The sequence below is a fragment of the Anabrus simplex genome, chromosome 2 (assembly GCF_040414725.1).
Source record: "Anabrus simplex isolate iqAnaSimp1 chromosome 2, ASM4041472v1, whole genome shotgun sequence".
Classification (NCBI taxonomy): domain Eukaryota; kingdom Metazoa; phylum Arthropoda; class Insecta; order Orthoptera; family Tettigoniidae; genus Anabrus; species Anabrus simplex.
This window is the reverse complement of record NC_090266.1, coordinates 593,655,322-593,799,500: the sequence shown is the minus strand read 5'-3', so window position 1 is coordinate 593,799,500 and position 144,179 is coordinate 593,655,322.

Genomic DNA, 144,179 nt, shown 5'->3' with positions numbered 1-144,179 from the left:
TGAAGAAACTAACAGGTATAAACTAGTCCATTATGCAAGTTTCATTTATTAAAAAAACGACCAGGATGTGTTTACTGAGTTAATTTAAATTTCTCATTGTCATTTCATGCATCCATATGCAAACACCTTCAAACATTTCACAACACAACACCGTCCGTTTATTATACTGTAACTCAATTTTTCTTTGCTCAAGAAATACATTTTTCTTTACTCCAATGCTTTCCTATCGAAATAAGTAATTTGCGGACTGCAATTTTCATCCAAATAATTAGTAATAGTTTACTATTTTACATCCACAAGGAATAATTGGTTATGTGACATATCCAATCAAGTAGAAAGGTCACATCTACGTCAGTGAGAATATATACTTTCCTAAACAGAGAATATAACTCAAGAATCACGTCCAACACTTTATGCAACAAATATTTCTTTTAGCACCCAACGTTAATTGAGAAAGAATAAATGTAAATAATATCTGATACATATGTTACCGATTCAAATCCCATCACGACCAAGGATAGGGACATTTTTGTAGTCTTATATACGCTTATTTCACATATTTTATACCAGCAGTCAATATTTTATCAGCCAATCAACAAGGTAATATCAGTAAAAGATGAGCTTTTTCAACACTAATTAAGAATGCGAATTACGGGGTGACAATATGGTCGAACACGATCGAATTTTTCAAATAAAAGTTACATTAAATTTTCTCTCCTTCCCGCGACTAAAAATGTATAAATATACCGAAAAGCCATATGATATGCTATGAATATTAACCCGCTGAATCATTTTGTGTATTGCCCGAAATAATGATGCCTTACTTCTCAACTGTTATGTAGTTTAACTCAATCGTATCATTGTTCTGGAAAAGTTGTTTCGTCCTATTGATGTTTATGATGATGATGATGATGATGATGATGATGATGATGGTGGTGGTGGTGGTGGGGAAGTATGTTTATTACACTCATCCATTTTTTCGCATTGTTTGTTTATTTGTATCCTTATGACTTTATAGAATTATTTTTTTGCTAGGGGCTTTACGTCGCACCGACACAGATAGGTCTTATGGCGACGATGGGATAGGCCTATGAGTTGGAAGGAAGCGACCCTGGCCTTAACTAAAGTACATCCCCAGCATTTGCCTGGTGTGAAAATGGGAAACCGCGGAAAACCATCTTCAGGGCTGCCGATAGTGGGATTCGAACCTACTATCTCCCGGATGCACCTTAATAGAAGACAGTAACATTTCAACAACTCCATCTCACGGCAGCATGTCAACATTTTCATTTCATGAACTGAAAATTTAAAATTATTGAAGATTTAACCGGTTACATGTGTCTACATTGCTGCGATTAGGTAGGGCAAGAGTTTCTTCAATGTTGAAATGTAGATGTTACGGTTAGACCGAGTGGACACGTGTCGCATTTTTCTTTAGTCCTTTAACTTCGCGCTAACATTAAGGTCAGCTCTAGCATTTGCCTCTTGTGAAAATGGGAAGCCACGGATTGACATTTTCAGGGCTGAGGACGGCGGTATTCGAACCTACTGCAGAGGCGGCTATTGATGGGTAGTAATTCAAATGGCACTTCACTACTTCGTGACACTTCACTAATTACATTTACGGGAAATATTTTTAAAATTTATTTTTACTTATCGCTGGTTTAAATAGGAACGTATTCCTGTATTTTTCAGCGCCAGACTTCTACCGTTCTGGCAGCGAGGTCAGTGGTCACGGTGGTTGGAGAAGTGAAGTAGTCTTCCCCTCATGCTGCTCAACCTCCGGGGGTGGCGCTTAGTTCGATGGTTGCTGTGATTACCGTGACGTCACCACAATAATTTGTGCTGCAGTCTGGCTCCATGGCTAAAAGGTTAGCGTGCTGGCCTTTAGTCACAGGGGTCCCGGATTCGATTCAAGGCAGGGTCTGGAGTTTTAACCATAATTGGTTGCTGGCACGGGGGCTGGGTGTGTATGTCGTCTTCATCATCATTTCATCCTCATCACGACGCGCAGGTCGTCTACAGGCGTTAAATCAAAAGACCTGCATCTGGCGTGGCGAAATTGTCCTCGGACACTCCCGGCAATAAAAGCCGTACACCATTCATTTGTGCTGCACAGGCGCGCAGTGAAGTAAATGAAAGAGATATACACTGGCATGCCAGAAGTCATGGGATAGAGGTACAGTACCCTGTAGGCCCTCCTCTGGCACGGCTAAGTGCATTAACTCCCCGTGGCATTGATTCCACCAGTAGAAGAAACATCTGTGGAGAGTTTCTGACCCACTTGGTAGCTACTCATAGCTTCCTGCTATTTGCAGTTACAGGATCTTAGGTGTGAATGGATCTCACCACCACTTCCCATAAATACTCGACGCCCGTATCAGGCAAACGAGGTGGCTACAGCAGTCGTTGAAACTCTCCAGAACGCTCCTCGAACCAATTCAGGACAACATGGTCCGATGACACGGTGTATTATCTTGTCGGAATATATCATCGTTCGAGGATTACGCGAAGTCCATCAAGGGCTGCAAGTGGTCACCAAGTAGCACTCTACTAGGAGCGAGGGGAGAGATAACGTCATCGTAACTGAAACTAACACTGACTTAGCAAATGTCATGCAATAGTCACCTAACAGCGTTTCGGGCCTCCTTTGGCCCTGCGAACTGCAGTGAGACGCCGTGGAAGTGAGTCGACAAATCCCTGGTAGTCCTCTGGACGCAGCTGAAACCAAATCGTTTGCAGAGCGGCCGCCAAAACTGGTCTGTTCGTGGGTGCAATATCCATGGCACGGAGCCTGCGTTCCAGGACATCCCAGATATGCTCGATAGGGTTCATATCGGGGCTCCTGGGTGGCCACGGTAGTCGTTGGACCTCCGCTGCATGTTCCTGGAACCATTCCAGGGCGACATGGGAGCGATGTGGCGGCGCGTTATCATCTTGAAACACCGCAGAACCGTCTGGGTGCTGGAAGGCCAAAAATGGGTGGAGATAGTCTCCGAGCATCTCAACATACCGCGTACCATTCAAAGTCTCTTCCAGAACAACTAGGGGGCCCATTCCATACCAGGAAAATGCACCCCAGGCCATAACAGAGACACCAGCGCGCTGGACCACACTTTCGAGGCAGGCGGGATCCACCGCTTCATGTGGTCTGCGCCATACACGGTGCCTCCCATCGGCATGGTGCAGTTAAAATCGTGATTCGTCCGACCATATCACGTTACGCCATTGTTCCAAAGTCAATCCCTGGTGACTGGCGACAAATGTGCGTCGTTGTGTCTGATGACGTTGGGTTAACAGTGGCACCCGTGTGCGGCGCCGGCTCCCATACCCCATAGAACCCATGTTCCTACGGATTGTCCTCTGGGAGGCGTGTCTAGCATGGCCTGTGTTGAATTGAGCCGTGATTTGTTGCACGGTTGCACGTCTGTCACTATTGACAATCCGTCTCAGATGTCGCCGTTCACGGTCATCGAGGATGGCTGGACGGCCGGTCGTTCGTTTGTTGCGGACGGTGACACCCGCGTTCAACCATTTACGATACACCCTGGACACGGTTGATCTTGTGAAGCCGAATTCCCGCACCACTTCCGAAATCGCACTTCCCATCCGTCGTGCACCGACCACCATACCCCGTTCGAACGGTGTCAGCTGACGATGACGTTCCATGTTACATCTGTCACATGCACAGCCACTGCTCACAAGGTCTCCTATACAACTTACGCTGGCACAGGGGGCGTGTGATGCGCAGACAACACACCTGAACATCAGTGCTCCGCTATCCCATGACATTTGCTCAGTCAGTATACATCGTCGTTTTAGGGCCCACAAGCCTCGCGGTATAGTACCCATGGTGGATGCAATGGTGTTGTAACCAATTCCTTGCTTTTTTTGTACCATCCTACTAATATATTTTCGTTTGAATCCAACGATTCTTTCTTGATATGCAATAAGTATACATTACATTTTTAACTTAGTATCAGTGTTCTAGACGTCTGGTCCTTATAATATATATATTATAATAAAATTAAACGTTAATCACAATCGCAGAAGAATCAAGAAGTAAGGCGAAGAAGTATCTGAGAACTTGTTTCGTGACTGTGACTGATTTCCTCTGAGCTGTTTAAGTACTGCGATTCCGAGAATACCTTTTCATGCTGACTTACTAAACGGTAAACTAGGGTGTGTTCTGCCCGAAGGCAGGTCCGAAATTCCACAGAGGTGTACCTGAGCCGGAGTTTACGTACGGTAGGGTGGCCAGTTCCTTTCCGCTCCTCCATTCCCTTACCCCCCAACAACAGGGCGTGGCAACCCATCCACTTCTCGACCACGCCCAATGTTGCTTAACTTCGGAGATCTCACGGTAAACTGGAATAGGTAAAAATGATCATCACACTGTTAGGTTCCTTAAAACAACAATCATCATAAAGGGAGAATAAAGAAGTAGGGGAATATCTGGGATAGGAATACACCCCCACACACAAACACACATATGCATACACTGCATATGGAGGAGAGTTAGTTCCGTTATCTTCTCCTTAGGGGCCAATGAAGAACGCAAAGTGTAAGGCCCTCCACCGTACGTTAAGTCAACTATGATTGGGAGATCGATCCTCTGTCTTTCTAAATGAGGAACCATGACGGTTCAGTGTTTGCACTTGGACTTCATTGACTATTATACTAGAATCACGTGTTACTTTCCACAGATTTATATGGTTAGACGCCTGATGGTAAAGGTCACGAATTGAATTTTGGAATTCCTTTTCTCTCACTTTGGAGAGAAACGAAGAGGGATTGTGAAGGAGAGTGCTTGGTGAGATAATTAAAAAGTCAACAGTGTATAATTAAAAAGAGTGAATGGTCAACTCCTGAGTCGAAGTATTATTATTATTATTATTATTATTATTATTATTATTATTATTATTATTATTATTATTATTATTATTATTATTATCGTCATTCCGTTCATACTAAGGAATAGGATTCTACGTATTTGTCTGTATTATTTTATCGAGGATGGTTTCATTGCAGACGGTGACATAGGATACCGATTGGTTTGTATCACGAGGGAGAAATATTGGTATTTGATTTGGTGTAGCACGTGAAGGAAGGGAAAACAAATGTTGCCAGCAAAGTTCGGCGAAGTTCGGATTAAACGAATGATGTTGCGTGATATATCATGAAGTGAGCTATTAAAAGTTTTGGGGAAATGCTGTAGTTACACCGTGCCGATTAACCTCCATGAGTAATGAACGAACCACATCAAACAATACATTTATTTGATTGGAGTTTGCGAGAAGTCGGAGAAGTCCCGGCGGACAGTACGATGCTGATGACGAAACCTGCCTGCTTATTGCAAGCCAGGATCGATACCGGAGGACCAAATGCGACAGCCAGCCGCCTGCCCACCTTGGTCCAGTCACCGTAGGCCAGACAACTGTCTATGTCGCCGCTGAACCGTCGCCCGCCTCTAGGTTAATCCCATTCTTCTTGAGAGTATTGTGTTAGTGCAGAAAGAAGACATTTACCATTGTTTCATTGTATCCATTTTCCGAGCCAGGGCAACTTAATATTTTACCATAATTTCCGACGTCCCTATAGTATTTCGCCTTTGTGGTTCCTTTTGCGGGAAGCATATTTTGTCTATATATGTCTTCCGCCTGCGGTACAGCCTAAACCAGGACATAGTTCACAGTTCCCATTTCAAGCTGAAAATCATAAGGGAAATCTGCTGTACCAGGAATCGCGCTTGCGTGGGCCGGTAATTTCAAAACGTTGTCCGAAACTTAATGAGATACCCTTCCCGATGGGTTTCAACACATGAGGGTATAACTACCTCATTAGCACCGAAAGAACCAGAGCAGAAATGAAACATTTTAAAGTACATCATTTTTTGTAATTTCGATGCGGACTGAGTTCTGTATTTGTTATTACGGTGTTATTATTTTACTATTAATAATGCTAAAAGGATCGCTACACTGCACTCGACCCGAAGAATGAGGGTGAAAGATACTGAAGAGAGTGTGGAAGAAAGTGGTTTGGCCTTCTCTCCACACAAAACAAGGATGTCGCAGAACTCGTTAACACAGCAGAGTGCAAGGTGTGATTGAGAGATGACTTCCAGCTCGCTTCCAGGGACTGGGGACGTCATGTTTTGTCCCAAAGTATAACCAATGAACGTAGAACTGTATCTAACATTTCCATCACTTACTTGAACGTCCTATGTGCGATTTGTATCGCTAGATCTTACGTGGTGAAGTCTTGTTAATTTCAGTGTTAATTCACTCAAAATACTTATCAGGCTGACATGAGTGTTGATAGTAGAGTAGTTCCTGCATATATCAAGGAGAACATAAAGAACGCGGTGTGAATAGGCCCTATAGGCCTTAACTTTAAACAAAATTGAACTGAAATCTCACCTAACTTATATTACTTTGTTCAATAGATAAAAAAGTCTGGGAAATTGTCGTGTCTTCTTCTAACTCGGTTTTCACTGCCTATCCCAGTCCAAAACATGTGCAGAATTCTCATGAATCATGCGTGTAGTTCTTGAAAATTTAGAGACTACCGTACTATACCTTTCCAACCATCTACTCTCCTGTCATCGGCACCTATCTACTCATATAACTCTAGTTGGCGATAAAAATATCATACCTCGGCTGCAAATGACCCAAAACTAAGATAACGATCATGTACGCAGGGGTCTCTCGCATGAATAAGTACGATGGTCGGAGGTATACATTCGGTTCTCATGGTAAAACATCTCATTCAACTCTCAAATTATAAAAAATCAGTCGTAGGTTCCGTTCAAGAATAGTCATGATTCTAATCAATCATTCAATTCCCCCGCAAGTAGGTAAAAACCCGATATGATGTTCATTATTCAGCATATCTAACCTTAAATAGCTCTAATACTATCCTATTACTACGCATTATACGTTACTTTGAGAAAAGAAACACATAAATAAGCCTAGATCTAATTTATTAGCACGCTAATGTTTTATAATTCAAATAGGAATTAAATTATCAGCAATAGTGAAAAGAAATTGGATTCATAATATAATATCAGTCTTGAACTCGTAATCTTCATGGTAAACATAATTGAATTTATCATATTATATTCATTAAACTGAATATCATCCGTTCATATAACCATATTCATTATTTTAATATGTTTCGTGGGGTAAGAAAGGGATAATTCTTTATTCATCATGGAGGGAGTGGTATATCTTCCTGTTAGTATTATTTGGGCTAGCTTTGGGACATCCACTGGATTCTCATTTGAAATTTTGGTTTGGATTTTCATTATAACTCTTCACGACATGAGATAAGTAATATGTTTCTTAATTATGGTTTCAAAAAAAAAAATGCAACTATAAATGTACCTATCGAAACTGATATCAAGCTTATTATAATTATATACTTTCATATATGCAAGATTAATTCAAGTATTCTTACTATTGATTGCCACCATTAAGATAATCAATCAGTTGTAGTCACGAAAGTCGTGCCAAATGTTTTCATAAATACGTGCCATTGCATATAAAACCAACTCTCAAGTTATTCACCGCTGTGCCAAAATTAGGTTAAAAACCTACTCTACCGATCTACATTCACATATTAAGACGTACATTTAGTTATGCGATGTTCCTTCAATCTGTACGTATATTCAGATTATATTGCATGTAATACTCAAATAACCTCGCGATATGTCTGGCATCAATGCTATTTGTCGACCATACAACGCTTGGACTGTAACATACATTCACATAAACATGACCTAATTCCATCTCTTGCATTGTTAACCTCGATATTACAAAACCGTAACCGACACAGGAAACCGCAATAACCTCACCTAGGCTTTGCTTACGCAGAGAACAATACACATTTCCTCAGACTAATAACATTATACAATTCTCATATTTCAATTCTTCCCGATACCTTCATATATAAAAAAATACACATTCAACTTCATTTCAATAACCTCTGTGTTACGGTCAAAACAGTCCAATAGCCTGAGTTTCCATTCATAAACTGCAACTCCCTAATATTTAATCATTTCCTTTCAATATATAATTGTACTGGCCATGTCTGCCGATCAAGTGCTCATAAAAACTAGGTTACGTTACGTACATCATACATACATTCCTCTTAACCACAAATAGTTCGATATAAATTGGTCTTCTCAAGTAGATTGGCATTTAAAACATGCATATGCTCATTTTGATCTTGTTTATAACAACCTACAAATATCTCACGAGTACTGCATTTGTATTACTTAAAATAGCACATGTCAGCGGTTAATTATTTAAATCCAGACCATAGTATTCACTTACTGGCACTTTATATATATCTGTAGGCACTTCTGCACTCAAATGAATATATCCTAGCAATTAGTTAAAATTTTATAATGCAAAGTTCGAAACCATATTACGGTACTTATCTCGTGTCGACTTTCCCGTTGCTGGCTCCTTCCTCGACTAGGACATCTCGGAGTAGTCAATCATGTCCCAGGATCACGTCACGGCTGGATTCGGCTGGGCATCTTGGCTTGAGCTGAGTTCATCTTGCGCAATCTTTCTCCATCCGTTTAGGCGAGCTTCATTACGTCACCAGGGATCATGCAACGAAAAGACAGCAAATATTTTGTAGAATACATATTTCTCTGATGAATTGCAGGTTTTCCAATACGTGTACTTGAGTTTATATATTTTATAACTGATAGAAATATTTCTCTTAAATTATATATATTTCTTCAATTTTAGTCTGCTTTTCGTTAACTATGTCGCCTAAACAGGTACTGCTTATAACTTGAGATAGTTATTTCTGCGTTTCTTAGTATAGATTGGCCACTTATTTTGCTATTTCGGCCCCCTTTTAACGTCGATATCTAACTCGGCAGCAGTCACACTTTACTTCAATATCTTGGCGTTTTTCTTTGATTCCTTAAGTATCCTGCAGATATTGGAGGTTTATTCCTTAGATTTATTATACATAAATTACCTTAGTATTTATAATTCGTTGATTTTCTTTCGCTATCTCGTAGTAAGACGTACAGTTCATCCTTCATGCAGTTTTTCTTCTCAAGGTATTTAAGAATCGAATCAATTCAATTCTTTCATGGTCCATAGTTGTTCAATCTTGGAAACTCTTTTCTCTTTTGCCGGTCAATATCGACCTCCGCCCACTGATCAAGATCGACTTGCTGTAAGATTATATTCCGTTCGCATTTACGCTGCCTGAAGCGGCTCCGCGCCATATTTGTCCGCTATATTTCCACAATAGTTATTGCCTCAAATGTAACGTAATGGTACAGTACATATTTAGAGTGACTGTTTGCGTAATGTGAGCCTGTGTTTCTATGTTACATGGATATCACATATTCAGGGCACGATAGCACAACGATTCAGCTTCCGGTTCCAATCAGGGTTCCAATTACGGCAGTAGCGGTCGGCCCGTAAGGACTCCCAGATGGTGTCCTCCCTAGAGAAGCAAAAGTTTTTTTAATTTTTTTAAAATTCTTTCGATATTTGAAGTCAAAAACTGGATTCGAATAACACTGAAATGAAAATGAAATGGCGTATGGCTTTTAGTGCCGGGAGTGTTCGAGGACATGTTCGACTCGCCGGGTACCAGTCTTTTGATTTGACGCCCGTAGGCGACCTACGCGTCGTGATGAGGATGAAATGATGACGAAGACGACATATACACCCAGCCCCCGTGCCAGTGAATTTAACCAATGATGGTTAAAACACCTGACCCAGCCAAGAATCGAACCCGGAACCCCTATGACCAAAGGCCAGCACGCTAACCATTTACCCATGGTGCCGGACCGAATAACACGAAGAAAATTATATTTTAATGGTGAAAATGTAAATTCTCGTCAATAAGGAAGGCTGTTATGCAATATCAAACTTAGGTGAGTGACTTTCAGCGCGCAGTTCGCTGGTAAATGTTTTCAGATTGATGCTAAGGCACGGACTCTCGAGCTTCTGTCTCAGGTTATAGCGGAATACAGTGTAGGTGAGACGAGAGAGATGTAAGGGGGAAGCATGCTGGTGGACGGTTTCGGAGAGAGATGTAAGGGGGAAGCATGCAGGTGGACGGTTTCGGAGGGACGTAGGGTGCGGGAAGAGGCTTTAAGCTCGGCAGAGTCCGTAGGAGTCAAGGCATATTCACAAACCTCTCTACAAACATGAGCCAACTGTGGTTGCGTATAATAACATATGACCTTGTTTACCCTAGTTTTAATTATATCTGAAGACGAAAAATAATAATGAATGAAAATGAAATGTAATATTTGAGACCAGGAATGTCGTCGATTCAAATTGCAAAGGTGAAGTAACACTGGCCTCTGGCTTGCATTCCGCGTTTCGTGAGGGTTGGCAGCAGTGAGCGAGTTCATTTTCGCGCGCAAGACTTGAATGAGGGTTATTATTATTATTATTATTATTATTATTATTATTATTATTATTATTATTATTATTATTATTATTATTATTATTATTATTATTATTATACTGTGCTCTAGAATTGAAACCGATGAGTTGTGCCCACAGTGCTTAAATCTTAAATGTCTTTCTTTTTTAATTTTCATACTTATTCAAGTAATGCTTACATCTTAGGGTGATTAATTATTCCTGCTTTCGAAAATGAATTCTGTGGACGATATTTTCAAAAGCGGACGCCTTTCTTTTGACAGTAGATTAGAAATAAATGGCTAGAACCTCTGCAACCCGATTTAACATTACACAGGTTCAGAATCCTTGCAAAAGTAAATCGCAAAAGTAAAAAGCATGCAGACTGATTGTGCGGATGTGAGATAAGAAATGCGTTCCTTTGCTTCACGTGGTTGACTATGAATTCTCGTGATCTCGCGTGGACATTAGCTGGTGTTACTGACCTAAAACTCTTGAATGAGTTAAAAAAAATCTAGTGAAAAGCATATAAACAATTGTATTCACTTTGCGGTGCTTAGTACGGTAGACATTAGGTGTCAGTTAGGTAGTGCGTGTAGGTGGAAAAACAAACAGTTCAATGAGGACGTACTGAAAATCCGTTACATACTCAGTAAGCTGATTGACTGCATTAAGTTCTGTGGAAAATTTGAGTTCGCATTGCGAGGACACAATGAAACCAATTCATCCGATAATCTTAGAACTTTTCGTGGGGTTGGGTAATTTAATGGTCGAGCTAGACTCTACTTCAAAGGGGCACATTGAAAGAAGTTAACAGTCGTGTTTTTCTGGGACTGTCTAAAACTGTACAGAACGAGCTTTTAGACTCAACCTGTTCCGCGCGCTTTCCGATGATATGTGACTAGATTTCTCTGTGATAACTAGAATAACCATTACAATCATCCAAAATCTTTACTCAGTTCATTTTTAGAGACAGAAACAGTTTTTACACATCCTGCCCTAAAATTCCACCTAGTTGCGGAAAATATTTCAGGACTCGTGTCTAAACCATCTCATCTAGTACGGCGTCCGACTCGTTAGCTGAGTGGTCAGCGTACTGGCCTGAGGTTCAGAGCGTCCCGGGTTCGATTCCCGGCCGGGTCGGAGATTTCAACCTTCATTGGTTAATTCCAATGGCTCGGGGGCTGGGTGTTTGTGCTGTCCCCAACATCCCTGCAAGTCACACACCACACATAACACTATCCTCCACCACAATAACACGCAGTTACCTCCACATGGCAGTTGCCGCCCACTCTCATCGGAGGGTCTGCCTTACAAGGGCTGCCCCCGGCTAGAAATAGCCACACGAAATTATTATTATTATTATTATTATTATTATTATTATTATTATTATTATTATTATTATTATTATTATTATTATTATTATTATCATCTAGTACGGCTGTCCGTTCGGAAGATTTGGAGACAATCGTGCAAAATCCTTCTAAATTGCTATTTTAAAAACCTTTCACTTGCTTTTTGGGTTGCACAGCGCTCAATAATCAAGTTCAATCGATGGGCGTAACAATGAACACAGTGCGCATTTTTGTACACGGCCTTCTTTCTTGCCTGTACACTTCAGTCCATAGACCGCTTGCGTTATATATATATATTTGTTATTTGCTTTACGTCTCACTGACACAGATAGGTCTTATTGGGACGATTGCGTCATATAAAGATACCGCTGTGTCCAGTAAGTGAGATCAGCTAAAGGTGCGTTTTCCAAGGTGCGATTGTAGCCGCAACGGCGATTGTAGCCGCACGGCAAGAGCAGTCTCGACCTCCGCGCATGCGCAGTTTGAGTTTGGTCTGCAACTCGCCGCGATTGAGGCTTGAGCCTTCACAATGGTGCAGTGAGCAGTGCTGGCGGCCGCAGTCGCTGCGACAGTTGATATAAGTAATGTATCTGTTGTGTAGCAGTTAATTGTTGACTTACCGGGCGAGTTGGCCGTGCGCGTAGAGGCGCGCGGCTGTGAGCTTGCATCCGGGAGATAGTAGGTTCGAATCCCACTATCGGCAGCTCTGAAAATGGTTTTCCGTGGTTTCCCATTTTCACACCAGGCAAATGCTGGGGCTGTACCTTAATTAAGGCCACGGCCGCTTCCTTCCAACTCCCAGGCCTTTCCTATCCCATCGTCGCCATAAGACCTATCTGTGTCGGCGCGCCGTAAAGCCCCTAGCAATTGTTGACTTTGGGTACGATGTCAAAGCAACTAAAAGTCAGGGAGAGTTCAGTCACATGCATGATATAGCTCTTTGCCACTTAGTTTCCGAGCATAAATGTGTGTACGATTTAAAGCACAAGCAGTACAAGGGTATGTCTGTACGAGACAATGTTTGGGATGATATTGGTATAAAAATGACAGTAAATGATCGTCTTCTTATTATTCTTTCATTAAAATGTCAAGAAAAGCCCTGCCACTAACGAAATCGCCCGTGCTTTCGTCCATTTCTGACGGACTGGACTGCGCGACTGGTGGCTGGAGTTGTGTCTATGAAAACACCCCCACGTGCCCGTCGTCCACGGCTGCTGTCGCCAACGTATGTGGTGACCCCAGTCGTGCGGCTCTGGCCGCCGTGGCGGCTACAGTCGCACCTTGGAAAACGCACCTTGAGACATCTACGACCGCGTACCAGTCTAAAAGGCATCGAGGGCCAGCTAGAACATCCGCGAGCTGTTTCGTCTTAGGAGAGGATGAAGTAACAGCTGAACAACTACCTTCCGTAAGGATTCAGTGCATGTACGAGGGGGTGCCACATCCAGCTGAAAAGGGACTACAGCTGAACAACTACCTTCCGTAAGGATTCAGTGCATGTACGAGGGGGTGCCACATCCAGCTGAAAAGGGACTATCAGTACGTCTGTTATCTGTTTCATCTGATAATGTAATCACTGCGATAACGTCAAATGCAGTTTAATTTCATTTCTAACATTCCTTCTAAGTGCTGAATTATTATTCCCGTGAAAGTATATAAAACAAGAAAGTTTTCGTACAAACATTCTTGTTTTTAAGCAGATAAACATGATTGAAAGAAGAAGGAAATGAAAACTGTCTCAACGAATCCAGAATTTACTGAACAGTTTTAAAGAATTACATCTTAATTTGTTCTTGAAGACAAGTTCATTCCAATATTTTGGTATTTATCGTGTACATTTACAGCACAAGAATAAACTGGTCTCTGGCGTTCCAGTTTAAATAATAATTAAAGTTAGTTTTGTTGTACGTTTTATAATACAGAATAAACCAATTGCCAAATATTGTACATTTTTTCTGATATTGGCAATACAATTAAATGTAAGAGTCTCTTGCTCCGCATATTTCCAGTGTTTATCTGGATTGTATGGATTGTAGTGTGAGTTATTGTTGTCATGTAATAGTTCATGAATCATGGGCACCGACTGAGTGTCTTAGTAAGTGGTCCTGAGAGTCGGGATACCATTCAGTATGTAATGGGAGAGGGCATCTCGAACATACTCTGAGTCATGGCCTTCATTGTGCCCAGACGGCTAGGATTAAACAATCCATCGGTGACCCCTAACCAGTTAGAGGAAAATTTTTTACTGGGTCTATGTGTAAGTGGGGTAGCAACCTGCTTCACAAAATATTTCCTGAGCACGCTCATAACGTTTTAAGAAATCTTCAGACCTATGGGAGTAACGAATTTCCACTTCAATTTTACAGGCGAGGGACTCCTTGGAAACAACTTGGCGAATGAAATAGAAATCGATGGGGAGCTATTAATATCAATAAGACTTATGGAAGGAAGGAAGTAGAACTGGCTGTGTCAGCAATGAGGATGCGTCTCGATGTGTTAAGAGTTAATGTTATCGAGAAATACTATTCCTCAAACCGTAGTTTCTGTTGGGCACTTAAATGAGCGAATGATGTGGGTAGATTTGGCTGTTGGAGTAATTAGTACGAGAATTGTCAGAATGTTTTCACAATGTGTGGGTACAAATGAGGACGAAGTTGACTACTTCTATGAAGCACTGAGTGACATCGTAGTTAGGGTCAACAGAAAAGACAGGATGATGCTAATGAGCGATTTCAATGAGAGAGTTGGAAATAGAACTGAAGCTTACGAAAGGGTGATGGTTAAATCCGGGAAATATATGAATGATAATAGGAATGAGAATCGTTCACTGGACTTCTGCGCTTGTAAGGGAATAGAAGTTAAGAACACATTCTTCAAGCATAAGACTATTCACCGCTTCACATGGGAGGGTAGGGTAACCAGATCAATAATAGACTGTATTACAACCGACTTTGAATTCAGGAAATCTCTTAGGAATATGCGGGTACCCCGGGGAATTTTTTAGTATACAGAACATTATCTGTAGGAAATTAGGTATATATAGGCCTAGGAGAGAGCAAGTGAAATCTGTCTGTAGACGAGTAAAGTAGAATAATTCCAGGACGAGGAAATCATACAGAGCTACATGGATATGATTAGTAAATATTTCCAAACAATAGACGGTAATAATTTTCATGTTACTGAAAGAAAATTGATGGCATACAGGTATCATGTAGTAGAAACAGAACGGAACGCCTGGGTACAAATGTGGGTAAAGATGGAATGATGGAATGAGGGCACCTTGTAAACGTGAAAAGAAGACGTATCAAAACTTGTTCCTAACAAGCAAAATAAATAATTGTTGAATCTAAGAAGAAGTCTGTGGATGATTTCGGTAATGACCTAGAATGGCTAGATCAAGCGTCAGGGGAACCTTTCAGGTTAGTAATAAAGAATCTTATAAAGTGAGGAGAAAAGAAAATAATTGTGTTTTGGGTAAATCAGGTGAACTCATAATAGATCTCCAGGGAATCACGGTACAGGTGAAAGGATTATTTTGAAAATGTTCTCAACTTAAAAGGAATTATTTCTGGTAACGTCGTGAACACACAAGCTCAAAGGGAGGAGGATGATGACATTGGTGAAATTACGTTTGAGGAAGTGGAAACTCCATAAACTCAATTCTCATCAAGCAGCAGGAGTAGATGAAATGCTTAAATGCTGAAGTACACAGGAATAAAATGGTTTCAAAGATTAATAATTGTAGCATGGAGAGTAAGGTACCTTCTGATTGGACAAAAACAGTAATTGCACCTATCTGTAAGCAAGGGAACACACGGTATTGCAATTAACATAGAGGTATTTCATTGATCAGTATACCAGTTAAGGTGTTCACTGGCATTTTGAAAGGGTTGGTGCAATTACTTGCTTATATGGAATGAAAACCATATATGGTTTTATACCGCAGGCAGGCTGCCAGGATCAGATTTTCAGTATGAGTCAGGCAATTGAAAAATTCTTCGAGAGTAATAGAGAGTTATGTTTATGCTTCTTACATGTAGAGAAGGCATATGGCAGAGTACCGAGGGAGAAATATGTTAGCAGAATTAAGGTTGTCCACCTGTCGTATATGGGAACCCCCGAAGAATGGACCTTTAATCGGACCAACTTGACTATCAGTTGCTTTGGATAGGTTGCAAAATATTACTGGAAAGCATGGTGTTCGCTACAAGTTAACAACAGTCATAATTAAAATAAAATTCCACCATGTATTGTCATCTCGTGACACCCTTAAGTTATGGAATAATCCCGATGCTGAAACATGCATCACCCAAACAGTTGTTCAGAAGGAACCAACAACAACTCGATCTGAGAGGATCTTACGTTACGTCGTTCTGAAGGAACAAAACTGCGAAATGCAGGAAAACTTATTCATCATGCATTTAGAAGAAATGCTAAACAATGAAGTTAAAGAAAAAGTGGTAAATCACTTGAAAATATTCTTATAAGACCAACTTTCAGGTTATAAACGGTTATGTTCAGTTTAATAAACTTACAAGTCCACACAATAAGATAAAATACAAAAATATCAAAGGAAATCACAAAGGAAATATTTCCATTCCCAAAATTATGACTACCATTACATATCCTTCTAACTATGTTTGTCCCAATAAACTAACTACAAGTTATTGATAGATCAAAGACTCACCTGTTACAAAATTAAAGAACGAAAATTGAAATTAAAATATATTAACAGCTGACGAATAGAAGCCGCATTCGCAGCACAAGTCCTACATAAATCAGCTAAGTGTCAACACGCGTACACTATCAAAGCATATCGAACATCTGAAGGACAAAATAATTAAGTCAAGAAATAACATTAAAAGTAGACTACAAAAGTTCAATGAACCCGAACGTGCGTGGCAAACAGCGGTAATAATCAATCTCAGTTAGCTCAGTATCCGTGCTGGACAACCATCACGTTTATGCCACTAGCGGTTCCATGCTATTATGTAAACACATTCTAGCTGGTAAGGATTGTGCCGAAACATGGCCTCAATATTACTTTGCTAACACTCTTCGCATTAATCTACTACTGCAGACACTACCATCGTTCAATTCACTTCGCAAAACACCTAACCTAAGACTTGACTGTATACAGACGACACCCTAATACTGTCGTCGAGGCCACATAGTGTCTACACACCCTAACAATAACATCTATATATACACACGCAGCATCCTAAATCTATCGTTGAGCGTAAACGAGGATGTCTACTCATCCGTATACTCCTTTGATACGCGCAACGTCCTAAATCTACCGTCGAGTGGAAACTGGGATGTCTACATATCTTCACAACGTCAGGCGAAATCGTGACTTCAAACATAATCGCTGATATTTAACTTAAAATCTGGTCGAAACTCGAACACAATGAAACGAAGCTTGCCACAGTATGAACGCAAGACTGGAAATGTATCTAAGTCCATTCTCGTTAATAAAACGTGAAATCGAAATCACACAGAACGCGGCTACTTTAATCTATTACTCAAACACAATCTCAACACACGCAGTAAAGTTTGGAAAAATAATAATAAATTCAGCGCTCGTCTAACTTTACGTGAATATCGCCAAAACAGTAATAATCACCATCGCAAAATCCGCAATGTAATTCTAGTGTGAGGCCCAAAATCGCCTACCATCTCACTTTTCCAAACATCTCTATCCACGAACTATCCAGTGAAGCGAAATTTCATTGTTCTACACAGCAAAACTATCACTTTAATAACGTCCAATATCCCATCCCACAATGTTTCCGATTTAATGATCATTTCGTCTCGTAATATAAAACTATACTGAATGAAAATTTGTTACAACAATTCAATAAAACCAACCGTGTTTCAGAATGCCCTTCTGATCGTGAGGTCTCTTACTATAACATGCACTACGCTGATTTTACATAAATCGTCATTTGAACTTAACTGCCATGAGCAACAATCTTCCACAGAAGTTGTTTACCACGGGGAGTTCTTGACTTGAAATCATAATAGGCGTTACAACGCACTCATTTAGAATCTGACCACTATCAAATCAGTCAGCTGTTCCGAATTGCTAACGGAACATCATATACAGCCTGCCTCAGAAATATCACATTTAATATACAGCCTGTCTCAAAGAATTCTTCGCCATTGACAAATATAGCCTGTCTCAAAAATTCTTCTCCATCGCCTACCATCACGGTGGGATTACACATGAAATACAGGCTTCCTATGCCTTCAACGTCTACACAACTATTGTCTTAACATTTCAATCCGACAAATCCGTTTCTTCCTGTCCCAAAACTTTCAATCCTCAGTACTCCCATGACGAACAGATTTATAAGAATCTTTTCAATCATTTCATTACATCATTCGGATCTCAAGGGCAAAATAACATACCGGGATTTCCTATATCACAAAATACACGGTGTCACAAAAATTAACTTCCCACGAATTAAATATAACTTTATCAGACTTCACTGGGTTTGGGAAAATTGCACATTCTTCTCGACATTACTGTTACATACATGTTTAATATAGAAAAAATGTATCCTGACGTAAATATTAATTTTATTATTATTATTATTTCTATTAATGTTTTTCTGAACTCATAGGATATTCGAATTTATCATGTTCACCGCGACTATATGATCGTTATAACATTCCTAACTTTAATCAGTTTGAATAATATCTCAAAGAATTTCTAACACATTATTTAAACTTCGCATTTTACAGTTTCTTAGCGTGATTTTTACCGCCCTGAAGAGTTTCACACGCCCACCAGAAATATAAACACTTCTCCTGATCATTTTTAAATACTAATTCGACACACGCACTGGAAAATTTTACTGGGACAAACAAATTATATCTAGAACATTAACACAAAATATAGACAGAACTGCAAAGTAGTCATCTTGGAGATTCCGGCTACATTTTAACCAGCTGACCTCAGATTCAGCCCCTCGTGTTTGCAGAATACATCTTCTTATAGATTACTTACAAATACACAGATTTTACACTCGTTATTAATTAACAACAACACAAATGCCGCACTCTCCTCGCTCGTTATCACGCGTACGTACTTCTCTCTCTGCTGACGACTGCGAACTGTCTCTGGGAGCTCTGTTCTCATCCACCCAGTTAGGTCAGATGTTCCAAAAGATAAATAAATCAGACCTGTCTATGACCAGCCTCCACACCTCCTTTGACAATTTCAAACACACAATGTAATAAATGAAATCAGCTACGTATTTTAAGTAGATATCTATGCCTTCACGGTTTTTCGTCGGCGGAAGCAAGGGAAATTTTCTATCACTTTCAATTAAATACTGTAACTCGAACCATCTACCTGAATATATAACACAAGTTATTTTTAAGAAACAAATCCCGCACTTTCTCGTAGACGAGCGACGTGGGTTCATCCGCCCAGACCTTCAGATAGATTGTGTTAATGTGGGTGGAGGGGATTCCTTTTATAAGGCTAGAGGTGACGCTACCCTGATCATGAAGTCTGGTGGTGCAATCCTCTAATTTCACAACCGCTGGACCAATCTTCCTGACATTTATTCCAAAAATTCCACTAAAATCACAATTCACAATAGTGATGTTCTTATATTTTTCCCATACTTGCAACGGGCGTAATAAATTTATTTCTGACATGTAACTTGGCTCGCTTTCTTAGGATATGGCCTTCGTATGTGCCGCAAATCCGCCAGTACGGACGCCAACTTCTCCCAAGGCTTAATTGCATTTAAATTCACCCTGTGGATTCTGTCTTCATTTCATGTTTATTTATAATTTCGATCCTTTATTCCTGGATTAACCATGTAGCCAAAATCCCTCGTTGTGAAGGTTTTCAATAAATTGTTAAATTAGTCAGTACTCGAAATCAGCCGAAGAGTTCCAGCGTTTCACGAGAGGGAGACTGGCTCGCTGCGGTGAGTTCTGTTCCCACGGAGGGTGAGAGAATCTCGAAATAAAACATGGCTACGCCAAAAAGTTATTAGTAGCTGAAATAAATATCTGCTATTATTTATCATCGTAGAATTATGGGTTCAGTATAGTAAGTGAGAATATATGATGCAGCCACGCTAAAGCAGTGACCTCGCAGTTACGACCAACAGTATTCTGTAAGAAGGAAGTCAGCTTCCGTACGAAACTATCGTTACGCCGATCTGTTTACAGACCAACTTTGTTTGTCGGGAGTGATAGCTGGGTGGACTCAGGATATCTTATTCATAAGTTAGAAGTAACAGACGTGAAAGTAGCTGAATGATCTCTGGTACAAGCAGGTGAAAACAATGGCAAGGAGCTACTCGGAATGAGGAAATAGAGGCTAAGTTAGAAATGAACTCGATGGATGATGTACGCATAAACCGACTTCGGTGGTGGGGTCATGTGAGGCGAGTGGAGGAAGTTAGGTTATCTAGGAGAATAAATTGTCTCTGTCATAAGGAGTAAGTGAAGTAGAGGGAGATCGTGACAACGATTATTAGACTCAGTTTCTAATGATTAAAATATAAGAGTTACAGAACTCAACAAGGCCACAGAGATAGAGACAGAGGATTGTGGCGGAGTTTAGTAAAATCACAGAGGCTTGCAGACTGATCACCGAAGACAAAACTGCCTATAATGAAGATGTATGTATGTATGTATGTATGTATGTATGTATGTATGTATGTATGTATGTATGTATGTATGTATGTATGTATGTATGTATGTATGTGGTATCAGTCAGAGGCAGGTTTACATTACTTTAAAAAATAGCTTACTCGCATTGAGTTTTATTGCTCCATCTTAGAATACAAACTTCAAACGGCAAAGTTTCCTAAGGAATAATAAGGACATTGCCAATTCTCCAGGCTCCATTCTTCATCCTCCAACATGAATCCACCTTCATCCTCTCGTATGGGCACCCTACAACTGCAGGAAATTCGTCTGCAATATCAGAGGACACCGAACCAAGAAAGATTAGTTTCAACTACTTTTTATCCCAATGAAATGGCACGTGTATCACAATGTCGCACCGGGCTGAGTGGCTCAGACGGTTGAGGAGCTGGCCTTCTGACCCCAACTTGGCAGGTTCTATTCCGGCTCAGTCCGGTGGTATTTGAAAGTGCTCAAATACGTCAGCCTCGTGTCGGTAGATTTACTGCCACGTAAAAGAACCCCTGTGGGACTAAATTCCAGCACCTCGGAGTCTCCGAAAACTGTAAAAGTAGTTAGTGGGAGGAAAAGCAAATAAGTCCCACTTACAGATAGACTGCCGTTGGCTCTTAAAGTAACAGAGATACAAGAATTGTTTTCAAATAAAAAATGTTCTTTGATATATCTTTCCACCAGATATCACACATAAATAATTGTAAACGTATCCGTGGTTCCCGCACAACCCAATTATGTAATTAATGTAACTGGGCCTTATTACCTGCTCTAACATGTAATAAGGCACGCAGTGGGAGAGTACCTTAACCTCAATAGTCTGAGCCACTCAAGCCGGTTTTAATTAAATCTATGACATGTGCTATTCTTGAAATTACATCATAAGATTCTATCAAGTTTCTCTGATTTGAGGACTGGAATTCTTAGGTCCATTTCAATACACACACAGCACCAACACTACCAACCACCACAGATTATAACCCTTCAGATAGGTTTGGCGTAACGAAGGGTAACCGACCGTAATACTGAGCCAAATTTGAACGAAGTGTCGCTTATAAGAAAGTGGGATGAAAACAGGATGAGTAATAATAATGAAGAGTTCAGACTTTAAAGTTATTTCAATTATATAGATTTTTACGAACACCGTGTTGTAGAAACTTCGTCCCGCCGGAGTTCATTGACGTGCAGAATCCAACGGCAAGATTTTGTTGTACTCAAGGACCCTCAAATCCCGTATACCTCATCCTGGATCGAGCGTGGATCTTTGAAATAGGACCAACAGACTGAGCCACTGGAGTGCACTGCAAATTTAGACAGTCTATGTGTTGCTTTCCAGTGACAGGAAGAGGAACAACCACCGTGTATGTTGTCATGGTCTTCTCATTTTCTAAATACATTTTTCACAAATCACAATGAAAAGGAGCAAATCTACGTGATTTTAGGAGAATGATTATCTCGCAATGGAACTGGACTTTTTTTGTCTCAACTGAGCCCTCCCATTCTCCCTGCAAGCACAACTGTTACTAAATGTAGTAATAGTTCCCTGAAGTACTTCAATATTCTTGTTGTTTTGCTGTGGACATTAACACACAGACACCGAACTTGCTTCCATCCCTGAAAATATTTAAGGTTCTAAAGCAAAATTAATAATCCAAGTAAATCGTCCACATAATACTATTTAGTAACTCAGACCACGTGCAATCAGAACGGACACCAGTCTCTATAATGGAAACGAATCACTTCATCTTTAATCATGGAACGGCAGTAGGTATGGAACGAAATGCCTGTACGAAATACCTTATATTAGGAGAAACAATTTCAGCTCAACAAGCAACTACGTTAATTAGTCCTGATTATCTAAATCCTTACTGAATGCTTGGAAACGCACCTAAACTAGGTCTGTTTCACAAGATATAGGAATGAAGTGCAAAAATAATGACATTACAATAGAAACAGAAGAAATTACGATTAAAACAGGTTCGTAAATGCGCTGTTATGGGAATGATGAGCTTTTTTATTTTCGAATTTTACGGCAGGTATCTACATGACAGGTTATATTCATATTGTATATCGACGACCTATTTCTAATACCATGTATTGGACAATGCGCTTCCTGTCCATTATTCTCCTTAAGACTGGTCACGCCTCCCAGCCACATATGGATATGCAGTCTATCACATCAATTTTCATTGTTCTACTTTTCCTTTGTGTGTTTGTAAAGGAAAATGCACTTTAAAAACTTTATATTGTAGTAGTGCGTAAATACGCCACATAAACATACATTCCTACAGTACGCAGCAGTAAGGTTCATTTTCCTTTACATGTACGCATAGGAAAATGAACACAACGAAAACTGTTCTGATGGACTGTATATCCATGTTTGGCTGGGAGGCGTGACTAGCCTTACGGATAATAATGGATAAGAACAGCATTGTCAGATATGTGGTATTAGAACCAGTCCGTCGATATATTTGCGAGTACACTGTGAAAAAATGCATAATTTTCAGAAAAGAAATGGATGAACATTATTGTTACCTTACAGGCCCTAACACTGAGCCGACCTTAATGATGTAGTCTTCTAGTCTTGAGCCATTTATTTGCAATATACTGGGCCCGATCCCGCCAAGGTCGATGTTATTTTAGGGTGTTGAAATAGGATAGGGCACCTGTTGCTATTTATTGATTCATGCAATGTTTTTATAACAGTATCTTGCCACAGGCCAGAGCAAAATGTAGATTCCATTGGCGTTTCTGTCTCATTTATGGATATGAGAGCATGAAAGCTGCAGGTGTGCGTGCTGTGCTGAATAATAAAATTCGGACAAGACTAGTGTCTCCAGGTGTTATAAAAGGTGCAGTCGTTCTGCAATAGTAATTTCTGGCCTAGTGAAGAAAGCAATGACCCCACTTTGGCACCACCGTCGGCTTTAGTGGTTCAGCATGACCTTTGGTGGCGATATTTGAGTAACCCACCATTCTCTGTGCTGACGACCCGTGAGATAAATGGCACAGCTCAGTGTCCCTGACTCCTGACGTTTTAAAGAACACGCGAGGGGCAAAATTTGCACTCCCTGGCGTTTCTCAAAATGTATAGCAATTTAAGGTACGAGAAATAATAATAATAATAATAATAATAATAATAATAATAATAATAATAATAATAATAATAATAATAATAATTTTCTTCTTCTTCTTACTATTATTATTATAATATTCATCGTTTATCATAATTATATCAAGGCACTCTTAAATATTCCATTTTTAAGTTTCATCAATGTCTAGAAATCTTGCGTGGGACAGAAGGTTCGCGGTAAGTCACTCTGAGTGTAGACGGTGCTGTGCTGTGTTGAGTTGCTAGCAGACCGTATGCATATCATGCACTGAGAAGAGTGGCATGGATGGGTGGAACGCGAACAGAATACGCAATGGCAAGCCACGAGTAAACACGGGTAAGCGAGCACTGGAGCACTTAAAAGAGAGAGAGCGAAAGAGAGAGACAGAGAGAAATGAGCGTATTACTGAATATCTGTTATGTGTCCTGGTTTCCTGTATGAACGTGTTGGATCCTAATTATCAGGCACATTTCTAGATTTCGATTACGTTATCTCTATTCAGTTTTTAATGCTCGTACTAACACATACTTACATGGTTAATTATCTGTTGGGTCATCTTTTCAGAGGCTGGTAAGACCCTTTCTTCAATGTTACATGACCAGGAGAGTTGGCTGTGCGGTTAGGGCGCGGAGCTGTGAGCTTGCATGCGGGAAATAGTGAGTTTGAACCCCACTGTCGGCAGCCCTGAAGATGGCTATCCGTGGTTTCCCATTTTCACACCAGGCAAATGCTGTGGCTGTACCTTGATTAAGGCCACGGCCGCTTCCTTCCCATTCCTTGGCCTTTCCTTTCCCATCGTCGTCATTAGATCTATCTGGGTTGGTGCGACGTAAAGCAAATAGCAAAGTTACTTGCGTGAAATAATTAAAGAACTATGATGATAATACAGCAATAATAATAATAATAATAATAATAATAATAATAATAATAATAATAATAATAATAATCTCTGTATATAAAATAGGAGTTTTGTCTACACATTGCTCAGAATTTAAAAAGAATGGTATTTCTTTATCGGTCGTGTCCACAGTAACAAGGAGTTGCACTTTTTACTTTTCCGAAATTTTTGTCTGTCTGTCTGTCTGTCTGTCTGTCTGTCTGTCTGTCTGTCTGTCTGTCTGTCTGTCTGTCTGTCTGTCTGTACACGCATAAAGAGAAAATGGCTGAAGAGAATTCAATGAAAATCCGTATGTAAAGTCGGGGAATAAGCCACTATATTCTAGGCTATAAATCATTTCATGTACCCTGAGTCAAATGCTAGTTAAGGGGAAGGCCTAAAATTAAATTCTCAAATATTTATGTTAATAGTGGTCCCAACGATAAATACTCCATACGGTAGCTAAAGTTATATAAAATTAAATTTCCGATCATGTATGTCTTATACATTTTTACCGTACCGGCTATGATAACAGATATTCGTGCATTCATATTTTTGTTGCCAAGTCCACATAAACGCCGAGCCACGAGAACATGGGTAAACAGAATTTAATGAAAATCGGCATATAGAGTCTGAGAATAAGACACTATAGTCTAAGCTATTAACAATTATATTCACCCGGGATGAAATCGTACTTTAGCGGGAGACACCAAAAAATTAATGAAACAGCTATGTCATTGGTCCTATCGAAAATCACTATATAATATAATTTATAGAAAATACAATTTCAGATCATTTATGTTTTGTACAGTTGTACCATACGACTATGATATGAGTGGTGTTTGAGAGTCGGAAGAAAACTAAAAGTGAAAGCCTACAATATCGAAATCTCATGTCCGACTCGTTGGCTGAACGGTCATCGTACTGGCCTTCGGTTCATAGGGTCCCGGGTTCGATTCCTGGCCGGGGATTTTAACCTTAATTGGTTAATTCCAATTGCACGTAGGCTGGGTGTATGTGTTGTCTTCATCATCATTTCATCCTCATCACGACGCGCAGGTCGCCTGCGGGAGTCAAATAGAAAGACCTTCACCTGGCGAGCCGAACCCGTCCTGGGATATCCCGGCACTAAAAGCCATGCGACATTTCATTTTTAAATCGAAATCTCACAAAATTAATCAACAAAAACATTACTTTGACCATTGTTTGTTGTGATGTTCTTTGTCTATTATGCTGCCACTCGTGTCCGATAGATAGGATTCCTCCTGCGTACCGAATATAACAGCCTGCATGAATATTGGCGGGAAATAGCAGGGGAGTTAGATAACTTTCTTCTTTAGCATACCATTCCTCTGGTTCATACATTTTCTGATACTGCTGGTACGTAACATGCTGGTTCATCATAGTGTTCCAGCTTTTCGATCCCTATTCTGACGCGCTGATTGGATTGATCAGTGTGCACAAAATGAAATAATGGCAAAGGCTCACTTATGACTTGGTCTAGAATAACACTTTCGGCCCATTACAAATTATAGCACCACAGTTCATGAAATAACTCAAAATGCAACCCTGAAATGAGCCATTTCATAAGAAAAGCTTCTTCCTCTTCACTTTTCTTAAATTCTCCTTTCATTTTTTTCCAAATTAGCAGCTAAGGGGGGGGGGGGTTCCTCTTGCTAGGAGGAAATGTTTGCCTCCAAGTCAGATAGATTATTCCCCGCAGTGTAGTGAATTGGGATTTACCAGCTCATCGGGTACTTCTAGGAAACAGAGAGTAAAAGGGCATAGTTTTTGCCCTGGAGCCCCCTCCCCCTCCGAAAATAAAAAAGTGTTCACGGCTCACGGCTCTCTGCGGCCTGGTCATTCCAACTCTGGAACTTTGAACTGTTAGATCGGCAGCGTAGTACTGTTCGTTAAAAGTGAGAAATGTGTGATATTTCATCTGATCGAGTATTTCATATGGTAGCATTGCTTTTAGTCGCGACATTCCTACTGGCGTCCTTGTAATGACCTATGTTGAATTCAGATGGGAAAACCACTAAGGCAGTCTTTCTGAGGATGTAAAACGGTAGGTGGAGAGTGAGAGTCTGCCAACATAATGAAAATTCCTCAACTTGATTCCAACTGGTGGTAGGCAATAAGGCCTACCATTAAAATTAAAATTCCCTAACACAGTCTTCACATAAGAAAAAGACGTTTGGTGACTTCCCCGTCGCGTTCCTAGGCTGACCATAAGAGCTAAGCAATTTATTACATTCTTACTCACAGCGTTTACACTACCTAACTTAGAATTCTGTATACAATCTAGATTTCCGTAGCGAAGCACGCGTACATCAGCTAACAATAATAATAATAACACACTGGCGGGAAAATATCCAAACGATATGAAACAAGCAGTATAGAATACGGAAATTTTGGCAACATATTTAATTGATTAAAGGTACAAGACTACTTCACGATAACCGGTGTAATCGCCTGACTGTTGCAAACGTGCATGCATTGTGCCGTGCAGGAGCCGGATAATATCAGCTTGTGGGATCGAGTTCGACGCCTGTTGCACTTGGTCGGTCAATACAGGGACAGTTAACGCAGGTTGTGGATGACGCTGGAGCTGTTGTCAAATGATGCCCCATACGTGCTCGATTGGGGACAGATCGGGGGATCGAGCAGGCCAAGACAACATGTCGACACTCTGTAGAGCACGTTGGGTTACAACAGCGGCACGGGGGCATGCATTATCCTGTTGGAAAACACCCCCAGGAATGCTGTTCATGAATGGCAGCATAACAGGTCGAATCACTAGACGGACGTACACATCTGCAGTCAGGGTTCGTGGGATAACCACGAGAGAGCTGCTGCTGCCATTGGAAGTAGCTCCCAAGACCAGAACTCACGGTGCAAGTCCATTGTGTCAACGCCGCAAGCAGGTGGAATGCAGGCACTCACCTGGCCTCCTAACCAACACACGACCATCATTGGCACCAAGGCAGAAGCGGCTTTCATCGGAAAACACAACGGATCTCCATCCTCCAACGATCTCTCGCTTGACACCACTGAAGTCGCAGACGGCAGTGGTTTGGGGTAAGTGGAATGCACGGCGCAGGGCTTTTGGCTCGGAGATGTCCTTCAAGCAACCGATTTCGAACAGTTCTTTGCGTCACTGTAGGATAAACTGCCGCTCGAATTGCTACTGTAGTCGCAGTCTGCCGAATACGGCGGTCCTCCCTCTTGGTGGTGCCAAGGGGACATTCGCAGCCCGGTCTTCTTGCGAGCGTGCCTTCTCGTGACCAATGCTGCCAGCCAGCATGTATTTCGAAATAATTTTCCGCCGCTGTAATAATATCGTCTCAGCTACCGCGAGCGAGCATTTTGATTTGACGCCTTTTAGGCTGCCTCCCCGTCAGTTTCGACGTTCCTTCACATATCTTTGTTGGGCGATGTATGAATTATTTTTAATTAATATTATCGAATAAAAACCAAATATGTCCCCAGAGATCTTTTACATGCTGATATCCTACGACATGGAGTGACCAATGGACTTTCTTGCACTCTATATAATTCCTTCAACATACATCGGGTTTCAACCAGCGACCTCGAGATCCGGAAACCGATGTTCCATTAGTAATCCACAGAGAAGCTATAATAATAATAATAATAATAATAATAATAATAATAATAATAATAATAATAATACGGAGCGACCAGGACACGAAGCAATGGTCGTGAAATTCCGAGGGTTCGAATCCCACTCGGCAGCCCATAGAATGGTATTCAGTGGTTTCCCATTCTTAAACAAGGCGATTGTCGGGACTGTACCTCATTTTTGGCCATTGACACTACATATATAGTACCGGGCGAGTTGGCCGTGCGGTTGGAGGTGCGCAGCTGTGAGCTTGAAAACGGGAGATAGTGTGTTCGAACGCCACTTTCGGCAGCCCTGAAAATGGTTTTTCGTGGTTTCCCACGACCGCTTCCTTCCCATTCCTAGTCCTTTCCTATCCCATCGTTGCCATAAGACCTATCTGTGTCGGTGCGACGTAAAGCAACTTGCAAGAAAGAAAAGAAAAAAATACGTATCTAGTCCGAGACTTTTTCCTTCCTAGCGTCGCCGGGATTTTACGTTCGCGCGTGTGTTAGTGTTGGGTTAAAACGGGTATAATAAGAATAAGAGTAATATTGGTAACGCCAAGTTCTAATTTCGAATACGAATGGTTGATGTATGTGACAGTAATTCCTTCAACAGGAAGTCAAATCGTTAACCGTCCTAAGAAATGTTCAAACCTCTATCTGAAATTGAACACATAATCATGGATAAGCCCTGTGTCAAATAATGACTGGTAGTTCAAGACTGGCCCAAGTTAAATTTCAGGTTGTGTCGTCTCGATTAGGTGTCCATTCGGTGATTATCTGGCACCCTAAGCTCGTGTTTATACGGTGGACAACCACATATTGAAAGAAAATTACGAGAAACAAAACTTTCACGAGCAAACACTTTAGGGCCGGTTCTACCACCTACTGGTAAAGTAGCGCGGAACTTTCCCTCCGCGTAAAAGGATGTTTTCGTTCGACCACTCCCAGGTAGCGCTATCGGCATCATAAAACGTAGTTACCCGGCGCGTAATTTATCGGCCACTTCGAGGGCCCGATAAGACTTTACATGCCGGGCAAGTTTTGATAGCTGAACATTCTTAGCTGTATTTCTGGTAACATACAACTTCAATTAGCTTAGTATACTGAAAAAAAAGCATGATACTATAACAGTGATCGATATTGTATTGCAGGATTTTGATCATTAATGCTTCCCTTGAGTTGCAACGGTCACACCAGCCTCTCGCATTGGTAGCGTAGGGAACACATTTTATACGTCATGCTTTCGCAAAGAAACTCTAAAAGGATATAAAACCAAAACCTATTTGGAAATCATTTCAAATGGGCTTTAATTTTCTACTTTTTCAGTTTTCAGACACCTGGTATAACGTAGAACTTAGTGTATGTATCCTGGATACCCCAAGCCTTCTCTTGGCGTAAGGGCTAACGCGCTCAGTGCATAGTTCGAGGTATGCAAGTTCGAGTCTTTATTATGACTAATCCTTTCTATTTTCATTATTTTTTTGCTATTTTGCTTAACGTCGCACCGACACAGATACGTCTTATGGCGACGATGGGATAGGAAAGGTCTAGGAAGTGGAAGGAAGTGGCCGTGGCCTTAATTAAGGTACAGCCCCGGTGTGAAAATGCGAAAGCACGGAAAACCATCTTCAGGGCTGCCGACAGTGGGGCTCGAATCCACTATCTCCGGATTACTGGATACTGGCCGTACTTAAGCGACTGCAGCTATCGAGATCGGTATTTTTATTATTAGCGTTGTATTAATCTGTATGCATCTCTTCATACGTTCTTTTGTTAATAATATATTTCATTGAAATGTTCAATCACAATATTATGTCTACTAGGAAAATGCTTTATATGTGTGCTACTTATAGAAAGTGATGTTATGATTAATATAGAACTGTCGCTCAGGTAGCAGATTCCCTATAGCTGTTTACATAGTCTTCTTGTAAATGATTTCGAAGAAATTGGAAACTATTCCATTCCCGAATTCCTCTTTCTATGAATGGATATTTACCTCGATTAATTCTTTATATTTACAGTACCGTACTTTCCAACTTTATCTTCATAAAGTTAAACATGTCCACCTCTGTGGTGTAGTGGTTAGTGTGATTAGCTGATACTCCCGGAGGCCCGGATTTGATTCTCGGCTCTGCCACGAAATTTGAGAAAGTGGTAGGAGGACTGGAACGGGGTCCACTCAGCCTCGGGAGGTCAACTGAGTAGGGGTGGGTTCGATTATCACCTCATCCATCCTGGAAGTAGTTTACCGTGGTTGCCCACTTCTTCTCCAGGCAAACGCCGCGATGGCACCTAACTTAAGCCCACGGCCGTTTCCTTCCCTCTTCCTTGTCTATTCCTTCAAATCTTCCCATCCCCCACCTAGGCCCCTGTTCAGCATAGCACGTGAGGCAGCCTGGGCGAGGTACTGGTCATTTTCCCCAGTTGTATCCCCGACCTAGTGTCACACGCTCAAGGACACTGCCCTTAAGGCGGTAGAGGTGGGATCCCTCGCTGAGTCCGAGGAAAAAACCAACCCCGGAGGGTAAGCAGATTAAGAAAGAAAGAATGAAAGAAAGAAAGTTAAACATTAAATGAAATGCATTATCAGTATATGGAAACATGTGGAACTAAACGAGGTCACAGAGCTAGTTGCAAACAGAGCATCGTGGAGATACTTAATCAATTCACAGAAGCCTGCAGATAGAATGCTCAAAGGCAGTAAGTCCGTAAGGAAGATGTGTATGTATATACGCACATGGAAGGGCGTAAAAAAGAGTTAAGAAGAACGGCAGGGAACGAAAATAAATTTTGAATTGTAAATTAGAAAGACGATGAAAACCTGCGTACCTTTTATTACGGAGCGAGCGACTTGACCAATCTAGTAGAGAATACTTTCCAAGAACTCTGCCTTACATGACAGGTTATAACTGGCGTAAGAAAATGTAATATCGAGATTTTAATCCAAATTAGGTTTTAATTTTGAAGCCCATAGATTAAAATCACGAAAGCTTGACATAAATTATTGTCCATAACTCTTAAGACTCCTCTTATTAGGCTTTTTGGTGGTAATCAGGCAGATGCAAGCAGAGCAGAGGAAAATAAGGCAATCGAAATGAGCATCATACAGCTGACGATAGATAGCACCACACTCGAAAGCGAGAAGTAGCTGCAAATCAGTCTAGCCAACTCCGTATATCGGTGTCGAGCCCCGAGTAGCTACCCAGCGCTTGCGCGGAGGTGCTTGCACGCAAGGCAAAGTACTAGCTGATTTACACCCCCAGGTAGTTTACCTCCCGGGCAGCTGCCAGCCACTTCACCAGCAAATGGTAGAACCCGCCCTTAATCTGCTTACCCTCCAGGGTTGGCTTTTCCCTCGGACTCAGCGAGGGATCCCACCTCTACCGCCTCGAGGGCAGTGTCCTGGAGCTTCAGACTTTAGGTCGGGGATACAATTGGGGAGGAGGGCCATTCCATCGCCCAGGCGGCCTCACCTGCTATGCTGAACAGGGGCCTTGTGGGGGATGGGAAAGATTTGAATGGATAGACAAGGCAGAGGGATGGAATTGGCCGTGGCATTAAGTTAGGTACCACCCCGGCATTTGCCTGGAGGAGAAGTGGGAAACCACAGAAAACCACTTCGAGGATGGCTGAGGAGGGAATCGAACGCCCCTCTACTCAGTTGACCTCCCTAGGCTGAGTGGACCCCGTTCCAGCCCTCGTACCACTTTTCAAATTTCGTGGCAGAGCCTGGAATCGAACCCGGGCCTCTGGGGGTGGCAGCTAATCACACTAACCACTACACCACAGAAAAAATATACCTACAAAGTGGAACTTTATGACTCAGACCTTGGGATGTGGTATTCCATCACCATTTTTACCAGCTCGCCGGCTGCCTCAGGGAAATTAATCCCTCATATCGACAACCATGCTGGCAGCTTTAAGAAACCCTCTTGCTAACCATATTTAGACATATCTTCGTTATTACACTAAGACTTTAAACAACACTTTACATATAAAACTTATCACTCCACTCCACTCGGCTGTCGTAAGACAACCTTACAGTTGTACACCAAGAAACGGCTATTGGAATAACCTTGTGTTTGATATAACGCCCCTCAGTAAACGGCACGCTATCGCGTAGCTGACGCGTCCGGTGGTTTTCAGGGGATAACAACGAATCAAGAGGAAAACCGTGCATTAAACGCAGATCAGCAATCGGAATTCTCTTTGTGGTATTCAAGACTGCGTTGTGAGTATAAATTTGCTTCATTTTGTTTTGTCTCTTTCTGAGAAAAGTTCTTGGGTATTTGTCAGTCGACGTGAAGAATATGAGGATTGTACGGAAGTGTGGAGCTTTATATAGCTAACGCAGAATGCAGCGTAAAACCTACTTGAGTTGAAAACCTGTCACTGAGTGAGATGGTTGTATGCGAACTGAATTACAAGAAGAATTTGCTACTGCAAACAGGTGTGCTTTCAGTGGTTCTTCTTTCTTCAAGTAAACCATCTCTAAAAAACTGCACACAGGAAAGGACAAACATTGCTAGTGGCTTTACGTCGCACCGACACAGATAGGTCTTACAGCGGCGATGCGATAGGAAAGGCCTAGGAGTAGGAAAGAAGCGGCCGTGGCCTTTATTGAGGTACAGTCCCAGCATTTGTCTGGTGTGAAAATGGGAAACCACAGAAAACCATATTCAGGGCTGCCGACAGTGGGATTCGAACCCACTATCTCCCGGATGCAAGCTCACAGCCGCGCGCCTCTAACCGCATGGCCAACTCGCCCGGTGCGGACAAACATGGGGAGAACACAAAGAAATAATTATACTACTGGTTGAACTGAAAGTAGAAATTCACATAGAGGCAGCTCTTTCAACTACAAGGCAACCCACGGAGTAACGGTGGACACAGTGTACAATCCCGGTATTCCATGATAAGTACTTCTTTGACGCCCTTAGCGCTCGTAAGCGCCCGTCTGTTCACTTTACCTTCCAGTCCTTAGCGCCCAAAAGAACCTGGCTGCATTATCTGAACACGTTTGCGATCCTTGCGATAGTTTTGTATTTTCTTCGGCAATGAAGTGTTTATAAGGCTTTTACGAACACGAAGTACGATCTACAAGGCTTAGGAAATAAGAGAAGAGTGATGGTTGCCTAGGCAACGGTCTTGAACCTTCGCGAGTGTTGGTCAGCTGTTTCGTTCGTAAATATGGCTGGATTGAGTACTGCGGATATTGAAACGCAGCTGAATATAGGTGAATATAGTGACAGAGATTCGTTCAGTAGGGGTGGAGGTAATTTTTAGGGAGTGAAGAACATATTCCGCCTCTGTGGGGGTAGTGGTTAGTGTGATTAGCTGCTACCCCCGGAGATCGGGGTTCGATTCCCGGCTCTGCCACGAAATTTGAAAGGTGGTACGAGGGCTGGAACGGGGTCCTCTCAGCCTCGGGAGGACAACAGAGTAGAGGTGTGTTCGATTCCCACCTCAGCCATCCTGGAAGTGGTTTTCCGTGGTTTGCCACTCCTCCTTCAGGCGAATGCCGGGATGGTACCTAACTTAAGGCCACGGCTGCTTTCTTTCTCTTCCTTGCCTATCCTCCCCAATCTTCCCATTTCCCACCAAGGCCCCTGTTCAGCATAGCAGGTGAGGTTGCCTGGGCGAGGTACTTGTCATTCTCCCGAATTGTATCCCCCGATTCAAAATCTCACTCTCCAGGACACTGCCCTTGAGGCAGTAAAGGTGGGATCCCTCGCTGAGTCCGAGGGAGAACCAACCCTGGACTGTAAGCAGACTAAGAAAGAAAGAAAGAATAACATATCAACGAAGATAATTTTAGCGATAACAGTAAAAAAAAGAAAAGTCATCTCCATACAGGCCATGAAGTCCTTTGAAGGGGTTGAAGGTAAAGGCTTCCACTCTCCTGAACCTCGGCACTTGGTGGGGTAGAGTAGTTAGCTCTACGCCCGGCCGCCTTTGACCCCGGGAATTAAACCTGGTACTCAATTTTGGTGTTGGCTGAGTGAACCTCAAGACAATATCCACCTCCTGAAGTGGAAATCTTGTTCCTTAAATTTCGACTTCCTGACGGGGAATCGAACCCACGTCCTTCCGCGTGAACCGAGCGCACCTTTACCGCCTCGGCCAGGCATATCCTTTGCGATAATAGTGATACATTTTAAGTAAAAACGGAAATCAAGAAATCGGACCTGATGGCAATGCCGCGGTAATTCAGGTAACACAAACATTTCGTGTCGTTACTTCAAATGATTAAAAGGATGATGGACCTGTCCATAATTTAGAAATTGTATTACGAAAAATAAATCATTTTTACATATGTTAGGAGGAGACAAACTATTCATTGACATAGCCAGTGGTATAAATATCAATGCAGCATTCAAACAGGAACATTTCGGTAAAATAGATATAGAAAGGGAAGACACTTGCTCAGAGGAAATAAAACCTTACATTGGAGTTCTTATATAACTTACATGGGCATCATTCAACTTACAGAATAACGTGATCATTGGTTTAGAGGGATTCAGACGACACGGGAATATGACAAATGCAGCCTACCTCTGTGTCGAGTAGAATGCTACCTCCAGGATCACCAAGAGAGGGGTTGGATGTTTGAACCAACAACCTTATGATTCTACGAATAGAGATATCTATGTGATGATATGTTTTCTAATGCTGAAAATTTGAAGACATTGTGGTCAATAGTTTTTATTATGTTTAACTTTTTCTGAAACCATGTACTCAGCATCAGTCTTTTGTAAATAATAGGGATAAGCGGATTGAAAATGTGGGCTGGAAAGGGGTACTAGTCTTCATTATGCAAAATTGTGTGTTCGATTCTACCTGCCCGTGGCATTTAATTGCGAAGAAAATGAATAGGAATGAGAGAAGGTATTTAGGGATTATATTTTCACGAACAATAATCCTTAAATACAATGAACAGTTAATAACCATCATGTTAAATATGATTATTATTATTATTATTATTATTATTATTATTATTATTATTATTATTATTATTATTATTATTATTATTATTTTACATCCCACTAACAAATTTTACGGTTTCCGGAGACTCCAAGGAGCCCGAATTTTGTTCCACAGGAGTTCATTTACGTGCCAGTAAATGTATTGACACGAGGCTGGTGTTATTAGCTGTACTGTTCGAAGCAACTCAACCCGGTAATATTTTTACTAATGATAATGATATTGTCAGTAAATCAAACTGTGACACAAAGTGCCCATTGCGAACCTTGGCCTGCTCACACAAATGATCTGCAGGTCACGTGGTCAACCGCTGTTTGGTTTTCTTAATTCAATGCCTCTTATATGGCAGCTTTTCAGTTTAACTCACGTGGATGAGTGAACAAGTTTCAGTCCTTATGCAATGTTTCACGTCGTGGGTCAGGCTAGGAATTGAACCTGCCGCCTTCGCATATAAAAGCAGGCACGTTACTACCAATCGATTGGCTCTCATCATCACCATCATCATGTCCGGATCATTTTCTGAATGATCAGTGTAGAACGTTTCCTTCAGAGGGCCCCTGGTTCTATTTCCGGCCGGATCAGGGCTATTCATCTTAAAAGGCCAGTTCTCCTCTGTTGGGAACTGGGTGTTTGTGGTTTCCCCAACTCACTCACCGTACATACCACTATCCTCCACCACACTCACATGCAGTTTTCTATACACTGGCGATGCCGCTCACCCTAGTCACGAGGACTGCCTTATAAGGGTTGCACTAGGCTATTATAATTATTGTATCATCATCATCATCATCATCATCATCATCATCATCATCATGAAACTTCTACCGATCTTTTACCACACCTGTGAGGTTGTGGGTGCAAACTTTGGCACACAGGTGGATCTGGCCCTGTTTTACGACCGGATGACCATCCTGACGCCTACGATTTGTATTCAATTTTGTGTGCTTCTGTGGTGCTTGGTAGTGTAGAGAGTGTAGGGACAAATAAAAACGCCTAATCTCCAAGCCATAATTATTAATCAGACATGATTCAAATCCAAGACCATGGAGTGAATCGAACCCGGTCAGTAAATACTTTCGTAGTATGATTGGTGCCTAGGGGACTGATTACCTCGGATCGAGTAGGGTTATTTCAGTCGCCTTGACAAAGAATACTGCAATGTATTCGAAACGTCGACAAACTGTACGTAACGTACAGAAAACAACAACACGGCTCAACCCGGAAGAAGAACTAAATAATAATAAAGTTGATATATTCAGCAATGTGATCGTCACTGTGCCGTGTTATTTATTGTTCGGCTAGTTGGCCGGATAGTCAGCCAGTAAGTCGGTTCAGATCCCCTCCCCTCAACGTTCCGTTCTCGGTCGGGTCGGAGGTTTGAACCTTAAGTGGTTAATTTCATTGGCCAGTATTTGCACTGTCCCCAAAATCCCAGCAACTCACACACCCAATACAACACTATCCTACACTACAATAACGCTCAATATCCGCTAAACGGCAAATGTCTGCCTTACGAGGGCTGCACCAGACTAGAAATAGCGACACGAAACGATTATCAAATCCATGTATCAACATCAACTATAGTAGAGATGATTTAATAACTTTGTCCATAAAGAGGAATACTTCCCAATGAAAGTTCTCGGAGGTGTACAGCTCAGTTTTCAGGTAGTTGACCGTTTTTAGATTGAAGAATTGAGGAGAACTGGTCATATCTTAACCTATAAAGAAAGATAATTCCACAGAATATATCTAAAATTTATTTCCTAGTACAAATTTACGAACCTTGTGAGTCTTAAATCTGGTAGTCGAAGTTGAATACTATGATTACATTGAACGGTAATCCTAAGCAGAGCTATTAGTGTCGTTTACTCCCAGATAGAAATCTAGATCATCACTTCAACAATTTGTAGTGTGGTGCCTGTACTTATCCCTGGGAAAATATCTCAAATTCATAGTCCGAAATGAAAAGGTTACTGACTAATATACAGACACATCGAGAATACATACTATTCGAAAAGTTCATCGTACTCAGGATAAACCTAGAGCTCAATCTTTCTCGCCCCTAAACGATTCAATATAAAAAATCTTCACTATTTATGACATAAAATCTAGGTAACCAATAAACAAATGGCATATCCATACATCCATGTTTAACAAGGTCATTGCTGTGCATACCCTTAAATGTTATTCTATTTAATGTTATTAATTCGTATATGGGGTGCCAGGTAGGAATTGCCTGATAACATCGGTTATTGTCGTGTCTGTTGTAGAGCATGCAATTGCAATACATTTTTCACTGGGGTAGCTGTTCAGAAACGTGAACTACTGCAACATTACCGTTGACTGATTGGAGATATCCGTACCCGAAATGGTTGTCATCAGCGAAGGGATTCGAATATCAGATCTCCGAATGATATCGCTTCCCAAACTTGTGCTTAAATGAACCTAACACTTGGATACGGTTGTTGGTTTTGAAATATTGGCTCTAGCTTCTATGCACGATATGTAGGTTCCCCTTGACTCAGTTATATCTAATTAGTAAATTAGAACGAATGTTACCTCAAAACTGGTCTTCAGGAAGTATTTTGAATTTTGCAGAAAATAAATCATCCCAAATTATGTAACAGGACAATAATTCTTACGAATAACTTGCCATCTGAATTTATTTAGCCATTCGCTTACGCCAGTGAAGTGCTTATCTCTGAAATAATTGCGAAGTACCCTTACTGAAAGAGTTAAAGCATCGCAGCGCGACGTATAGGGGAAACTTGTTGGTGCGTGCTGAGGCGAGAAGGCAGCCAGCAACAGTGTTTCTGTTCATTATTCAACAAGGCCAATAAGACGCGGTCGGCGGCGGCTGTGGTCGCCGCGGGAACACAGGAACAACCCCCAGTTGGTGGGGCGGAGTAGAGCGGAGGTGGGTGTGGGTGTGAAGGCATCTCAGCCTGAAATCCCTCGGGTCCTAAGCTGAGATTCTCACTCTGTTGAAGATCACGGCAGCAGTTTACGCTAGCGTAGCTCGAGAAGCCACAGAACAGGATGGCAGGATTTACCTTAGTGCTCTATAGTCCAGAAATCAATTGCTTTGGAAACAGTGACGTCATCTGTAAGCCTTCAAATGAAAGTACGCTTTAGGGTAACAACTCTGGATTCATAAAATGTATTCTTGGGAAGATGATGTGTAGGTTAGATGATCAGATGATCAGTTAATTAGACTGCGTAATTTACGTGGACTATATGTTGGATGAGGTAACAATTTCGTTTAATTTTTGTTGAGTTAATCTTCTCGATGGGCTGTAACTGTACTAATTTTTCTTACCCTACGATCAGGCTTCATTGCAATTTTAATAACCATACTGAACTTGTTTTAAATAAATAAATTAGTTATAGCATTCTGAAATGTCCGTAATTTGGGCGCCAGAGTTCACCAAAATAGATCCCTCGAATTTCCATTGAGCATTCTCTTCTCCCTCAGAGCGTGTACATAAGGCTATAAAAGGCTATAAGGCTATAAAACCTGCACAGTGGTTTAGAATGAACTAGCTATATTCCAGAATGATATTATTCAAGGAAATTAGTTTCATTAAACTCTTTTTAACAAACATGTAACAATCCTTTAAACTAACGTAAGACTGAAATGATTTCCCCTAACAAATTAACACATAAACACAAATCTAAAGAAAGCATGGAAAATCAATCACTAGGATCTACTGCTATCTGTAGTAATCGTATAGAAAACAGTGAAAAGGATAAGAGTAACAAACTTCAGTACTTAGTGGAACAATATTCAGGGAATGTCCCACAGACACATGGTATCTTGGTTATCACGTATGTTGTTCTTTCAGTTTTTAACCACTCTCTGTTTCTATCACTAGTACAGTCGCACTATTAACTTTATAAATCACATGCTGTCTTTCACAAAACACATCTACGCCATCAAATCAGGCCGTATACTCTAGCAGCTCAATATTTTGTACTAGATATTGGCCCATATACAGCAGTCAATAAATATCGGGCCATAGACAGCCCATAAACACTGCACAACAGACATCAGATAATAGTCAGTAGATGGTATACACTCCTCAACAGACGGCAGACGATTCTTAAGAAACAATGGACACTGTCCACTGGACAAAGAATACTTCCCAATAAACCTCTGATGATAGAAACTTGAATACTATCACTGATAAACTGATACTGGATAGCCTCCAACTTGCCATGACATAGACAGCGTGGGTAAGTGCTGTCCAATGCGGAGAGTAGGATCTCCCGCGCTTGCAGGTGGCTTGCTCCAGAAACATATGCAAGAACTTGTCACACCCAAGACTCCGTGATCGGTTACATTATCAAAGATCCCTCACGCTACTTTCCAGGTCATCAACAGCTCCGATTTTCCCAAATACTCTACACATATATACAAACAACATCTAGTATGGATAATTTTCTAGCATCTACATTTAACATATAAAATGAATAATAAAATGCAGAATAGATTTAATAATACGTATAATGCAGAGGTGTGATAAATGTAGTATTACAGTGATTAACCTGCAGTGTAGCGCATTTTCTGTTGATTAAACCTAAACCGCATGCTCACAATAGAACTCAGCGTCAACTTTACGGCCACTTGTAACCAATTTGAAATGAAAGACGAATTCAAAAACAAATTAGACGCAGGGCATCGTATTTTGCACGAAATCCTTGACAAACTAACGGTTGTAATTTCTTGCGAGTCACCTACCACTATCTCATTTGAGGATTACGTAAAAATATACTGTTTACTAGCGAATGTACCCGTGCTTCGCTACGGTATTCTACATTGTATTCGGTTATCGAAGTAAATAGTGTACATGCAGTAAATAAGATTGTTTTAAAATTGCATGTCTCTTAGCGTTATCCGAGAAAGAGCATGGGGAGTTCCCCGTACGTTGTTTCCAATGTAAAGTGTTTGTTACGGATTTGTGATATAGCGGCAGACTCACTTGCCTACTGCCATTCACAATCGAGTTGGGATGATTAGGTAATAATTGCAGGCCCCATTGCCTACTACGCGGACAAAATCGATTTGGGGAGTTTTCGTTAATATGGCAGCCCCCTTCCTACTTCCAGACAGATTTCAGTTGAGGAGTTTTTATTATAATGGCAGGCAATTACCCTACTACCACTCGAAATTGAGTTGTGCAGTTATCATTATAATGCCAGGCCCATTTTCCTACTGCCAGCCAGCTTACTGCCAGTCACACCAAGTTGGTGAGTTTCCATCAAAATAGCAGGCCACTATGCCTAATGCCAGTCACATTTTAGATGAGGACATTTCTTTATAATGATAGGCACCCTTGCCTACTGCCAAACACAATCGGGTAGGGGAGTTTTAAACAAAACTGCATGCTCACTTGCCTTCTGCAAGTCAAATCGAGAAGGGAACTATTCATTATAATTGTAGGCTTTCCTTACTAATGACAGTTACACAGGAGTTGGAGAAGGAACCCTTTCCTACTGCCAGTCAAAGTCGGTGTGGGGAGTACTTATTACAATAGCAGACCCACCCTTTCTCGATCGCTAAAAATCGACATCAGTGAATATATATAGATCGACATACGAAAGTATATGCGTATTTACAATATTGAAGACCTTCATTTACAGATTAACTGCTACTAAACGTACGTCATATCGACAAAGGATTATACCATAAGACACGCCGGATTTAGTGGCCTAAATGGCTGGTCCTATGATATGTCATCTATTCTTGGGTCAGATTGAATTAGAAACGTGGAACAGGGTAAAGGTTTTGTAAGATTATCTCACATTACATTACTTTTCGGATACATACATAGCATTTGGCTCACATATGGCTACTGGGTGGGCCAATTTTCGTGAAGAGTTTAATGATTCTGTATTTCATATAAGTAATTGAAAGTATGAATTATGCATGTGAAAATTCCAAATTGACTTAACATCGATTAAAGAGAAAAATCAAACGTAAAAGGGATACAGATACGGCAAAAAGTCATAAGACCACGGTTGTAGATCATTCCAAATTGAACGGAGATTGTGCAATCCGTTATAGGATAGGAATTTCCGAAGGTCTGCACCATCATTAAAATTGCCTGCGTATTTCGATATTCTTCGGGGATTCAAAGTGAAAAATTTAATGATCTAGGAAGTTTTCCGTTCGTTACAGGCTTAAACGTATAATTTTGTCAAATTTCAATTATCTTCTTTTTCTTCTGGCAGATTATGGCGCAATTTGGATTTTGGGCGAGGCGGGTAAAAATTAGTACTTTCAGGAAACTAAACCAAAAATTATGGAGATGGTCATTATTACCCCTTAAACGGAAAGCTGTACGAAAATTTCGCCAAAATAGTCAGGGTAGAGGCACACAGTCGTTACGATTTGATTTATATAGATAAGGAATCTGCTCCATGTAAAACACCTTTTGGGCTATGTCCGCTGGACTTAACCTGCAAAAGTGACCATTCATGATATCTCCCTTAGTAATCCTCCTGACGAAAGAATGCACATGAAAAAAAGGTTTAGAGGTGGAATTCCATCACGTTTGGTCGATTTCCAGTTAGGTTGGTCTTGTTCTGTATATGTTGTGGAAGAGTAAAATCACCATTTCGGTTCCCTATAAACCGCCAGTCCATTCCGGAACATGAAATGTTATTTACGTTTAAAACCTACCTTTGGACAGGTGGATGCTAAATATAAATTTTGGTTCGAATGTCTTCAGTAGTTTTCAAATTGTAAGGAGTACGCTTTACACGCACCCGCTCGGGAGTTAAGTCCGATGGGACTTGTACAGAAAAACGGTCCGTTAATGATATCTCCCTTATTAATCCTCGTATCGAAATGATGCACATGAGAAAAAAGGTTTAGAAATTATTATCTACCAAGGTAGGTAGATTTCCATTAAGTTAGGTTGTGTATATTTTGTGGAAGTGCAAAATCACTGTTTCGGTTTCGTATAAACCCCCAGTCAGTTCAGGGATTTAGAAACAATATTTGCCCAAAACCTATCAAGGACAGGTGTATTCTAAATATGAATCTTGGTGGAAATACATCCAGTAGTTTGTAGCACTCGCGTACATACGGCGTAATTAAGGAAGAAATAATACAGTTAAGAAAGTTGAAAGTAATAGAAAATGGATTATAACTGCGGACAGCCGGATAACGACAAATATGTAAATGCCAAGTGAATGTATTGGAAAATCAAATGCCCCTCAATAAATTATGCTAGTGTGAGTAATGGATATAATAAAGCGGTAACAGAGGAGAAATTTAGGTCAATGATTCTTAGGTAAACAAATAATAAGAAGATGACTAATGGTGTTATTACTTAATCTATTCGAGGGCGGTTATAATATCCAACGATATTCCGCCAATATCCCGCAGATAGGCCGATTGACTCCTCTCTTGCCTTCTACCCAAGGAACAACCACGAATTTAAAAGCATGATGAGGAAAATGGCAATACGTTACTTCCCTGCTGGCATGCAGTCAGAGACGTTGCCATGGTAACCTGTAGTTTCGTTGTCGGTCTGTCGGTCACTCAATGCAGAGCATGATACCAGCGGAAAATTGTAAATTTCTCCGTCATGTGAAGAGTAAGGTAAATTATGAACATAACGAAAGTTGTTTATAATGAAGAGACGTTTCACGTACGGTAAACGAAGTTTACAGAAAATCAATAGTATAAGAGAAAATGGAGGAAACCCATTCTGGTTTTCCTATAAACCACCCGTCTATTCGACGATTGTAAAATAATATGCATATAGAAACCTTCCCCGAGATGAGTATTCTCTAAATATGAAGTTTGGTTGAGATCTATCCAGCCGTTTCGAAGTGATGGTGGAAAAACCATTCAGGTTTTCCTATAAACCCCCGTCTATTGAAAGATTTTAAAATGATATGCATATCGAAACCTTCTCCGGGATGAGTATACTCTAAATATGAAGTTTGGTTGAGATCTATCCAGCCGTTTCGAAGTGATGGTGGAAAAACCATTCTGGTTTTCCTATAAACCCCCCGAGTATTGAAAGATTTTAAAATGATATGCATATCGAAACCATCCCCGGGATGAGTTTACTCTAAATATGAAGTTTGGTTGAGATCTATCCTGCCGTTTCGACGTGATGGTGGAACAGACAAACAAACAGACAGACAAACAGACAAACAGACAAACAGACAAACAGACAAACAAACAGACACGAAACGTAAAAACCACCGATTCGGTCTTGAGTTGACCTAAAACGGATAAATATCTGAAAAATTGGCAAAACAAAAGAAATTACAGACAGCGGACCCCCTACAATTTTATTTATATAGATATTGAATGCCGCAGTGTGTTTCAAGAATGGTTTTCTGAGAGATTTTTTCATAAGCAGTTTGTAGATGCCAACTCGTAATTGGGACTAAGCTGCGGATCTACTTGTCGACATTTGTATTTTGCCATTAGACCTACGGGTCCATTAGGTACCGTGACCTAACTTTAGGAGGCAAAATTCGTGCACCTCGGTGTCTCTTAATGCCTTTAGTACATAGAGTATAACTTAGCACTTCACACTTTCGCTCACAGGCCAAGAGAATCCCAAAGCCAGAGCCATATGGCTTGTTTCAATCTTGGCGTGATAAGAAGTTTTGACAGTGACATAGCAATTCAGTAGTAACTATTGGATTTTCAAGGTGTGTTGTAATATTATCGCGATGGTTAAGTACACTACAGCGCAGATAATATTTTTGGCCGAGTCTTCTTTGCACAAGAAGAAGAACAAGAAGAAGAAATAAACAGTTAAATAGGTGCCTTCGAAAATTACGTACACAGTCTCCCAGTTCTACAGTGCCATCGAAACGTTACGTGCAACAACTCGTTTACACGTGTCATAGTAATGGTTCTATAACTAATTAGAAATAGCAGTGAAAGAGAACAGCTCTCATACAGGAGAGGTAAGCAGATGTAGGCCTATAGGCAAGACTGCAAGTAAGTCCACATAAGTCACTTCGGAGAGTAGCTCAGGAAACGTACATAATACATTCATCGGCACGTAATGCGACACAGTTATTACATTTACGATCTTACTGGACTCATTCAGTCCATAACATAGGCCTACAGATTTCATTTCAAGAACACGATTTTTCAGTTGGCTAATGAATAGTGTCCACGATGGTATCGTGGATCTGAATTTTTATTTTATGAGTGACGAATCATGGTTTCATTTGAGTGGATATGTCGATTCACAGAACAGTAGGATCTGGGATACAGAGAACCCACACATATTACAGCCGAGACCTCTGCACGATATGAACGTGGGTGTGTGGTGCAATATCAGTGCCCGACGAATGATCGGTCCGATACTCTTTCAGGACACAATTACTTCCGACCGCTATAATCAAAACATTCTCCAATCATGTTTTGCTGAACTGACTGAAGAATAAAAAAGGAACGGCTATTCCTAGCTATGGTGCCACGGTCCATACGGCGCGTAGCTCTATGTGACGTTTGCAGAAATGTTTGATGATGATCAGATCATCAGTAAAGGCTTATGGTCCCTCGTTCGCCTGCGACTTTTATCTATGGAAAAATCTCAAAGGAAAATTTAGAGGAATAATCCTCGAATTGCCGAAGAATTAAAAATCGAAATTAGGAACACTCTGCGTTCCATCAGTGTCCATGAACTGCAAAGTGTGTTTAGAAATCTCGAGATCACTTTCAGTATATTCTGTAAATGTTCAGTTGCGTCGAGTCATTAAAATCGGTACATTGAAATACAAATGACCGAGCTCGATAGCTGCAGTCGCTTAAGTGCGGCTAGTATTCAGTATTCGGGAGATGGTGGGTTCGAACCCCACTGTCGGCAGCCCCGAGGATGGTTTTCCATGGTTTTCCATTTTCACACCAGGAGAATGCTGGGGCTGTACCTTAATTACGGCCGAGGCCGCTTCCTTCCCACTCCTAGGCCTTTCCTTTCCCACCATCGCCATAAGATCTATCTGTGTCGGTGCGACGTAAAGCCCATTGTAAAAAAAACGCAGCCGTCTCGGTAGTATAAATTCGTGTCCTCGTCAGAGGTGGTGCAGCTCTTTTCAGGTAGAACCCCAATTGAGGTGGGTGCATGTGCCTTATTGACCACATACTAGTCCTCCTGACAATCTTAAATGTCTAGCAGTACTGGGAATTGAACCCGGGCCTCGGAGGATGGCAGATAATAGCGCTAACCAATACGCTATGGAGTAGCTTAGTGAAAAATTCAATAACGATATCACTCGGCTACCTTCTTATTATTATTATTATCCTTCAACTTTTCTCACACCCTGCTCACATCGAGAGTGAGCCTCTGGACTTGACGCTGTTTACAGCTGGATGGTCCGGCTCCATGGGTAAATGTTTAGCGTGCTGGCCTTTGGCCACAGAGGTCCCAGGTTCAATTCCTGGCAGGGTCGGGAATTTTAACCAAATTTGGTTAATTCCCCTGACACGGGGACTATGTGCATGTGTCGTCTTCACCATCATTTCATCCTCATCACGACGCGCTGGTCGTCTACGGGAGTCAGATCAAAAGACCTGCACCTGGCAAGCCGAAGTCCTCGAACACACCCCGGCACTAAAAGCCATACGGCATTTCATTTCAGCCCGATGCCCTTCCTGCCCTATGTTGAAGGACGTTTTCACTTCTGCATGTTTCTCTGGTATTTAGTAGTGTGATAGGAGCCAGATGATTTAACTAGACGCGGCTAAATCACCGAACCGTCCGGGGAGCGCATCCGAAATACATCGCTAAATATTCAGCCAAGGAACCTGACTACTCGGCAATCATATTCCTTTGGCTCTAATCAAGACTTCGTGCCCAATCCTCCTATTGTAATGATTTAGTACACACGGCTTTGAATAATAATAATAATAATAATAATAATAATAATAATAATAATAATAATAATAATGTTATTGTTTGTACGTCCCACTAACTAATACTGAAGGTTTTCGGAGACGCCGAGATGCCGGAAGTTTGTTCCACAGGAGTGCTTTTACGTGCCAGTAAATCTGCTAACACGGGGCTAACGTATTTGAGCACCATCAATACCACTGGACTGAGCCAGGATCGATCCTGCCAAGTTGGGTTCAGAAGGCCAACGCCTCAACCGTCTTAGTCACTCAACCCGACACTGTGAATGCAGATGTAGGTTGATCAAACAGGCATATGTATTGCTCAAAACATTTGCATTTTGATTCAGCTGAAGTTTATTTTCTCTTAAACTGCTGCCAGTGGACAGTGCTCTGAATCACTAACGATAAGTGATGTGAATACACACGTTCCATAAACTCATGAGACTGAGCCTGATAAAAACGAGGAAATACGACGCCTCGGACAAGTATGAATCATTCAATTTGTACCCCCCTTCATCCATCTCTTGACTAAAACTCGTCGGTCGTCATGGTTACGGTAGGGCGCCGCAAGGCTGGAGCCAGACGCCAGGCGACACATGCCCGAATATTTCGTCCGGGCCAGGTAGTGTTGTCTCCAGATAGCTAGATAGATAGTTCGTTCACACGTTTCTCCCACTAGAGCAGCACACATACACTTGGGTGACCTACATTCTTGTAGTCAATAAATTGAAGAAAACAGTAGCCTACACTTCCCAACCGCCACTTTCCGCACACCTCACTAAAATGGAAATGTGCTGAAATAAGCTCTATAATATCCAGAATACGACAGAAGATTATGACAAATCAATAATAAAGTTATTGCTTTTACGTCCCACTAACTACGGTTTACGGAGACGCTGAGATGCCAGAATTAAGTCCAACAGGAGTTCATTTACGTGCCGATAAATCTATCGACACGAGGCTAGCGTATTTGAGCACCTTCAACAAACATACATACATACATACATACATACATTATCATTATAGACCGTTATGCCTTTCAGTGTTCAGTCTGCAAGTATCTGTGAATTTACTAAACGTTGCCACAATCCTCTGTTTGCCACTAGTGCTTTGGCCTCATTTAGTTCTATACCTCTTAACCTTAAATCGTTAGAAACTGAGTGTAACCATCGTCGCCTTGGTCTCCCTCTACTCCTCTTACCCTCCATAATAGAGTCCAATATTCTTCTAGGTAACCTATCCTCACCCATTCGTCTCACATGACCCCAACACCGAAGCCGGTTTATGCGTACAGCTTCATCCATTGAGTTCATTCCTAAACTAACCTTTATCTCCTCATTCCGAGTAACCTCCTCCCATTGTTCCACCTGTTTGTACCAGCAAACATTCTCCCTACTTTCATGTCTGTCACTTCTACCTAATGAATTAGATATCCTGAGTCCACCCAGCTTTCGCTCCCGTAAAGCAATGTTGGCCTGAAAACAGACCGATGTAATGATAGTTTCGTCTGGAAGCTGACTTCCTTCTTACAGAACAATGTTTATCGCAACTGCGAGCTCACAGCATTAGCTTTACTACACCTTGATTCAATCTCACTTACTATATTGCCATCCTGGGAGAACACACAACATAAATACTTAAAATTATCTACCTGTTCCAGCTTTGTATCACTAATTTGATATTCAATGCTGTTGAATTTCTTACCTACTATAATTATGATTTCGTGTGGCTATTTCTAGCCGAGTGCAGCCCTTGTAAGGCAGACCCTCCGATGAGGGTGGGCGGCATCTGCCATGCGTAGGTAACTGGGTGTTATTGTGGTGGAGGATAGTGTTATATGTGGTGTGTAAGTTGCAGGGATGTTGGGGACAGCACAAACACCCAGCCCCCGGACCAATGGAATTAACCAATTAAGGTTAAAATCTCCGACCTGGCCGGGAATCGAACCCGGGACCCTCTGAACCGAAGGCCAGTACGCTGACCATTCAGCTAACGAGTCGGACTCTTACCTACTGACATCAATTTAGTCTTCGAGAGGCTAATTTTCATACCGTACTCATTGCACACATTTTCAAGTTCCAAGATATTAGACTGCAGGTTTTATGCACAATCTGCCATTAAGTCCAAGTCGTCACTTTTAACACCTTCAAATGCCAGGAAATTGAGGCGGGAACAAACACGCCACGTTGGTCTTAGAAAACGAGCCCTGTACAAAGCGAGCCACTCAGTTCGGCAGTAAGATACTTCATCCTCAAATATTAACATCTAAATTTTTTTGTACCTCTTTTTGTTACAGCCCAGAACAAGAAATCCTTCGGTAATGTTTCGTCCCATTTATGTCTATGATAATCTAGAATATCCAAAAACCAAAAGGTGCTCAGTAATGGCTTTTGGAGGCACGGTATGGCCCGTGGATGCTGAAGAACATGGCGTTCGAAGATTTCACGGTACTGCTGTAACATTTTTAGAATCGTCTAAGAAAGTGATATCAGGCTTCATCAATATTCACTAAGTTCAGTGCACCTCGGTGAAGCGGACGTACAGAGGAAAGTTTTCAAGATCTAAAGTGCCTCGAGGCGCGGATATTTATATAATATCTATAATGTTATTTTGTTTTACGTCCCACTAACTATCTTTACGGTCTTCTCAGACGCCGAGGTGACGGAATTTAGTCCCGCATTAGTTCTTTTACGTACAGGTAGATCTACCGACATGAGGCTGACGTATTTGAGCACCTTCAAACACCACGGGACTGAGCCTGGATCGAATCTGCCAAATTACGGTCAGAAGGCCAGCACCTCAACCGTCTGTACCACTCAGCCCGGCTTATGGACATTTGAGAATACGTTTATATCACAATGTAGGTGCTCGCTAAGGAAGGAGTTTTTGATATTCCGTCGCTAAGGGGGTGAAAAGGTGTGGGGGGGGGGTGAAATTTTGAAATGAATGTATCTATATCTCAAAACTTTAAAAGTTTACAGATATAGAAATTGGTAATTACAGTACAATCTCTTCTAAAAATAAAGAAACGCGTACTTCTTTTGGTTTTCGGAAAATCCCAATAGCAGGGGCGAAAAACGGTGAAAAAGGGGTTGAATGCCTATGATGAGGATACTTATATCTCAGAAACTGAAGATGTTACATACCTGAAAATTTGTATTTGGGATCTCCTTCAAAAATAAAGAAACACGTAATTTTTTTGGAAAATCCAATTAATGGGGGATGAAAAGGGGGTGAATTTTTAAAGTGAGTGTATCTATATCTCAAAACATTGAATGTTTACAGACATAAAATTGGTATTTAGAATCTCCTTTAAAAATAAAGAGACACGCTTTTTTTGTTTTCGGAAAGTCCCAATAGGAGGGGTGAATAGAGTGAAAAAGCGGTTGAATGCCTTTAATGAGGATACTTATATCCCACAAACTGAAGATATTACAGACCAGAATATTTCTATTTGGGATTTCCTTTATAAATATAGAAACACGCATTTTTTGTTTTTGAAAAATCAAATTAATGGGGGTGTGAAAAGGGGGGCGATTTTTTAAAATGAGTGCATCTATATCTCAAAACTTTAAAATATTACAGATGTAAAAATTGGTATCTGGAATCTCCTTTAAAAACAAAGAAACATGTATTTTTTGCTTTCGGAAAATCCCAATAAGAGGGGTGAAAAGGGGTGAAAAATCGGTTGAATGCCTTTAATGAGGATACTTATATCTAAGAAACTGAAGATATTACACACCTGAAAATTGGTATTCCGGATGTCATTTAAAAATAAAGAAACTCGTATTTGTTTGTTTTTGGAAAATCCTATTAATGGGGGTTAAACGGGAGTGACAATTTGGGGTGAATTTTTAGAAAGATTATAACTACAGTATATCTGAGAAACATAAAATATTACAGACGTAAAAACTGGTATTTGGAATCTCCTGTAAAAGTAAAAGTAAAGAAACGTAGGTGATTTGTTTTCGGAAACTCCACACAAGGGGAACTAAAAAGGGGGTAAAATTTTAAATTGAGCATTTCTACAGTATATCTCAAAAACGTAACATGTTAAAGAAGTGAAAATTGGTATTTTTATCTCTATTACAAGTAAAGAAACATGTAGATTTCGTTTTCGGAAAAGAAACTTGGGTGGGGTGGGGGTAAAGGTGACTGAAAATGGGGTTGAAGTCTTTTAATTTCGATACTGATATCTCAAAAACTGAAGATGTTACAGTCGTAAAATTTGGTATATGAAATCTCCTTTAAAAATAAAGAAATGCGTAGGGGAGGGAAATGGAAAAATTAATTAAAATATTTTTATGAAGATACTATTACCTCGAAAACGAAAGTTTTTGCAAGAAATACGTAGTTTTTGTTTTCGGAAATCCACTTAGAGGGGGGGAGGGAATTGAAAAATAAGTTGATTTTTTATGAAGATACCATTATCTCAAAAACAAAAGATGTTGCAGACGTGAAAATTGGTATTTGGAAACTGCATTGAAAGTAAAGAAACACGTATTCTCGGAAAATCCAATGAAGGGGGGCGGAGGTGAAAGAATTGAAAAATTAATTTAACTGATTGTATGTGGATATTTACGTCTAATGAAAACTAAAGTTTTTAGAGACGTGGTATTGGTATTTGGATCTCCTTTAAAAACAAAGGAAAATGCGTTTTGGAGGGAAATCATCTTGGGAGGCCGGTGTGAAAAGGAGTTGAATTCCTTTTATGAGGGCACATATCTCAAAAACTGAAGATAAATATAATAATAATAATAATAATCTAAATTCAACTAATATCACCCACCCTAATAATAATAATAATAATAATAATAATAATAATAATAATAATCTTCTGGACCGTTTTCAAAATGTGCGGACCGTGTTGGAAACGGGTACTGGCCCGGTAATGACTACGAATGCAGTCCGGCCGCGGGTTCAGTACCGCCAAGGCACGCAAGATGACAACACGCCGGATCTCTTCAACGATTTGTTCCATATTAAAAATGCTTATAGGAAAATATGCGAAAGATTTAGGGACCCAACTGACCGGGCGGAATACCTTTAGCTAGTCCGGGAAGTTCTAAATCGATTGCTGGAAATAAAGGTTGAAAAATGGGAGTAACTTTGCCGTCAGATCGCAAATTTTGGCAGTTTATATATAAAATATTAAGCATTCAATTTTAAATTTCAGTATAATACCGTAGCGAAGCACGGGTATCTTGCTAGTGTGTACATAAAAATGTAGTAAATTACCGTGAAATATGTAATCAAATATATAATATTCATAAAATATATAATGCCACATGTACAGACCTATTCATAACATATATAGTAGTATTAATGCATTAAATTTACAAAAATATTCGTGTATTCCTTTCATTAAGAACTAGCAGTTACCTGCGGCTTCGCTCACGTGGATTTCGTAATTTGATCAAAGAAATCGTTCCTTGGCATTGTAACTGAAAACACCTAAAGTATAAAAAACTCACCCAAAAATTGAGTTTCATTTACGCCAGAAATTCTTTGTAAACCATGTTTGTGGTATTAACTTTTGGGGCTAAGACGGCCATGCGACATAGAACTGTACATATGAGAAACAGTATCCTCTCAAGTCAAAAAAATATATACATGTTTCCATATTTTTAAAGGAGATTCCAAATACCTACTCCCACAACTGTAACATCTTAAGTTTTTGAGATATAAATAAGTATCCACATAAAAAGAATTCAACCCCTTGATCAGTCCTTCCCCCAGCTCCACCCCCATCTAAGTGTATTTTCCGAAAACAAAAATACATGTTTCTTTATTTTTAAAGGAGTTTCCAAATACCAATTTTCACGTCTGTAATATCTTCAGTTTTTAAAATATATAAGTATTATCATAAAAAATAATTAAACTACTTTTCACTTCTTTAATCCCCCGTTAAGTGCCTTCTCCGAAAACAAAAAGTTACATTTTCCCCTATTTTTAAAGGACTTTCCAAATACTAAGTTTCTTGTCTCAAACATGTAAGTTTTTGACATATAATGTAGATATACCGATACTCATTTTAAAAATTCACCCGCTTGTCCAATTCATTTCAGCCCCTTAACTGGATTTTCCGAAAACGAAAAAAAATACGTGTTTCATTATTTATAAAGGAGGTTCAAAATACCAGTTTTCATATCTGTACATCTGTAACCCTTTCAGTTTTTGAGATAAATGTATACTCATAAGAATAATTCAACTTCTTCTTCTTTTCTTTCCAACCCTCTTCCGCCTTAGGTGGACTTTCCGAAAACAAAAAATACGTGTTTCTTTATTTTGAAAGGAATTTCAAAATACCAACTTTCACATCTGTAACAGCTACAGTTTTTAAGATAAAGTATCCTCATAAACATATATCATCTCCTTATTTACTTATTTTCAACCTCACACCCCTTAGGTCGATTTTCCGAAAAAAACAAATGCGTGAATCTTTCTTTTTAAAGGAGATTCCAAATACTAATTTCACGTCTGTAACGTCTTTAGCTTTTCAGATATAAGTGTCCTCATACTAGGAATTCAACAAATTTTTCAAATCATTCACCCCCTTAAGTGAATATTCCCAAGACAAAAGAACACGTGTTTCTTTACCTTGAAAGAAGATTCCAAATACAAATGCTCATTTCTCTAACATCTTCAATTTTTGAGATATAAGTACCATCATAAAAGGAATTCAACTCCTTTTTCAACCCAGCCCGTTAAGTTGATCCCCCTCCAAAAAATGCGTGTTTCTTTATTTTTAAAGCAGATTCCAAATACAAATTTTCACATGTGTAACCTTAAGTTTTTGAGATCTACTTTTCTCCATAAAAATAATTTTTTCAACTTCCATTCACCTTCTCCCCCCCCCCCCCCTTTTCAGTGAATTTTTACGAAAACCAAAAATACTTGTTTTTTATTTATAAAGGAGCTTCCAAATGCCAATTATCAAGACTGTAACATCTTCAGTTTTCAGAAACCGGTGCATGTATCCTCATAAAAAGGAATTAAACTACTTTTTCACCGCCCCCGCCCCAAGTTGATTTCCCCCCAAGAATGCGTGTTGCTTTATTTTTAAACGAAATTCCAAATACTAAAATTCACGTCTGTAAAATCTTTAGTTTTTGAGATGTAAGTATCCTCATACAAAGAATTCAACTAACTTTTCAATTAATTCACCTCCTAAAGTGGATTTTCCAAAGACAAAAGATTACGTGTTTCTTTACTTTGAAAGAAAATTCCAAATACAAATTTTCATGTCTGTGACATCTTCAGTCGTGGGAGATATAAGTATCCTCATGAAAAGAATTCAACTCATTTTTCACTCCACCCCTGCCCGTTAAGTTGGTTTCCCCCCACCCAAGAAATGCTCTTTATTTTTAAAGGAGATTCCAAATACCAATTTTCACTTCTGTAATCTTCAGTTTGATATATAAGTTTCTCCAAAAAAAAGAATTCAATTTTTTTTACTTCCTTTAAGACTCCCCACTCAAGTGAATTTTCTAAAAACAAACAGCACCCGTTTTTTTAAGGAGAGCTTCCAAATACCAATTATCACGACTGTAACATATTCAGTTTTTGAGGTATGTGTATCCCCGTAACCGGAATTCATCTCCATTTTAAACCCCCGTACCAAGTTGATTCCGCCCACCCGCAAATGCGTGTTTCTTTATTTTTAAAGGAGATTCCAAATACGAGTTTTCACGTTTGTATCATCTTTAGACTTTTTGGTGTATATTCATACACTATCATATAAATAATTCAAACAATTTTTCAACTTTTTTACCCTCCCCCCATGTAAGGTTTTTTCCGAAAACCAAAGAATACGCGTTTCCTTATTTTTAATGGAGATTCCAAATACCAATTTTCACGTCTGCAACATGTTAAGTTTTTGAGATATACTGTAGATATGCTAATATTAAAAATTCACCCCTTTTTCAGTTTCCCATCAGTGGATTTTCGAAAAAAGTTTATGTTTTTTTATTTTAACAGGAAAATTCCAAATACCAGTTTTCAAATCTGTAATATGTTACGTGACTGAGATAATTTGCAGATATACTCTTTTTAAAAATTCACCCCATTTGTAACTCCTGTTCACCCCCTATTCATCGGAATATCCAAAAACACAAAAACTTGTGTTTCTTTATTTTCAAAGGAGATTCCAAATACCAATTTTCAGGTCTGTAATATCTTCAATTAGTGATATATAAGTATCCACATTGAAGGCATTCAACCCCCTTTTCACCCCTCCTAGTGGGATTTTCCGAAAACTAAAATACGTGTTTCTTTTTCTTAGAGGAGATTCCAAATACCAAATGTTACGTCTGTAAACTTTTTAAGTTTTTGAGATTTAGATGTCCTCATTTTAAAAATTCACCCTCCCTTTTCACCCCCTTAGCGACGGAATATCCAATAATCCTTCCTCAGTGAGCACCTCTACCCTAATATAAATGTATCCCCAAATTTTCATTTCCTTATGTCCAGTAGTTTTGGCTCGGCGATGATGAATCAGTCAGTCAGTCAGTCAGTCAGGAAATGTTATTTTATGTATAGATATTACGCTTAAGATATGAGACAACATTGTTTTAAATACTTCCATATTTTACTACAGAGTTATCGTTGTTGCTCTGAATAACTTAATAGTCTGTTGTTTTCTAATTTTGACAATTAGTATAACTGCTTATTAAAAATCAAATTAAATTCGTGATCAAAATTATTGAAAAATGTAAAAATAATGTTATGCGCTGTAAATAGCTGAGTGTATATCCAACTCTTGTCCCGTTCTTCTAGGGGGTCTGTTATGAAGTGAGATGAAACTTCGTAGCAAGCTTTTATGACCGAATGCCGTTCCTGACTCATAAGATGAGTTAATGAGATTAAATAAAGGACGTGATATGTAATAGTAGAAAACAGAGGATGAAACCAGGTGCGGACACCTAACCTGCTCCTGTCGAATAGCACCAAATAGCCTGATCAAGTCTTAACGTCGCCACGTGGCGGACGAATCACCACCACCAGCGCCATATACACTCTCTCCATTAGAGCACTGCGGAGAGGTTTGTAATATTGAAAGTTGTCTATGCAGTCGTTTTATGTTAGTCCGACAGATGGCTCTGTGAAATCATATTATCACCAGAATGTAAGTTGCTGCTTCATGTTGATTCTAATAACCGAGAAACAGATAGGAAATCCATCTCAAGATACTCAGTAATATATTTCAAAAAGTCCTTTACATCACTCAAACAGTCATTTATTCGCAATATACGATGCTGTGGGTGTTTCATTTAACTACATTTGCTGGTAGATGGATGTGTGAGTCTGTGAATATGTGTCCGCGTGATCCGTTGATCATTCTATGTCATGTTTCATCGACTGCCACTGGAGTGTGCTGTCCAAGCACAATGTTGGCCATTTCATTATACGCACACAGAGCGCCATTGTACCCGTAAATAGGTATTCTCTAAGAGGATGGTTTTAACGTAGACTCACGTTCCTCGACGACGGGTACATCAGAGGTGCTCACGCCGGGCACTCCGTCCTGCGGGCGCCCAGCACTCTAAGTCGGCGGGCTGGCAGGCGATAATATGCTATTCCAGCACAGTGACGTTGTGGCTACGGCACAGGCCGTGAAGGTTCGGCGAAGTTCTCCCAGTCACTCTCGATCACTGAGAAAATAATGAGGGAAAAGATTCACGTCATTTTTAATTTACGTTGTAATAAATAATTTATCTTCGTCCGACTCGTTGGCTGAATGGTCAGCTATGAGGTCCCGGGTTAGATTCCCGGCAGGGTTGGGGATTTTAGTCGTGTTTGATTAATTCTTCTGGCCCGGGACTGGGTGTTTGTGTTTGTTCCAACACTTTCCCTTCATATTCAAACAACACACTACACTACCAACCATCACAGAATCACGCAATACTGATTACATCCTTCCATATAAGGTTGGCGTCAGGATGGGCATCTGGCCGTAAAAGAGGGAAATCCACATGTGCAACACAGTTCGCACCCAAGACACCACAAGTGTGGGAAGAGCGGTAGAAAAAGAATAAGAACAAGAAATATGTTACTTATCTTCATTGAAGTTTATGTGTTTTGACTGGGTATAATAAAGAGTTAGGCCTAGAACTTCAAATGTACGTAATGAATTACAATTTTCACTAATACGTTTTAAGAGGTGCTTTAGAAACAGTTCTAATATAATACGGAGTTAATTCTTCGCTTGTCGTTTTTCTTAGCACTTTCCAGATAAGCATGCAGAAGAGATTGTGTTTCTGCTGCATATTTGAGGTATCGTCTGTTGAAATTAACGGTATCCAAGAATACACGATGGCTATGAACTGTCTGTGGTAGTTTGTAGTCAACAATCGCTTTCACTTTATCCGGTAAAGGTCTGGAGCCTTCCGTGGTGATTGAGTGTCCCAAAAATTCCACTTGTTCTACACCAAGTACGGACTTGGAAAAATTAATTCGGGGGCCAAATTCATGCAGCTTCTCAAACACAATCTTAAGATGCTCACGGTGTTCCTCTACTGATGCTGAACCAATTAGGCAGTCGTCAAGATATGGAAAAATAATGTCTATGCCTCTAAATACCTCATTAATGAAACGTTGGAAACTGCTTGGTGCATTACGGAGTCCAAATGGCATCACATTAAATTCATATAACCCAAATGGGGTAATAATAGCGGTTTTAGGTTTGCATTCCTCTGCTACAGGGATTTGGAAATATGCCTTGAAGAGTTCGAGCTTGCTAAATATTTCCTTACCCCTGAAAATATGTTGAAAATCTTCAATTCGAGGAATTCGAGGAATTCGAGGGATACTTTGTGCGTTTAGTCGTCTGTAATCAGCACATGATCGAAAAGTCCCATCCTCTTTAGGACCAATTTGAGGGGACTAGCCCATTGCGACTTTGATGGTCGAATAATTCCACTGTTTTGCATAAACTGGAATTCTTGTTTAGCGATGTGTATCTTCCAAGGATGCAGCTGCCTAGGCTTGCAATATAATGGTTGGCTTTCTGCTGGGTTGAAGAGTTGAATATTGTGTTTAATTTGAGTAGGTAGTAAATTTGGTTTCGTTAAATCTGGGTAACTGGATAACAGATCGGCAAATGTTTGGGCTTTTGACATTGTGCTAACAACATTATGAGCAGTGATTCGCCCATGACAGACAGTTTAGCCTCGCCATCTGTTAACTGGTTTTTATTCAAGTCAGTCAGTTAGTTGAACTTTTTCAGAAAATCAGCACTAATCTGCCCTTGTCAATTTTAACTAATATTAAAGGCCATTGGAATTGTCGAAGGAGCCCTAAATACATATTCAATTTTCTAAGTTCATAAGTTGGGATTTCTGTGTCATTAGCTGCAAATAATTTGAAATCTGGGACACAGCTTATGTTACTAGGAGTGACAGGGATTATTGAAACACCGGCTCCACCGTCCACTAGGAAGTGCAAACCTGAATTTTTGTCACGTACAAATAAACGGGGTTTACAGCAATCCTTACTATTTTCAGTAGTGGAGTTTCCTGCCAACTCTACTAATGTTTGGAGTTTTCCGAGTTTTTCCACGAGCTTGGAGGATGCATTTGTCAGGGAAGTACTTATTACCAAATCTGAAGAGGTAGTAACAATACTTTCCGTTTGGAACGTACTCCTTTTTGCTTCTGTTTAGGCTCGAACTTCGACTGCGGGGCCTGAAAGTATACACTGAAGCTATCTGTTGCTCTAAGGTGGTTATCTGTGCTGGGAGTTCGTGACAGCGTCGTTACTTACGGACTCATCAGTACCGCTATTTTCTACACTGTAAAGTTTACTGCAGGGATACATTTCAATGATTTTGTCGGCCATAATCGCGACTAGTTTTCGTCGGATACGTTTAGAACATGTTTGATTGAGTCCGCTAATTTCTCAAGCCACAAGGTACAAAGCACTTTTTTGGAAACATTCACGCCTGCTATGGACTGCATTTTCCTTCAAATCTGACTGGGTTTCAGATCGCCTAATTTTAGGCCTGTTACAAACAGTTTTATTTGTCTATCCTAGCTTTCCTTGAAGATATTTAGAAGGCGTTCTTTAGACGCGCAATTTTCATTCAATTCCGAACTTTTAATAATATCTCAAATGTTTTCGAGATATTTAGGTTCGAGCTGAGACACGAGGTAGTTAAATTTAGTGTCCTCTTGGGTAATTCATGAGAAAGAAAACTGAGCTTCCACTTGAAAGAACCATATTTCTATCAAGAAAGGAGGAATCTTGATGCTTACCTTGTTAGCTTCACCCACTACACTTATGCACTTCGCACTTCCGTCACTGGATCACGTCGGGGTCACCAATTATGTAGTGAAGTACACAAATTACATGTTAAAGTACACAACACACTGAATCCACCTTAGCTATACTTTAATTTTGCACCACAATTGTCGTTATACACAAACATACAAAAACAGCTCACTCCATCTTTGCTTTTTCTGCCGTCGTTTGTCCCTCGGCAAATATCGGTTATCTTCGGTTTTTAGTTCAGTCAAAGTCCACTAGGGGTGGCCTACACCTTCACTGCCTACTCCAAGTATACTCTCAAGAGTGATTCTTCCCATGTAATCATCTGGCGTGAAATATGAACGTGGGCTGATGACCTTCGATGTTAGGCCCCTTAAAACAGCAAGCAAGAAATATGAACGAGATATCTACCCGATAATATCTTCGAAATGGACCAGTATGGAGGTGGTGGTGTGATGGTGTGAAGCAGTATTGTCGCGGGTTCATGTACACTCCGGCATGGACATGGAGGGAAGTGCAACACGTCTGGTGTACCAGGATGTCAATCTGCAAAACCGCATCCGCCGTGAGTCGCACGTTCCTACCGATGGATGACAATGCACCACTACACTGGTGTGCGATCATGGAGGAGTACCATGAAACTTAAGACACCAGTTCAATGACCTGGCCTACCTATTCCCATATCATAAACCTCATCAAGCGTGCCTGAAATGCTCTCTGTCGATGTTTGGGCGCATATCTTCCCCTCCCACAAATCTTCTGGAGCTATGAGAGGCACTGTTGCAAGCATGAGAGGCCATCTCCTAACAGCTGCTGGACAACCTGATACACAGCACATCAACCCATTGTACACTGTGTACAGTATCTATGTGCACGGTCATTACATACCACTCTGAAACCTGTATATATGCTCAAAAGAATAGTTATGCATTACATGTGTGTAATGGCTCTTTCTTGCATGTTTGACTGTATCTAAGCTGTCAGCACTAGTCTGGTACAAAGTCATGCCCCGTGGTAACAAACGCTCATATTATCTTTAATTTATGAGCAAGAGCGTGTTTTAAAGCTACCTCAAAATATCAGCAATTCTGGAATAGTCAGGAGTCCTTACTGATACAGCGTATTATTTGATTGATGAATATCTGGAAAAGTATAACTTTTACTCTATCCAGTCATGCATGCTTTTGCATTTTTGTCCTAATTGTTTCTCGTTTTACAGATGATCTTTATTATGTCAGAAAGAAACACAAACTATCATTAAGCTTCATTATTAGGAAATATTCAATGTATATACTTTACACCTAAAATATAAATATTTGATGTTCTTTTCCATGAAAATACTATACGTTACTGAAAGATAGAGCTCAATTCTCTCCAAATGTGTAGAATATAATTATGGAAATAAACCACAAAAATACATAATAAATCAGTGCAGTCAGCCAATACATGCTATATTACACAATTTCTTTATAGGCCTAAAGTTAAAATAATTACATTCAGCAAAGCCCCGCCTTTAAATTAAATTTAAAATATGGACTTTTTATATATTTCTGGTCTTGAAAACTATATGATATAAAAAAAGTAAGACTCCCGTAGGCTAGTTGCTAGATGCTCCACATGCAGCACTCACATTGGCTTACTTGCAATGAACTGTTGCCAGTTGCACAACTCCAGAAGTTGTGTGGGGAAGAAAAAGGTGAGGGTGTATGGGGCATAGGCTGTCTTTCAACAAATAGGGCTACAACTTCCCTTTTTTGGTTTGTGGCAAGTAACAAAAATCAATTTTAGTCTAACACTGATTTTGTGTCGGCCATTGGCCCATATCGTTTAGGACCTTTTATTATTAGTCTATGTACGTATTGGATAGTGACAAAAACATTGATCTAACATGTCAGGGAAGTTCAGCAAACAGCTCTCAAAGAGAATGAGTGGCTGTGGTTCATGTCAGCCATCGGCCCAACCTGTTAAGGACTTTTTATTGTACAGTACTTAGAAAAGATCTCTCTCTTTTTGCTTCTGTGAAGATTTCCATTATTTACTTTTTGCAGTAATTTCATTTACACTCTAGAGGGTCTTATTAACCATCCACCTCTGATTCTTTTGTAGTCAGTAACAAGTAGGCTAATATAGATAGGTACATATATATTACAACCTAAATTTTGCAAACTTTATTTATACTTACTTTAGATTCGAAGTACCCTCAGAATTTCCTTCAAACATCTGATACTGGCCATCGCTATCACAGGGTTTGGTTAACGGTACAAAATGGGAGTTTAGCCTGGATACCAGTCTCTCTCCCCATCTGCATCCAAGCTTTTTCTGAATGTCCACCCGCCAGTTTTGTGGAGTTCAGCCTGGAAAGATGATAAGAGAATCGATGAAGTAATATTTCAATTGCTCATTATGTTTTACAAGTTCCTCTCTATAGTATTTTATTCTTTTAAAATCTGAAATGTTTTATTCTTCGTTAAATATATAAATCTAATTGAACATAATGGAGAAGTGCACAATATATTCAAGCTCATGTACAAGGTGTAATTATCTTAAAAGGAGTTATGTAATGTTTTGTTATCCGTAGTCAATAATCTAACATAACATCGACTTTACCGGTTTTGTACTCAGAACAACTTAGTTTTTAACAAATTATCCCAAATAAAATTCCTTTAAGCCGCCTCTGTGGTGTAGTGGTTCGCGTGATTAGCTGCCACCCCCGGAGGTCCGGGTTCGATTCCCGGCTCTGCCACGAAATTTGAAAAGTGGTACGAGGGCTGGAACGGGGTCCACTCAGGCTCGGGAGGTCAACTGAGTAGAGGTGGGTTCGATTCCCACCTCAGCCATCCTGGAAGTGGTTTTCCGTGGTTTCCCACTTCTCCTCCAGGCGAATGCCGGGATGGTACCTAACTTAAGGCCACGGCCGCTTCCTTCCCTCTTCCTTGCCTATCCCTTCCAATCTTCCCATCCCTCCACAAGGCCCCTGTTCAGCATAGCAGGTGAGGCCGCCTGGGCGAGGTACTGGTCATACTCCCCAGTTGTATCCCCCGACCAAGAGTCTGAAGCTCCAGGACACTGCCCTTGAGGCGGTAGAGGTGGGATCCCTCGCTAAGTCCGAGGGAAAAACCGAACCTGGAGGGTAAACAGATGATGATGATGAAAATTCCTTTAAATAAATAAAAATAAATAAAAATAAAAATAAATAAATAAATAAATAAATGAATAAATAAATAAATAAATAAATAAATAAATAAATAAATAAATAAATAAATAAATATCTTTACTTTTTACATTTAAACTTGTATACACTCAAAATTTGAATTAATTAACCAACAACATGATAAAACTTAAACTTACCTCATCATCTGCAGCCTGCTTTTTGCTCTTCTTTTACAACTATAGTACGCAATTTTCAGCTGCTGTGGGGTCCTGGAACATCAGCAACTGGCTTCATTGAAGTCAGAAGCAATTTCCTTCCAAGCTGTCTCTTTCTGTTTTGCCCACACAGCATCCGTCTTAGTTTATATTTGATTATATGCATGTATCCGTGAACTTTACTAAGTAAGAGGGCTCTACCATTTAAAGAAAAATTTGGCCCTCTCACATTTTAGTGGAGATATAATTCATAATATCGAAATGATGTCGAAAATTAACTCAATAACTTCAAAATTGGCTCTTTTTGAGTCTTCCCATAAACGATCGGGATCAGCTGTTCCCCGGTTCACTCCCACTTTGATGTCTCTGCTAGACATCATCCTTAACGAATCAACACGGCAGTGGTCACTAATTGCGCTGTTGCCAGATATATTTCCTTACCTACTCTTCAATCAGTAAATTGGAGAAACCTGATCGGGGTTTAGGTTTTCTGCAACGCACTCTGAAATTAAAGTTGATTGGCAATCAGCTGATCTGCCATTAAGGACTGATTTGATTATTCGTTCTGCAACCGGGTATAAGATTTCACATATTCTTCATCCATATTTGTAAGAGTTGTTGTTCTCAAGGTTCTCAAAGTCACATATTTACTTCATTTTGGTGAACTAGACAAGCTGTCGGGACTTACAAACATTTTTGCAATGCAAGAGTACCACTTTTAATATAAAACTGGACGAATCTAACAAGAAACTTGTTCACCGTAAGGTGTATCAGCAGCTAACTTCGTGCAGAAAGTCGTTTACATCATTAAATTGAAGTAAATATTCAACTATACCACAACGATACTATATATTCAGAAGAGTGAATTTACTTTCACTAACTACGATCAGATTGTTAAATGAGGTACATTTCATTCGGTAAAATATTGATCTCAAATAGTGTCCATCTAAAATTGATAATGAGCTCTTTGAACTGACTGTCTGATAATATTATGAAAGGTTCCGGTTTTAAATTATTCCCATCGGTTCTTATTTGATTTAGGTAACAGTCAGGGCTGGTTCGAGGTCCACTCAGCCTACCTGATTAGAATTGAAGAGCTATCTGACGGTGAGATGGCGCCCCGGTCTCGAAAGCCCAGGATGACGGCCGAGAGGATGCGTCCTGCTGACCACACGACCCCTCGTAATCTGCAGGCCATCGGGCTGAGCAGCGGTCGCTGGACAGGCCCTTTCAAGGGCATTAAATGCCGTGGCGGGGGGAACAGTCAGAGAAACGTTATTACTTCTAATAGAACCCAAATGTGAAATTCAAATAGTTAATGAGATAAATTCAAAAAGTGAAGGTGACCAATGACTGAAATTTTCAACTTCAACAATTTTGATGATTCAGCATTAAATTTTGTGAGCGTATTCATGTAATAAATATTACCTATTGTACCAAGTTTCAAAACAGTGGATTGACTCAACCTTCTTAAATTATTATTTTTGTTATTTAGATATGAGTTACTTAGAAACTTCCCTGAGACACAATAATGGTTTCTGTGACTTCAAAATTTGATAACGGTGTTTACATAGATATATAAACATAACTTATTTCTCCTCAGATATGTATCAGACTAGAAATTTTTGATTTTCTGGTTTGCTAATTTCTGTAGAAAAATAATATACTGTCGTAATCAAATGCATGTACCGGTGCTTACAATGAACAAATAAAATTATTTAAAAGTATGTGTCTTTAGTTGAAGATCTTACCCTAACTCCAGAAAGTTTCATATCAAACAGACAAGAACTACAGTACATAGAGCTTTCTGCAGGAAGAAAAGCACTGAAAAAATGGAAGTTGAGAAAAAGGCATCTGAAGTTTTAAATGCCCTGTTATTTTTTTAAATATTATGAGGTAAAAAGTAGAACACCGTAAAGTGCAAACCCTGGAGCCAAATTCAAACGGAAACAGCAAAATACTGCCAAAATATGCGATAAAGAGCCATCAGTGTGACGCGGGCATGGCAGAGATCACCCATATGGCAGCCCATCAAAATGTCCATACTGCCTTTAAGAATGGCGGAACTTGAAGTACGAGGGGAGATCAAATATAAGCGGGATTGTATTTTTTATATAAATTCATTTATTGAAAAATGAGTTTCCTGCTTTGGAAATGCATTTTTCCCAGCGTATGGGCGGCTCTTTGATACATCATCATCATCATCATCTGTTTACCCTCCAGGGTCGGCTTTTCCCTCGGACACAGCGAGGGATCCCACCTCTACCGCCTCAAGGGCAGTGTCCTGGAGCTTCAGACTCTTGGTCGGGGATACAACTGGGGAGAATGGCCAGTACCTCGCCCAGGCGGCCTCACCTGCTATGCTGAACAGGGGCCTTGTGGAGGGATGGGAAGATTGGAAGGTATAGGCAAGGAGGAGGGAAGGAAGCGGCCGTGGCCTTAAGTTAGGTACCATCCCGGCATTCGCCTGGAGGAGAAGTGGGAAACCACGGAAAACCACTTCCAGGATGGCTGAGGTGGGAATCGAACCCACCTCTACTCAGTTGACCTCCCGAGGCTGAGTGGACCCCGTTCCAGCCCTCGTACCACTTTTCAAATTTCGTGGCAGAGCCGGGAATCGAACCCGGACCTCCGGGGGTGGCAGCTAATCACGCTAACCACTACACCACAGAGGCGGACGGCTCTTTGATACACTCATCGTAAAACGAACAGGATCGTGTCACCAACCAGTCATCTTCAAATCTTTGCCCTCCTGGAGCTTCTTTAAGCGGTGCGAACAAAAGCAAATCACAGCGCGATAAGTCCGGGCTGTAAGGAGGATGATGAAGTATAGTCCAGTGCATTTCCTGTAGCTTGGAGACAGAGCTGCAGTATGGTGCCGCGCATTGTCGAATCGGTTGGTCTCGTCTTTTGCGGCGATATGCAAACCTCGCCTTGTTCAACAGCTCGCAGTAGTAAGCAGTATTGTTTGTGCATCGCTCATGCAGAAAGTCAGTCAGAAAAATGCCTTGCCGATCGAAAAAACGGTTGCAAGAACCTTGCCAGCTGACAGTCGAGTCTTGGCTTTCACCGGTGCTGCCTCCCCTTTCCTACGCCACTCCTTACACACACGCGTCCTTGAGAATGTTTGATCACCGAACTGTGCAGTCAATCTCTGGCAAATTTCCGCCGTTCTAACGCATTCACGAACAAGAAATATTATAATTATGCGTTGCGCTGTGGAAGGGTGCACCTGTTGCTCCGACATCGTGAGTAGAGCTGGGAGCGGAGCGAGTAATACCGATGAGTAATCCGGTTGTAGCGGTAGAGCGCACCTCCGATCCCCTCCGCATACAACTGCAAGTACTGGCGGACGACCGGAGCACAGTGTAGCGAACGACACAGGTTTAACAAGCGGAGACCACGACGTTCAGATCACGGATTACCTTCAAACTTGGTACACGTTTAGTAGTCCATTGGGACAAGATAATGTTCAAATAGTAAGGCGTTTTCGAGAAAATCGGAAGAGAATTTTCGCGTCGAATATGCACCGGTGCGTTGTGGTCACGAGCACGAAATGGCGACGGTCGAGTGATTAGCGTTCAAGCTCCGTAATCGCTGGGTCACTGGATCGAGTCCCGCTCGTCACTTTTTTCAACACTGGTCATGACCGCCTCTGTGGTGTAGTGGTTAGTGTGATTAACTACCACCCCCGGACGCCCGGGTTCGATTTCCCGCTCTGCCACGAAATTTGTAAAGTGGTACGAGGGCTGGAACGGGGTCCAGGCAGCCTCGGGAGGTCAACTGAGTAGCCGGGGTTTCAATTCCCACCTCAGCCATCCTCGAAGTGGTTTTCCGTAGATTCCCATTTCTTGTCCGGGTAAATGCCGAGATGTAAGACCCCACCTAACGTAAGGCCACGGCCACTTCCTTCCCTCTTCCTTGCCTATCCCTTCCAATCTTACCATCCCTCCACAGGGCACCTGTTCAGCATAGCTGGTGAGGCCGCCTGGGCGAGGTACTGATCATCCTTCCCAGTTGTACCCAATCCAAAGCCTCGCGCTCCAGGACACTGCCCTTGACGCAGTAGAGGTGGGATCCCTCGCTGAGTCCGAGGGAAAAACCGACCCTGGATGGTAGAAAGATTGCGAAATAAGAAAGAAAAATACTTTTTGGAATGATAAACATTATTAAAGAGCCAAATAACATTTGAAATCCAATAAAAGTTCATGCAAGTACACCTTTATTTATTTTACCGTTGAATTGTAATTTTTATGAAAGAATATGACCAGTGTTGAAAAACGAAGTGACAAGTGGGACTCGATCCAGCAAACTAGCGATTACACAGCTTGAACGCTAACCACTCGACCATAGTCGTTTCGTGCGCATGATCGCAACGCACCGGTACATATTCGACGCGAAAACTTCTGCAATTTTCTCGAGAACGCCTTAGTAGTACACCTTACTACTTGCACATTATCTTGTCCTACTGGAATACTAAATGTGTACAAAGTTTGAAGATACTCTGTGATCCGAACGTCGTGGCCTCCTCTTGTAAGAATATTATACCTGTATTCAGCCTCTGCTTCTCAATTTGCGTCTATATTTCCTCTGCTTGTTGTGTTTTGTAGATAATGCAAAGTATATTACATAATAATTGTGGTATTAGTTTGATATTTAATCCCATGTTTACATGGTATTCAGGTTTCAGACTATTTAAGGAATTGAATCAGTTTTTACAGAAATGTGTACCACAAATGCCACGAAAACCGTCTGATACATGGCAGTTCTTCGAAATTACTGATGATAAAAATCGGCAACATGCAAATTTTGCGGCCGCATTTACGCGACGGTTGGTGGCGTATCAAATTTGCGGGATCATATCAAGGGGCATCACAAGGATGAAATGAGCAGGTCGGCTTCTCTAGCAGAAAACAATATTACTGTATTCAGCAAAACATTTATGTTGTGAGAAAAGGGCATTGAATTTACGTTGCCATACCAATAACGTATTTAAACGTGCCGCCACAGTACATTTACTCGGTAGTTCAACTCGGTACTACCGGGTGATGACGTCACAACAACTGCTCCGCTCCGCACCGCTCCGTCCCCACCGCTAATCGTGAGCGTTACTGACGAAACGGCGGGAAATATCTAACAGCACGCTCTGCCCACTCATAACGGTCACGACTAAGCATAGCAAAAGCGCGGAGCCAGTCCTACCAACTGTTGATGTTCAGGAACAAAAATCCCGTTTATATTGCATCGCCCTTCTAGAAGGATTAGTGTTATTTTTAACAATAATTCTGAAAATCGATTTTTTGTAAGGAAATCACGAAATTTCAGTCATCGGTCTCCTTTGAGATATATTCTCTGCTTCTGGGAGCAAATTCTGAACAGACATAACGAAATAAGTCCAACGTTTACATGACATTCCAAACACAGAAAAATATATCTTTCTACAATATCATTCTTTCCCGAATGGGTAATGAATAAGTTTTACGTAAACGTTATATTAGTTACCATTCACAAAATTGAGCATCTGTTCTGACACAGAGCTACTATTATGAAACACATTCTTGATAATATAAAAATTAAAAACCGCATTCACTAAATTATACATTCATTATTATGATCAGAATGTTATATACTACTCAAGTGTAACCGAGAATTTCCATTAATATATATTCAATACCGAGGGGAGTGGCTGCGCGTTTTAACGCGCTACGACTATGGAACCAAGCTCGACATTCGGGAGTTGCGTGGGTTTGAACCGCATCGTCGGTTGTCCTGAGAAAATTGTTTTCTGACAAATCACGGGGCAGTTCCTTTATATAGTTCACAGCCAATTCTTTCCGCCGCCTTATCCAGTTTCAATCACCATCATTCATTTCAACTCCATTAGCTCCTCAGCTGAGGATGGCATCAGGAAGGGCATCCGGCCGTAAAAGCATGCAAAAAGTCTCATATGATCCCCACCCCTTACCAGGAAATGGGACTAATTCAATGATAGATATACTCAGCCATTGTGCCCAACTGGAGTGATTTTCTTACAAATATTGCTTTCCTTCTTCCTTCCACAACTTTTCCTACATCCTGTGACCCGTGTTGCACATGTAGACTTCACCCTGTTTAACAAACGAATTACCGGGCAAGATGGCCGTGCGGTTAGAGTCGCGCAGCTGTGAGCTGGCATCCGGGAGATAGTAGGTTCGAATCCCACTGTCGACAGCCCTGAAGATGGTTTTCCGTGGTTTCCCATTTTCATACCAGGCAAATGCTGGGGCTGTACCTTAATTAAGGCCACACCCGCTTCCTTCCCACTCCTAGGCCTTCCCTATCCCATCGTCTCCATGAGACTTATCTGTGTCGGTGCGACGTAAAGCATGTAGCAAAAATAAAAACGAATTACCTTCCTGACGTCAACAATTTGGAGGGTTGCATTCACTATTTCATATCACTGTTGTGATTGACAGTGTGGTGTGCTGTTTGTACATGAAGAGATTTATATTGAAACAAACACTAATACCCAATCTCCGGGCTATAATAATTAATTGGAGGTGGCTATATTCCTCGACCCCAGTAGGAATCGAACCTATAACCCTCAGAACCGAGGATGGTAACGCTGATTACACAAGGACTGGTCATTACAGTGATATAACAAAATCCGATATTAATTCACCCTATTTACATAACGTTAAACACTGGAACTTTACTGAATGTGATTTTGAACGCTCATTCCACGTCGCTTGTCTTGTGTGAACTACGAAGAAATGAATTATTATCACTGATTGGTTTTAAATATTTGCCTATAGACTTAAATCAAAAGTGGTTACATTGTTATATTTTTGTACACATAGTGATCAGATGTGTACTGTGTGCATATTGACGTGCTACTTTATTGCATTTCGTGGTAATCATACAGTAGGTGAAGGAATCTTATAAATGCCCGATGAAAACTCGTAAGGCCGTCTACACGTTCGTACAAATTAAGCGGCACGTGTTATTGGGACTGTCAGTGCATGCACCTCAACATATCGCATGTGTCTTTGGTTCGAAGGTTCTCAGGTTCCATTTCTCACCGGACTGTTGAATTCTGACTGCAGATAAGTAATTCGTGGACTGGGTAATTGTGCTCTCACTACATACCATTGTAATTCATATACAACACACAAGGAATTTCTCCACTGCACCTACACGCAGTACCTCACATGGCAGACGCCGTCCACCCTCCTCGGAGGTCCCACCTTCACGCTTAAGAATCTTTCTTACATAATGCATATATAGTGTCAGTCAGTACATTCGTCCTTCGTCGCGATTTTTAGGAGTCTGTTAGTATACACGATCCGGATAAGATACCCGCCATTTTAGAAATGATGTCCCTGTCGTTCTTTTTGAATTGGAAAGATGCAAAATCTCCTAAGTTAATCTGTATTTTTAATGGAACCTGACCTTGTTAAAGAAGATACATCCAGAATGTTCCTACACTTGAAAATCTCCAGAATACCGCCTCTAAGCCTTACAGAATTGAATAAAGAGTTCAAGGATTTCCCTCTTCCGTTACCTGGTATCTTACCTAGAAGGCATTACTAACCCGTCGAGAAAGAGTACAGCAGATAGTATAAAACAAATCCGATGGATGAAGTTATAATCAATTGACATTAGCTTTAAGATACGTGGCCCTGGCCAAGAATTAAGCTTCCATTGCGGCATTCGTTTTCCAGTGAAAGGGAGTTACATGACCTTGGATCGAATACTAGACTTCCTGCCTTGCGAAGTACGTAACTGTACTGTATAGCTTTGGGAAAGCATTTTCATATTCAGAATGTGAAGAATTAGTGCAGACGAATGTAAAAATATCAGTAAGTCATGACATCAAAATATACTGTCATACACGAAATTGTGTTAAATCTCTGGCACGTAATACCCAACCATAACCGCCACACCCTACATTAGCCTTAATTGATTGTAAGTCCACTCTCAGCACTAATCCGACTAATTCTAATCCACATTTACTTGCTCCATATTACTAAAACAGTTACTGAAACGTTTTTATGATTAAAGGGAAGATTTTATTTCCACATCCGGGAAAGGTGCTCAGAGTTACTCTGCGCCAACAGGTGTTTCAAATAACGATGAGAGTGTCTATTACTTCGTGCTTCGGTGCTCCCTTTGCTATTTGTAAAAGAGTTGCGTGAGGAAGTGTCTTTCAGAAAATAGCGCCTCTACTGGTATCCGTGTCATCTCCCATAAAATTAGAGGCTCTGAACATATTGTTGAACGTTGTGACAAGAAATACTTTCGACAGGTGTTTTAAACATTACTTCCTAAGGATTTCTCCACACCCATCCCATGGTTTACAACATCATCAGACCTAAAATTCATTAAGTTTTTGCATAACCAAGATGTGCCCAGCCAAGGAATGAGCAACATCGCAAAATACAGAGGAGAAAGGAGATGTTCATTTCGTAGGAAGCTCTTTTTTTTTTTTTTTTTTTTTTTTTTGGCTATTGGCTTTACGTCGCACCGACACAGATATGTCTTATGGCGACGATGGGACAGGAAAGGGCTAGGAGTGGGAATGAAGCGGCCGTGGCCTTAATTAAGGTATAGCCCCAGCATTTTCCTGGTGTGAAAATGGGAAACCACGGGAAACCATTTTCAGGGCTGCCGACAGTGGGATTCGAACCTACTATCTCCCGAATACTGGATACTGGCCGCACTTAAGCGACTGCAGCTATCGAGCTCGGTGGTAGGAAGCTCTTACATTTGTAAAAAACTGAAGTGTGTTCTATTGCTTATTGTTTTAAGGGGCCTAACATCGAAGGTCATCGGCCCAAAGTGTGTTTTATTAAACTAGGCCTAATAGACATAGAATACGCTATTGCATTACAAACATATTTATCCTAGAGTAAACTTGTGTCCTGATTGTGTGGTGCAACACTTTTCTTTTTTTTTTTGCTAGGGGCTTTACGTCGCACCGACACAGATAGGTCTTATGGCGACGATGGGATGGGAAAGGCCTAGGAGTTGGAAGGAAGCGGCCGTGGCCTTAATTAAGGTACAGCCCCAGCATTTGCCTGGTGTGAAAATGGGAAACCACGGAAAACCATTTTCAGGGCTGCCGATAGTGGGATTCGAACCTACTATCTCCCGGATGCAAGCTCACAGCCGCGCGCCTCTACGCGCACGGCTAACTCGCCCGGTGCAACACTTTTCAGGCACACTTCCAATGGACATGAGCTGTATGTACCATTTTAACAACACACCATCTTTACTGCCTTTCTTAAGTCTCTGGCTGCCGGCCCCGTGGTGTAGGGGTAGTGTACCTGCCTCTCGCCCGGAGGCCCCGGGTTCGATTCTCGGCCAGGTCAGGGATTTTTCTCTCGACCTGAGGGCTGGTTCGATTAGGTACGTGATTGAGGAGCCATATGACGGTGAGATGGCGGCCTCGGTCTCGAAAGCCCAGAATAACGGCTGAGAGGATGCGTCGTGCTGACCACACGACCCCTCGTAATCTGCAGGCCTTCGGGCTGAGCGCAGTCGCTGGGCAGGCCAATGCCCTTTCAAGGGCGTTAAGTGCCGTGGGGTTTGGTTTGGTTTGGTTAAGTCTCTGGCTGTACCGGGAATCGAACCCAGTCCTCGACGGTCGGCAGGTAATAACGTTACGGTGGCTAACGTTAATCTTATAGAAAATACGTTATAATTCTATAATTTAGTGATGATTATTTAATATTAATTATTAATATTGACGACATTATTTTGCCAGCTAACCTATCCCTCATTTACAAATATTCAGGGAACAGATTTCTCCTTGGTTTCCCTTCTTTAAGAAGCAGTCGGTAGTTCCGACCTGCAAACCTTTTAATCGCTCTCTCGTACGGCACATTACAGTAAGCTGGCAATATTGTAGTTAAATAATTGTACAAGTAACAACGTGCCAACGCAGCAATATTAATTAATATTATGATAACAAGCTTATTGCGGAATGAGAATTGTAGAATCTGGCTGTCATTATTCCGAATGTGTTATCAAATGAACGCCTTGTTCGCGAAAGCCTATAATTAAACATTTGGGTTCGTTATTCAGATGTTCCCTGCTAAATGGTTTCATTTATTTTCCTTCAAGCAAAGGTTTCGTCTGCAGTAGAAACAAATGGTAGCTCCCTACGACAGTCCTTTGGTTTTGCGTCATTTGGCAACAATAGCTCATTGTTTAATAATTTCCTATAGATTAATGTATGGCTTATTACACCTCCGTGTGACATAGCACTGTTTGCACCAAAGTAAGTATATGCATATACCGAGTGGTACAGCTGCCCCTATTCACTCAGTTTTATGCAAGCCGAAGATTATATCCTAACCTAAAAACATGTACCTTGGCTACTCACAGCGATGTTTGGTCTTACTACTTTTTCTATAAATCGTTTATTCGTGTAAACAAAATCTTTTTTGCTATTTGCTTTACGTCACACCGACACAGATAAGTCTTATGGCGACGATGGAATAGGAAAGGCCTAGGATTTGGAAGGAAGCGGCCGTGGCCTTAATTAAGGTACAGCTTCGGCATTTGCCTTGTGTGAAAATGGGAAACCACGGAAAAACATCTTAAGGGCTGCCGACAGTGGGGCTCGAACCCACTATCTCCCGATTACTGGATACTGGTCGCACTTAAGTGACTGCAGCTATCGAGTTCGGTGTCAAGAAAATCAGTATTAACGATAAAGTACCGAATGATAGTAAAGAATCGTGAAAATTCTGTATCAGAGAAACTTCATAAACAAAGAATATCGTCGCTGCCGGCACAAAACCTCTTATGTGAAATATTTTAGCTTAGAACTTTGGTCGGTCAGGTTCTGTCATATAAGGTGCAATATTGTGTGAATATTGTCAAGGCATTCTCGCTTTTCATCATTTATGTGCTGAGGGTCAGTATATCTCCGAAAATAATATCACATAGGAGGTTTTGTACCGGTAACGACGATATGATGGATGAATAACTAGAAGTAGTGTTGATATAACACTGGCAAACGACAGCTCTTGATATACAAACGTGCTTGAAGTTAGAGAAGGAAAGGGGTGTTCGTTAGTCGGAGGTTCGAGTCCGATACAGGACGACTTCTTCATTTCGTTGTTAAATGTTCTTGTGAGTCGCCTAAGTTATGATCAGTTCTCATGTTGCAAGTACTCTGTTATGTTCGTTTCTAAGTGGCTCTTAAAAGAGCTATTTCAGTAAAATAAGCTACTACCGACAGAGGAGCAATGGGCTTGTGCATGGCCATCCGGTTAATGAAAGAAATGTTCAAAATGACCCCCTCCTTCGTTAATGCATAAATGAGCACGGTAGAGATGAGTTCTTATTGCTTGCTGCAACGTATGTGGTGGAACCTGCCTGCACTTTGCTGTAAAGTTTAGTATGTGCTATTTCATGTGCTCTACGTATGAAGTCCAGTCGTTCTTCGAGTCGAACGTGCGCAGTTGTTTGGTTGAATGGGTGTGTCATAATGCTGACAGTAAGTGCAATGTACTTCATTCGTTGTAGCCGTTTGTCATATAAAAGTCGCATGTTATTATTCATTTATGATGTATGTTTTTTTAAGGTGTAAAGTGACTTTTGAAACTTAAGGGGGTTAAAACTTTATAATATGAACCTTAATTACGAATGCCTTTAAGACTATAAGAAATGAAGAGTTCGTAGCAAGATTCGAATTCTGAATCCGTCGAAAACAAACCACATGTTGGCTCGGATTACTACCATGTATCCACTCCAGGCGACGAAGAGCAGGTCTCGTATGTCAGTACTTATGGAATAATCTACGCTATTGCTTCGAAACTGATCTTGTATATTACACGTTCTGACATGTGCAGATAGGTTTACCTTGCTGCAAACACCACAGTATGCTAAAGAATCATGTCCCTCTTAAACCCGAATAGTTGCAACCATTCACTAAGCGTAGAGTATGTACCTATTACTTGGTTAGACGAGTCCAGCATAACGTTTCAGGTGGTATTCACAATGATGTTGTCCGTAGTCAGAGCTCTCGTGGCAATACTAATTATGTCTTTTATCATAACTTCCTGTCCGCCTCTGTGGTGTAGTGGTTAGCGTGATTAGCCGCCACCCCCGGAGGTCCGGGTTCGATTCACGGCTCTGCCACGAAAATTTGAAAAGTGGTACGAGGGCTGGAACGGGGTCCACTCAGCCTCGGGAGGTCAGGTGAGTAGAGGTGGGTTCGATTCCCACCTCAGCCATCCTCGAAGTGGTTTTCCGTGGTTTTCCACTTCTCCTCCAGGCGAATGCCGGGATGGTACCAAACTTAAGGCCACGGCCGCTTCCTTCCTTCTTCCTTGTCTATCCCTTCCAAGTCTATCCCTTTCAATCTTCCCATCCCTCCACAAGGCCCCTGTTCAGCATAGCAGGTGAGGCCGCCTGAGCGAGGTACTGGTCATTCTTCTCAGTTGTATCCCCCGACCAAGAGTCTGGAGCTCCAGGACACTGCCCTTGAGACGGTAGAGGTGGGATCCCTCGCTGAGTCCGAGGGAAAAGCCGAACCTGGAGGGTAAACAGATGATGATCATAACTTCCTTGAAAGAAGATCTGAGACTTCAGAAAAGTCAAGTCTTTTTAAAGGATGCCTAGAAGGGTACGAAATGAAAATTTGAAAAAGGCAAAACTCAGTAAGGTTTCAAACCTTCACTGCTCCATTTAGATTATCCACGTACATCTAACACGCCTAATTCCGTGCTGCTACTTCCTGCGTGAACGTCCAGCTCTTACAGCTCTGTTTTCATGAGGGGAACGAAAGTTCTCGCTTCGTAAATGTACTGATGTGTTACAGCCTTATGGTCGAGTTTTATGACTTTATTGAACGCTGTAACTGTAGTAATTACATTGCTTTTTTTTTTTTTTTTTTTGCTTTACGTCGCACCGACACAGATATGTCTTACGGCGACGATGGGATAGGAAAGACCTAGGAATTGGAAGGAAGCGGCCGTGGCCTTAATTAAGGCATAGCCTCGCCATTTGCCTGGTGTGAAAATGGGAAACCACGGAAAAACATCTTCAGGGCTGCCGACAGTGGGGCTCGAACCCACTATCTCCCGATTACTAGATACTGGCCACACTTAAGCGACTGCAGCTATCGAGCTCGGTATTACATGGCGTAAGCGATCACATATTCTGTACAGCATTTGAGTGCCACAGATTATAAAATACTGTGAAAAACACGTTCTATCAATTTCGATGCGATGAGACAATACATAATGGCTGTGAATTGACATGTCCGTATTTTGTCCTAACCTACCACGTTTTCTATGATACCGTAACCACCCTTTTCTGTTAAAAGAAATGGCCTCTGGAATCAATCAGGTACGTAATTATCTACCGACAGCTGTAGGAGTGGCTATGGTTTGTACAGTACAGTAATATTTCTTAAAAATGACCGGAGTTTTGGACTCCACTCTACGTAAAATGATGCACTATTTTGAGATGGGCCACACTTACAGCCTCTTGTATCGTTTTCGCATTGTGCACGGAAGTCTATATCGGACTAACTGCACATAAAATGTCTATAAGATGTTGCATAAGATAGAACTAAACAACATTTTATTCCTAGCTGCTTGCATATGTTACCACTTCGAGATTTCTTGCCTGATTTACTTCGGTTTTTTGTTCACCTTGCTAAATTTCGTCCAGTGGGCACGATACGTTACGGAGGGTACTTCTCACGTTGTTTCTGGGTTTCCCCAATGTTGAGCAAAGAATGTGATCGCGTAATCATTCAGGCCTACACTACCCTGCTGGTTAGAGAGTTTGAAGGAGCTACAAATAAGATATTATGAACTACCCTTAAATCTACCCGAGTGGAATTCGATCCGACCAACTCTCGAATGAAAGCTTATTGGTATTCTTTAGTATAGTTCCATCGTTGGAAGCCCTGTAGGTGTTTCTCAGTGGTTTCAGTGTTTTCACTAAGCAAACATAAGTGGTGTATTAATTAATGCCAGGCCACTAGTTCCTCGGTTGCAGTTCTTTACTATCCCCGTGTAGTTGAAAATCCATTTTGTGTTCATGCGAAGTCGAGCTGTTAATAATAATAATAATAATAATAATAATAATAATAATAATAATAATAATAATAATAGTAATAATAATAATAATAATAATGGCCGCTGAATTATGTCCGACCTGAATCTCCTCAGCAAGATTCATCAGTGCTGTAAGTTCTTTATCATTGGTGTTTACAGTGCATTTGTTAGTCATTAAAATGTAGGTATTATTTATTTTCAAAGCAACAACAGACTTCGCGTGTGACACTGATTTTTGCAGATTGAACTCCCGTTGTTTTATTAGGCTATTGAAATTGTTTAAAGAAATAAATTGTGAGTGTTGTTACCGTATGTGTTGTTGTTTGTGTTCTGTTTTGGAGATGGTTTTCTGTTGATTTGTAATATTCGTCATAACGTTACACCCACCCAATGATTTCAATTCGTAAATAGGAGATATAGACTGAATTAGAAAGCAGATTGCTGGATGAACCAGTGGGAGGAAAACAGCTTTTAGTAGTGAGATCATCTGACACGGGTATTGGAGTACTGTTTAAATGACTTAAGGGAAGAAAGGAACTGTGAGTGTAGGAATGTGTTGCTTTGTGCTTTGTGTTCTGGAGATGATTTTCTGTCGATTTATAATCTAATAAACACTCAGCTTTCTACAATTATTGTAGAGTGAAGCGATAATTTTTTGCTGTAACATTCTCCACTCCTTTACAAGGATAATGAAAATGAACATTGAGGTAAGAGGAAGGGAAATACGGCTCTTTGGCTGAGTATTCAGAGTCGAGGCCTCCAAATCGTAGGGCCCTGGGTTCGATTCGCGGTTGGGTCGAGGATTTTTATACCACTCTCTCGGGTAATGCACATTTGTGTTAGTTCCAATAACCTCATATACATACAACTCATCAAACTGTCAATCACCACAGAAACGTGCAATCGTGAATACATCCTCCCACAATTAGTAGGCATCAGGAAGGGCATCTGGCCATAAAACAGGGCCAAGTCTATTTGTGCGACAAGTTTTGCACCCGCGACCCAACCTGGGTGTGGGAAAAGCGGCAGAAGAGGAAGAATAAGAAGAAATTTAAGGGAAGCAGAAGGTGACGATTATTAGACCCGGCTTTTTAAAGGTTTGAAAGTCTGAGGTGTGGGCTATTTTCAAATAGAGGATTAATAAATTCACAGACATTAATAGGCTGAAATAACGGTCTGTAAAGAAAATGTGTGTATGTACGCATGCACGTGTATAGCAGATAGGTTTCGTTAACTAACCCTAAATAAATGAAACGACCGAATTACAGAGCAATGTAATACCTATCAAAGTGCAAGAATGAACTTCTCAGGGCAGGAGTTGAAGCCTGCCGTATTCCCTGCCAAGGATGTCAACGTCCACAGATACTGTCAATGATCACAGTCAGTTATTGATCTCCAATTCCTCATGCCCTCCTTTCCTTTCCTCCCCCACTCCCTGAAGCAGTTTAAATTTAGCTCCATCGGAATCCCACAATAAGGGATAAAAATCGAAATTATCTGAATATGGTCTGCGAAATAATTCCGACCTTCCCTATCTCAAATCCAAGCATATAATAACAGAATCTGAAAAATCTAATTCAAGACTGTATTACAGACGCGTGATTGTCGAGTGACATCGTCAATCGTCACTCGTAACTTACCAACACGGTTGCCGTTCGAATCCTGACGAGTGAACTAGGGATTTTGAAATGGAAATTAATATCGCTGTTGTTCGGAGATCCTGTGTCCATTATTATGACCATTTTGTCTTATAACTGGAACATCATTTGTATAAGGCGAACAAGCCTGGGTGTGACGCAGCCCGTTATTAACACACTAAACAAAGCATATCCAGCATAAAATAAGTCAGTGACGGTCCGTCGGGCTGAAAATTCTGCTGGGACTCGCAGAACAGTAGAATTGGCTGGATTAGTCAATTCTGGGTTAAATTTTGTCGAAAGAAACAATGGAAATTAATAATAATAATAATAATAATAATAATAATAATAATAATATGTTGGATTTACTGGTCCCACTAACTACTTTTACTTTCTTTGGAGTTATGGAGGAGTCGGAACGAATGCCCCACGAGTGTTTTCTGCGTGCCGGTAAATCCATCGACGCCAGACTGGCGTATATCATTAACTTCAAAATCCACCGAACCCATCACCTTGGTCACAGAAAGTTAGCACTCGACCATCTGAGCCTCTCATCCCATTGAAAATGAAAAAAATGATCATACACTTTGTCGACTTTTTCAAGGAATTTTGGTATGATGGGATATCAATCACTGGTTAGAAATATCCCAAAACGCTTTTGTTAGTGATCGCAAAACAAATCTTGCCTATAAAAGTGTGAAAGACAAAGGCTTCCACAATCACAGACTTCAACATCACCATAAACTTCTCAGCTCAAATCCTGACCACTTATGCCCGAAGTGCTGCCCTGGTACTCATTTTTTAGACCGAGTGAATCCCAAATCTATGTGCCAGTATAGAAAATGCAGTCTAATTCCTAAAATTTTCGACCTACACGACGGAGAATCGAACCCTCGTTCTTTCAGGTATTTCAGGTATGTTCTTACTGACCCAGTTATTCAGCTCCCATTCTGTCGGTAATTGTCTACAAATGTCATTCCACGCCATCTCTCCGCTGAGAGATGGAATATACCGCTTAGTCGAACAGCTCGTCTCCTTTCTCCCAAGTCTTCCCAGCCCAAACTTTGCAACATTTTCGTAACGCTACTCTTTTGTCGGAAATCACCCAGAACAAATCGAGCTGCTTTTCTTTGGATTTTTTCCAGTTCTTGAATCCAGTAGTCCTGGTGAGGGTCCCATACACTTTAAGCATTAGTTGTGGTCTTACCACAGACTTACATGCCCTCTCTTTTACATCCTTACTACAACCCCTAAATACCCTCATAACCATCGACAGGGGTCTGTACACTTTATTTACAATCCGATTTATGTGATTGCCCCAATGAAGATCTTCCCTTATTTTAACACCTAGGTACTTACAATGATTCCCATAAGGAACTTTCACCCAATCAACGCAATAATTAAAACTGAGAGGGCTTTTCCTATTTTTTAAACTCACAAATGATATCACAATGATATCTATTGAACTAGTTCCACTCTGTGGATTAGCTGTGATAGAAAGCCCGCCCGTGACTGAAGAAGTGAACAAGGAACATTTGGAATAAGTTCATTTCTGTAGCTTCCGGGCAAGAAGGCGATACTTACGTATTAGTTTACCAAACTAACTGAAACATATATATACTAGCAATATACCCGTGCTTCGCTACGGTGTTATACCGAAATTTGTAATTGAATGCTTATTGTTGAATGCCGAAATTCGCGATCTGACTCGTTTTCTGCGAGAATCCACCAAAATTCGAGATCTGACTCGTTTTCTAATAGATTACGGCAAGTTTCCTCCCATTTTTCAATCCTTCTTTCCAGCAATCGGTTTCGTACTTCCCCGGGCTAGGTCCAGATATTCTACCCGGTCAGTTGGGTCCCTAAATCTTTGCCATCTTTTCCTATAAGCATTTTAAATATGGATCAAATCGTTCAGGAGATCCGGCGTGGTGTCGTCCTGGATGCCTTGGCGGTACTGAACCCGCGGCCGGACTGCATTCTTAGTCATTAGCAGTCCAGGACCCGTTTCCAGCGCGGTCCGCACATTTGACGACGGTCCACAACATTATTATTATTATTATTATTATTATTATTATTATTATTATTATTATTATTATTATTATTATTATTATTATTATTATAGATGTTCTGGACCCCACAGCAAGATGCAAGACCGCTACTTGGCGGTAACTTACACCCGCTGCCATTGTCATTGTTGACAATGTGACCAGCACCATCGTCGCGCGTAGGCAAATGTGCGGGATTTCTGGCGATACGAATGACATACTTCCGTGCATTATTGACCTTATTATAGAGGTGAACGGACGGTCAATCTCTTTCCTATCGTTTATTTCAAATTAGTTTAAATTTTTATTTATATGCCAGCAGAATCTACTGTAATCTAAGAACGTTCTCCGAAGGAAAAGAGGGTTCTTGAAAATGAACCCAGGAAAGGTTAGAAATGATCGGTTTATGATCAGAATAAGTTCATCGAAAATCTATAGCCTGTTTCCAGTCATTCGACAGGGTCAGGAATGGAATGAATAAAGCCCCCGTCTAGCGGCGACAATAGGAATTGTTCCGGCTGCCGAAGCCTGTCGCACTTCTGTGGGGCAATGATTAATAAATGACAAATGAAATGAACTAATATTGGACAGTGTTGCTGGAGTGAATGATGACAGGGAAAACCGGAGTATTCGGAGAAAAACCTGTCCCGCCTCCTTTTTGTCCAGCACGAATGTCACATGGAGTGACCGGGATTTAAACCACGGAACCCAGCTGTGAGAGGCCGGCGCGCTGCTGCCTGAGCAACGGAGGCTCCTTGTAAGTACATTACGAACAGTAAAATCAATTGGTCTCCCCTCCTTTTACACCCCACCGCCGTTAAGTTTATTTACCCCCCCCCCAAAAAAAAAGAATGAAAAGATGGCGTGCTTCTTTATGTTTAAAGGAGATTCCAAACACCAATGTGGTCACGTCTATTACCTTCAGTTTTGAGATATAAGTATACCCATACAAATAATTCAGTTTTTTCACTTCCTTTCAAACTCCTCCCCCTCCCCCCTAAGTGAATTTTCCGGCAAAAAATACTTGTTTCTTTAATAGTAAAGGGTTTTCTAAATACCAAATATCACGACTCTAACTTCTTCAGTTTTAGATGTATGTGTCCTCACGAAAGGAATTCAATTCCTCTTCACTCCCCCCCCCACACACCCCAAGATGGTTTCCCCCCAAAAACGCGTTTTCCTTTGTTTTAAAAGGAGATCCAAATACCAATTTTCACGTCTGTAACAATTTTAGTTTTTATTAGCTTATGTATTCTCATAAAAATAAGTCAATTAATTTTTCTATTCTTTAACCCCTCCCCCCTCATTGGATTTTCCGAGAATACGTGTTTCTTTACTTTTAAAGCAGATTCCAAATATCACATTTCACGTCTGTAACATCTTCATTTTTGAGATATCAGTAGCCTAATTAAAAGAATTCAACACCATTTTCAGTCATTATTAACTACCCCCTCCACCCAAGTGGCATTTCCTAAAACAAAAATACATGTTTCTTTATTTTTAAAGGAGATTCTAAGTACAAATTATTACATCTATAAACTTTAGAAGTTTTGAGATATAGATACACTCATTTTAAAAATTCACCCCCCTTTTCACCCGCATTAATTGGATTTTACGAAAACAAAAATATACACGTTTCTTTATTTTTAAAGGAGCTCCCAGACACCAATTTTTAGGTCTGTAATATCTTCATTTTCTGAGATATAAGTATCCTCATTAAATTCACTCAAACAATTTTGCAGCCCTTTTCACCCTGCCTATTGCGATTTTCGGAAAACAAAAAAAAATACGTGTTTCTTTATTTTCAATGAAGATTCTAAATACTAATTTTTACATCTGTAAACTTTCAAAGTTTTGAGATATAGATACACTAATTTTAAAATTCACCCCCCATTTCACCCTCCCATTAATTGGATTTTCCAAAAATAAAAAAATACGTGTTTCTTTATTTTTAAAAGAGATCAAAAGTACCAATTTTCAGGTCTGTAATATGTTCAGTTTCTGAGATATAAGTACCGGTATCCTCATTAAAGGCATTCAACCAATATTTCACCCTTTTTCACCCCTCCCATTGGAATTTTCCGAAAACCAAAAAATACGTGTTTCCTTATTTTTAAAGAAGATTCTAAATACCAATTCTTACATCTGTAAACCTTTAAAGTGTTGAGATATAGATACACTCATTTTAAAATTTCACCCCCTTTTTCACCCCCTTAGAGACGGAATATCCAAAAATCCTCTCTTAGCGAGCACCTACATCTTATTATGAATGTATCCTCAAAATTTCATTTCTTTATGTCAAGTAGTTTTGGCTCGGCGATGATGAATCAGTCAGTCAGTCAGGACAAGTTACTTTATATATATATAGATTTCTCCTCTACAAGCCATAGCTTCATCACAGGGACTAGCTGCACAAGGAGTGCATTATTAGCATGGCTCTCGTACGTCAGACTCGTTTAAATTCTCAGTTGAAAGTTGTTGGAAGTAACTAACCTTTACGAGGAGTACAGGGCACTGTAAACATTATGACCGAGCTCGATAGCTGCAGTCGCTTAAGTGCGGCCAGTATCCAGTAATCGGGAGATAGTAGGTTCGAACCCCACTGTCGGCAGCCCTGAAAATGGTTTTCCGTGGTTTCCCATTTTCACACCAGGCAAATGATGGGGCTGTACCTTAATTAAGGCCACGGCCGCTTCCTTCCCACTCCTAGCCCTTTCATGTCCCATCGTCGCCGTAAGACCTATCTGTGTCGGTGCGACGTAAAACAACTAGCAAAAAAAAGAGTAAACAGTATGTCTCAACTGAAATGGATCTAAGCATCGTATCACAAAAATAACATACTCTTAACTAAGAAAATTCAATGAGGAAGAGGCTCTGCAATATTAAAACGACGAGCGTAATTATCTGGAGTATTTGATCACTGTGAATGAAAATGATTCGAGTATCTTCCTGTAATTGTACGTTTGGAACACGTAACTGTGCTCGTTTCTGGATTTGAGCTTGTTTATCTCAGCGCTTTAACTACCGCAGTAAAGTTGACACCCTGACGTCCATAAAGCGAACTGATGGGTCATGGTTTTCGAGCTTGAATTCCTGAGAAGATATACTAGCAGGGTGTGGAGCTGATAGCTAGGATAGAAGAAGTAGTATGGGGCAAGGCTCCATCAGTCTATGCTGCAACTGTACTCAGAAACAAATCCAATAACTCTGATTATACGGAATTTATGTTCAAAGCACAATGACTTAGGCTTTTGAGCCGGTCAAAACGTGATAGATTTTCATATTAATTGGGCAAGAAGCCGAAGTACAGCTTACCAGGAAGACGTTGATATCTAATGAACCAGATTTACTCTCTGGATTACCTGTGATAGAAAGCTCGCCCGTGACTGAAGAAGTGAACAAGAAAAATGTGGAGTGAGTTAATTTCTGTTGCTTTCCTCACTGGGCAAGAAGGTTGAGTACAGTTGCAGCGTAGACTTATGGAGCTCTGACCCAGACTACTTCCTCTCTCCTAGCTATTAGCTCCAAACCCTGCTAGTATTTCTTCTCAGGACTTGAAAGTTGAAAGCCATGAAGCATCAGTTCGCTTTATAGACGTAACGGTTTCAGCTTTATTGCGGTAGATAAAGCACTGTGATAAACAAGCTCAAACACAGAAGATAAAACTAAAATTAATTACATCGAATGTTTAGAATATTGATAGGAAACTGAAAGTAAAGGCATAAGAGAAATGTATAAATATATACACATATATAAATCACACAAAATGATAAGTGCCTGGAAGAGAAAGCTCCACACAGCTGATGAATACTTACTTTACTTTTTACTTTAGCAGGCGCTTCCACTTTTCAGGAGTTGCCTGTTCTCAGACGCCGCAAGTTCCTATCCTGCCAGTCTACTTCGAATAGACCTTTCCTTTTCATGGACTTACCTATTGTTCCCTTCCAGGTTGTCCTTGGTCTTCCTCGAAATCTTTGCCCTGGTGGTGACCAGTTAAGCAAACACTGTAGCTATCGCTGCTCCTCCCTCCGTCGGACATGTCCGTAGCATCTCAATGCTCGATCATCAATCCTACCCGTAACCGGTTTCCGCATCCATCTATATTCTTATATATTCATTCCTATGCCGATCCAAGCCGGTTAGCTCCCATGCTCCGTCGTACCACATCCACTTTCCAGCGTAAATCGTCTCTTGTTCAGTATCCAACACTCCAAGCCACACGTCAGAAGACTTTCAACCGTAACACGCAGCGCAACTTTCCTTGTTCGTCTGCAGCTGAAGGATTGCAGCACATTTCCCAGTTGTGACACCAAGAGATTCAAGTGCCCTTAAATGACACTGTAGCTTATCATACATCTCCGTGAGGGAACGGCATGATTTACTAGCAGGAAGGGTCAAACTGTGAAGACCCCTAAAGCATACTCCAATTAGAAGATCCTCCCTCCAACAACGTTCTTGAAGTGCCTCGATCACTGACATGTCAACTGTAGCTGGAAAATTGTCTACAACAGAGCTCTAAAATATCCTATTTATAGATTTAATGGCTACTCATGCTTGATTTATCCTGTGGGATATATCCACATCACATTGGCCAGTCCTGTCCATTATTAAACCTAAGTAAATGAACACATCCATATTTCCCATCTGGCCGTACTCAAAATACAAATGCTCACCTTGCTCAATTCCGATAACAATATATTCTGTTTCATCCATATTGAGTGCCAATCCTTAGTGTCTGTAGTCTGTACACATCCATTAACTTTCTCGCATGATACATGGCATCATCTCTATCCCGAGGCGGAAGTAGGATTCCGTTGTTGGATGCCCTAGCGAGTGGTTGGCTGTTCCGAGAGCTCTGTATTAACTTAGTGATAAAGTAGTTAACACTTGTAGAAAATTAGCTAACTTTGTGTGTGTGTGTGTGTGTGTGTGTGTGATAAATTTAGTTCCACAAATATTGGTGTTTATTTGAATTAATTGAGTTCAGTGGTATTCATTTACATTTTTACACTGAATATTTCTGTAGGCGTTCGCTAGATTACAAGTTGTAGGTTAAGATTGCGTGAATGAAGTATTTTAAAATATTATTATGAAATATCAGTAGGTTTACTGATAGAATACTTACAAAGACAGGATATTAAGACGTTTTTTAACTTCCTCAGCGGTTATATTAGTGCAGGCAATAGATAGGGCATTTCAAATAGCAGTTCAACTGCTCCACATATCAAGAAGGTAATATTTTTTAAATAACCGGATACTGTTGTAAATTTTGTTTCAGAAAAGGATTCGCCGGTACGATGGGGCCTAGCCAAAATCCAGCTCAGAGCCTGATTGTCGGTCTCTTAATTCAAATTGACAACGCTCATGGTAAAGGCGGAATTTTTTAAAAGCAAAGAGCACGGCCAATCCCTCCAACTTGTATATAGAGCATTTGTCCTCTTGAGGTGACAGGGTCCGGGACGCAAAGGCAATGGGCCGCCTTTCGAGTTGGGATTACTGAAGAAGAACCGCAGCGGCCGGAGATGAAGATGCGTCGGTCTGTACAGTAAATTTGCTAGAAAAATCCGCCATAGAGAAGACTGGTGCGTTACAGAGAGCTAATTTCACATCTTCGAAAGCGGCGTGTTGAGACGGGCCCCCATTCGAATTTGACACCTTGCCTGCCCTATTAGCGACAAAAGAAATTCAGCATGCCGATGAATCTGGCGAAATCCCTTCAATGATAGTCAGTACAATTTGACCTTCGGAATAAAGCAACGCAAAAAATTGTATAAAGTCAGCTAGATTTTCATCTAGCCTTTGGACTCGGAACTAATATTTCTGAATCAGAGATGATAGAGCTCTCGCGGGAATAAAGTTTGCCAACAAGCGAGCATGAAGTGTTTCAGCTGAACCCATTTCCGATATGGCCTCAACGATCTGATCTTAGAGGACACCAACTGTGCAAGGACTGATTATTTACAAGATTTGGGAGTGCGGCAGGGTAAACACCAAAGCATGGTCCTGGAATTCTACGAGAAATCTTAGGAAGGTTATGATGTCATTTGTTTAATTCACGGAAAATTTTGAAATCTCCTTACGTAACATGGCTAAAGTGTCTGGTAAGTTGCTAAAGCTTGGAGGTATGACCGGAGAGTGCACCGGAGGTTGAAGAGGTTCGGAAGCGGCATTACTAATAATAATGACGGAAGATGTTCTGGATTGCCAACAGGGCTTACAATACTCTACGCCCGGATGGGGCAGAAGCTTGTTGTTGCTCGACTGATTCCCCACTATCTAACGACTTATTCGGTCCTCTTCTGTATTTGACATTTAATGGTGGAGCATAGTCACTCTTCCCACTCGCAAACCTCGACAACAATTGATTGACTCTATTAGACAGCTCAGAAATATGTACAGCCAGGGAGTTAGCCATACTAGAATGTCCATCACTGAATTTAAGAGACAATACGTAGATCCCCCACTCTCCTGTAACATGTTTAGGTAGGTTATCGAAGGGTACACCTCCTTCAAAAAAACTCAGAACAGAAGCGAGTTCAGCAATATTGGTGGTGATCATGCATAAAACCTCACCAACTTCCTTCTCTCCATAAACAGCAGTAATAATTGGTAATTCTAAAGAGACCTTTAACCTGCACGCAACTGTCGCCAGCGTGACACCAAAATGAACCCTTCTAACAGCTAATTCATAAATAAGTTCTTCCTTGCGCAAGTACCAAGGAGCAAGCACCTCTCTATGACCAAGCATAATGAACACAAATTTCACACCATTTTGAAAAAATGGAAAACCGAAAAATTCTAGTGCTCAATTTCAAAATTTTAAGGAAAGTCTTCAAAAGGGGGCTTTCTCAGGGTTCATTCAACTACGCTGTTCTACCACTCTTTAAGGAAATATCGTGGATCATAGATTTGTAAGAAGCTGCCTGGGTGAATGGGCGGGCAAGGAATAAACTAGAGCATAAGTTAACACAGCCAAATTCGAAATTGTATTTTTTCCTATTTTTTAATTTAACATTTCATAAATAGAAGATCCGAATGAACGATAACAACTTATAATGAGCTCGTCAGCTCCAACAACAATGACTTAAAGTACACGACTTGAGAGAATTTACAACATGATAATATGCAAGGGAATGAGCATTATAGCTCTGAACAGGTACACTGTTTTATAAGAGCATGTTTGCTTCACTAATCTGCATAGCCTTGGAGTCTGAGCTCTAAAAGTTAATATATTCCGGCCTCGCAGAGGCATAAGTTTCGTACAGCGCACAAGGTTATACCCGGCAATCTTCAAATATGGTATTTACAGTCACGCAGCCCTAATTTGGGCTTATCTTCTGCTCAACAGTTTTTCACTGTTCACCGAAGCATTTCCCGAGACTAAATCTCGCTCCAGACGCGAGAAAAGTACGTCGCAGCCTTCCTCACACGACTCATCGACTGACCGCCATAGCCAGACTTCACCGCAGCATTATCTCCATATGGCGCAAGCTCAACCGGACCTCACGGTTTTGCAGCATCTACAGAATATTCAGCAAAAACTTGACACACTGGTCCTCAATCACAACAGCCTTGCTCATTGCGTCAGCACCTTGGAAACTGACGACTACGCACCTATGAACGACACCGTCCAAGAAAAAATACATATGCAACGACCACCAACTCCTCATAACCAAGGACTTCAATGGAGACAACTGAGACCACTCGACTACACGTCCGGATGGGTAAACCCGGACTCGCAGCGTGCCTACCAGCTTGTCATGACCCTCCAGCAGCAGTTGGTCGTGACCACCGCCGGCACGGACCGGCACGACATCGAGACGGTCATCTGGGGCCTCAGTGCGTGGGACCACCTGGATGCGGCCCAGCAGAGCTACTTTGCCACCCGCGCCAACCTCTTATACGTCGCCATCAACAAAGGTTGAGAAGCCGCCATCCAGAGACCCTCGCCTGGACCCTGGAGGGGTTCTCTTTTCAACCACAGCCTCGCCCAACCACGGTATCTTGCAGAAGGGCCCGTGGACGCGGCCGCGGGGCACGAGGGGGCGCGGCCAAATGAAGCACCAACGCCGGAAGATGGCTGCATGGCTCTTAGCCAGGACCAATCCCGTCCACCCTGGCTCCAGCGCCGGCACCGGTGACACGGTGGCTAATCGGCCTACCACAGCCATCACCACCATCCTCCGGACGACAGCCGAATGTATAGAAGGACGCCCGCTGCCGCAAGCAGCGGCCTCTGACTACACAACCAAGATTGTAATATTTTCTATCATTTATATTTGTGTATTCTCTATATGTTTGTATGCCTTTGCCAAATGGTTTTGATTTGTATGTTTGTATTTACAATAAAGTACTGTGGTATTCCAGGTAGTCGGATGCCACCACTGTATCCTCGCCAGCTCGCGGCTTCGCCTGTGCATCTCATCTCTTACGCGCGAGCATGGCTCCACTATAAAAGGAGAGGCCTGGGGTGCACTGGCGCAGTCGTGTGCTGGACGAGGATCAGTGAACAAAAACGGGGGCAATGAGTGCCCATACTAAGTGGCATTAATATAAAACGAAAAAGGTTGAAGATTATTGGCCACGAACGAAAGGCTAGGACGCGAAACAGTTACATTCCTTCCACAATATTTTAAAACCCCAATTGGGCTTATGGCACAGAGATACAGAGGCTAAGCCTATTCTACGCCGGGGTGACTAAATGAGAAACATCAAATTCAAAAAGAGTGTTACGAATTTTAGACGATAGAAAATTTAGTCACTCCATACCGATTTGAATGGGAATCAACAGAGGGTAATCACTCGTTGTTCCCTTACATTACATATTTCCCATTAGGGAATAGAACAGAGTCCTCCGACTGGCCGAAAATTTTACATTTAAATCACCAGGTTTAGAAATATACATAAAACAAAAGAGGTTTGAAACCTTCCCCTCAAGCTATCTGCCTGAACTATCACATGTTATGAAAATTCTGCCATTCCCTTGAGTTGCTGGGCCTTCCGAACGCCAACCGCGGCCCCTGCACCCGAAGAACACGCCGCACTCACTAAACTCGAGTGATGAAGAAGACAATACAGCCCCAAAGCGCCCAGCTTTTATAGTATGTCGAGGGGAAGTTTCCAGAAATCTTTACAGATAGGCTGGATTTCAGTGCACACCTCCACTTGTAATTGGCTAGCAAAAATATTTGCAAATTTGTGATTGGTTGATAGCTATTGAAGAAGGAAGCAGCAGAAGTGTAGATAGCTTTCATACATGAACAAAACCATCTTCAAAAACTTAGGTTAGCCAATGTTAAAATCCAGTTTTCCCTTAAGAATTAATCATCGTTGATCCCACAAGAGGGCCGCTTAAACGGCCGGTAGAGACATCTAACCGTTGAAAACCCAACTATCTTGCATAACCTCAGTTCCTGTTCGATTACATAGATGGCCTTATAGAAGGCGCGCAGTTTAACTGGCTGGAGTAGGTGTACCCCCGGTTCACTCATAACTCATTGAAGCCATCTCATCCCCAACTTCCCACTATATTTCACCATTTTTGTCTAATTTCATCTACTCCTTTTGCCTTATGACAATGTGGTTTATTTGCCATCCTTTCCACTTCGTCAAGCGTAATTTCACCAAAATCATCAACATCATCGTCCCCATGAGCTCAGCAGTTGGCGACGTCACCATAATATTTTTAGTTTACGTTGAGAAGACTTTCAGACTATTCCTTCCACCTGCCCGTCTATTATGAGTTCACCTGATTTACCCAAAACACTATTCATTTCCTTTTTATCCTTCCTTTCTAAATTTCTTTATTACTGTCCAGAAAGCTTTCCGTGACCTAGACTTTCCAGGTTATTACCGAAACTTCCCACGATTTCTTCTTGGATTCAACAAATACCTTTTCGCTCTCTTTCTATCATATACGTACTATTCCCTGTCTGCATCAGTCCTTGCTTGAAGTCATTTCTGATACGCCTTCCGTACATTTACGAGCTGCCCTCACTTCATGATTTCAACAAGATGTTCACTGTTTCCCATCCTTATACTATGATCGGAAATTAGTATGCATTTAGATAAGGTTACTGATTTCATTCACTCTTAACGTTTATTTAATCCTTTATTTGATTCACAAATTTATAATATCTTATTACGAATATTCACAGCTTCCTTGCATCCGTGGTACATTCTTTTCACCAATTCTAGTGTAGCACCATCCACACCAACATTTTCTAATGCCTTCCACACTAACTTTGGTACAGAATCATAAATATTTTCTTTATCGACAAACACCGAATGAAAATCACGATTTTTTCTTCATTTTCTGACATATCTGACATACACACAAAATATGTTATCCACACAACTTTTCCCGTCAGTAAAATCCGCCAGCTCCTGGGATACAAAAATACGTGCAACCTTTTCCAAACTGTTCTCTACTGTACTACTGAACAACCCGCTCACCGCAGCCATAACACTTATTCCTGTATAATTAATTCATTAATGATAAACGCATTATGTATATTCTAATCTCACGTTAAGAGGCAAATAGTGGCTATATTATGAACTATTAGGATAACAGTCGTTTCGGGAAATTGATGGCCACCTGAACGTATAAACGTATCATATCGTCAGAATGTCTGGAAATATTTCAAAGGTTTTCTGTCCACCAGCCAGCTAAATATAGGGACATCTTTAAAAATCGTGTGTCGATGTGATACGATGTAACTGAGCGACTGATGTAGTGAGTTATACATCAATCCAAGAAAGACTTGAACAGGGTATCGGGTTTTAATTAGAAATGAGTTTCATAAAATGTGAAAAAACTCAGGACATGGTCTGTTCTTATGTTTGAAATCTAATCGTTTCACTGGTTTTACTCTCGTGCAGATCACTACCGTCCCATTTCTAGTCATTTCTTACCTCAGCATCGTTGAATACCACCTGTGTTAATGTGGCTATAGACGAATTTCCTTGCTTTTCCACAACATTCATCTGTAACAATACTATGATGAAGGGCATAACTTTATACAATTTACTAAACTGAAAAGTGGGCACTATAAGCTATCAGATTACATGGATTTTACAGAACTGAATATTAGCACCGGGTGTTAACACATAGTTCTGATGTAGAATTAGAGCCCTCCAGCTTCAGCTTTAAAATGAGCTTCCACGGTTGCTTGCAACAGAAATTCACATAATTACAGGGAATTAATAATAATTCATATTTCAAACTTTCCTAGTCGGCCACTAAGTGCCCCTTCTATAACTTAGCCATCTGGTTGACATTGTACCTGACTACTGCATAGGGGTTCAAGGTCGGGACTAAGGTCGATATATATGAACCAGTAAATTGGATTTGACCTCTTTGGTCAACGTAATGGGGCGATTTATGAGACCGGTAGCGGAACTCATCAAAACCTCTTCTCTGGAGCTTATGTAATCAATCACTCCTTCTCTTTGGGACCATGAAAATTCATTTTAGACGTGCTCAGGGTGATGGGTCAGATTCCGGGTGCACGTACGGATTACACTGACGCTACTTATCAAACTCTACTTTAAACCACTTTAATTCTCTAATGTTACGTTGCGCTGAACAAGTATTTTACAGTAAGACACAAAAGTTGAAAACTAGAAAAGCAGCTGGAATAGATAAGGTTTCGGGAGATATACTAACGACAATGAGTTGTGATATAGTACCATATCTGAAGTACTTGCTTGGTTATTGTTTGCATGAAGGAACTTTACCAGATGAATGGGGAGTTGCTATAGTAGCTCCTGTATATAAAGGAAAGGGTGACAGACATAAAGCCGAAAATTACAGGCCAGTCATTTTGACATGCATTGTACGTAAGCTTTGGGAAGGCATTCTTTCTGATTATATAAAACATGTTCGAGAAATCAATAAATGGTTTGATAGAAGGCAGTTTGGGTTTAGGAAAGATAATTCCACTGAAGCTCAACTTGTAGGATTCCAGCAAGATATAACATATATCCTGGATTTAGAAGGTCAGTTGGACTGTATCGCGATTGACCTGTCTAAGGCATTTGATAGAGTAGATCATGGGAGACTACTGGCAAAAATGCGTGCAATTGGACGTGACAAAAGAGTGACTGAATGGATGAACTCAGAGAATTAGAGTAGGTGAAGCTTTATCTGTCCCTGTAATAATTAAGAGGGGAATACCTCAAGGCAGTATTATTGGACCTTTATGTTTTCTTATATATATATCAATGATATGTGTAAAGAAGTGGAATCAGAGATAAGGCTTTTCGCAGATGATGTTATTCTGTACAGAGTAATAAATAAGTTACAAGATTGTGAGCAACTGCAAAATGACCTCGATAATGTTGTGAGATAGACAGTAGGCAATGGTATGATGATAAACGGGGATAAAAGTCAAGTTGTGAGTTTCACAAATAAGAAAAGTCCTCTCAGTTTTAATTACTGCGTCGATGGGGTGAAAGTTCCTTTTGGGGATCATTGTAAGTATCTAGGTGTTAATATAAGGAAAGATATTCATTGGGGTAATCACATAAATATGATTGTAAATAAAGGGTACAGATCTCTGCTCATGGTTATGAGGGTATTTAGGGGTTGTAGTAAGGATGTAAAGGATAGAGCATATTTGTCTCTGGTGAGACCCCAACTAGAGTATGTTTCCAGTGTATGGGACCCTCATCAGGATTACTGGACTCAGGAACTGGAAATAATCCAAAGAAAAGCAGCTCGATTTGTTCTGGGCGATTTCCGACAAAGGAGTAGCGTTACGAATATGTTGCAAAGTTTGGGCTGGAAAGACTTGGGAGAAGGGAGACTAGCTCCTCGACTAAGTGGTATGTTCCAAGCTGTCAGTGGAGAGATGGCGTGGGAGGACATCATTAGATGAATACGTTTGAGTGGTGTCTTTAAAAGTAGGAAAGACCACAATATGAAGATTAAGTTGGAATTCAAGAGGACAAATTGGGGCAAATATTCGTTTATAGGAAGGGGAGTTACGGATTGAAATAACTTACCAAGGGAGATGTTCAATAAATTTCCAATTTCCTTGGAATCATTTAAGGAAAGGCTAGGAATATAACAGATAGGGAATCTGCCACCTGGGCGACTGCCCTAAATACAGATCAGTAGTGACTGGTTGATGGCTGATCAAATTATTATTTTCAAATGAGCAATTCAGTTATATTAATCGCATTTGTATCTTCAACAAAGACTGATTTACCTTCCAGCGTTCAGTCTGCAGGCCTCTGTGAATTCACTACACAACTGATTCTACCCTGATTTTGCTCGCATACAACTAAGTCGATCTGAATACAGGACGAGTGGTGGACAGTTTTGTCTATTAATCCCGATCTTTCTTACAGCTACGAACTCACAGCATTGGCCTTTCTAATACATTTTTATTCAGTTTCACTTACTGTACTAACAACTTATGTGTTTGAAAGTATCTGCCTGTTCCATTCTAGTATACTTAACCTGACATTCAATCCTGGACATGCAGTTTCTTTAGAACTGATGTCATTTCAGTCTTCTAAATGAAAATCTTCAGATCATTCTCTTATCCCCTCTCTTCAAGGTCGAGGAGAATTTCAAGTTCTCTACTGTCCCTCTTTGATCCTAAAGTATATCTATAAATCAATCTGATTAGTACATGTTTATCGACGTCAATCCCTCCTTGCCATTTTTACCTTTCCGTAAATTATCCATGTAAACGATGGATAACATGGATAACTATTTTTAAAAACTCATTCTACAATCAACTGCCATCGCGACTTGCATTTTATTGCCTGTAGTAAATACATATTTGTTCCTTAAATCCTTCAGTATGGTCAGACTTATTTCCCTTGGTACTCTTCGTACTATGCCATACATCTCCTGTGGATTTACGAAATATAAGCGTAACTGTTCATGGGTTCTTCATTACACACACGCGCGCTCGCTCCAAATACAAAACGATATTGCATTGAAAGTGTCTTATATTAAATACCATTGTATACGATACTGAATCTATTGCCATGAAGTTTATTCGTTCTAAGCTATTCTCATTGATGAAAGGCTGGGCAGTTTCGAGAATACAAACGCATTTCCGCTCAAGTCATTTACAATTCAGTATGATACTCCGAACTGCGAGAGCTGGGTACTGAAATTATCACATGTATCTGGTGCACACTGTTCCGCTTGAATCAATTTGATTTTGTACGAAGTCATCCATAGTTTCAAGTTTGTATTGAATGTACTAAGATAAATTAACATTATATAAAAATGTTTGCAGTGATACTCTACTTCATTATTTGTTCCATTTTCATCATTTATCAAATAAAATTTACGAGTGAGGTAGTAATGATAGAGCTAAAAACTCTAAATGCATCAGATCATGAATAATGAGGAACTTCAATTAATATTCGAAATACCAATTAATTCCACCTTTACATACAAATTCTGGATTTGTGTCTAATCCCATCTACTAGGGCACCTCTCCCGACGGGATGAAATACACCAGTTTCTAGTCAAGTCATACACAGTTCCAACCGTCTTTGACAAATTGTGAATATTCCGGGGGGATATACAATATTAGCTCGGTAAAAGATGGAAACACATATTTTGGTCTACCCTGCGCTAAGGGATAATATACTATATATACTCTATCCAAAAGGAAATCTTTAAATTTAAAGTTGTTTGCTAAACATTTTTTCAGTTCTTATACATTTTAAAGAGAGCAGGTTGTTGGGAGTTTCGTCTCACAGAAGTTATTTAACGTGCCGGAGGTCAACCATTTAAACACTCTCAAATCTCACTTACCGCAACCGAGATCGAACTCGCTATCTTGGAACAGGGTAACTACTGACCATCTGCGCTAATGAGTCGGTAACTAGAAATGACAAAATGCAGTACAATACACTGGTGATGAAAAAGAAAAACCAAGAGGACGTTAGTTTAGAGGAATGCAATTTAGGCTAAGGGACTGTCTAGTTAACATATTTATTTAAGTTTCCAGGTCACAGGTTCAAGTACGCGCAAAGAGATATGTGATATGTTACATTAATGAGCGCTGTAGTCGCGCAACGATTTTGAATGTAAACATGCGAAAGTGCAGGCACTGTGTCGTAGATGTGGGATGGAGTTCCATGCCTGTTGCACTTGGTCAGTCAAATCAGCAACGGGCATTTCCGGTATTGAATGACGCTGGATTTGTCGTCCCATAATGTCCATGCGTGCTTAGTTGGCGAAAGATCGAGTTACCTCGCAGGCCAGGGCAACTGGTCGACACTCTGTAGACGTAGAGCACGTTCGGTGACAGCATCGGTATGAGGATGAGGATGAGCGTTGTCCTGCTGGAAAACGTCCCCTTCAACACTTCGAATGAATGGCAGCACAACCGGTTCAATCACCAGTATGACATACAAATCCACTGTCAAGATTCTCGGCATAACGACAAGAGTGCTCCTACTATCAAATCAAATCGCTGCGCAGACCATAACTCCTGGTGTAGGTCCAGTGTGCCGACGCCGCAGACAGCTTGTTTCTAAGATCTCACCTGGCCTCTTTCTTACCAAACTACGGCCGTCACTGACACCAAAACAGGAACGGCTCTCGTCTGAGAACACAACAAGTCTCCACACCGCCCTCCAGTGACATCTAGCTTGACACCACTAAAGTCGCAGACGATAATGATTCGCCGTTAGTGGCATGGACGCTACAGAACGACTGGTTCAGGCTGTCCCTCAAATAATCGATTTGTTACAGTTCGGTGTGTCACTCTGGTGCCAACTGAATCTTTAATGGCTGCTGCAGATGCATTACAATCCCCTGCAGCCATACGGCGAATACGGCGGTCTTTAGTCTCAGTAGTGAACCGTGTGCGGCCGGACCCCAGTCTTCTTGAGAAAGTGCCTTCCCGTGACCACTGCTGACAACGCCGTTGGACTTTGGATACATCCCTGCCACGTCTTTTTTGCAATACCGCAGAAAGAACATCCAGCTTCTTCTAACTCTATTACACAGCCCCGTTCAAACTCAGTACGATGTTGATCCTGCCTTTTTCGTCTCCTTAAAGGCTCGTTTGTCTCACAACTGCCTCACAGCGTCATCAACGGAAGGTGACTAACGCTCACGAAGTGTACAGCCCGTAATTAAAGCAAAATTGCTTTGCTAGATCATAGTTGCCCTACCAGCACAACTCTTTGTCAACTAGCGCGCAAATCTGAATAGGCGTCATCTGTCAGATGTGCAAACATGCCTCCCGAATTTCTTTCATATAGCACAACACCTTTTTGGTGTCAGAATTTACTTTCGGCCAGTGCAGTTATCGGGAAACGGTTAGGCTGCACGATCAGAAGATCCTGATGTAATATCACGAATGAGGTAGCTATTGGTCTTACTAATATGTATATCGAGTACGGGCTCTTCGAACATTAGAAATGGTATTGTGTTAGTTCCTCCTCGGAGGTACATTTTCCTCAGAAATATTTGGATCTATGAATATCATGTTTGTTGAGGATATCAAAAAAGTTTGCACCTACATGGGAGGTGAATTATGTTTTTATAATTATAAAAATTATGTTTGATAAAATCTTAAATGTGATGAACATACCATTCCATGCGCCTATTCTTCTTTTGAACGACTATGCACCCTACAGCAGACCTTCACAGTAACGTTCGCAATCTGATAATGCCCACGCAGACAAAGATGCGTTAATGATAGTCAGCAATGTACCTAGTCCCCGAAATGAATAATCAAAAACATTTACGACAGTCCTGTCGAACAGGTACCATTTCGGTACTTAACTGAATCCAAGTGGTGGTTAATGGAACTGTGATAACGAGAGCCACAAGTGTCCGTACAAGACACTTCCGAATGTTGAAATGAGTAATGTTAATTTATAGGTAATTACTGAAGAAATGATCCTATTTGCTAACCCTGAAAATGAAATTGTAGCATACGTTTACAGACTACTTTGCAAAGTGTGATCAGGCTACACAATGAACAAAACTGATTAGCAGCTATGCCTTTGTGTAAGTCCCAAACAACCTTCAAGGGTCTAGGGTCATCATCAGCAGACTTACCGCACATACGACATACTCCCTTAGTAACAACTAGACCCAACCCACTAAATCCAAACCACTATTACGTCAACAAACTCTCGCGTACGACTACCGGACTCGCGTCAACTCATGGTACAAAACCATTCATCCATCCTCCTTACCCACCTGCTGATTTCAACACATTCCCAAAACACTGCATGACGCAACACCCACACACATTCAAAACCACTGCCAAAATAGTCGCGTGATACCGCTCTACAAATCGGCGTGAATGACAACGGTCATTGTAGGTTACCTCGGACACGCAGAATCTACGTCCTCACCAGTATACCGGGTGATTATAATTAAACTTCCCTACATGACCCAAGTTAGACCGGAAACGAGTATTAGTACAGGTACCACACACGATAGGAATAAAGTCCAGAGGAGGCGCTCATAGAAGTGCATGGTTGGCTAGTTCACTAGTACCATGATTCACCACCAGGTGTCGTTAGCGTACACAGGTGTTGATTGCATCTCGTACCAGTCAATACGCAGTGCAGTCGGGGGGCATTCAGCACGCGATTGGACAAAAAATATGGGGTGTTATTGGTGGAGCTCTTTTATCAAAATAACAAAAAAATAGTGGCTGCACATCGAGAATGCCACCCGATGTAAGGCCTACGGAGGGGCTTCCTTCCCACCCTCTATTGCAGAACACAACGAAAAGGTCGCAAAAGGGTGGAGAATTGGTGTGGCTTCGGGAAGATACCGGCGATGGTTTGCACCACAGATGGTTGAAGAAATCGCTGTTGCTGTGGAAGGTAACGCTGCACGCAAACACCGATCGCCAAGCAGTGCGGGAGCTGTGTCACGACAGCTGAATATTCCAAGCTACACTATTCGGAAGGTGCTTCCGAACTTCTGAAATATTATCCACTCAAGATTCATATCTCACAGCAGCTGACACAACGGGACGTAGAACAACGCGTTTATTTCGCTCTTCTCTTCCCCACAAATGTTGAAGTGGATGAGGCATGCACTCGGATCATTTTATGGTCATAATGTCGGCACAGGGTTGATGGCAAACGGACGCCTGGCAGGTGGATGAATCCGATAACGCACGTAATATTCTTTTTAGACTGAATACGGAAACATAATGTATTTTTAAAAACGCTGCATATGTTCCAAACGAAGGCATTATTGACTCATTCACAGTCACTCCGTCCAATCTCACAGTAACTAACGCTTTCACACACTACAGCCCTTATTTAAAGCAAACCTGACGTGCAACGTCATGGGGCTACTACTAGCCCCACGCTAATGCGATTTGCGGGATATTTAATCAACCTCATATTTCAGATGTATAAACACGCCTACCATCTTTCGTTATTCAAGCACAACACTTTCTTGGTGTATGGAAATTATTTCCGCCAGTGTCTTAACAACACTAGGGTTACAGAAATTAGATTTCGGGAAATTTACATCACTTGGCTTTGTAGTATATCTCAATAGTCCTCTCCACGTTCATGCCTAAGACAGGTCAATCGCGATACAGTCCATTTGACCTCCTGAATCCAAGATATTTGCTATACCCTACTGGGATCCTACAAGTTGAGCTTCAGTAAAATAACCTTTCCTAAACCCGAACTGCTTTCTATCGATACTGTTATTAATTTCGCAAACATGTCTAATATAATCAGAAAGAATGCTTTCCCAAAGAGTACATGATACATGTCAAACTGACTGTCCTGTAATTTTCAGCTTTATGTCTATCTATCATCCTTTCCTTTATACACAGGGACTACTATATAAACTCTCGATTAATTGGATATAGCTTCTTCATGCAAGCAATACTATATACCAACCCAGTTTATCCCCAGAAATCTTATCAGGGGGCGATGACGTAGATGTTAGACCCCTTTAAATAACAAGTATCATCATCATCAGCAACAAATCTTATCAATTCTGGCCGATTTTCTAGTTTACAATTTTGTATGTTATTGTAAATGTCATTGTTATCATAGGTAAATATTAATACTTCTTTAGCATTACTCACCTCCTGTATATGGACATTATCCTTGTAACCAACAATCCTTACATACTGCTGACTGAATTCTTCTGCCTTTTGAAGTTCCTCACATACACACTCCCCTTGTTCATTAATGATTCCTGGAATGACCTTAAAATACCTATACATACCCTTCCAATTTCCACTAAAATGTGTATGACTGCCAATTACGCTTGCCAGCATGTTATCCTTAGCTGATTTCGTTGATACTCTAGATTCAATTTCCTGGTAAGTTATTTCAATTTCTCCTTACATCCACAGTCATTTCAAACTCTATTTCTTTCCAGTCTGCACCTCCTTCTTAGTCTCTGTATTTCAATGTTATAATAAAGCGGGCCTTTACCACACCTTACCAACTTTAATGGTACAAACCAGTTTTCACATTCCTCAACAATTGCTTTAAACCCATCCCAGAGTCTGTTTACAATTTTATTTATCGTTTTCTACCGATCGTATTTACTTCTTAAAATACCCCTCATGCCTGTTTTTCAGCCATATGGTACTGCCTAATAATCCTACTTTTATGGCCGTCCTTTCTCTCACATTTATTCGTAACTAGGACGGAAAAAATTCGTGATCAGTAATACTATCTTCGGTTTCTCCGTAGAACTCTTCTGGTTTTACCAGCATCACGTCCGGAACATTCTTCCCTCCAGTTGGTTTCATCACTATCTGAATCAGCTGTCCTTCCCATATTAACTTATTTGCCATTTGTTGGTAATGCTTTCTTTCGTTCACTTTACCTTCCCAATTGGCATTTGGTAAATTGAGACCTCCCGCTCCAATCAATTTCCTTTGCATGTCGTTTCCCACATAGTTGATTATCTTATCAAATCATTCTGAATCAGCCTCAGGGCTACACTTTCCCAGTTTGTAAAATCTCCAAAGACGTCAAGTTGCCTATTATTTTTAGAAATGAGCCTTACACCTAGAATTTCATGTTTTTCATCTTTAACATTTTCGTAGCTTACACATTCTTCTTTCGCCGGAATGAATACTCACCCTACTACCAATCCTGTCCTATCTCTACGATACACACCCCAGTCCTGTGAAAAAATGTCTGCATCCATTATACCTTTTCTCAGCCATGATTCAACTCCTATTACAATATCTGGTAACTATACTGTATAGCTATTAAATTACTTAATTCTATACCTTTCTTTACAGTACTTCTACAGTTCAACACTAACACTTTCATGTCATCCCTACTTGACGTCCAGACACTCTACACTTATCATCCCTCCCTATGCCGCTCCGTTTCCCTGCATGTATCTCCCCATAACCCTTCTAAACAAATTTCCCAACTTATATATACCACTGCGGTTTAAGTGAAGGCCATTTGAGCGCAGATCCCTATCTCCTACCCACCCATTAGGATTTAGAAATCTCACTCCCAGTTTCCCAGATACCCACTCCATAGTCTCATTTAAATCCAAAATCACCTTCCAGTCATCATCCCTCCTACACAGGATTCCACCGATAACAATCTCCGCTTCCTGAAACTTCACCCGTGATGCGTTTACCAGATCCTACACATCCCCAACTATGTTGGTACTTATACCTGCTCGCTTACGTTCTTGGTACCAAACGTGAAACATTACCACTTTCTCTTTTCCCTACTCCTCTTCTACTTCCTAAAACATCTGCCTCAACTTAATTCCTGGCTAACACACCACCCTGGTTTCCTTTCCTCCACACACTTTCCCGACACGTCTAACAATGGAATCTCCCATCACCAGAGCCTCAACCCTACCCACCTCATTTGATCCCCTCCCCATTTGGTCACCCCTATCCTTCCTGACAGCTGCAGAATCTACTTCCTCCTCCCTTTCCTCCCTCCCACAGCCATGTCCCACATGCCTTTTCCTATCCTCTACTCTACATTTCCCATTCCCATCTTTTCCCTTCCTTCTACTTCGAAAGTTCTCACCAACAACTCCCTGTTCCTCATCTCCCTTCTACTGTTTTATCTGCAGTGACTCGTACCGATTTCTCACAGACACCTGTCCTGAATTCTGATCCTGAACAGAGCCCTTATCCTGCATTCTCCTTCCACTTAGAACCTTCGAACACCTGTCTTCTACAATTCCCCCCTGTCCATCCCATCCCTCTTTTATACCTATTGTATTCTGCAATTTCTGTGAGGGAGGCCTACATTCCTACCTGTCTTCCAAGAGAATCCTAATTATCTCCCTCAAACTCTCATACTCCTTCCTCATACTCCTTGATGCCTGGCTTCACCCACATTTCCTACACTTGCACTCCTTAGCCATTCTTTACGGAAAGATGAAAAGAAAAGGAAAAATGAAATAACTTATTATGTTCAAAAATGGAAAGAAATATTGTCTAGGCTAGTACACAGAAATCACACGGCAATAAGGCAAGTAAAATACTACTATACTGCAATACTACTTAATCGTAATATATTTTCATCCTAAAACACCCTAACAGGATAAAACTGTCCTTAATTACTGAATACCGAAAGGAATATACAATAATTTCACAGTTCCAAACTGCAGTTAAGACTATCCTAATTACAACAACAAAATTCTAGTAAAACTGATTCTGCAGATACTCCTACTATACTAGAGAAATATTTTACAATAATAGAATAAGCACGCTAATTTCGAATAAGATACTACAATACACAACAAAAAATTTTTAACTACGTTCAGACGTACCTAATTATAATATGCTACTACTAAGCACAAACAGAAATACACATTTTCCTTTAGTGACGTGCGTAGGAAAATGAACACAACGAAAATTTTGTTCTGCTGGGCTGCATACCCGTATGTGGTTGGGAGGCGTGAATAGTTTTAAGGAAAATATGGGATAGGAAGAGCAATTTTACAAAAGAAATTTTGTTTCTTCAACCTATATCTCTTCGTTATACAATTGTAAATATATTGTAATATTCAGTAGTACTTTTATGTTTGTATAGAAAAGAGAACAGAACAACACATTACTCTCTTCGCCCAGTTTCTATTCACCGCTGTCTGAGGAGAATGTATTATCTTATTGAAACTCAAATGGTTTAATTTGAGCATTCTATGTTCATATTGCAATATTCGTACGTTTAATCCACCATAAATTATAATGAGATTCCTGTTGTGTTTTATACTCATTCGCCTCTTCGAATAATTACACCCACGTTCCTGTGTTAAACAGTAAGTGGAATCACCGGTATGACGAAGAAGCAGACAAGTTAAACTATATAGTCCTACTCTTGGTCAAACACCCCTCATTATTTAAAAATTATATATTTAAATATTATAATATATATAATTTCGTTGGCCTCTCCACTACGAACCACGCTTTGCAAGTTTCTAACTTACATTTTATTTAACGCAGCCTGGTTATGTCTGTGTTTGATCCTTTTGTTTTCCATTAGTTACTCATTACATCTCTTTTGCTTTTGTTTATTTATACGTTTCTCTAGTTAGAGTCAAGCATTGATGTATACTGTTTAAATTAATCTATATAAATAAAATTGTAGGGGGTCCGCTGTCTGTAATTTCTTTTGTTTTGCCAATTTTTCAGATATTTATCCGTTTTAGGTCAACTCAAGACCGAATCGGTGGTTTTTACGTTTCGTGTCTGTTTGTTTGTCTGTTTGTCTGTTTGTCTGTTTGTCTGTTCCACCATCACGTCGAAACGGCTGGATAGATCTCAACCAAACTTCATATTTAGAGTATACTCATCCCGGGGAAGGTTTCGATATGCATATCGTTTTAAAATCTTTGAATACACGGGGGGTTTATAGGAAAACCAGAATGGTTTTTCCACCATCACGTCGAAACGACTGGATAGATCTCAACCAAGCTTCATATTTAGAGTATACTGATCCCGGGGAAGGTTTCCATATTCATAACATTTTAAAATCTTTGCATAGACGGAGGGTTTATAGGAAAACCTGAATGGTTTTTCCACCATCACTTCGAAACTGCTGGTTAGATCTCAACCAAACTTCATATTTAGAGTATACTCATCCCGGGGAAGGTTTCGATATGCATATTATTTTAAAATCTTTGAATAGACGGGGGTTTATAGGAAAACCAAAATGGTTTTCCTCCATTTTCTCTTATACTATTGATTTTCTCTAAACTCAGTTTACCGTACGTGAAACGTCTCTTCATTATAAACAACTTTCGTTGTGTTCATAATTTACCTTACTCTTCATATGACGGAGAAATTTACAATTTTCCGCTGGTATCATGCTCTGCATTGAGTGACCGACAGACCGACAACGAACCTACAGGTTACCATGGCAACGTCTCTGACTGCATGCCAGCAGAGAAGTAACGTATTGCCATTTTCCTCATCATGCTTTTAAATTCGTGGTTGTTCCTTGGGTAGAAGGCAAGGGAGGCGTCAATCGGCCTATCTGCGGGATATTGGCGGAATACCGTTGGATCTTATAACCGCCCTCGAATAGATTAAGTAATAACACCATTGGTCATCTTCTTATTATTTGTTTACCTAAGAATCACTGGACCTAAATTTCTCCTCTGTTACCGCTTTATTATATCCATAACTCACACTAGCATAATTTATTGAGGGGCATTTGATTTTCCAGTACATTCACTTGGCATTTACATATTTGTCGTTAATCGGCTGTCCTCAGTTATAATCCATTTTCTATTACTTTCAACTTTCTTAACTGTATTATTTCCTTCCTTAATTACGCCGTATGTACGCGAGTGTTACAAACTACTGGATGTATTTCCACCAAGACTCATATTTAGAATACACATGTCCTTGATAGGTTTTAGGGCAAATATTGTTTCTAAATCCCTGAACTGACTGGGGGTTTATACGAAACCGAAACAGTGATTTTGCACTTCCACAAAATATACACAACCAAACTTAATGGAAATCTACCTACCTTGGTAGAAATTAATTTCTAAACCTTTTTCCTCATGTGCATCATTTCGATACGAGGATTAATAAGGGAGATATCATTAACGGACCGTTTTTCTGTACAAGTCCCATCGGACTTAACTCACGAGCGGGTGCGTGTAAAGCGTATTCCTTACAACTTGAAAACTACTGAAGACATTCGAACCAAAAATTATATTTAGCATCCACCTCTACAAAGGTAGGTTTTAAATGTGAATAACTTTTCATGTTCCGGAATGGACTGGCGGTTTATAGGGAACCGAAATGGTGATTTTACTCTTCCACAATATATACAGAACAAGACCAACTTGACTGGAAATCGACCAAACGTGATGGAATTCCACCTCTAAACCTACTTTTTTCATGTGCATTTTTTCGTCAGGAGGATTAATAAGGGAGATAATATGAATGGTCACTTTTGCAGGTTAAGTCCAGCGGACATAGCCCAAAAGGTGTTTTACATGGAGCAGATTCATTATCTATATAAATCAAATCGTAACGACTGTGTGCCTCTACACTGACTATTTTGGCGAAATTTTCGTACAGCTTTCCGTTTAAGGGGTAATAATGACCATATCCATAATTTTTGGTTTAGTTTCCTGAAAGTCCTAATTTTTACCCGCCTCGCCCAAAATACAGATTGCGGCATAATCTGCCAGAAGAAAAAGAAGATAATTGAAATTTGACAAAATTATACGTTTTAGACTGTAACGAACGGACAACATCCTAGATCATTAAATTTTTCACTTTTTATCCCCGAAGAATATCGAAATATGCAGGCAATTTTAATGATGGTGCAGACCTTCGGAAATTCCTATCACATAACGGATTGCACAATATCCGTTCAATTTGGAATGATGTACAACCCTGGTCTTATGACTTTTTGCCGTATCTGTATCACTTTTACGTTTGATTTTTCTCTATTAATCGATGTTAAGTCAATTTGGAATTTTCACATGCATAATTCATACTTTCAATTACTTATATGAAATACAGAATCATCAAACTCTTCACGAAAAATGGCCCACCCAGTAGGCATATTTGAGCCAAATGCTATGTATGTACCTGTCACATAATTATCCGAAAAGTAATGTAATGTGAGATAATCTTACAAAACCTTTACCCTGTTCCACGTTTCTAACTCAATCTGACACAAGAATAGATGACATACCATAGGACCAGCCATTTAGGCCACTAAATCCGGCGTGTCTTATGGTGTAATCCTTTGTCGATATGACGTACGTTTAGTAGCAGTTAATCTGTAAATGAAGGTCTTCAATATTGCAAACACGCATATACTTTCGTATGTCGATCTATATATATTCACTGATATCGATTTGTAGCGATCGAGAAAGGGTGTGTCTGCTATTGTAATCAGTACTCCCCACACCGACTTTGACTGGCAGTAGGAAAGGGTTCCTTCTCCAACTCCTGTGTAACTGTCATTAGTAAGGAAGGACTACAATTGTAATGAATAGTTCCCTTCTCGATTGACTTGCAGAAGGCAAGTGAGCATGCAGTTTTGTTTAAAACTCCCCTACCCGATTGTCTTTGGCAGTAGGCAAGGGTGCCCGCCATTATAAAGAAATGTCCTCATCTAAAATGTGACTGGCATTAGGCATAGTGGCCTGCTATTTTGATGGAAACTCACCAGCTTGGTGTGACTGGCAGTAAGCTGGCTGGCAGAAGGAAAATGGGCCTGGCATTATAATGATAACTGCACAACTCAATTTCGAGTGATAGTAGGGTAATTGCCTGCCATTATAATAGAAACTCCTCAACTGTAATCTGTCTGGAAGTAGGAAAGGGGGCTGCCATTTTAACGAAAACTTACCAAATCGATTCTGTCCGCGTAGTAGGCAATGGGGCCTGAAATTATAATGTAAACTTCCCAACTCCATTGTGAATGGCAGTAGGCAAGTGAGCCTGCCGTTATATCACAAATCCGTAACAAACACTTTACACTGGAAGCAATGTACGGGGACCTCCCCATGCTCTTTCTCGGATAACGCTAAGAGACATGCAATTTTAAAACAATCTTATTTACTGCATGTCCAGTATTTACTTCGATATTCGAATACAATGTAGAATACCGTAGCGAAGCACGGGTACATTCGCTAGTGAGTGAATAAACACGATAGTTTCAAGTCTATATAAATAAAATTGTAGGGGGTCCGCTGTCTGTAATTTCTTTTGTTTTGCCAATTTTTCAGATATTTATCCGTTTTAGGTCAACTCAAGACCGAATCGGTGGTTTTTACGTTTCGTGTCTGTCTGTTTGTTTGTCTGTTTGTCTGTCTGTTTGTCTGTTTGTCTGTTCCACCATCACGTTGAAACGGCTAGATAGATCTCAACCAAACTTCATATTTAGAGTATACTTATCCCGGGGAAGGTTTCTATATGCATATCGTTTTAAAATCTTTGAATACACGGGGGTTTATAGGAAAACCAGAATGGTTTTTCCACCATCACGTCGAAACGGCTGGATAGATTTCAACCAAATGTCATATTTAGAGTATACTAATCCCGGGGTAGGTTTCGATATGCATATCATTTTAAAATCTTTGAATAGACGGGGGGGTTTATAGGAAACCCAGAATGGTTTTTCCACCATTACGTCGAAATGTCTCGATAGATCACAACCAAGCTTCATATTTAGAGTACACTCATCCCGGGGAAGATTCCGATATGCATGTCATTTTAAAATCTTTGAATAGACGGGGGGTTTATAGGAAAACCTGAATGGTTTTTCCACCATCACTTCGAAACGGCTGAATAGATCTCAACCAAACTTCATATTTAGAGTATATTCATCGCAGGGAATGTGTCGATATGCATATTATTTTAAAATCTTTGAATAGACGGGGTGTTTACAGGAAAACCAGAATGGTTTTCCTCCATTTTCTCTTATACTATTGATTTTTTGTAAACTTAGTTTACCGTACGTGAAACGTCTCTTCATTATAACCAACTTTCGTTATGTTCATAATTTACCTTACTCTTCACATGACGGAGAAATTTACAAATTTCCGCTGGTATCATGTTCTGCATTGAGTGACCGACAGACCGACAACGAACCTACAGGTTACCATGGCAACGTCTCTGACTGCATGCCAGCAGCGAAGTAACATATTGCTATTTTCCTCATCATGCTTTTAAATTCGTGGTTGTTCCTTGGGTAGAAGGCAAGAGGCGTCAATCGGCCTATCTGCGGGATATTGGCAGAATACCGTTGGATGTTATAACCGCCCTCGAATAGATTAAGTAATAACACCATTAGTCATCTTCTTATTATTTGTTTACCTAAGAATCACTGGACCTAAATTTCTCCTCTGTTACCGCTTTATTATATCCATAACTCACACTAGCATAATTTATTGAGGGGCATTTGATTTTCTAATACATTCAATTGGCATTTACATATTTGTCGTTATCCGGCTGTCCTCAGTTATAATCCATTTTCTATTACTTTCAACTTTCTTAACTGTATTATTTTCTTCCTTAATTACGCCGTATGTACGCGAGTGCTACAAACTACTGGATGTATTTCCACCAAGAATCATATTTAGAATACACCTGTCCTTGATAGGTTTTAGGGCAAATATTGTTTCTAAATCCCTGAACTGACTGGGGGTTTATACGAAACCGAAACAGTGATTTTGCACTTCCACAAAATATACACAACCAAACTTAATGGAAATCTACCTACCTTGGTAGAAATTAATTTCTAAACCTTTTTCCTCATGTGCATCATTTCGATACGAGGATTAATAAGGGAGATATCATTAACGGACCGTTTTTCTGTACAAGTCCCATCGGACTTAACTCACGAGCGGGTGCGTGTAAAGCGTATTCCTTACAACTTGAAAACTACTGAAGACATTCGAACCAAAATTTATATTTAGCATCCACCTGTCCAAAGGTAGGTTTTAAACGTAAATAACATTTCATGTTCCGGAATGGACTGGCGGTTTATAGGGAACCGAAATGGTGATTTTACTCTTCCAGAATATATACAGAACAAGACCAACCTGACTGGAAATCGACCAAACGTGATGGAATTCCACCTCTAAACCTTTTTTTTCTTCATGTGCATTTTTTCGTCAGGAGGATTAACAAGGGAAATATCATGAATGGTCACTTTTGCAGGTTAAGTCCAGCGGACATAGCCCAAAAGGTGTTTTACATGGAGCAGATTCCTTATCTATATAAATCAAATCGTAACGACTGTGTGCCTCTACACTGACTATTTTGGCGAAATTTTCGTACAGCTTTCCGTTTAAGGGGTAATAATGACCATCTCCATAATTTTTGGTTTAGTTTCCTGAAAGTCCTAATTTTTACCCGCCTCGCCCAAAATCCAGATTGCGGCATAATCTGCCAGAAGAAAAAGAAGATAATTAAAATTTGACAAAATTATACGTTTTAGCCTGTAACGAACGGAAAACATCCTAGATCATTAAATTTTTCACTTTTTATCCCCGAAGAATATCGAAATATGCAGGCAATTTTAATGATGGTGCAGACCTTCGGATATTCCTATCACATAACGGATTGCACAATCTCCGTTCAATTTGGAATGATTTACAACCTTGGTCTTATGAGTTTTTGCCGTATCTGTATCCCTTTTACGTTTGATTTTTCTCTGTCAGTCGATGTTAAGTCCATTTGGAATTTTCACATGCATAATTCATACTTTCAATTACTTATATGAAATACAGAATCATCAAACTCTTCACGAAAATTGGCCCACCCAGTAGCCATATGTGAGCCAAATGCTATGTATGTAGCTGTCACATAATTATCCGAAAAGTAATGTAATGTGAGATAATCTTACAAAACCTTTACCCTGTTCCACGTTTCTAACTCAATCTGACCCAAGAATAGATGACATATCATAGGACCAGCCATTTAGGCCACTAAATCCGGCGTGTCTTATGGTATAATCCTTTGTCGATATGACGTACGTTTAGTAGCAGTTAATCTGTAAATGAAGGTCTTCAATATTGTAAACACGCATATACTTTCGTATGTCGATCTATATATGTTCACTGATGTCGATTTTTAGCCATCGAGAAAGGGTGTGTCTGCTATTGTAATCAGTACTCCCCACACCGACTTTAACTGGCAGTAGGAAAGGGTTCCTTCTCCAAATCCTGTGTAACTGTCATTAGTAAGGAAGGCCTACAATTGTAATGAATAGTTCCCTTCTCGATTTGACTTGCAGAAGGCAAGTGAGCATGCAGTTTTGTTTAAAACTCCCCTACCCGATTGTGTTTGGTAGTAGGCAAGGGTGCCCGCCATTATAAAGAAATGTCCTCATCTAAAATGTGACTGGCATTAGGCATAGTGGCCTGCTATTATGATGGAAACTCACCAACTTGGTGTGACTGGCAGTAAGCTGGCTGGAAGTAGGAAAATGGGCCTGGCATTATAATGATAACTGCACAACTCAATTTCGAGTGATAGTAGGGTAATTGCCTGCCATTATAACAGAAACTCCTCAACTGTAATCTGTCTGGAAGTAGGAAAGGGGGCTGCCATTTTAACGAAAACTCCCCAAATCGATTCTGTCCGCGTAGTAGGCAATGGGGCCTGCAATTATAATGTAAACTTCCCAACTCGATTGCGAATGGCAGTAGGCAAGTGAGCCTGCCGTTATATCACAAATCCATAACTAACACTTTACATTGGAAACAACGTACGGGGACCTCCCCATGCTCTTTCTCGGATAACGCTAAGGGACGTGCAATTTTAAAACAATCTTATTTACTGTATGTACACTATTTACTTCGATATTCGAATACAATGTAGAATACCGTAGCGAAGCATGGGTACATTCGCTAGTATTTGATATTTCCAGTACAGGTATAAGGCATAACCTTTGGTTTCTCTCTACTGTCAATTGTTCGGTCCGTCAGTCACTCGCTTGCCCGAGAATTGAGTCAATCGCTCACTCCATTTAGAAGTCAGTCACCTTCCATCTCACTCAAGAGACCCATTCTCTCATTCACTCCCCCATTAATTAATTAATTAATTAATTAATTCACTCACTCTCATTATTACATTTTTTCGCTCATACATTCACTTATCTCTTGCACGAACAATCCCACTCGAAGCCAAGCATCTACTCTCACAACAACCTTATTAACCACTCACATCACTACTCCCAAACTTTCTCAGAGGCTTTTTCTCCAATCATTGAATTAACCAGTCGCACAAAATCAAGTATTCATTTAATCACTTGCTCTCTCAAATCCTTACAAGCTCGCTCAGTCCGAAAATTAGATAATGAATGGGTTAGTTCCTGGTCACAAGTTGGCTATATCAATGCAAGCAGCTGGCGAGCTCATCGGCGTACTCTATTTCTTGCCCTCTTTCCTGGATATATCAATGGAATGGGAATCACCATATTATTAAATCATCTGAACATTAAACGGCTGGATAATTTCCAGATAGGAACATTGCAATTACCTCATGGAATTTAATTGACTAATTCTCGTTTTCCAGTCTAGAAAGCCAAGAATAACGGCCGAGAGGATTCATTGTACTGACCCCACTATACCTCATAATCTGCGGGCCTTCGCACTGGGCAGCGGTCGCCTGGTATGCCATAGCCCTCGGGGCTGTTGCACCATTCTCTAGTGCTGTTCAGTGCTACATAGGTGTACTGAACGTTATTTTAATGCCAAGACGAAGTAGGTGTGTGCAGTTTTTGTATTAACGCAATCTGAGTTCGGCAGTATAGGGACTGTTCGTAAGGCCAGTTGGTCGTACCGGAGTGGCATTGCAATATCAAGGGAACAAAACAGAATACATTGAACTTGTATTGTTTTATCGAAAAACTGTACATCTTTTTTTAAATGCTATTTTTTCGGGGTCGACCCGTTTGGATCTTTTGCCCCGAAAATTCAAAAGTGTACATAATAACAGTTTTGTAAAATATAATTTTCGATGTTTTATATTCCATGTATTTTTACCATACGAGAAATCTTCTCACTCTTCTTCTACCGGTTTTCCTGCACCTGTGAGGTGACGGTCGCGAACTGCCACTCATATGTGGATTTGGCCCTGTTTTACGACGGATGTCCTTCATGAATCAAACCCTATTTTACCATACGAGGAATAATAACAGATAATCGCGATTGTTAAAATGTTGTACAAACTTCCAAATATCTCTGGAAACATAGGTTATCCAAAATGTGTATAATTTCAGTAAACATAATTTTCAATATTTCATATTTGACACGTGTTTAAGTTACAGTTATGTGTATATTCACGAATTTAGATTTTATTACTAATTCCATTAACGGCGAACATCGCTGACGTCGAAATAGTCTTTGATGATGATGATGATGATGATGATGATGATGATGACGATGATGATGATGCCTGTTGTTTAAAGGCGGCTAACATCTAGGTCATAAGACCCAAAATAATCTTTTGTTGTTACTGTAAGTAACTAACTGGTGATTGTTGCTGTCGTGGCTGTTAATTGAAACTTAGAAAACACATTGTCATCAGCCCCCAGTGGTCGGGAACATAATGAAAATGACTTTTGTAATCAGAAGAAAAACGTGAAGAAAAACTTGAAGAATGACCTGACTGACTTTTGCTTTTAGTTGAGGTTAATAGGTTCCTTCGCGCCATATAACACATTACTGCTGCAATTACCAAAAAAATGTGAACGACAGATACACAGTAGTAAGTCGTAACTAAGCATTTTTTTCACTACGAAGGCTGATCAACGAGGTTGCCCATTTCCACACGAGGCAAAAATTGGTACTGTACCTTAATTAAGATCACGGTCGTTTCCTTCATGCTCGAAGGACTTCTCTATCCCATCGTCGCCATAAGACCTATCTGTGTCGGTGCGATTTAAAGCAAATTTAAAAAAGGTCACGATTTATGAGCACGCCTGTACCCGATCTAAAAATTACATATAAACGATCATTTGATCGACAAGCTGACACACAATCAAGCTATTCAGAGGTCTGCGTTATGTTGAATATTCCATATTTTAATTGATAACATTATTAGTTTTTCTCGCCTGTTTCAATTATGGAATTCCGATTATTATCAGCGTAAACATTTTGTCCAGGTTCCATTTTTTTCTCAGCCTGAAACTTGTTGAATAGACTGTAGAGGAATGTTGTTGGCTGGGGAATGGATCGCCAGTGGAAACATAATGCCAATACGCGTATGTAAAGCGGTTGCGGCCAGCACTGAAATAACCACAGGATACATAATACAGCACCGGGACACAATGGTGGCGTGGGCCTATTTGAACCATGGCAGGCTGCTCTCATTCACTGCGATTCTACCAAGAAAATGGAACGATTACTTTCTGCTACACTCACCATCTACTATGTGCGTGCTTTACCTCCGGAAACAGTGGATTTTATCAGCAACCTCAATTCATCATTCCGTTCCAAAATTGAATTTTAAGGGAAATCGATTCGGAGGTTAAGTTTATATTTATAAAGGACGGATGGTGCCACTGGAGCTGCTCTTATCATTGGAATAACCATTTACTCTGGATTCTATACTGCGATTTACGTCTAGCTATCTGGTGCCATTCCAATAGACAGCGACCCGTGGTTTGTTCGGGGTGCTTTAGTTGACCTGGTACAAAACGGTGCGCTTTACCGATAAAAAATTAGTTTAATGTACCGGGAAATTATATTCACCGGTAAGCCATACCGCCCCCTGAAATATTCCGAGCATACTTGATCAACAGATTACGTTCATAAACAATCAAACATTTCCAGAAATATTCAAAATACTCATATAAGAAGGTCTTATCTCTCTGCTGCAACATCTTCATTTTTATCTTTCATGACGTACGGAGAGCAGAAGACTGTAGAGTTGACATTGAATTGTACAAATTAAATGGTTTTAATATGTCTGGTATTTTTCATAGTAACATTAGCACTGCAAATATTAATGATCATACTGCAGAAGATCGCTTGCAGTAATGCTTACTGGGAATTAATTGACACAAACAAACGGAAAATCGAAGTCCTGAAGATATTACTAAAAATGTTATTCATAAAGTGCATCTTTCTGCATCGTAATTCGAGAATTCGTTCAGTGTAATAAATGAAGTAATGACCAAGAAGAGGAACTGTTCAAGGAGCCAGCAGTTATTTCATACGTTGGGTCACGTTTGCTTACTTTTGATCCAGTTCCTTATGTCCGTACCTGGCTTTTGAAGGAAAGGGAGTAAGCTGATGAAACCGCATGAAGGACATCTGTAGTTATAAGCAACCGTTCACACGAGGGTGTGTGGAAATTTCTCATGTGAGAAAAGTACTGTACGCGAAACTTTTCTTGATACCTGAGCTCCCTAGTGCCGAATCGGTAGACCGCGGTTATCTTCGAGATTCGTGCTAGCAACCTTTGAAACACAAGCTATGAATCGCTTATGCATCGTAGTGAGACATCTGGTGAACACTTTACGTACTAGTACTGTTGTTTACACAGCAAAGCCAAACTATAGAATGCATGCTAGGAACAAGGTTCGCAACGAGAAATGTTACACAGAGAGAGAGAGTGTGTGTGTGTGTGTGTGTGTGTGTGTGTGTGTGTGTGTGTGTGTGTGTGTGTGTGTGTGTGTGTGTGTGTGTGTGTGTGTGTGTGTGTGTGTGTGTGTGTGTGTGTGTGTGTGTGTGTGTGTGTGTGTGTGTGTGTGTGTGTGTGTGTGTGTGTGTGTGTGTGTGTGTGTGTGTGACACATTTGTTGGCATAAGTTAATAAAAGTTTTAAAAATCCATATCGATCGATAATATTATCGATTCAATTAAGATTTCATATCCATTCTGTTGGCAGTATAACCGGAACCGAGAGAGCTCCCTCCTTACACCTCACCTACGTAAAATTTGGTATCAAGAAAAGGTTCGCGTATACTACCTCAAATATTTTGTTTGTCCGTGGTTTTCCATTTTCACAGCAGGCACACGCTGGGGCTGTACCTTAATTAAGTCCACGACCGCTACTTTCCTGATCCAAGCCCACTCTCATCGTTGCGTCACCGAAAACCTTCGATGTGTTAGTGCGACGTTAAACTACTAGTAAAAAAAGAATATTCCAATTAAAGTAGGGCCCACTGTTTGTACTAGATCAGGGGAGCATTCGAGATCAATTTAATTCCTGTTGCGGTATAAGTCCGACTCTAGTGCATGTCACCGGAAGTAGTCGAAATATGAATTGATTTCGATGATACGATAATTATATTAATACAACAAATTCCTTTAAATTGCATTTGTAAACTTGGATGAACATGTAGTCAACATGGTTGCTAAGAATACTTCTGAAAACCTTTCACATCCGAAAAACACACTTCATTAATCAAAGTGTCCTACACGTTAGCTGCATGGTCGGCGTACTGGTCTTCGGTTCAGAGGGTCTCGGGTTCTTTTCCCGGCCGGGTCGGGGATTTGAACCTTCATTGGTCAATTCCAATGGCGCGGGGAATGGGTGTTTGTCCTGTCCCCAGAATCCCTGCAACTCTAACACTACACATAACACTATCATTCACCACAATAACACGCAGTTACCCCTACACACTGCACATGCCGCCCACCCTCATCGAAGGGTCTGCCTTAAAAGGACTGCACCTGGCTAGAAATTATTATTAGAAGTTATTATTATTATTATTATTATTATTATTATTATTATTATTATTATTATTAATCAAAGTACATCGTTATCAGCTGTCGCCTTTGAAGGCCTGGGCTCGACTCCTGGTACTGTCAGAGATCCAAGATTGCCAGACAGGCTGATATATTGTTTATACGTAGGACAACATGCAGATCCCCTCCCTTGGAGTGTACCTGAAAAGAGCTGCACTGCTTCGAGGAATACGAAAACACGAATTTTTCCAGAGCAATTAATGATTGATAATAATAAACCCTTCATATCGTGCTATTGTGAATGTTATTTATTAACTTATAATTCACATTATAAAATAGCTCAGAATGTTAATATCATTATCATTAAAATACTGTAACAGAGCGTTCTCACATTCAACTATCGTCATAGATGTCTTTTATGTATTTTCTTCCGAGAAATTTGCTTGGGGAATTCTTCAACAAAAACATTACAGCCAAGATATCTCCCAAACCAATTTTCACACCTTTGACGAACTGAGGAAGAACATACGTCAATATTGGCTTACATCGGAAGACGACATGTGTGACTGGGTACAGACCTGGTTCCGTCAATAGTCCACCAGTTTTTCTAAGAATGAGACTGCCCATCTCATCACCCAGTGGAATAACATTCTTTATAAATCTGGTGATTACTTTTGGGGAACGAAATAATCTTTTTGGCAGGTGACTAGTTTTAATTTGACTGCCACCTATAGTAGGAACAAATCGGAAGAACAGGGAGCGAATTCGCTATGCGGTTGGGGTCCTGAAGATGTGAGCTCGAATTCGGAATATGGTGGGTTCCAACCACATCTGGGGTAGCCCTGAAGATGTTTTTTCCATGTTTTCACAATTTCATATCGGGCAAACCCATTCTTGAAAAAGCTGGTTGGCAGTCGACGGAATCACATCTGTATCGAGCCACACACGTCATTGTTCGATGCAAACCGATGTTCACGAATGTTTTTCATCAGCTCTACCTTAATGAGCCTCCCACATGGCCACCCCCTCGTCCACGTCGTGGGAGGTGGGCAACGTCATGAAGTAGGGGATTGCCTGTAGGGGTGATGTACAGTGGGGACTGCGTGTGCCCCATGACCACTATGGTAGCTGTGAAGGCCCTGCAGGAACCCTGAAGAGTGACGGCTAACGGAGTTCTGGTGAAGACCTCAGCGACAGCAACGACAGAGGAGGAGAGTCCTTTGGTACGGCAAAGCTGGCTGAGGAGGCAGCCCTTCTTCTTGGGGATAAACAAAGAAGAAACCACTGCCTTGTGGTAAAGAGGGATCTTTAAAGGCTAAGAAATATAATCCCCACAGAAAAATCCTGCGGTGTAACGCAGACAGGAGGCAGCCCCTCTACTGGACTTAAGGTGCTGTAGGATAATAACTCCCACACCTGAATTAAACTCATTATAATAACCAGACGAAATTTATTCCAGCCGGATTTTATGGAGGTGACTTTTGCAATGAAATACAGGACACGAATTGGATTCTGGAATGTGAAAACTATGTATGAAACTGGCAGACTTAGAGAAGTAATGGCAGAAACGAAAAGACTGGAGATACTTGGGTTGAGTGAAAGAAGATGGACAGGCTACGGAGAGGTGAGGACAGAAGAGGGCGGTGTCTTAATTTACTCTGGAAGAGAAGAAAATGATCAGCATTCAAGGCGAATGGGTGTCTTACTCACAAAGAAAGCAAAAAAAAATGCATAATGGAATGGACCCCTGTATCACACAGGATAATTACTGTACGTTTAAGAACCAAAGTTAGACCTGTGACCATAGTACAGAGTTACGCACCAACAGATGTAGAAGAACAGGAAGAGAAGTTGGAGTTTTATGATAGGCTGACATCAACACTGACAGGGATAAAGAAGGACATTTTGGTACTGATGGGAGATCTAATGCAATAATCGGTAATGAAAATGAAGGAAGAGAAATCATCATGGGTAGACACGGAATAGGAGAAGAAAATAATAATGGCCAGAGATTCATAGATCTATGTAGTAATTTTGTATTGGTTTTAGGTGGATCATTGTTCCCACATAAGAACTGCCAAATAATCTCGTGGGTATCACCTGATCTCCGGACAGAAAACCAAATTGATCACCTGGCAATAAGTAAAAGATGGAGACATTCACTCCTGGATGTGAGGAATAAACGTGAAGCAGATGTAGGGAGCGACAATCACCTTATGATTGCTGATATTAGACTGAAGGTTGCAGGTCCAGTAAAACAGGCAGCAGTACCAATGAAACGTTTCAACTCCGGGAAATTTGGGAAACTTGAGGTTAAAAATGAATTTAAGGTACCTACATTTGAAGAACAGGTCTGAAGCCCTCGCCGAGCAACCAGATGAAGAGGTAAATACTAAATTTAACACAGTCAAGGAACTCTATGTTCTATGTTGTGTGATAATTTAACTGTCAGTAAAAGAATAAAACGGACATTTTAACATGTAAGACTAAATCATCCGAAATATGATTTATAGATCTATCAACGTCCGCCTCTGTGGTGTAGTGGTTAGTGTGATTAGCTGCCACCCCCGGAGGCCCGGATTCGATTCCCGCCTCTGCCACGAAATTTGAAAAGTAGTACGAGAGCTGGAACGGGGTCCACACAGCCTCGGGAGGTCAAATGAGTAGAGTTGGGTTCAATTCCCACCTCAGCCAGCCAGGAAGTAGTTTTCCGTGGTTTCTCACTTCTCCGCCAGGCAAATGCCGTTATGGTACCTGACTTAAGGACACGGTCGCTTCCTTCCCTCTTCCTTGTCTGTCCCTTCCAATCTTCATATCCCCCCACAAGGCCCCTGTTCAGCATAGCAGGTGAGGACGCCTAGGCGTGGTACTGGTCATTCTGCCCAGTTGTATCCACCGATCCAATGTCTCACAATCCAGGACACTACGCTCGAGGCAGTAGAGGTGGAATTCCTCGCTGATTCCGAGGGAAAACCAACCCTGGAGGGTGAAAAGATTACTTTTAGCTACGTCTTTGTCCTAAGAGGAATCCCTCATTGATTTCAAAATTATTGACTGATACACATTTTTAATTTCTGTATTAAGTAGGCTTTAATATAGCATACTTATCATTTATGAACATATTAATAACGACCCTTGTAGTTATTAATCAGATTTTCATGTAAGTTTTGTCTTTTTGGCAACCTCTAAATGGGGGAAGCAGAAATAAATGGAAATATGTAGTATTTCTGTAGCTGTCTCCTGGCACCAAGTCGTAGTAAACTGCAGCTTTCACTAAAGTCTTATGGCTGTGACAATATATAAGTTGATGAGGTTTCAGTGGTGCACCAGAGCACGACTATTATGTCTGTATTCCGTCAAGAGTGTTCTTATATTGACAGCTGTGCTGTAAAAGCACTTTCTGCCTCACTGAGAAAAGCAGTGTCGAACTACATAACTAGTATGCCTAGTATGCCTTATTAGAGCGCTGCCATCATTCGTTATTTATGTATTTATTTATTTATTTATTTATTTATTTATTTATTTATTTATTTATTTATTTATTTATTTATTTATTTATTTATTTATTTATTTATTTATTTATTTATTTACTCGGATTATTTATGACCGCTTAAACTTCTGGACTGATGATAATTTGACAGACATATTTGAACTCCTATTAATCACGGTTTTCCTCGATGTTTCAACACACGCTTTTTTCAGTGCTGATATAAAACTCTGTCCTATATCCCAGAGCACATACTCATTTTCAATCCACTCCTATCTCAATGTACACTTCCTCACTCACATACAGGTCGTCAAATAAGTGTAGGTACTGGTGCCGAGGATAGGAATTGTGCCGTCTGCCGATGCCTATCGAACTCCTTTGGGACGATGATTAATGACTGATAGGTGAAATGAAACTGGAGAGTGTTGCTGGAATAAAAGATGACAGGGAAAACCGGATTACCCGGAGTAAAACCTGTTCCGCCTCCGCTTTGTCCAGCACAAATCTCACATGAAGTGACCGGGATTTGAAATTTGGAACCCAGCGGTGAGAGGCCGACATGCTGCCGCATCAGCTACCGAGGCCCCACTTCGTGAAGATGAGTGTAAAAGTAAAATGTTGCAATTAAATAACTAACGCACCCCCGTTTCATCCTTCTCCGGTACCTCTTTAAATTTCTAGCACGGTATCAATATAATTCCTGTTATTAACCCTACCATTCTAGATTAGTATCACTTGTGTCCTGCAATACTTCTCACATGATCCCACCAACATATAAAATTTAAACCTGTCATTCTTGGGCTTTGTGAACGAATTTTCTGTCCTAAAACATTAAAAACAATCTTAAACTAGGAGATGATAAAACATTCAGGGAGAAAGGTACGACTGACACTCAATGACTTAAAACTAACTTTGCTTTCAAATACTCTTTGCGTTAATATAAGTCAAAATGGCGTAATGTGTTAAATTACTCAATCCCCTAGCCTGTATTATGTTCAAGTAAGCCCATACATGTTTACTGAAAACAGGCGGTTAACTGGGAACGGGGCTTCTAGAAGAAAAGGGAATCAAAAGAAACCATAGAGTTTCCTAAACTCATGAAGAAGGGAAAGTCATTATATTGTTGCTGAGTTTGACATGCACTTCAATATCTGGAGTGTGACAACCACATGTCATAATCATCAAGTTATTGAATTGGCATCCTTAGAAGGATAATGAGAAATGAATGCTACGACACTTTCGATTCTAATAAACTCTATCTACTCAACCGTAGAAGGTAACATTACATACATACATTATCATTATAGACTGTTATGCCTTTCAGCGTTCAGTCTGTAAGCCTCTGTGAATTTACTAAACGTCGTCACAATCCTCGATTTTCAACTAGTGTTGTGGCCTCATTTAGTTCTATACCTCTTATCTTCAAATCGTTAGAAACAGTGTCTAACCATCGTCGTCTTGGTCTACCTCTACTTCTCTTACCCTCCATAGCAGAGTCCATTATCCTCCTAGGTAACCTATCCTCCTCCATTCCCCTCACATGACCCCACCACCGAAGCCGGTTTATGCGTACAGCTTCATCCATCGAGTTCATTCCTACATTAGCCTTTATCTCCTCATTCCGAGTACCGTCCTGCCATTGTTCCCACCTGTTTGTACCAGCAATCATTCTTGCTACTTTCATGTCTGTTACTTCTAACTTATGAATAAGATATCCTGAGTCCACCCAGCTTTCGCTCCCGTAAAGCAAAGTTGGTCTGAAAACAGACCGATGTAACGATAGTTTCGTCTGGGAGCTCATTTCCTTCTTACAGAATACTGTTGATCGCAACTGCGAGCTCGCTGCATTAGCTTTACGACACCTTGATTCAATCTCACCTACTATATTACCATCCTGGGAGAATACACAACCTAAATACTTGAAATTATCGACCTGTTCTAGCTTTGTATCACCAGTCTGACATTCAATTCTGTTGAATTTCTTACCTACGGACATCAATTTAGTCTTCGAGAGGCTAATTTTCATACCATACTCATTGCACCTATTTTCAAGTTCCAAGATATTACACTGCAGGCTTTCGGCACAATCTGCCATTAAGACCAAGTCGTCAGCATAGGCCAGACTGCTTACTACATTTCCACCTAACTGAATCCCTCCCTGCCATTTTATACCTTTCAGCAGATGATCCGTGTAAACTACGAAGAGCAAAGGTGAAAGATTACAGCCTTGTCTAACCCCTGTAAGTACCCTGAACCAAGAACTCATTCTACCATCAATTCTCACTGAAGCCCAATTGTCAACATAAATACCTTTGATTGATTTTAATAATTTACCTTTAATTCCATAGTCCCCAAGTACAGCGAACACCTTCTCCCTCGGTACCCTGTCGTATGCTTTCTCTAGATCTAAGAAACATAAACACAACTGCCTATTCCTCTCGTAGAAGGTAATAATAATAATAATAATAATAATAATAATAATAATAATAATAATAATAATGCAGTGTGGATACCGCCCCTTAAATTACTATCTGCTCCAAGAGATACAGGAAATTAAGAATGGTAATGATAGTCGCAATGTTGTATTCGGAAGCAATTCATTTTGCCGATTACTCTTTCCAGTAGCAATTTTTAAATTCCGCGTTCCATTCTTGATTAAACCGGGAAAAATTTAAGAGCCCACTTTAAAGGTAATATCTAGTATGTATTTTTATTTCTTTATATCTTATACTGGAGAAAATTGTCTGCTGATACTTGTCCATCCTCCTGATAAATCACACTTTGTTTCTTTGTAAGCCGTTCATATTTCCCTTCTTCCCAGTCGGCTAAGGTTCGCTACTCTTTCCTGCAATGCTTTCCCTTTTCAGACCTTCCCTTACATTAGGTATTATGTGATTTACTTGCATTTCAGCTAACCTATTATTTTTATCTGCTAATTTTTGCTAATTTTCCACTATTCTGTCCGTCGGGTAGAAAGTTGGATCTAATTCACTGTACGACAAAGATTTCACAGACTCTCTCGGTGGTGTACTTAATTAGTCGTTATTTTTCTCTTCTGACGATAACGGGTTCGATCCTGTATGACACTGATGGCATTTACGGTGTTTATATTTGATATCTCCATTGCACTGGCATGCGGCACATTAATTAATTCCTGCGAGAGAACTGTTTGACACCTTGGTTCTTTCCTTTTCATTCTTGGCACTGGTTTATTGTCGCACAAACTTACACAGGTGACGCCCAAGGTGCGACGCTTGCTTTATGTGCAAATGGTAAACCAGGATAAACCATATTCAGATCTGCAGATGATGGGTATCGAACCTGGTATCTCCCAAATGCAATGTTACAGCATCACAACCCTTACCGCTTAACCAACATGCTCTACTGTCTACAGCAATTGAAGGGAGGTAAAACAAATTACTGTATTATTACTAATATTATTATGCAATCAGTTTAACTCATAGTAGATCCCAGTAAATCCCTGTATAGGTGAAAGGAATATTTTGAAAATATTCTCAGCGTACAAGGAAATCTTTCTATCAACATCGCGGACAAACATGCTGATGGTGAGGAGGACAATTGTGTGAGTGAAATTACGCTTGAGGAAGTGAAAATGGTGGTAAATATGTAAACTCCATTGCCATAAAGCAAATGAAATGCATGAATTTAGGCCCGAAGTGGTGAAATATATTGGGAAGGCAGGGATGAAATGGCTTCTAAGAGTAATACGATTCGCATGGTGTAAGTATTAGCAAGATATCTCCGAATTGAACGAAAGCAGTAATTGCACTTATCTATTAGCAAGGAAACAGAAAGGATTGCTACAACTATCCAGGTATTTCTTCGATCAGTATACCAGGCAAGGTGTTCGCTGGCATTTTGGAAGAGAATGTACAGCCAGTGGCTGAGAGTAAGTTGGCTGAAAACAAGTGTGGCTTCAAACCACAGAGGGGCTGTCACGATCAGATTTTCAGTGTGCGCCAGGTACCGAGGGAAAAGATGTTAGCCGTTCTGGGGTATTTGGGATTAATGGCTGGTTATTAAAAGCAATCAAAGGCATTTGTATTGAAAATATGGCTGCAGTGATATTTGATGGTAGAATGAGTTCTAGTTTCAAGGTACTTCCAAGGCTGTAATTTTTCATAGGCCTATCTCTTGTTCATAATTGACATAGATCTACTGAAGTTCCAGGGAGGGATTCAGTTAGGCGGAAATACAATAAGAAGTTTGCACTATGCGGATAACTTGGTCTTCATGGCAGACTGTGCTGAAAGCCTGCAATCTAATATCTCGGAACCTGAAAATAGGTGCAATGAGTATGACATGAAAATTAGCCCTTTCAGGACTAAAGTGGTGTCAGTTAGGAAGAAACCTAAATGAATTGAATGTCTGGTTGGGAATACAAATCTGGAACAGGTAGATCATTTCAAATATTTAGAATGCGTATTCTCTCCGGATGGCAGTGTAGTGAGATTGAATCAAAGTGAAGCAAAGCTAATACTGTGAGCTCGCAGTTGCGATCAAAATTATTTTGTTAGAATGAAGTCAGCTCCCGGACGAAGCTATCTTTCCATCACACTATTTTCAAACCAATTTTTCTGCACGGTAGTGAAAGCTGGGTGAACTCAGAGTGTCTTATTCGTAAGTTATAAATAACAGACATGAACGTAGTGCAAGTTATTGCTGGTACAAACAGGCAGGGACAACGGCAGAAGGGTACTCGAAATGAAGAGATAAGGGCTACGTTAGGAATGAACTCAACTGATGAAGCTGTACGCATAAACCGGATTCGGTGGTGTGGTCATGTTAGGGGAATGGAGGATAATAGGTTTCCTATGAGTAGGCTATTATTATTATTATTATTATTATTATTATTATTATTATTATTATTATTATTATTATTAATCTGTAGTAGCCCTACTTCAAAGGACGTTAATTAGTCATACAGGAACACTGTCGGCGATGGAAGGTAAGAGATGCACAGGGAGACAAACATATGATCATGGTCTGGCTGAGTTTCTGATGATTAAAAAAAAAAGGTATGAAAATAATCGAGACATTAAAACTAGTTAAAAAGCGAGGATGGTGATGGTATTTAGTAAATTCAAAGAGACCGGGCGAGCTGGTCGTGCGGTTCTGGCTGCGCAGCAGTAAGCTTTCATCCGGGAGCTAGTGGGTTCGAACCCCTCTGTCGGCAGTCCTGGATATAGATTTCCGTGGTTTACCATTTCAACACGAGGCAAATGCGGGGGTTGTACATTAATTAAGGCCATGGCCGCTTCCTTTCAAATCCTAGGCTTCTCCCATCCCATCGTCGCCATAAGACCTAGCTGTGCCGCTGCGACATAAAGTAAATATACCGTATATATAACTTGTCCGACTGACTGACTGACTGACTGACTGACAGATTCATCATAGCCGAGCCAAAACTACTGGACGTAAAAAATGTACAATGTAGGTGTTAATTATGGGAGAACGTTTGGATATTCCGTCGCTAAAGGGGTGAATATGGAGGTAATTATTTAAATGAGTATATCTATATCTCAAAAGCTTTAAAGTTTACAGACGTAAACATTGGTATTTGGAATATCCTTTAAAAATAAAGAAACGCGTACTTTTTTGTTGCCAGAAATTCCCCTTAAGAGGGGTGAAAACAGGTGAGAAATGAGTTGAATACCTTTTATGAGCATACCTATATCTCACAAACTGGAGATGTTACAGATATGAAAATTGGTACTTGGAATCTTCTTTCAAAATAAAGAAACAGGTATTTTTTTGTTTTTGGGAAATCCAATTAATGGGGTAAAGAGCAGTGAGGAAGGGGGTGAAATTTTAAAAAGGCTACGAGTATATCTATAGTGTATCTAAGAAACGTAACATGTTACAGACAGGAAAATTGGTATTTGGAATCTCCTGTAAAAGTAAAGAAACATAGGTGATTTGTTTTCGGAAAATCCACTTAAGGCGAACTAAAGAGGGGGTGTATTTTTAAAATAAGCACATCTATAGTACATCTCAGAAACTTAACATGTTCCAGACGTGAGAAGTGATATTTTTAATACATTTTAAAATAATGAAAGATGCATTTTTTGTTTACAGAAATTCAGGAGTGAAAAGAACTGAAAACAAGTTGAATTATTTCTTACAATGATACCTATATCTCAAAAACTGAAGATGTTACAGAAGTGAAAATTGGTATTTGAATATCCTTTAAAAATAAAGAAGCATGTATTTATTTTTGGAAAATCCACTTCCGTGGAGGTGATTGGGGGGGGAGACTGATCAAGGGGTTGAATTATTTTTAGTGCGATAGTTTTATCTCAAAAACTGAAGATGTTACAGACGTGGGAATAAGTATTTGGAATCTCTTTTGAATATACATAAACATATTTTTTTCGACTTGAGGGAAGAATGTTTCTCTCATGCAAGTTTACAGTTCTATGTCGCATGGTCATCTTAGCCCCAAAAGGCAATACCACAAACGTGGTTTTGCAAAGGCTTTCTAGGGTAAATGGAACCCAATTTTTCGGTGATTTTTTACACGTTGTTAATTTTCAGATAATGTCTTAGTACAGTACCGAGGAACGATTAATTTTATCAAATTACGAAATCCACGCGAGCGAAGCGGCTGGTAGCTGCTAGTAATAAAATATAATAAAAATTCAAGGAGGCTTGAAGACTGAACGCTGAAAGGCATAACAGTATATAATGAACGATTAGGCTATGTATATTCCGGTCTAGAAAGCCAAGAATAACGGCCGAGAGGATTCGTCGTGCTGACCACACGACACCTCGTAATCTGCAGGCCTTCGGGCTGAGCAGCGGTCGCTTGGTAGGCCAAGATCCTTCAAGGGCTGTAGTGCCATGGAGTTTGGTTTTTGGCTATGTATATTTTCATGTATATTTTTATTATCATTAGTAGTAGTAGTAGTAGTAGTAGTAGTAGTAGTATATTTAGCTTTCATCCCGCACTCTTTGTTAATTGGAAGGAGACTGTACAACGTTCGAAACACTTCCAAATAAATGTGACTGTGAAACAAAGGGGAAAGTAGGGGGGTTGAGATGTATTACATGTTCGTCAACAGGTCGAGCTCTATTGCTCTAGGGTTAAGCACTATTGGATGCTAATCCGGTGTGCCAAGATTCAATCTTTTAACCTTGAACGTGGAAGGTGAACATTTCACCAGTTTATAAGAGAAATGACAGGAAGACCTGGAAGATGATGCTAGTATTTGTACTGAACGATTCCCGGACAGGAAACGTAAATCAGAAGAGAACTGTATGATATCCCAGAATTTAGGCTTATTGAGGTGCTTAGCTCATCCGCAGTGACCATCAGACTGAACGCCGAAACCCGTAAGAATAATTAAATGAATGGAATAGATCCTAAATGTTTCTGTGTGTGAATGAGTAACTTGTATTCCGATAGTGTGCGCCTGTACTCTGATTTTAACTGGCTATGAAATAATAAAGCAAGGAGTAAAGGCATCTCTGTACATGTCGCGGAGGTTGCGCGGTGGAGTAGACTTCCCTTGCCCGTAACCACGGCACTACGTGAGATAGAGTGGTTGGCCCTGCGCCCGGCCGCTTTTGCCCCAGAAACCTGGTATCTATATATTTATGAAAACTAAAGTCAGCCATTCTATCCGGTCGATTTCCTTCATATTTTTAACTGAAAGGTATTCATGCACAGATTTGTCATCAGGTACTATAAATCACTGAACTTCCGCCTTCCTAACATTAAATCATTTTTCAATTTTTTGTCTCTTTGAAGCAATCATATCTTTGGTTATAATTGAGTTACTGATTTAGTTTTGGCCTAAGAACACTCAGTGGATCAAGCTCTTTCATTTCAGCTCTTAACTATTCAAATTGGTTGATTCCGAGGAAAGTTATGAGTGCACATTCAATTTGACGTCTCATTTCTTCAATATTTTTTCTCATTGAAGCAGTCATATCTTTCGTTCTTTTTCTGGTACACAGTTCGTTTTGGTCTAAAACACTTAGTGGGTCAAGAGCTTTCTTTTGAGGTTATAACTACTTAAATTGGTAGATTCTGAGAAAAGTTATGAGTACATTTGTTTCCATGAGGAAAATCTTTGAAGGACTTTTTAACAGTTCAGCGCGTTTAATTCAATTTCTTTACGTGATGTATTTTCAAGTGTTTTGTTGACATAATATTACATTCTATTACCACAGCAGATCATGTGCTTTATTTCATTAACTCGAAACTTTGCAAATACATCCGTGAAGATAGTAACGAACACCATACTTTGTACATTGAGGGCGGAGCCAGCGGTAAATTGCTAGTTCACTTTAATGTAGGCTGAGTGAATCCTAGCGTCATGCTCTTCTTCGGACGTAGACATCTCGTCTCTAAATTTTTAGGCTACCTGGCGAGAAATCAAACCCAAGGTCTCCCAGCTAAATCAAGCATCCGTCCACCACCTCGGCTAGGCAATTTGAACGCATAATACTTGTGAAATATTCATGATGAACACCTCGTAAAAATCTGGGTTGTTACTATTTCTACTGTCACACTAAAGAGCAGACTGATGTTTCAGCTAGGCCGACTATGGGATAGTCTCGTTTTTTTAGAAGGGACAGCTACTTCTCCGTAGTGCGACGCCCAGAACAGACTGTACCGGCATGCAGTTACATTGATTGATGTCTGGGGTCTTTATGGGTTTAGTTGAGAGATTTGTCACGTGGGGTTCAGCCAGCGATGCTCCCTGGAGGGTGATAATGGGCTGCGGTTTTTTTTTCTCCCCTGTGGTTATGAAAGGGCGAGGAGGTGTTTGGCTGCGGGTGAGGATGTTTGGATATGCATGTTGCCGCGTGACATGCCGGTAATCAATCAAGGTGAATTGGCTACTGTCTCCGTAGAGCAGATACTAACCGATCCCTAGTCAAGCTAGGACGGTCAAGAGCTCCACTGTTTGCCAAAGCAAACACGCTGCATGCTGCTTATGGAGACCACTTTCCTACGCGTCCTTTACCCTGTCATTTGCTGCCCACTACCCCATTAGCAAACGAAGAAGTAATAATAATTAATGTTATTTGTTTTACGTCCCACTAACTACTTTTTAAGGTCTTCGGAGACGCCGAGGTGCCGGAATTTAGTCCCGTAGGAGTTTTTTTACGTGCCAGTAAATCTACCGACACGGGGCTGTCGTATTTGAGCACCTTCAAATACCACCGGACTGAGCCAGGATCGAACCTGCCAAGTTGGGGTTAGAAGGCCAGCGCCTTAACCGTCTGAGCCACTCAGCCCGGCGCAAACGAAGAAGTTTCCCCAGACTAAAACTATGCTATACTGTTACAATTTCCACCTATATGGGCCACTGTACATTACTCTACGTTCTAAGACACTTTGAAAACAGTACCGGAAATAGAGTAGTTCGGTTCACTCTTCTCCTTCTTCTTTCCCTTATTATTATTATTATTATTATTATTATTATTATTATTATTATTATTATTATTATTATTATTATTAAACTATACTACTCCAAAGGAGATTACTCACACAGGAACAGTTACTATTCTTTCCACAAAAGAAAAATACGGCTATATTCCCAACCGCTATACAGAACAAACCAAACTACATATCACCAAAGAAACAAACACGCATTAGTGATTATATCTCCTACCCCCTCGTCAGGAAGGGAATCCGATCGTAAGACTGGGCACGCGAAGGTTCGTCTGGACAGTTGGAATGGGATAGTCAGCTGGCCCTCTGCCGTGTTCTGAATCTGCCCCCACCTCCTATTAAGTTCGGTAAGTACGTAACTGGTATTGGTTCTGTAGTTGAAGATATCGCCTTGGAATGCATGAAGGAAGCAGTTGAGGAGGCAGTTAGTGAAAATGATGGGAATCGAAATTTGAGTGCTGCATTGGATGGAACCTGGCAGAAGAGGGGCATACCTCTCAGAACGGTGTCGTAACCGCCACTAAAGTTGACACCGGTAAGGTAATCCATGTGGCAATATTATCTAAAGCGTCCAAATCAGCCAGACACAAATTGGCGCGAGAATTCAAAAGTTCCATGGAAACCACTTCGAAGATGGAATTAAGCAACTGCAAAACAAACAAATGACGATCTGAAGAGCATAGCAATCTTCAACAAAGTACACAAAGAAAAATATGTTCTAGGATGACTAGATGTAGAAATTGTTTTTGCTTCCAAGCCACGGCAACTCCATTGTCATCTGTCATTGTTTTTGAGAATTTAATGCGCATAGGATGAGATATGACAAAATTATAGGTATCATTTGAAAGTGCAAAGTCCACAGAGTAATTTGACCCCAATAAAGCAATTTCGAAAATTTCATAATTTTTGGACATACCCCTTAATGCATGCACAACAGTAAACTGGTAAGGATATGGATGCAGGTCCTTTATCATAATATTTCGGCACGACGATCTCTTAATTACTACCGGCACAGAAAAAAGGCATTGAGATTTCATCGGACATCGTTCCAGGCTCTCCTTCACTCGAGCAATGTTTTAGGTTTTCGAACTCTTTTCGGATAGTTACGGTTTTTATTCGCTACACAGCAGGTTTCGTGTCATTTCGCATTGCAGACTTTACTGGAGGTTTTGACAAAACACCTCCAGTCTTAAACTCTTACGCAAACAGTTCTCCACACCTTTTCAACGAATCGTGCTTCGCATAACACTCGACAATTAACACGAGCTGTTTTATCGCGAGCACAATTTTGTGTTGCATTCAACTGGTAATTAAACACGTCTGCTCCTGTCACTCACCCACACGTAATGACGCAGGGACCTACTCGGGACAGAGCATGCGGGAGATTCGCACACGCAGGCGTGTGACAGCAACCGATTGATACATCGAAATCACTGTTACCGAGCTCGATAGCTGCAGTCGCTAAAGTGCGGCCAGTATCCAGTAATCGGGAGATAGAGGGTTCGAACCCCACTGCCGGCAGCCTTGAAGATGGTTTTCCGTGGTTTCCCATTTTCACACCAGGCAAATGCTGGGGCTATACCTTAATTAAGGCCACGGCCGATTCCTTCCCATTCCTAGGCCTTTCCTATCCCGTCGTCGCCATGACATATCTGTCGGTACGACGTAAACCAAATAGCAGAAAAAAAAGAAATAACGGTTTCCAACATTTCCAGTGACGAGCAGTTATCCTGTTCGTTAACAAAGGTCAATTCCGCGTCAGCCTTATAAATATTTTTTGAGCCAGTTTTATTTAGCCCAACCTGTATGTCCTGTAAATATAGTGTGATTTCATTGTAAAATGTACGTTACATTAGTTGTAATGGGGAATTTTAAGTTATATTTTGTGGGAATTCCTATGCAATTGCTTGAAACTATTATGTTAACAATGCACTGAAGTAATTTTTAATTTACCGGGAGAGTTGACCGTGCGGTTAGCGGCGCGCAGCTGTGAGCTTGCGTCCGGCAGAGAGTCGGTTCGAACCCCACTGTCGGCAGTCCTGAATATGGTTTCACGTTGTTTCCCAGTTTCATACCAGGCAAATGCTGGGACTGTACCTAAATTAAAGCCATGGCTTCCTTCCTTCCTTCCTTCCTTCCTTCCTTCCTTCCTTCCTTCCTTCCTGTCGTGTACCGACCTCCCACGGACTCGAACCGGCGGACTGCCAGGTGGAAGGCAGCCGGGATTCGCAGACGAGTCTAGAGCTCAAGGTGTCAGAGGAGATTAATTAGTGTTAGAATAATGATAGTCATCGACATGAGACACCTTGTAGTACTGTATAATAAGTATAATAATTATAGTTAGATTTAATAATTGGAAAGCAGAAGGAAGCCTTCAGCTAAGTATTGGAGAGCAGTTTGCGAAACGCGCTCGCTTACAAAAGTTGTTGACTAAGAGCGGAGACTTATTGATCACAACAAGGTATTTACTGTGTATCGACAAACAGAGCTAGTATGGCAGCGGGCCGCCGAAGCCGACAAAGAAATAAAGCCCAGTGCAAGGCCATCCAGGGTCAGTACAGATGCACTAGGGAAACAAGGAAAGATGACGATAAAGTAAGACAGAAAACAGTAGTGCCTAGGTAGCAGCACTTACTGTGACAACTATTGAGAATAGCCACTTGAGGGCGCTAGTGACTGGATGATCAGTTTAGCAATGCCCGTAAGACCCAAGGAGGTAGGGATAGAACTTTGAGTTCAGGAGCGGAGATATAACCCCCTGGCCAAGATGGCGCGGGGCCTTCTTCCAGCTAGTAGTTCGTACTTGTCAGAACGATATTCTGTTCGGGCATAGCCCAAGTGCCGTAGGGCAAGATTAAGATAGACGCGTAGTAGAACAGTAGGCGCGTGGACCAAGCTCGCTCTCTCTTTAGATCTTCACATTCAGACTTGTAAATATACTGTACATAGTAGTTTTAGAGTCCTCAATAATAAAGGACGGAGAAATAATTTCATCTTTTATTTCGGGAGTTGCGGGACGAGTCATACCTACAATTACCTCCCTACATTCCGCTCGGCAGGACAGGTAATACTTCAACATCCAACGGCCTGGTGACCAACCTACGAGATCGTCTCACAGGACAGGTAGGTCACGACAGGCACGTATAAAAATTTGGTGTCAGGTAGTGCAGGGTCCCGAGTTCGATTCTCGAACAGTGTCAACTCACCGAAATAACGTGAGAGAACCGCGACTTCGTAGAAGATTGTCCGTAAGAGAACCGCGACTTCGCAGAAGATTTCCGTGTGAGAAAATCGCGACTTCGCAGAAGATTGTCCGAACCGCGCTACCGCGTAGTTTCGTTCGTGTGCCGCGCATCGCAGAAGAGGAGCATCACTACCGCAGCCTACTAAGCCAGCCCAGCAGAGGGGTAGCAGTCCAGTAGCAGACAACGCCATCCGGTGGAGACGCAGCAATACAGCCGACTACTCATCCAGCCCAGCAGTGAAGCAGCATTGCAGATTAAGGTAAGCTGAATATTTATTTCAAATGGCACGACAGAACAGTTCAGTACCAGCAGACCAAGGCACTGAGATGCTTGACGAGGTGGAATCAGTAAGTATGAGTGGGCCTTTTGTTACAGTAGTAGAAGGACATCGCCTCATTGGACGAGAGTTTGATGGCAGTCAACCAGATAGACTGCATGAGTTCATAGCTAACGTAGATGCTGCTGTTCGTATGATTAAGGATGAGGATCAAGAGTTGTTTTTCAAGTATATTTTAACTAAGGTTACGGGCAGAGCCCGAGATAAATTATTGTACAGGCGTGATATACATAATTGGGAGAAAGCCAAGCGGGCATTGATAGAATATTATGGCCAGCAAGGCACATTAGATTTGTACATTTGTCAAATGTTCCAAACAGCGCAGGACCCGCGAGAATCAGTAGCACTTTGGGCACACAAAATAGAAACATTGTCAGCTTCTTTTAGAGAGGCAATACTTGAGGATGAATTAGAGGAGGATCGTGACGCGCAGTTGAAAATAACGAGAAAAATATGTGTTGCTAGTTTCATACAAGGGTTAGCCAACCCTAGAATACAAGCTAGGGTACAGTCAGAAAAGGGCATTACTTTTGAGAGGGCAGTTGCACTTGCACAACAGGAAGAAACCGTAATATTGTCAAAGAAGGCACGAGAAGGCCTACAACACAAACATAGTTCAGGGTTTAGCAAGCGCAGACCAGAACAGGAGCGCAGTGCGGTACCAAAGTGGCATACTAAGCCAACACATGCTAGGGAGCGCAGTGCAGCACCACAGTGGCATACTAAGCCAACACATGCTAGTGTTAGGGTGGTCTGTTACAATTGTAGCAAGGAAGGCCACATAGCAAGGAACTGTAAGAACACAGGAACGCAAGGGGCTCACACCACACAGACCGCTAGTTCCAATACAGCTACAGTGGGCAACTTCAGTAAATTAAAATGTCGCTATTGTGGAAAGACAGGGCACATCGAACGTGAATGTAGAAAGAAACAAAGGGATAAGGAAACAGAGGTACGAGACACGGTGCGCATAGTACGCACACAACCAAACACAGTGACAAAGGAAAACAGAATTTGTTATCGTTGCGGCCAAAAAGGGCACATACAGGTGAATTGTCGACAAGGTGCACACACACAAGGTGCACACACTCCGGTGATGCGAACGGATAGCCGTAGATGCTATTCGTGTGGCCAACAGGGCCACATTCAGAGAAACTGTCGAAAAGCCCAAGGCGAGTCCACAGGCAGTAGGGCCATGAAAGGCCAAACTCAGAGTGATCGCATAGGGGGCAAGGCCGTAAGATACCGAGCCCAATGCGAACATTGTGATAGGTGGTCACATCGAACCCAAGACTGTTGGTTCAAAAAGAAGGGCGGCAGTACGCAAGCCACGAAAGCCTCCGCGGCTCAGGCGGCAAACTAGAACGGGCCCGTAGCAAGGGGACAGTTACGGAGGCCCGCACACCAGAAGGTCCCAAGAATTCTGACATAGAAGGCACGGTGCTGATCCAGGTCGCAAACCAAGGAAGACCGTTAAGATTTTTGATAGATACTGGGTCCGATATCAGCCTAGTAAAGAGGCAATCGGTACCCAAGGAATGCATGATTGATGGGAGCAAATCAATTGAATTAGCAGGTGTAAGTAAGGGAATAATTTACACACAAGGTACTGTACGTTTTGCCATTGGAAACACAAGTCACACATTTCATGTGGTAGGGAGTGATTTCCAAATAACACAGGATGGTATAGTTGGGCGAGACCTCCTGACAGATAGCGTGATTGACTATAGGGAAGGTCATGTCACCATAAGAGGGCGACAATACCCTATGGGGGCACGAGAGACGAAGGTGATCCGTCTCGAACCAAGGACCCAGAAGGTCGTTGTTATAGAAGTAGATCGGAATCTACCCTTAGGAATTATTGAGAAGGAAGAGGTGATACCAGGGGTGTACCTCGCAGGGTGCCTAACCAAATCAGAGCACCATGAAGCAGTGGTTAGCATGATGAATACCACTGAAAAGGCGGTGACTTTACACAGTCCACGAGTGCACATACAGGAGGTAGATAAGACCTGCCTAGCACAAGTGCGAAAGGTAGAGCAGAACAGTAGAGTGGCAAACGGAGAACCGGTCACTCAGAAGCCCCGATCACAGCGGGTGATAGACTGTTTGCGAGTTGATCACCTCACGCAGGTAGATAAGGAAGGGATATACGCCATCTGTGCTGAGTACAATGATATCTTCCATCTTGAGGGAGACAAACTAACTCACACTAATGTACTACAACATGAGATCCCTACACCCCAAGATCAACCTCCAATTAATGTACGACCATATAGACTTCCCGAAGCACAGAAGGGGGAGATACAAGCTCAAATAGATAAGATGCTGAATGATGAAATTATCACACCTAGCACATCAGCCTGGAATGCGCCATTACTTTTAATTCCCAAGAAGTTAGACGCCTCAGGGAAACAAAAATGGAGGGTCGTGATCGACTTTCGAAAATTAAACGAGATAACGATAGGAACCAGTTATCCCCTGCCATTAATTTCAGAACTGTTAGACGCCCTTGGCAAGGCGAGATATTTTTCGACCTTAGATCTCGCGAGTGGCTATCACCAGGTGTTGTTGAAGCCTGAAGACAAGCCAAAGACAGCATTCTCTGCGCTAGGACGCAAGTACGAATTCAGGAAAATGCCCATGGGTTTGAAAGACGCGCCAGCCACGTTTACGAGGCTGATGAACAACGTGCTCACAGGGTTAACGGGTATAAAATGTCTGTGTTACCTGGATGACGTCATTGTGTACGGGAGTTCAATCCAGGAGCACAATGCGAAGCTAAGAGACGTATTTCAAAGGCTGAGAGAGAACACGCTGAAACTCCAGCCAGATAAGTGTGAATTCCTAAGAACCGAAGTAGCGTTCCTAGGACATGTAATTACTGACGAAGGTGTCTTACCAGACCCACGTAAGGTACAGGCCGTTAAGGACTTTCCGAGGCCTACCACTAGCCGCCAGATCAAGCAGTTCTGCGGACTGAGTGGGTACTATAGGAAGTTCATACCTAACTACAGCAAAATCGCGAAACCGCTGTATCAGTTAGTGAAGAAGGACGTTCCCTTTGTATGGGGAGACGATCAGGAACAAGCGTTCCAGATACTAAAGCAAAAGCTAATTGAGGAACCTATATTGCAGTATCCGGATTTTGAAAAACCATTCGTTGTTACCACTGATGCGAGCAACGAAGCGGTTGGGGCAGTATTGTCACAAGGACCTATCGGAAAAGACCTTCCAATTGCCTATGCAAGTAGAACGCTTAATAAAGCAGAAATGAATTATAGCGTAACTGAGAAAGAATTATTGGCAATAGTGTGGGCAGTAAAGTATTTCAGACCATATCTGTTTGGTAGAAAATTCACTGTTGTGACAGACCATAAGCCGTTGAAGTGGGTCTTCAACGTGCAAGATCCGTCTTCACGCCTGCTAAAGTTCAGGCTGAAGCTGGCGGAATACGACTTTGACGTCGTATATAAGCAGGGCAAACAGAACTGCAATGCAGATGCCCTGAGTAGGAATCCCACTGAACCCAAGTGCCAAGCGCGAGTGGTTAACTCGGCTCAGCACAGGTCTCACTCAGAAATAACAGTAGAAACTCAGGCCTCAGACGAGAATAGAGAGGAGGTACTGTCTTCAAAACCCGAGGACGCTACGGCAGAGGGAATTGAAGCGGACGGTAGCGAAGTTTCCGAGGACGCTAACGCAGAGGAGATTTCGCCCGAAGGTAGCTTATCTGAGGAAGAGAACGAATTAGGCGAAGCTGAAAAGCTAGCCATTTTGAAAGAATGTCATGATTCTTTGGTGGGAGGCCACCAAGGAATAGCGCGCACGTACGCCAGGGTACGTGAACGAATTCAGTGGAAGGGCATGAAAGGGGACATTGAGCGCTATGTACGCACATGTCCCTCCTGCCAAAAGAATAAAGGGACCAGACCAGACGTCAGGGCTCCCATGAGAATCACGGATACCCCGAACACAGTCTTTGAGAAGATATCCCTAGACGTAGTTGGACCTCTTCCGTTGACAGAGGCAGGAAACAGGTACATACTGACATGCCAAGATCAGCTGTCGAAGTACCTAGTAGCGAGTGCCATGCCTAATCAGGAGGCAGAAACCATGGCACGGACGCTAATCAATAACGTAATAAGTATCTACGGGATACCAGAGCAGATTCTCACTGACCAGGGTAGTAATTTCATGAGTGATGTGTTTAAGACGCTGTGTAAAACGCTGCGCATTCGGAAAACACACACTACGGCCTTCAGGCCACAATCGAACGGTAGCATAGAAAGATCCCATAAGGTGCTCACGGAGTACCTAAGGCATTATGTCTGCTCAGGGGAGCAGAATGACTGGGACAAGTATTTGCCTACAGCTAGCTTTGTGTATAATACCACAAAGAGCACAAGTACAGGGTTCACACCCTACGAATTAATTTTTGGAAGGAAGGCAAATATCCCAGGTGTGCTGCAAAAGCTACCTGAAATGAATTACAATGAACACCAGAACGTGGTGGAGGAACTGACGGCACAGCTTAGGCGAAATCACGAGGCCGCCAGAAAGACTTTAATAGAGCGAAAGGAATTAGAGAAAGAACACTACGACAAAAAGCAAAATGAGGTCACCTTTCAGGTAGGTGATAAGGTTCTTTTGCGCAATGACGCATTGCGAAGAGGAAAATCCAGAAAGCTAAGCCCACCATTCGAAGGTCCGTACGAAATAGTAGATGTTTCAGGGGTGAACTGCACCCTACAGAAGAATAAGAAGGGGAAAAGGGTTAAGGTACATAAGAACCGTTTGAAATTGTACTTGTAGATGTGTGAAATGAGAACTGGGAAGCGAATGTATTCACAGATAGAAAGGTAACACACATCCTGTCTTTACCTTGCAGGTAGACAGCAGATATGGCGCGAATGCTAGGATTGTTGTCCATCGTAGTAGCAGTGATAGTCGTGACGTCACATCGCTACAGAATAGCCGGAGAAATACTGGATGTCAAGGTGACACCATATGAGAGTACTCCAGGGGCATACTTCGACAATCAGGGTGAGATACAGTTATACCATGCGGAATGGACATTAGTTACCTATGTAAACCTGAATAAATTAAGTGATGTATTTTCAAATGTCAAGAGACACATACACTGGACTCAATTAATATGTACACAGTTAGAAAGAAGTACTAACCTAACATGTCAACAGGATGTTAAAATGCTAAGTGCACAATTAGATAGAATTAAGGAATCGAAGGAATTAATTACGAGGATTACTAAACCAATAGGGGAAACGGAAAACACTAGGCGAAAACGAGGCCTAATTAATGCAGTAGGTTCCATCGCAAAGGCATTATTTGGAACATTAAGTCAAGAGGATGCCGATAAATATGAGTCAAAAATTAGTGAGTTAGAGCAGGAACAGCTTTCAATTATGAAAATTGCAAAAGACCAGATGATAGTAGTAAAAGCAACATTGCAATCTATGAACAGCACCATTTACGATGTCACAGCCAATGAGCAGAGATTAACTCAAAACATTGCAGAAATTAGATCATATCTTGCCAATAGCACGCTTCAGATTACAGAAGCACTTAAGCAAGTAGAATTAGAAAACTCAGTGAATAGGCATTTAATTGAGATTGAAGGCCTTCTCATACAACTGTATGAGCATTACAGTGTTGTATTATCAGGTATAATGAATGCTCACGTAGGAGTCATTCAGGTGCAAATAATTTCACCAGATGATATTATTAAAGGTTATAAGAAAGCTCAGGGAGATTTCCCTAAAGGATTGTCCTTGCCATTTGATTTAAAATCAGCTTACGGCTACTTGATTTACAAGGTAGCCACAGTGGAAGTGTTCGCCAACAAAAATTATCTAGTGTACGTCATCAAGACACCCCTTACAGATAGCGTAACTTATACAATGTTTCACATGATTCCATTCCCCACATATATGAAGAGTAATCCACACCATTTTGTTTATCTTCAAGAGACCAAGGACTATATCCTTATGGACAAAGAGAAACAAACTTATGTTCAATTAGATAACGATCAGGTAAATCAATATAAGGTAGTAACACCCAGTTGGAAACTATGTCATGTTAAATTCCCTATTAATACAGTGTACACTCAAAAGAGTTGTGCAGTCCAGCTTATCTTAGGAGTTAGTCAGATTCCAGATTATTGTGATAAAAGAGTGCTTCCCATTCAACAGCTCATGTGGATACCTATCAGAGCTAACAGATATATATATACGTATCCCCAGAAGAAGTTAAAGTAACATGTATGTGTAAGGATACCACCAGTGATATCAGGTTAACAGGCACTGGTATTCTTGTTTTAAGTGCAGGTTGCACAGTATATGGGCCACATAGTAAAATACAAGGTGTAGGTGAAGTGAACACTACACAAAGTAAAGACTTTGTACCAGAAGTCACACTTGATTATGACTGTTGTGAACAAATAGGTAGTGAAATCAAGTTAGAACAGATACCCGAAATGAATAAGTTGTCCTTAAATAATTTGCTAAATCACATTAACGATTTACAATGGGCTACCCATAAGACACAAGAAGTGGAAGATATGGTGAGACAAAAAGAAGAAGAACTGCAAAGACAAATGGTCTATCAGCATATTAATGTATACAGATATATTGTGTGGATAGTTGTTGGTATCATAAGTTTAATTTTAATTTGTTACTGTTGTAATTGTTGCTGTCCGAAACTAGGGTTTCCAGCAAAGAGATGGTTTGATGATGCACGGGCTCATTGCCCTAATATATGTATAAAACAAACGATAATCACGAAGGGAGATAAGGTTAAGACTTCAGATGAGGATTTAACTATATTCCAACGTCCCAGGCGGATCCGGGGACGCCCGGAGATGTCTGCGGAGATCATGGAATTACACTCCAGGCCTGCTGGGGGACGCCCTAGTACGCCTGTGAGATCTATAGAAGCAATAGAAATGGACGCAAGTGATAATCAGAGTAGAGAACAACCTTCCCCTTCACCACAGGGTCGCCGATCCTTACGTACCGGCAACATCAGAGTATAAATAGCGTAGGACAGAAATGGACGCAACGTACGGTTGCATCCATTTCTTCCCTAAGGGGGGAGATGTCGTGTACCGACCTCCCACGGACTCGAACCGGCGGACTGCCAGGTGGAAGGCAGCCGGGATTCGCAGACGAGTCTAGAGCTCAAGGTGTCAGAGGAGATTAATTAGTGTTAGAATAATGATAGTCATCGACATGAGACACCTTGTAGTACTGTATAATAAGTATAATAATTATAGTTAGATTTAATAATTGGAAAGCAGAAGGAAGCCTTCAGCTAAGTATTGGAGAGCAGTTTGCGAAACGCGCTCGCTTACAAAAGTTGTTGACTAAGAGCGGAGACTTATTGATCACAACAAGGTATTTACTGTGTATCGACAAACAGAGCTAGTATGGCAGCGGGCCGCCGAAGCCGACAAAGAAATAAAGCCCAGTGCAAGGCCATCCAGGGTCAGTACAGATGCACTAGGGAAACAAGGAAAGATGACGATAAAGTAAGACAGAAAACAGTAGTGCCTAGGTAGCAGCACTTACTGTGACAACTATTGAGAATAGCCACTTGAGGGCGCTAGTGACTGGATGATCAGTTTAGCAATGCCCGTAAGACCCAAGGAGGTAGGGATAGAACTTTGAGTTCAGGAGCGGAGATATAACCCCCTGGCCAAGATGGCGCGGGGCCTTCTTCCAGCTAGTAGTTCGTACTTGTCAGAACGATATTCTGTTCGGGCATAGCCCAAGTGCCGTAGGGCAAGATTAAGATAGACGCGTAGTAGAACAGTAGGCGCGTGGACCAAGCTCGCTCTCTCTTTAGATCTTCACATTCAGACTTGTAAATATACTGTACATAGTAGTTTTAGAGTCCTCAATAATAAAGGACGGAGAAATAATTTCATCTTTTATTTCGGGAGTTGCGGGACGAGTCATACCTACAATTACCTCCCTACATTCCGCTCGGCAGGACAGGTAATACTTCAACATCCAACGGCCTGGTGACCAACCTACGAGATCGTCTCACAGGACAGGTAGGTCACGACATTCCTTCCTTCCTTCCTTCCTTCCTTCGCACTCCTAGGAATTTAATATCCCATCTTCGCCATAACACCTATCAGTGTCGGTGGAGAAACAGATTCTAAAGAAAAATAAATTACTTGGCAAGTTTTAGTGTTATTATTTTACCTTGTTCAATGAAACTCCACAGCCTGTTCCAGTCATTCGACCGGGTCAGGAACGGAATGAATGAAGTCCCCTTCTAGCGGCGAGGATAGGAAATGTGCCGGCTGCCGTACTCCTCTGGGGCAATGATTAATGAATGATTAATGAAATAAAAGGATATTGGAGAGTGTTGCTGGAATGAAAGATAACAGGGAAAACCGGAGTACCCGGAGAAAAAACTGTCCTGCCTCCGCTTTGTCCAGCACAAATCTCACATGGAGTGAACAGGATTTGAACCACGGTATCCAGCGGCGAGAGGCCGGCGCGCTGCCGCCTGAGCCACGGAGGCTGCCTTGTTCTATAATTTCTTGTAATATTTTGTCACGTGGTGTTTCTGTATTTTTTTTTTTTTTTTTTTTTGCAATCTCCTTTACGTCGCACCGACACAGATAGGTTTTATGGCGACGATGGGATAGTAAGGGCTAGGAATGGGAAAGAATCGTCCGTGGCCTTAATTAAGGTATAGCCCCAGCATTGGCCTGGTGTGAAAATTGCAACCCACGGAAAACCATCTTCAGGGCTGCCGACAGTGGGGTTCGAACCCACTATCTCCCGAATACTGGATACTGACCGCACTTAAGCGACTCCAGCTGTCGAGCTTGGTGTATGTTATGTTCTCATTTACTTTGAAGCTATACTATTCTTAACACACATTATCTCTCCATTGCAGTATGTCTGTTGATAAAAACGTTAAGTCCTTGAAAACTGTTCCAAGGAGGGTGGCCGGTGGTTCCTCAACCTACTAACCTACAAAATCCACAGATAATACTGTGTTGGCTAGAGTATCAATGCACCAAATTACCGTATCGTTTACTATGATAAAATTAATTTTAGTAACCTCTACTCCATGGCAGTTTTTGTCTCCTTGAAAATTGAAAATAACTCCTAAGATTCTCCATTTGAAAACTACGAACAAGGTGCTGAATCAAGTTTTTACCTAACACCTTGTAACTGCGAGTGCCGATGGGAGGAATAATGCATCAGTTATATCAGGATATTAATGTTATTGATTTTACGTCCTGTTAATCGACTTTATTGTTTTTGGAGACCCGTATGTGCCAGAAGTTTGTCCCATACTAGTTAATGTACGTTAATTTCAAGTACCACCGGTCTGAGAGACGATCGAACCAGTCAACTTGCACTTAGAAAACCGACGCTCTACCGTCGAAGCCAATCAGCCTAGCGATAATCCAGGATAGGTATGCGGGATTCGTCTTACGCAGTCGCAGTTTGTCTGCTGTGTATTATAGGGTGTATGAAAATGTGGGAACTTTTCCAATGTCATATTTAATATCTTTCTACTTCGGGATGTATATGCCATTAATTGTTTATACTCTGCGGTCGGTTCTTGATACTCGGCTAAACTGACGTGACTTCACAGACAAGATAATAAATGATTAAAGGACTTACGTCTGCGTGTCCGAATCGATCGTATTTCCGATGTTAGAAGTTCCGAGTGAGGTCTAACCACAGCAGTGTCCTTTAGGTAAGAGGGAAACAATTAACCCCAGTGGAATTCTGCTGTCTGGTCAAACGTTGTTAGTGACACGCTCTTATGGAAACTCGAACAGCGTTGCCAGTGACCATAATAAATTGCTTTAATGAATACCGGGCTTCAAGTATCAAGGAATAGGCTACTCAAAGCACATCAAATCATTCTCCGTACATGAAATACAGACCTCTGGAAGGGTGGAAGGTAAGGGCTTCCGACATCTGTAACCTGGACGTTAAGGGGAGTAGATCAGTTTGCCCCGTGACCCACCACATTTGCCCCAGAAATAAGACGAGTAGGCTGAGTGAATCCCAGGGCTTGTGGATGTGGAAGTCTCGTTTCTAAATTTCAACTTCCGAATGTGAAATTGAACTTAGGTCCTTCCACAAGAATCCAGCATGACTTAATCACGTAGGCTAGGCAGCGTTCGAAGAACATTTGAAGTTACAATCGAACTAAGATGGCTGTGAGCTTGCATCCGGGAGATCGTGGGTTCGAGCCCCACTGTCGGCAGCCCTGAAGATGGTTTTCCGTGGTTTCCCATTTTCACACCAGGCAAATGCTGGGGCTGTACCACAATTAAGGCCACGGCCACTTCCATCCAACTCCTAGGCCTTTCCTTTTCCATCGTCGCCATAAGACCTATCTGTGTCTGTGCGAAGTAAAACATCTAGCAAAAAAAAAACTAAGATGTCCTCTCCATTGTCACCGTTCTCAATTCTACAATCATGTTGGAACGTAAAGTTACTCTGGGTTTTGTAAATCAAGCAAGAATGATCATCATTACCACATATTTGAGAGTATTGGTTGAAGAAAAACTGAAATGGAAATTAGAAACCCTCTGTGGTTTAATACTCTTATGAATGTAGCCTAAAATTAGTGTAACCTTGTTCAGGCGAAGAGTACTGAAATAATAGATCAAGTTCAAAAATGGACAGTCTTATTCTTGCCTTCTTAAATCAGTCAACTTATATTAATGTACCTTAAAAAATTTCGTATACCTCGAGTATTTACATACCAACATTACAATTCCAAGTTTATGTATTCATGCATTTACACAATTCTTTGAGTCTGGTGGTTCGGTACTTTTTTAAACATTTAGGAGGCTCATTTGAAGATATTCAGCCCATCACATATAAAATACACTTGTTCTGGAGGACACCACCACATCGACCAGTTTTCGAAACAATGGTCTCTGTCGGCATGATACGAGGCGGGAGTGGAATACATAATTTTGCTTCACAAGTGTCGTATATCGCCCATAGGCCCAAAGTGCAACCTAATCCCGACGAATGGGTTCAGTTCTGGCATCACTTCCAGATTCCAACAGAAAGTCTGTAACTACGGTTGCTAACGAAGCTTGCAATTTGACTTCATCACATGTCGATAGCATCGACGGTACTTACTCTACCTGGTAATTGTGTTGGCTTCCATGGACGAGGTGGGAGTTTTATAACTCTCTAGCGGTTCCGTTTTAGCAATATAATCATTGAACTTGGTATCCGAAACTTGCCAGAAATCTCACAGATCGAATGAGTGGGTCGGAGAACACCAATAAACATGCCCATTTCAGCCTCAGTGAGTTATCGTCGGGCTTCCACTTCGATCGCTATGACTAGTAAACATTTCTGCCGATATACCTTGTACCCACAGTTTTATATAGGCTTAAGACATGCTACAGTGACATATGGGATCAGTCCACTTTCCATTGCCCGGTCATTATTGGCGTTGTAGTGTATGTTCAACTTAGGTTGTTACCGAAACAATTTATTAAATAGAATAACATATTTAAGGGGATAACTTTATGTGCCCGAATTGATCTCACCAACTGACTGGGCTAGACGGTTCTGGTTACGTAGCTGTGATCTTCCATTCGGGAGACTGTGGGTTCGAATCCTACTCTCAGCATCCACGAATATGTTTTCTTCAGTTTCCCATTTTCACCACACATATGCTAGGGTTGTACTTTACTTAAGGTCACGGTCACTTCCTTTCCAGGGGCCGATGACCTTCGATGTTAGGCCCCTTTAAACAACAAGCATCATCATCATCTTCATCATCATCATCATCATCACTTCCTTTCAATTCCTAGCTCTCCTATCTTACTGTCGCAGTAAGACTTGTCTGAGTCGGTGTGACGTAAGACAAAAACCTGAACGTATCTTATTTCCCATGTTAAAAGGCGCCCATACAACATAAAGTAAATAACGCTCCGCAATACTTTTCTACAGTCCTCTAACATGCCAAATGATGTAGAAATTCCACGTACTTATGAAATTTATTTGCATACTAAGTATCAAAAATTATATTGTGTAAGTTATTTTACCGAACGGAGTGGTCGCGGGTATGGAGCCAAGCTCTGCATCCGGGAGACACGTGGGTTCGAAACACACCGTTGGCTCTGCTGAACAATTTTTTCTGTGGTTTCCCGTTCTCATTTGCAGGCAGTCCGATTCGTTGGCTGAACGGTCTGCGTACTGGCCTTCGGTTCAGAGGGTCCCGGGTTCGATTCCCGGCCGGGTCGGGGATTTTAACCTTAATTGGTTAATTCCCATGGCACGGGGGCTGGGTGTATGTGTTGTCTTGATCATCATTTCATCCTCATCACGACGAGCAGGTCGCCTACTGGCGTCGAATAGAAAGACCTGCACCTGGCGAGCCGAACCCTTCCTGGGATATCCCGGCACTAAAAGCCATACGACATTTCATTTCATTTCATTTGCAGGCAAATACCTGGACAGTTCCTTTTCACAGGTCACAGCAGATTCCTTCCACCTTCTTGCCCAATTACCATCACCATCATTAATTTCATCTTCATTAGCTCCTCAATTGATGATGTCGTCTAGAAGGGCATCCAGCCGTAAAACAGGAAGATGCGATATTCATCTCAACTAATCCCAAAGCCCGTATAATTATTTCGTGTGGCTATTTCTAGCCGAGTGCAGCCCTTGTAAGGCAGACCCTCCGATGAGGGTGGGCGGCATCTGCCATGTGTAGGTAACTGCGTGTTATTGTGGTGGAGGATAGTGTTATGTGTGATGTGTGAGTTGCAGTGATGTTGGGGACAGCACAAACACCCAGCTCCCGGGCCATTGGAATTAACCAATGAAGGTTAAAATCCCCGACCCGACCGGGAATCGAACCCGGGACCCTCTGAACCGAAGGCCAGTACGCTGACCATTCAGCCAACCTTCACTGGTTAATTCCCTTGCCTCAGAAACTGGTTGTTTGTGCTGTTACCAGCATCCTTGCAACTCACAAACCACACATAACACTATCCTCCACCACAATAACACGCAATTACCTACACATGGTAGATGCCGCCCACACTCATCGGAGGGTCTGCCTTACAAGGGCAGCACCCAACTAGAAATAGCCACACGAAATTAAACAATTATTATTATTATTATTATTATTATTATTATTATTATTATTATTATTATTATTATTATTATTATTTTATAAATTCATTATAGGGGATATAGAGGACTTCTTTTCTCATTATTATCTTGCCTAATATGTAAATGTTGCCTGGTAAATATTTCATTGTAGTACTGTGGGACGTTGCATATGCTCGAGTTGAGGATTGTGTCTGTATACTTCGGTTAAAGTAATAGATGCAGAATTTTTCCGGAATACGTCTCGAAAACATGGAAGAAGACCACGTATGGCATAACATCTTCTTGCATTGGCATTAGAAACGGGATATTCCAACTTTGCAGCTTTCAATTCCTGCCAGAAGTGTAACTGGGAACAGGGAAAATATGAACAACCTACATAACAGAGTTGCAGAAATACAAGTGTTGGAAAATCTAAACTTTTACCTACTAGTCAGCTGAGTCCACAATATAGTCTGAGTGATGAAGTGATTCACATAGCACTTACAACAATGTGTAATACCTCAGGTGGAATCGTGAATTAACTTTTCTAAAATCCATTATTGTACACTGACTGACAGAGCAAATGCAACACCAAGAAGGAGTGG